Source organism: Mobula birostris, chromosome 18 (genome assembly GCF_030028105.1).
Source record: "Mobula birostris isolate sMobBir1 chromosome 18, sMobBir1.hap1, whole genome shotgun sequence".
Lineage (NCBI taxonomy): Eukaryota > Metazoa > Chordata > Chondrichthyes > Myliobatiformes > Myliobatidae > Mobula > Mobula birostris.
Window position 1 is genome coordinate 15,162,361 of NC_092387.1, and position 144,179 is coordinate 15,306,539.

Below are 144,179 nucleotides of genomic sequence, written 5' to 3' on the forward strand. Positions count from 1 at the left end.
TTTATTCCTGACACCATGACTGCCTGGTCAGCCTCTCAGAAGCATTCCACCCTCCTCAGTAAATTCAATTCCTCTTCACATAGTCTTATGTCCCATCATGGCGTACAGCTCTCTTGGGCTCCTGTTGACCTACATTCCGCCTCGCTTGTTTTCGTCGGCCATGACGCTCACCAATGTCCCCTTAGGCCCCTTTACAAAGGGCTGTTCTGTGTTTTGGAATGGAGTGAAAAGACTTTTGTCATAGCTAAGAGGGGTAAACCTGAACGCATTTTGGTAATCTGACCCAAGTGCTATACTCCAGGTGCAACCTGACTACTGTCGTGAGCAGTTTCATGCTGACCTCACTACTCTATGCTTTATTGATCTATCTTGCCAACTTTAAAGATCTGCACTGCGGGCAGCCAGCGGCAAAGCTAATAGTGCCTCTGCCCTCGTGCTCCAGAGACCAGGACTGATCCCCACCTCCAGTGATACCAGGGTGGAATTTGCACCCTCACCCAGTGATTGTGTGGGTTTCCCTGGACACCATAGTAAAATCTCACATCCCTGAAGTGTGCTGGTCAGTAGGTGTATTGGGCACTGTAAATTGCCTCTAGTGTGTGGTGGTAGTGCAATCTAATGGGTGTCTCAATGCAGTGGGATTGTCTGAATGGTGATCGGCACAGGCTCATTGGGCTCTGGGGTCTACCTCCACACTGCATGACTCTGATCTCCTCGTTCCTCCACCTCGTCCATACACTTCAGTCTCTCACATCTAGCTAACACTCGCACACCTTATTCCACCTCCCCAAATACATCATCGGACAATTGATTGGATTACGTTTCACTTGTTTGTTTTCTACTCAAGTATAAAATCGACCCCGCCTTCCTGTAACCGGGAATATTCTTGTGCCAGCTATGTAGACAATGGCTCTCAGGGTCTGCAGCGTTAAACCCCTGTGCGTTCTGTTTAATCGTATCAACTTAATTCTGACTGGCACCTATTTCCCTCACTCTTTCATCATTTAATTCGGAATTTCAATTAGCGCGGGTCGCGGAGTCATTATGTGTTTAGAATGATTCGTCTCGCAGCGTCACTTGGTTGTGCCAGAGATGCTCTGTTGGAATTCCTGTTGTAGAACCTCCCGTTTCCGTCTCTCTCTGGGAGTCTGCTGGGTGCCAGTGCTCACCGCGACGGAGTCTGCCGTCCCTCCACACCTGGGTTCAGTCGTTGCCAGCGTCCACCGTGACAGTCTGCTGTTCCCCCGCAACAGATGGTTAAATAAAATCAGTTGGAGTGTAGAATTCTTGTGACTTCATTTTGGATTGAAGCCAAATAAGCAAATTCCCGGAACTCCTCCAGTTTGTAGAAAATACTCCGGTGTAAAACAGCAAATGGGAGTTGCGACTACAAAGTAACGTCTATCTTTGTGACTTTAATCTCGTTTTGATCAGCAGGGCGACAACAAAATGACTTTTCTACATAAATATGATGATTCTGTGTTCACAACAAATTTGAGTTTTTATCGATCGCTCTGACATTGTTCTTTACAGCTCAGCTTGCGAAAAAGGAAAGGGTTTATTCCAAGATCTAGTTAGAGGGAAATGGTCATACCAGAAAGTGACTGCGTGACCAGTGGTCAGAACTGTAAATCGAGCGTTATTTAAACTAGAGGAACTTCATTTCGGAATTGTTTGGAAGATGTTCAGTTGTGACCCGGATGTTCTCGAACGTCAGTACTGTAATTATTCAGATTGATTAAGGAGGGAGTTTGAAGCATATTCTGGATCAGTGTTCATGCCAGCTAAAAGGTGTGATGTCGACCTGGTGCCAGAGACAATAGGCAAAGGATAGGTTCTGTTGTTGCAAACAAGAGGATTGCAGTGGATAAAGAAATTGGTCCCACTGAGAGAAATGGTAAATTGAACAGACTGCTGAATGTTTAATGAATAAACTCTTCTCAGGCCTCCAGCCGGGTACAGGTGTAGAATCGGAGTATAATCGACGTTTCAATGACAAACCTTGCCATCGTCATCAGGTATCAGAAATGAAGATGGCAAAGTTTGTCTTCGAAACGGCGGTTATAATCGATACCTGTACCTAGGCGGAAGCCCAACTACAGTTAATTCGTCATGTACGCCAGGAAAACACTAGGTCCTTTTTTCAGCTGAAGGTTTTATTTGTAAAGGAGGAATTCAGTTGGCTGTGTGACGAGAATACACATAGATTAAGATGTTAGCATTCCTGTGCTGGCACCAGTGGGCGCAGCAGTTGGACTGCCACCTGATTCAGGAGAAAGAGAGATAAGGAAAACAATGGAGCAGCATTTGGAGATGTTAATGAAGGGACGGGAGAGTTTAACGGAAGGAGAGCTGTCAAGATCGGCTCCCTCTTTGAACCCTGAACTGTTTGAAGTGATGGACAGGCGATACCCCAGCAGGGGGATAAAAAGGGACAGGTTCGCTAAGGCAGGACACACACGACACCCCGAGGTAACGAGACCCTGGAAGCGGTGCGTCTCCCACAAGTCGGTGGGAAGTTTTGGACGGCTGGTCGCGGGATCAAGCCATAGACGCACAGGGTGGAAAGGCACGATCGGCGGGAACCTGGTGTGTGTCCACCCTTGCCTGGGTGCCAGGTTCACCGCAGAGAAACGATCGTATCTGGAAACGGAGGGGTCACGGTCGGTGACCTCAGATGACATCACAAAGGGCTCGCCCGAAAGCTGACTGCGAAGAATATCGAAGGTCTGTGTGGAAGCCGTTTGAATATTCATTCGTTTTGCTCTCTCTCTCCTTGCCCCCACTGTCCATCTCCCACGGCAGCGATTACTGCGAACTGAACTGAACTAAATTGAACTGAACTTTGCGTCACTTTGAAACTGCTCATTTACCCCCTAGACAAAGATAGAGCTTGATTGATCCTGTTATCTTAATTCTGTGTACATGTGTGTTTATCATTGCTGAACTGTTGCATTTATTATCCTTTTGATTAGAGTACTGTGTTGCTTGTTTCTTTAATAAAACTTTCTCAGTTCTAGTAATCCAGACTCCAACCGAGTGATCCATTTCTGCTGGTTTGGCAACCCAGTTACGGGGTACGTAACAGCTGCAATAGGAATGAAGTGCTGAGCCTGTCTTTTCTCGATCTGGACATGCTCGAGGATTATTTAAAAGTACATAAACGGGGCTGCAGTAAGACTCCAACACAGGAGAGGAAACTCGGACAGATACACGGATATCTAAACGTTAAAGGCAGCCAAAATCAAACTGGTAACAGTGTTAACTTACCCAGAAAACAAAATAAGATTATAACTCATCAAAATATGACAGGATTGATTACATGAAAGGCAGCGATGTTTGCAAAGATAAATCTTAGCATTTCATTATTTAAAGGTTCTCTATGCTGTGGTAAGCGAGAGCAGGACGGGACGCACTCTGAGTAATAGCAAAGGAGAAAGGAAGCACAGTTTGGCAGTTGAAGGTCGTCTTGGCATCTTGATAAAGTTGGGAAGATTTACAAAAACAGATTAGAGAGTGTTATCGGAAATTCATTGCGTAAGTAAATTGGGAGGATTGAAAAAGCGGTGATCAGACAATGTGGGAATGAACTGTGAGTAACTATAGAGACCTTGAACCAATTTGCCAAATCGTAATCAATACATTTAGCAACATTATGATCGCTTTAAATTAAAATTAACTTATTTGTGTTCTAATTGCGTTCGTTCTTGTTATTCTGACCTTGCTCAGAGCTTCCCCCCCCCCCCCCATTTTCTCAAACTGCCGGCGTGTCTGGCCGAAACCCTTCGGCAGCTTTTAGTGTTATGTCTTGCCTGATCTGGATTGTTATTTTATTTCTCGCAGCTCTTGTTGATGGTCATTATCCCGTTAGCTTTCGAAATCAAGTCGGCTATTTTATAACTTTGTACATTTCATTTAGCAGTTAGAAGCCGAAGGAATTTCAATGAATATTTGAATCTGCCTTTCGGAAGAACGCCAAGAAGTGCTGTTTTTTTTTTACAGCGGCTCTTTGCGTCCTGTAACACGTTGGTGAATAATAAAACCGCCTTCAACGACAACAACGCCAAATCTCCTCAAACTCCTAATGAAATATAACCGCTGTCTTGCCTTCTTTATAGCTGCATCGATATGTTGGGACTAGATTAAAGCCTCAGTAATACTAAAATCCATGCACATGAAACTACTCACTCTTTCCACTTCTGATCCCTCTATGAGGGTTGGTGTGTGTTCCCTTGTCTTACCCTTTCTGAAGTTGACATTCAGCTCTTTGGTCTTACTGATGTTGAGCGCAAGGTCCGCATCGTTCCACATTAACTGGTTCACGTCTGTTCAGTATGACCTAGTCAGGCGGTGTAGGGAGACCAGCAGGAAAGTGAAAATGAAGAAGTGCCCACACTCAGATATTGTCAGCTGCCCATATCTAAGCGGCACAATGTACGAGAATTGGGGGAACTATTATCTCTCTGAAATTACAAAGGTAAAACAGAAGGATTTCACTTCAAACGCAAGGTCCTCAAGACCGAGGCTTGGTTCCTGAGGAAGGTTCGAATGGTTGAACAAGAGGTGAAGCAACTTGTGATGAGGGAGACAGACTGGAAACAGGAGGCCAGGTGAAAAAGCCTTAGAACATTGGTCAAACTACAGGGAAAAGTTTGACTAATTTCACAGAGCTGTGAAAGGATGCCACTGATTGTATTTGGCTTATACAAGGAATGTGATAAGATACTGAAAAAAATACACTCTTAAATATTAACAGCTGACCTTGTTATCAGAGACAAACAGTCAGTGTGGACACAGAGGCCACTTTACTTAACCTTCCTCAGTAAAACAGAGAATTAAACCCTTTGGACGTCAGCCTCACTGAAGAGAGGACATGCAATCTCCTCATCTCTTTTTTGCCCATGAAATGAAATCTATAGAAATTAAATTTAATTTCAACAACAGCCAAGAAATCATGTCGTGGTCTTTCTTTGTTTACCAGTGCAATCAGACATTTCTCATCTTGTGTAAGGATTTTAGAATGTAATTTTCAACATAATTTAATGATAGTAGAATCGTCTGACAGCTTCTTTCCTTTCAGTTCACTCTTTTCCTGATTAGTATTATATCGTGTAGACATCAGTCATTTGACCCCCAAATAGTGTACATACTGTGACGACAAACCAAGTCATCAGAAGATTGTTGCTAATGAGAGAGAGATAAGGGAGACAATGGAGAAATGTTCAAAATGTTAATGAGAGAGGAGAGAGATTAACGAAAAGAGACACAATTCAGAATATTGACAGACTGGTTGCTTTGAACCGGAACTGTTTGAAGTTTGATGGACAGGCGATACGCCAGCAGGGGGATAAAAAGAACAGGTTCGCTAAGGCACGACACACCACGAGATAATAAGACCCTGGAAGAGCGGTGTGTCCCCACAAGTTGGTGGGTGTTTGGAGGACCGGTTCGCGAGAATTGACCATAGACTCACAGGGTGAAAAGGTACGATCGGCGGGAACCTGGTGTGTGTGTCCGCCCTTGCCTGGGTGCCGGGTTCACCGCGGAAGAACAGTCGTATCTGGAATGGAGGGGTCACAGTCGGTGACCACAGCGGGATAGAGGACATAAAAGGGTCCGCCCGAAAGCCAACTGCGAAGAACATCAAAGGTCTGCTTGAATCAAATTTGTATCTGTCTCTCTCCCCAACGGCACAACAGCGATTACTGCAAACTGCACTAAGCTGAACTGAACTCTGCGTCACTTAAGACTAATCATTTTACCCCTAGACTGGGATAGAGCTTGGTTGATTCCTATTACCCTAGTTCTGTGTACATGTGTGTTTTATCATTGCTAACCTGTTGCATTTATATCCTTACAATTAGAGTACTGTGTTACTTATTTCTTTAATAAAACTTTATTAGTTTCTAGTAAACCAGACTCTAACTAGTGGTCCATTTCTGCTGGTTTAGCAACCCAGTTACGGGGTACGTAACAATACGAACATCAAATACCCATTAATACTAATTCAATTTCTCTTCCTCCATCAACTCCAGCCCCACAACTCACTCATTCCCACTGCCACCCACTATCAAAGGCAACTTTCATCAACTTTTGGACTTGCACATATTTGGGATGTGGGTGGAAACCAGAGCACCTGGGGAAACCCTTGCAGTCACGCTGACAGCACCTGTGGTCAGTACCAAACCTGAGTCTCTGAGGCAGTGAGGTGGTACCTCTACTAGTTGCCCAACTGTGCTGCCCTCTGGGTGAGTTTATGCTCTTGCAACCATCACCTGGACCTTGGACAATTTGCACCATCTCTTCCTTATTTCTCACTTCAATCTGTTAATCTCACCTAGTTCAGCCTTGTCCTCTAGGCTTCTCTTTTTCCTTTTCTGTTTTCCTCATCATGAAGTATAGAATTGTACCACACAGAAACAGGCACAGGCCCACAGTATCTGTGCAAACCATCAAGCATCCCTTTTCACTAGTCCCTCAGTAACCCTACTGTATTCTGCCCACCTTCCCACCAGCTCCCCTCACCCCCGGATTCTACCACTCACACACTATTTACAGCAGCCAATTACTCTCCCAATCTGTGAGAGGAAACTGGAGCCCCCAGGTGAATCCCACATGGTCACAGGGAACACATGCAAATTCCACACAGACAGCATTGGAAAGAACGCTTTTATTAAGGAACGGCTCTTTTCTGGAAAGCACTATTGGTCTATGAAAACAAAATCTTCACAACATTTTAAAAGTTTCTCCTCACCCCCCAGGCAGTTCATCTGATCAAACACTGTCATTATTCCCTCCCCATCCCCAGTCACTGCACTGTGCAGTAAACCCATTGAATCACTCTTTTGTAATGCTGTTGCATTGTAAATATATGCTGGTATTTATGTATATTTTACTCCATTTCTATACTTTTAAGCTTATTTTCACATAATTCTTTTTTTCTGTATAGTTGTTGAATGTTGTTTTTTGTTGCCTGTAGTGCCAACACAGCACAGAGTTTTCGTAAGACACGTAAATGAGCAGGGTGAATAACACTGATCCATGTTCCTTCATCAGAGGCTGGGATTGAAGCCAGTTGGCTGGCGCAGGGAGACAGCTACATCACTCTGCAACCCAATCACACTGTCCACCAGCTCATTTTCCTTTCCCTGGATGCCTCCTAGTATAGACCCTGTGAATCGGTGACTTTAAATTCACGATCTATGAAATCTCAAAAAAGGTCCCAGTTTTGCTCCTAACATCAGAGTACGTCCCATGCAATTGACAGTCAAATTTTGTGTTAAAACTTTAATTTAACTTTGAGGAAATTGATCAGTCAGTGAACACTGAAGCTGTTTTCCAGTAACTGGGACTGTTTGCCATTTGACAGAAGTATTGAGAAAGAGTGAGAAGGCACAGGATGGTTCTGTCCAGTCCTTTGAGTTTCAGCACCATTCAACCATTCAACATGGCTGATCATCCACTCGGCACCCTGTTCCATCTTCCCCTCGCCATCCCTTGCTCACCTTTGTCATTGTGAAATATATCCATCATATCCTTGAGCATATTTATTGCTGCCACTGCCTCTTATGTTAGAGAATTCAAGAGGTTCACCACCTTTGTGAAGAAACTTCTTGAGAACTAGCTCTAAGTGTTATACCTCACGTCTTGAGGCTGTGACCGGTGGTTACAGATCTCCAGCCATTGGGAGCACTTTCTCATTATCCTCTCTATCTGGTCCTGCTACAATTTGATGAGTCTCACTGAGATCCTCTCATTCCCCCTAATGGATCTACTGTCAGCTCTGCTATTCCAGGAAGCAGTCCGGTGAAACATGGTTGCACTCTGTCCATGACAAGAACATTTCTACTCGGGTAAGGAGAGTAAATCTTCACACAAAGCTCCAGAGGGGCCTTCACTAAACTCTGTATGCCTGCACTAAACGTGCTTGCCCCTGTACTCCAATCCTGTGGCAATGAAGGACAACACGCCATTTGCCTCTGTAAATGCTTGCTGGACATGAACCTAGTTTTCAGCAACAGGTGTACAAGAAAATCCAGATTTTGCTATGCTTGCTATTTTCTTTTCTACTGTCTTTCTGTTTTCAGAACCAATGTAGGTAACATTCCATGAACTGACATTAAACTGCATTGGCACACATTTGACCAGTCACCCAATTTATTTAAATCATATAGGAGCCTCTTTGCTGAATTTCAGTCCACTACCCCCACATTGCAGTGCTCTAACTTAAGTATTTGCATCAAAAAGTTTTGTAAGGATAAAGGCTTTGGTGCATTGTTTTACCTGTTTCAATGTTTTCTTGTCTCGCAGATGTCCAACTCGGAGAAAGCCGTTCTAATCAAACCTTCACTGACTGAGGCCCAGGTGGTGGAGATCATCGGTAGATTGTACTGTCTGAAGGTCTCAGAAGTCCAACCATTGCCCAGCTACGTTGACCAGAACTTTCACATCCTGGTATCTGAGACCCAGGCAAGCGAGCATCCGAGGAGGAGCTACGTTTTCAAAGCGATGAACACGGCCACTAGCCGAAACGTAGATTTAGTGGAAGCACAAACACGCGCAATGATGCTTTTGAACCAGAAAGGATTTCCCTCCCCAACACCCATCTCAACCACAGATGGCAGGATTATGTCACTGGAGACGATTAGTAAGTTTCCTTTGTTGGTCTCTTGTGCTGCCTTCTTGCCAAAGTTAAATTGAAGCATTGACATACATTGAGCTGACTCATAGGAGATCGCGGTTCATCCCATCATGCCTTGCCTGGCCTGCAGAGTTTGCTGTGCCTTCCTCAGTGAGCAGTGACCCTCCCCTCTCATGACTCTCTTTCCTGAACTTATCCAGGAGACATTCCTGAAGCCATCTGTAGACTGGAGTGGCTCTGCACAGCACAGGAAGGAATTTCACCTTAAAACACCGGTCCTTCTCTAGTTACCAACCTGGTAGGCCATGCTCCAAGCTCTACCAGCTCGCTGACATTTCCTCTATTTATGTAAATTGATGAAAACTATTAAAATATTAACATGCATTTCATCTTCATGGTATCAGAGAATTATTAAGGCATAGGAGGAGATGATTCAGCCCATCTGGTCCATGCTAGTCCAGTCATTTCAATCCCCTTTTACTGCTCTATTTCCAGTACTCTAAAATATATTCTCCCTGAATGACGTCTCTGTTTCCATCTTGAAGACGCTGATTAATTCCATGTCTACCACCAACAATAGAAGCACGATTAAAAATGCCTGAATGGTTTATTAGTCCAGGGTCTGTAAACTGAATGAAGCACTCATAGAACAATACAGCATAGATACAGGCTGACCACAGCATCCTCCCTGCTAGCCCCAGTTACCTGCGTTTGGCCCATAACCCTCCAGCCCACTCCCCTCCATGTACCTATCCATATTCTACTTAGGTGTTGCAATTGTATCCACCTCGACCATTCCAGGCACTCACTGCCCTCTGTTACCTCTTGGGTCTCTTTTAAATCTCTCCCCTCTTATCTTGTATCTGTCCCGTCTAGCTTTGGACTTCCCAGCCCTGCGGAAAATACTATGTTCCTCAACATTATCAGTGCCCCGATGATGCTGTGAAATTCTGTGAGGAGACTCCTCATTCTCGTTTGCTCTAAGGAATAACATCCAGCATGGCTAACCTCTCCCTATAAATCAGTCCCTCTAGTACAGGCAGCATCCTCATAAATCTCTGCTGCACCCTCTCCAAACTGACAATATCTTTCCCGTAACAGGGTGGCCAAAACTGTGCACAATACTCCAAGTGCAGCCTCACCTAAGACTTACACAACTGCTACATAATGTTCCTACTGCTGAACTCAATGCTAGTATGCAAAATATCTTCTTCACCACCCTGTGTACCTGTGCAACTGGTTTCAGTCAGCTGTGCACTTGTACTTCCAGGTCTCTCTGTTCCACAACACCTGTCAGTGCCTTGTCATTCACTGTACAAGTCCTACCTTGGTTGGATTGTCCACCTAACAGCATCACCTAATTTGAAATCCATTTTCCAATCTACAGCCAATCTCCCTAACTGATCAAGATCTCTTTTCAATTCATTATAACCTACTTTATTATCAACAAGAGCCCCTGATTTACAGCAAACTTGCTAATCGTGCCAAGTTTCAAAGTGAGTAATTGTTAACAAACATCCCTACATTTGACCTTACAACAGAAGGGAAGACATTGATGAAACAGCAGAAGATGGTGAATCCGAGCACAGAGTCTCACGGAAGTTGTAAGACCATTAGGCCCATTGAGTCTGTGCCACCATTTCATCATGGCTAATCCATTATTCCTCTCAGCCCCAGTCTCCTGCCTTCTCCCTGTGTCCTTTAATGCCTTGACCAATCAAGAATCTAACAACCTCTGCCTTAAATATTTGTAAAACTAGTCCTCCACAGCTGCCTGGGGCAATGAATTCCACAGTTTCACCACACTCTGGCTAAAGAAATTCTTCCTCATCTCCCTTCTAAAAAGACACCCCTCTATTCTGAGGCTGTGTCCTCAGGTCTTAGACTCTCCCATCATAGGGAATATCCTCTCTACATCCACTCTATCAAGAGCTTTCACCACTTGATAGGCTTCATTTGGGCTAGTCCTCAGTCTTCTGAATTCTAGTGAATACAGGCCATCAAACACTCTTCATATGACAAGTTGTTCTATTCAGAAATCATTTTTGCGAACCTTCTCTGATCTCTCTTCTGCTTCAGCACATCCTTTCTAACATAAGGGGCACAAAACTGCTCACAATACTCCAAGTGAAGCCTCACCAATACTTAATAAAGCATCAACATTACATCCTTGCTTTTATATTCTAATCGTCATGAAATGAATGCTAACATCGCATTTGCCTTCCACACATCAGACTCCACCTACAAATTTACCTTTGGGGAATACTGCACAAGGTCTCTCAAGACCCTATGCGCCTCAACTTTTTTGTATTTCCTCTCCATTTAGAAAATAGTCAACCCTTCAATTTCTTCTACCAAAGTGCATGACCATACACTTCCTGACATTGTATTCCACTTGCCATTTCTTTGCCCATTCTCCTAATCTGGCTAAGTCCTTCTTAAGCCTCTCTATTTCTTTAAAACTAAATGCCCCTTCAGCTGTCTTCATGTTGTTTGCAAACTTTGCAACAAAGCCATTAATTCAACCATCCAAATCATTAACGTATAATGTAAAATGAGACCCCTGTGGAACACCATTAGTCACCAGCAACCAACCAGAAAAGGCTCCCTTTATTCCCACTCTTCACCTCCTATCAATCGGCCACTGCTCTATGCATCCTGGTATCTTTCCTCTGATACCATGGGCTCTTAACTTGTTAAGCAGCCTCATGTGTGTCGCCTTGATAAAAGCCTTCTGAAAATCCAATACACAACTTCAACTGATTCTCCTTCACTTATCCTGCCTGTTATTTCTTCAAATAATTCCAACAAGTTTGTCAGGCAAGCTTTTTCCTTGAGCCAACCATATTTTATCAGGTGTCTCCAAGTACCCCAAAACCACATGCTTAACAATGGATTCCAACATTTTCCCAACCACTGAGGTCAGACTAATTGGTGAATAATTTCCTTTCTTCTGCCTCTCTCCTTTCTTGAAGAGTAGGGTAACATTTACCATTTTCACAGTCTTCCAGAATATAGTGATTCTTGAAAGATCATTACTAATGCTTCCACAATCTCCTCAGCCACTTCTTTCAGAACCCTGGGGTGTACACCATCTGGTCCTGGTAATTTAATTTCCTAAGAACTTTCTCTCTACTAACAACACCTTCACACTCTTCTGAACGCTGACCCTGCTAGTGACCTCTACAGTGAAGACTGATGCAAAATACTTATTCAGTTCCACTGCCATTTCCTTGTCCCCCATTACTACCTCTCCAGCAACATTTTCCAGTGGTCTGATGTCCACTCTTGCCTCTCTTTTACACTTTATTTACTTGAAGAAACTTTTGGTATCCTCTTTAATTTTATTGGCTAGCTTACTTTCATATTCCATCTTTCCCTTAGTGATTTTTTTAGTTGCCTCCTGCTGCCAAAAATGTGAGGCATTGTTGTTCTGCTGTCATCCCTGCCAGTGTTCTTTTCCCAATCAATCTTGGCCAACTTGTCTCTCATACCTCTAATTCCCTTTATTCCACTGTAAAACAGATACATTTGACTTTAGCTTCTCCTCAGATTTTGGGGTGAATTCAATCATATGCTGATCACATGCCCCAAGGGTACTTTTACCTTAAGCTCTCTAATCAATTCTAGTTCATTGCATAATACCTAATCCAGAATAGTTGATCCCTTAGTGTGTTGAACCATGAGCTCTTCTAAAAGACTATTTCATAGACATTCTAGAAATTCCCCTCTTGGGATCCAGCACCAATCTCAATTTTTCCAAATCTACCCGCATATTGAAATCCCCCATGACTACTGTAACATTGCTCTTTTGCCATGCATTTTCTATCTCCTGTTGTAATTTGTAGACCACACCCTTACTACTGTTTGGGGGTCTGTATATAACTCTCATCAGGGTTAAATTCTGAGACAATGTCCTGGGATGGGGATGATTGGCCTCCAAGAACCATAGCAACTTTCCCCATCACAAAGTATGACTGCATCCCAATGGAGTGTGCGTGATGCCCGTTTACTTCAGCTTGGCCGAGGCTCCTTGGTGCCATGTCAGCCAAGGGCAGATACTCTTTCTTCACCTCTGGTACTTAGATCTTTGGTCTAAAACTTGAACCAAAGCTGTGACAAAGTCTAGAGTCAAGTGGATTTGGTAAAACCACAAATGTGAAATCAGTGAGCGGAGGTCACTTAATATTACCCCCACTGAAGTGTTGTCAAATAAACTTTGAGCCAATCAATATAAGATTTTAACATATGTTCCCAAATCACTGGTGAAGCAATGAGTTATTAGGAATTTGTTAAATAAGAAGAGAGAGTTGGGGAGAGGGGGAGTACAGAAGCCAAGAAGTTTACTCGGGAAGGAGGTTTAGAGCTTTGCACTCTGGTGTTCAACTTAAAGAGGTAGCTGTTAAACATTGACATATGATTTGTTGTCTGTCACAACCTGAAGCAAGGGCTTGTGTAAGAGGTTAGGAGTGAATGTGTGCAGACTAATAGGGCTGGTGGAGTTCACAGGGATAGGGAGAAGTTTGAATGTAAGAACTGAAACCTTAACTCACTGTAACTGAACGGGACTTGGCACCATTGAGGACTCGGGAAAGTGACTTTTGGATGATACCTCAATGGAGCAATGCAGATGATTGGGGTAAAATGCCTACTGATCACAAATAAATGCCTGAGATTTTAACCAACAGGATGAGCCAAAACAAGACTAGATTGCCAAAGTTACAGAGATGTGGGGGGGTGGGTGGTGTGGAGTTGAGTATATTTGTACTGGAACCTCATTGAACAGGGAAGTAGTTCACTCAGGCATCTGGAGATGATAGCTGTTGTTTTCAGTCACTGCCAGAAACCTTAGTCTCTCCAGTAGAAACACAGAGAAATTCCATGTGCCTTCTACAGTGAAAAAACACATGAAAAGACAAATATAAAACATCAAACCAGAGTCCCTGAAACAGTCTAGGAACGTTCAGTTCATCTTAAGTGATTCTAAATGACCTGCAGTATATTACCAAAAAAATCAGAGCTATTAAAAATCAATTACAAAATTACAGGCTGTCCGCTGGTTATAAACACACAACTTTCAGGTATACCAACCTACAAATGAGCTCTCATAATATTATTAAATTCAGAAGTTCAACATACACATTTTCTCTCCGTATCTACTTTTAGCAGTCATTCTTTCTGATTTGTTTTGTGTGTTTCTGATACCATTCATCATAACACTGTTGAAATGTTGAATGTTTTTAGTGTACTTTCTGACGTAGACAAAATCAACTTAGAGACTTTTGTTAAAATGGAAGCCATTCATTACCCAGGGATAGACTATAGATTCTAACATGATCACCTCTTTATTAAAAAACACCAAATAATATTTATTTCAGGATGATGTATAATACCGTCAGGACGCTGAAGCAGGGACCCAATCGCAGACCAAGTACTGTACACACTGTGATATTTACTGAGTAGCAAATCCAGAGGGGCAACAAAGTCGGCGTCAAAGTTCAGGCAGAGATCAAAAATACCAGAGAAATCCAAAAACTAGAATCGGGAAACAGGCAGAGTCAATATTCAAATGGACAGAGTTCAGATACGATTGTTGGAAAGGCTCAGGAAAATTCACTGGCGCAATCTAGCAACAAACAGTTGAAAACAGGACTAAAATACACAGCAATAAACAGAGAGGCAGATGATAGGTGGAGCACAATGAGACAGGTGGCAGCAAAACAGGTAATATAATGAAGAACAGCTGAGAGGTGGAGTACTCACTAATGCAGGGGCCGGAGTAGAGCAGGAGTGGGGACAGGAGAACAGGGGCATGAAAACAACAAGAGCACATGGCAATACAAAATCACAGAATGACGGCTAGGGGGAAACACACAAAAAGACAGAGTTCAACTGGAGGAACTGACAAATACCTAATCATGGTGACCCTCCACCATTCCAATGACTTTATGCTGCCTCTAATCTGGTGCAGGTTTAGCAGGCACATTTATGCATGGCAGGTAAGGATGATTTTTGATCAAACATTTATAATTTGTAGTCAGCTTGCCATTTTTGATAATAGAGTTCATTTAGAAACATTCAAAGTCCTTAACAACTGTGACAGCTAGAAAAGCGTTGATTTGGTTTTGATGGTTGATGAAGTTTCTTCAGCTCTTCTGTGAGTGAGGTTTGTTCACTGTGATAGATGTTGTCTCACTGCCATGCTGAGCCTTGCCATTCTGAGTTAGGGTAATAGTGGCACCTAGTGGCAAGACTTTGAGGGTTCTTTATAATGTGTCAATGGTCTGATATCAATGTGATCTTTCACTACCATTGCAGCATTAATGTCACTCTGGTTGTATTGGAAACACCAGTTTCTGGGTAGAGTTTATACTTTCTTCATTTACCCATGCACACAAAGTGCTGGAAGAACTCAACATCTATGGAGGGAAATAAACAGATGAAGTTTCGGACCTAGATGTGGTCCTTGGCACTAAATGTCAACTGTTCATTTCCCTGCATAGATGCTGACTGATCTGCTGAGCTCCTCCAACATTTTGTGTGTGTTGCTCAAGATTTCCAGCATCTACAGAATCTATTATGTCTTCATTTCCCCACGTGACTCTATTACTGATGATGCCCTTACCTAATAGATTGATTGATCATTACCCTGGGGACTCTCACAAAGCACAGGGTCTCCACACCCCTCCCCTCACCCACTCCTGAGTGGCAGTTTAAACAATATTCTCTCTCAGATCACACAACTACTATCAAATCAGTTCCTCTGACTTTCTAAAACTGTGGAATATAAGCCAACCTTGTGCACCCAAAGCATAAAATTTACCAATTAAACTGCTAATGTCATGCTTGTGCCTACCTTCTATGTGGTCATGACATTCTGCATGAGCTGGACTGTCCTAAACCAAAGGCACGTTCAGTACAGGTTTGACTCAACTCCCTTTCAGCATCCAGTCTGCACAATAAAGATACTGAAGCTACTGATGTTATAACCTGTGATGTTATTTAGAAAGAGGAGGATTAACAGGATTTGTAAAAGCAAAATCTATTGCAGTGCAGGGGAATGTCTGCAAGCAACATGTGGTCAGGCTGCTCAATTACCTGCCTGGAATCCCACTTGCCAAGTTCTCCTTGGATCATCAGATGTACTACAAACTTGGCAGGTTTGTTGCTCAAATGGACAAGGTGCTTCATGAGGTACCTTAATATTTTTCTCTTTTGAATGATTGAATGTGCTCAGGTCTGCAATGGTGTTTGAGCTGCCTTAATTCTTGCAACAATGCCACATTCTCTTATGACAGCTGCATAACTCAATATCATTGTTCCTTCTCCAGGAAAGAGACAGGAGAAGGTTAAGTGCTGTTGTGCTGATGGACATCACCACCCCCATCTATTTTTTTTTGCTTTTCTCCCATTCTGGTGGCCCTCTCACTCCTTTTCCTCCCCTCCCTTATCTTGATGATCTGTCCATCACCACTTTTGGTACATTGACCTCTTTCAGTTTATTCCACTGTCCTCTCCTATCAGATTCCTTCTTCTTCAACCCTTTTCCTCTTCCACCTATCGCCTCCCGACTTCTCAAATCATCACCCATTCCCCCCCCAACTCAACCACTTACCTCCTCACCTGGTCTCACCTATCACTTGCCAGCTTTACTCCTCCTACACCTTCTTATTCTGGCTTCTATCCCCTTCCTTTTCAGCCCTGCTGAAGGGTTTTGACCTGAAACATTGACTGTTTATTCTTTTCCATACGTGCTGCCTGACCTGCTGAGTGTCTCCAACAATTTGTGCGCAGTGGGCTAAGCATGCATCCTTGAGGTACACCAGTGTTGATTGTCAGTGAGGAGGAGATGCTATTTCCGATCTGTAGTGACTGTCATTTCCTGGTGAGGAACCAAGGATCTAGCTGCAGAGTGAGGAAGAGTGGCCCAGAATTTGGAGCTTGTTGATTAGAATTGATGGTGTGATTGTGTTGAATATTGAGCTGTTATCAAGAAATAGCAGCCTGACATGGGTTTTGCTATTGTCCAGATGATCCAAGCAAGACTGAGTGGAGGACCAGAGAGATTGCATCTGCTGTGGCGATAGGCAAATTGCAATGGGTCCAGGTCCTTGCTTAGGGAGGAACTGATTCTGGCCGTGACCAACTTCTCAAAATACTTCGTCACCGTAGATGTGAGTTTTTTTTCTTTGCGTGTCGCAACAGACAGTCAGCCATTCTTGTCTGGCGCGTGGTGTCAGGATTGGTCTCCTTTCGAATTAACCGGGTCACGATACGAAGATTCCTGACTCGACCCTTTTTTTTTAATGAGGCCGAGTGGCTAGCTCGATGCTCAACCCAGCACAGATGGAAAGCATGCTCGGGGGTTGGCCTGACTTGGATTCCAACTCGGGAGACTTCACTCCGGAGTCCGGCACTGATGCCATTGCACCACCAGGTGAGTGCCACTGGGTGATTGTCATTGAGGCAGCTCACCCTGCTTTTGGGCACTGGTATGATTGTCGCCTTTTTGAATCGGATAGAAACCTCTGACTGCAGCAGTGATTGAGTGAAGCTGTCGTTGAACACTCCTGCCAGTTGGTTGACACAGGTTTGCAGAGCCCTAACAGGTACACCATTAGTGCCTGACGCCTTTGCAGGGGTTCACCCTCTTGAACCTGTTCTGACGTTGTCCTCTGAGACAGATCACAGGGTCACCAGATGCTGCAAGCATTTGCGAAGTTATAGTTTTATTTTCCCTTTCAATGCATGCATAAAAGGCATTGAGCTCAAATGGGAGCGAAGCATCATTGCTATTCATGATGTTAAGTTTTGCCTTGTAAGAAGCAGTGGCCTGCAAACCCGGTCAGAGCTGATGTGCATTTCTAACTTTAATCAGAATTGTTTTTTCACCCTTAAATTGGCCTTCTGTAGCTTGTACCTGGATTTTTGTGTAACTCTGGATCACTGGTCTTGAATGCCACAGATCTAGCCCTCAGTAAACTACAAGTCTCTTGATTCATCCACGACTTCTGATTTAGGAATGTCCGATATGTTCTTAAAGGCACACACTCATCCACACTGGTCTTGATGAAACCCATGACAACTGTGGCATATTCCTTCAGTTTTAAGATGAGTCTCTAAATATTGTTCAGTCCATTGACTCAAAGCAGTCCTGTAAATGCTCTTCTACCTCCATCAACCATAACTTCTTGGTCCTCTCCACTGGTGTTGCGTTGTTAGGAATGACGTCCAAGCATCCTGTCTTTGAAGAGAATGGTGAGGCCAGCGGCTGCAGCAATGCATCCAAGATGGCGGGTGCGAGCCATGTTCCTGTAAAGCAAAGTATAGAGCAGTCCCTGATATCCTTCTGGTACTGCAATCTTGTTCTGTGGTCTTCAGTTTTATTTTCCAGAAGCTGTACATTCGCCAGCTGGATCGTTGAGAGTGAGGGTCAAAGATCTCTGTGTTTCAATTGTACTGCAGTCCAGTTTGACTTCTGCACTTCCATTTTTTAAAGGACAACTGCACTTGTAAACTAATCTGTAATCTGAGATTCATTGATATCACTAGATTAGAGTATTGATAGATTTTAAAAAAATCTCTTCAACTGATGTTGTTTACTGAAGTACTCATGATTGTGACTGTGGACTGTACAACCTTGGCTATCGTTCTTGCATGATCACCTTGTGAGGACTCTTGAGTTTTGCTGGGCATGTTGATAAACCAGATAGTGGATGGGTGTTGCTCTGACTGAAGGTCTGTAACAGGTGGTGTACAGCACGAATCAGTCCTGTGATCTCTGTAGCTTGCCATATGCGGTACCTGACTCATCGAAGGAGGTCTGATCAATAATGGCAGTGCCAATTGGAGTCATAAGTAGTGAAGAAGATTGTCTAAGGATACAGATAATCTGGTTGGTTGGGCAGAGTGGTGGCAAATGGAATTTAACAAGTGTGCATTCAGGGAAGTCAAATTCTTGTTGGGCACAGACAGTAAATGGCAGGAACCACTGGAGCGTTAATGTACAGAGCAAACTAAGGAGATGTGTGTGCATAGCTCACTGATAGTGGTGATACAGGTGGACAGGAGAGAGAAGAAGTCATTTGGTATGCTTGCCTTCATTAAGTTAGGATGTTGCATCTGTACAAAATTTTGGTTGGACTGCATGTGGAATATTGGGATGTTTCTGTGCTGTTCAATTTTATGAAATTATAATGGTCCTAAATCTTGGTTCATTAATCTGACTGAGCCACAGAGTTCTACTATCCAGCTCAACAATGTTATAGGAGGTCCTGTTCCCTGCTTATTCCATGAGGCCCGGCAATCATTGCCTTTTCAAATACACTTCTCTATTGAAAGCTACGATTAAAATCTCCTTCCACACCGACTCAAGCAATGATCCCAGATCTAAAAAAATTGCCCTGTCTTAGTCCATTCTGTGTGAACAAACTGAAACTGAATGGTTTGTCTCCACATCCTCCCAATGTCTATTAATACTAGTACTTACTGTATTTCAGGATGCCATTTATTGACAACAGCTCAGCATTTAACAGTTCCTACAGTTCTGATCAAAAAGCTCTGAAACCTGGACCTCCGTACATCCCTCTGCAACTGGATCCTTGACTTCCTAACCAGAAGACCACAATCTGTTCAATTGGAGGTAACATCTCCACCTTGCTGACAATCAACACTGGTGCACCTCAGGGATGTGTGCTTTGACCACTGCTCTACTCTCTCTCTACACCCATGACTGAGTGGCTAGGCGCAACTCAAATGCCATCCATAAATATGTGATGACACAACTATTGTTGGCAGAATTGCGGATGGTGACAATAGTGCATTCAGGAGCAAGATATATCAACTGGTTGAGTGGTGTCTCAGCAACAGACTTGCACTCAATGTCTGTAGACCAAAGAGCTGATTGTAGACTTCAGAAAGGTTAAGAGAAGGGAACACACACTAGTCCTCACAGGGGGTTCAGAAGTGGAAAGAGTGAGCAATTTCAAGTTCATGGCTGTTAATATCTCTGAAGACCCATTTTGGGCCCAACATATTGATGCAGCTACAAAGAAGGCATGACAACAGCTATATTCATTAGGAATTTGACGAGATTTGGTATATTGCAAATTTCTACAGATGTACAATGGAGAGCATTCTAACCGGCTGCATCACAGTCAGGTATGGATGGGGTGGGCTACTGCACAGGATCAAAATAAGCTGCAGAGACTGGTAAATTTAGACAGCTCCTTCGTGGGCACCAGCCTCCATAGTATCCAGGACATTTTCAAAGAGCGATGCCTCAAAAAGACAATGTCCATCATGAAGGACCCCCATCACCCAGGACATGTCCCCTTCTCATTGCTACCATCAGGAAGGAGGTACAGGAGTCTGAAGGGATACATCAATGATCCATGAACAGCTTTTCCCCCTCTGACATCCAATTTCTGAATGGACATTTTACCCATGAACACTAGCTCACTACCTTTCTGCTCACTGTAATTCACGGTTTTTGGTATTATGTCTTTCATTGCACTGCTGGCGCAAAGACAGAAAATTTCAAGATAGCCATCGGTGATATTAAACCTGATTCTGATTCTGCTTTAATTTGTACTAAAGATCCACTATTGCAAAGTTTCCAGAGTAACACAAACTAAGTGCTGGAGGAACTAGGCAGGTCATGCAGCATCCATGGAAACTGTCAACATCTTGAGCTGAGACCCTTCATCAAGACTGGAAAGAAACGGGAAAGAAGCTAAAATAAAAAGTTGAGGCGAGCGGAAGGAGTACAAGCTAGAAAGTGATCGGTGAAGCCAGATGGGTGGGGGAAATGGGATGAAGTAACAAGCTGGGAGGTGATAGGTGGTTTGGTAAATTTCTGGGGAAGAAGGAATCTGAAAGGAGAAGAGAGTGGACCATGGGAGAAAGGGAAAGAGGACAGTGAGAGGTAATAGGCAGACAAGCAGAAGAAAAGAGATAAGAGGAGGGCCAGAATGGGGAATTGTAGAGAAGAGGGGAGGTGGATTGGGAAAAATTACCAGAAGCTGTTAAAAAAAAATTGATGTCCTGCCATCAGGTTGGACACTTACTAAATGGAATAATGAGGTGTTTCTCCTCCAACCTGAGAGTGGCCTCATCGTGTCAGTAGAGGAGGCTATAGACTGACATGTTGGAATGGGAAAAGGGATTGGAACTAAGACGTTGGCCATCAGGAAATTCTACTTTTTGTGGATAGAGTGAAGGTGCTTGACAAAGCAGTTCGCCAATCCATGGCAGGTTACAACAATAGTGGAGGCCACATCAGCAGCAGCAGATACAGTAGACATCCTCAACAGATTCACAGGTAAAGTGTTGCTTCACCTGAAATGACTGTTTGGTCCCCTGAATGAAGGTGAGGGAGGTGGTGAATGGGTAGGGGTAGCACATCCTCCGCTTGCAGGGATAAGTGCCAGGAGGTAGGTTAGTAGGCAGAGACCAATAAACAAGGAAATCATGGAGGGCATGATCCCTGTGGAAATGGAAAGTCAGGGGGTGGTAAAGATGTGTTTGGTGGTAGGGTCTCGTTGAAGATGATGAAAGTTGCAGAGAATGATATGATGGATGTGAAGACTTGTACATGAAGACACGAGGGACTCTATCCCTGTTATGGCAAGATAGAAACATAGAAAACCTACAGCACAATACAGGCCCTTTGGCCCACAAAGTTGTGCCGAACATGTCCCTAGCTTAGAAATTAATAAGATTACCCATAGCCCTCTATCTTCCTAACCTCCATGTACCTATCCAAAAGTCTCTTAAAAGACCCTATCGTATTCGGCTCCACCACCAGTGCCGGCAGCCCATTCCACACACTTACCACTCTCTGCATAAAAAAACTTACCCCTGTCATCTCCTCTGTACCTAATCCCTGGCACCTTAAACCTGTGCCCTCTTGTGGCAGCCATTTCAGCCCTGACTATCCACACGATCAATGCCTTTCATCATCTTGTACACATCTATCAGGTCATCTCTCATCCTCCGTTGCTCCAAGGAGAAAAGGCCGAGTTCACTCAACCTATTCTCATAAGGCATGCTCCCCAATCCAGGCAACATCCTTGTAAATCTCCTCTGCACCCTTTCTATGGTTTCCACATCCTTCCTGTAGTAAGGCAACCAGAACTGAGCACAGTACTCCAAGTGGGGTCTGACCAGGGTCCTATATAGCTGCAACATTACCTCTCAGTTCCTAAATTCAATTCCATGATTGATGAAGGCCAATACACCGTATACTTTCTTAACCACAGAGTCAACCTGCACAGCTGCTTTGAGTGTCCTATGGACTCGAACCCCAAGATTCCTCTGATCTTCCACACTGCCAAGAGTCTTACCATTAATACTATATTCTGCCATCATATTTGACCTACCTAAATGAACCACTTCACACTTATCTGGGTTGGACTCCATCTGCCACTGCTCAGCCCAGTTTAACATCCTATCAATGTCCTGTTGTAACCTCTGACAGCCCTCCACACTATCCACAACATCCCCAACCTTTGTGTCATCAGCAAACTTACTAACCCATCCCTCCACTTCCTCATTCAGGTCATTTATAAAAATCACGAAGGGTGGGGGCCCCAGAACAGATCCCTGAGGCACACCACTGGTCACTGACCTCCATGCAGAATATGACCTGTCTACAACCACTCTTTGCCTTCTGTGGGCAAGCCAGTTCTGGATCCACAAAGCAATGTCCCCTTGGATCCCATGCCTCCTTACTTTCTCAGTAAGCCTTGCATGGGGTACCTTAACAAATGCCTTGCTGAAATCCATATACACTACATCTACTGCTCTACCTTCAGCAATGTGTTTAGTCACATCCTCAAAAACTCCAATCAGGCTCATAAGATACGACCTTCCCTTGTAAAGGAGATAAAATTATGATCACTATCTCCAAAATGCTCTCCCAGTGAGAGATCTGACACCTGACCAGGTTCATTTCCCAATACCAGATCAAGTACAGCCTCTCCTCGTGTAGGCTTATCTACATATTGTGTCAAGAAACCTTCTTAAACACACCTAACAAACTCCACCCCATCTAAACCCCTTGCTCTAGGGAGATGCCAATTGATATTTGGGAAATTAAAATCTCCCATCATGACAACTATTATTACTACATATTTCCAGGATCTGTTTCCCTATCTGCTCCTCGATATCCCTGTTACTATTGGGTGGTCTATAAAAAAAAATCACCCAGTAGAGTTACTGACCCCTTCCTTTTCCGAACCTCCACCCACAGAGATTCCGTAGACAATCCCTGCATGACATCCACCTTTTGGGCAGCCGTGACACAATCTCTGATCAACAGTGCCACACCCCCACCTCTTTTGCCTCCCTCCCTGTCCTTTCTGAAACATCTAAAACCAGGCACTTGAGGTAACCATTCCTGTCCCTGAGCCATCCAACTCTCTGCAATGGCCACCACATCATAGCTCCAAGTACTGATCTACGCTCTGAGCTCATCTGCTTTGTTTACAACACTCCTTGCATTAAAATAGACACATCTCAAACCATCGGTCTGAGCGCGTCCCTTCTCCATCACCTGCCTATCCTCCCTCACACACTGTCTCCAAGCTTTCTCTATTTGTGAGCCAATCGCCTCTTCCCTAGTCACTTTAGCTCAGTTCCCACCCTCCAACAATTCTAGTTTAAACTCTCCCCAATAGCCTTAGCAAACCTCCCCACCAGGATATTGGTCCCCCTTGGATTCAAGTGCAACCCATCCTTTTTGTACAGGTCACACCTGCCCCAAAAGAGGTCCCAATGATCCAGAAATCTGAACCCCTGCCCCCTGCTCCAATCCCTCAGCCACGCATTTATCCTCCAACTCATTCTATTCCTAATCTCACTGTCACGTGGCACAGGCAGTAATCCCGAGATTACTACCTTTGTGGTCCTGCTTCTCAGCTTCCTTCCTAACTCCCTGTAGTCTGTTTTCAGGACCTCCTCCCTTTTCCTGCCTATGTCATTGGTATCAATATGTACCACGACCTCTGGCTGTTCTCCCTCCCACTGCAGGATATCTTGGACATGATCTGAAACATCCCGGACCCTGGCACCTGGGAGGCAAACTACCATCTGAGTTTTTTTCCTGCATCCACAGAATCGCCGGTCTGACCCCCTAACTACAGAGTCCCCTATCACTACTGCCTTTCTCTTCCTTTCCCTACCCTTCTGAGCCACAGGGCCAAACCCTGTGCCAGAAGCACGGCCACTGTCGCTTCCCCCAGGTAGGCTGTCCCCCCCGCCACCCCAGCAGTACTCAAGCAAGAGTACTTATTGTCAAGGGGTACAGCCACAGGGGTGCTCTCTAGTACCTGACTCTTTTCCTTTGCTCTCATGACTGTTACCTACTTGTCTGTCTCCCGTGGCCTCGGTGTGACCACCTGCCTATAACTCCTCTCTATCACCTCCTCGCTCTCCCTGACCAGATGAAGGTCATCGAGCTGCAACTCAAGTTCCGTGACGCAGTCCCTTGGGAGCTGCAGCTCGACACACCGGGTGCAGATATGGCCGTCCGGGAGGCTGGGAGACTCCAAGACCTCCCACATCTGACACCGAGCACAGAACACCGGCCTCACAAACATACTTCCTTTCCATAATTAACACAGGTAAGCCTACCTCGCCTCTTCCCGTTACCGCCAAAGCCCTATCACTCTGCTACCCTCTCACTCCGCTGCCCGCTGGATACTTTTCCCGCTCTACTGGCTGGCGTCACGGTCTTGCCTCTCTTTACCCCGAGTAGTAAATTGCCTTCTCTCCAAAAAATCCTTAGCCATTCCACTCGCAGCCTTCTTGCTTCGAGATGATGGGATGAAGGCAGACGTTTGGTAAATGGAAGCGATATGTGTGAAGGCAGCATTACATGTGGAGGAAGGGATATCCTGATGTCTTGGAAAGGAAAGCCTCATCCTGATAACAGATACAGCAGAGACAGAGGGACTGAGAAAAGCGAATAGCATTATGAGTGGAGACAGGATGGGAGCACTCTTGGATTGCTTTAACCGTCTAGGTTAATTGGTCACAGGGGATAATTGGGCAGAAGGTCCTGTAACAGTGATGTATCACGAAATAAATAAAAATAAACAATTAAATACCCACGTGCTTTGTTAAGGTAGTAGTGACCGATTCCTCCCCCACCTTAAACTAAAACCGATACTTCAATTGAATATTGAACTAGCCATCACCGTTCATTTTCTGATTGCAAGTCGGGGGATTTTAGTTCTCCTTTGTGAATCAGTTTTCGTTGTGTCAACAGTCTTGTCACACTTGCTCAAGCCCTGATCCAACCCAAGAAGCATCAGAACACATCTCGGATTCTCGGGGAGGTTGTCGTCCAGGGGTAGGTAAGAGTAGGCATCCAAGAGGAGCCATCTGGTGTCTGCAAGGTAGAGATCGGTCTGCCAGACCGTAAAGACACCGACTTTGTGTGCAGGTTTCATGGTGAGCTTGGGACTCGTCCGGAGAGAGTTGACACTACTACGTTCAGAGATGGTGAGGGGAGTGGATAATTTCAGGTGGTTAATGTCACATTGGCCAGTCCAGATGTAGGGTCTCAATATGTAACATTGACTCTCGATTTTGCACCATAGATGCTGCCTTTCTTGCTGAGTTCCTCCAGTATCTTGTGTGTTGCTCCAGAATCCATCATCTGCATCCTCCAGTATCCTGGACACTTGCTCCTCTCTTAGTCCAGAATTCAAGATGCTCCAAGACAGCCCAGGCTCCAGGGATTCCCTCCCCGTGCATAGGCCTTGGACATACAAAGCAGCCTGCATATTTCAGACCAATAGAGACTGATTGACTGAGTTGTTGAGTGTTTCCCAGTTTTTCTCTGTTTACTCAAAGTGGGGAATGTTGGCAGAAACTGAATTAAGAGTTGTAAGGTCCAAAAAGGAATTAAATATGAGATCAAATTGAGAGGTGACTTGATATACTGTAGGTGTATGAGATAATAAGCAGCATATACCGTGGCATGCAAAATTTTGGGCACCCCTGGTCAAAATTTCTGTTACTGTGAATAGTTAAGTGAGTAGAAGATAAACTGATCTCCAAAAGTCATAAAGATAAAGATGAAATGTTCTTTTTAACATCTTAAGCAAGATTAGTGTATTATTTTTGTTTTGTACAATTTTAGAGTGAGAAAAAGGAGTGTCATGCAAAAGTTTGAGCACCCCAAGAGATTTGAGCTCTCAGATAACTTTTACCAAGGTCTAAGAACTTAATTAGCTTGTTAGGGCTATGGCTTGTTCACAGTCATCGTTAGGAGAGGCCAGGTGATGCAAATTTCAAAGCTTTATAAATACCCTGACTCCTCAAACCTTGTCCCAACAATCAGCAGCCATAGGCTCCTCTAAGCAGCTGCCTAGCACTCTGAAAATTAAAATAAATGATGCCCACAAAGCAGGAGAAGGCTATAAGAAAATAGCAAAGCATTTTCGGGTAGCCGTTTCCTCAGTTCATAATGTAATGAAGAAATGACAGTTAACAGGAACGGTGGAGGTCAAGTTGAGGTCTGGAAGATCAAGAAAACTTTCCAAGAGAACTGCTCGTAGGATTGCTAGAAAGGCAAATCAAAACACCCATTTGACTGCAAAAGACCTTCAGGAAGATTTAGCAGACTCTGGAGTGGTGGTGCACTGTTCTACTGTACAGCGACACCTGCACAAATATGACCTTTTATAGATTTTCTTAGGATATGAGGACATGCAGTCCTCTTTTATTGTCATTTAGTATTGCATGCATTAAGAAATGATACAATATTCCTCCGGTGTGATATCACAAAAACACAGGACAGACCAAGACTGAAAAACTAACAAAACCACATAATTATAACATATAGTTACAACAGTGCAACAATACCATAACTTGATGAAGAACAGTCCATGGCACAGTAAAAAAGTTCAAAGTGTCTTGAATGTCCCACATCTCACGCAGACGGGAGAAGGAAGAAAACTCTCCCTGCCATGCCCGACCACAGTCCGACTCTGAGTCATCCGAAAACTTCGAGCTCTGATCAGCCCTCCGACACCGGGTGCTGAGCACCATCTCTATCCGAACGATTCGACCTCAGCCTCGGTCGCCAGCAGCAGGCAAAGCCGGGGATTTTGGGGCTTTCCCTCCGGAAGATTCTCGATTGCTCAGTAACAGCGGCAGCGAACTGGCATTTCAGAAATTTCTCCAGATGTTCCCCTGTGCTTTCATGTTTGTCTCCATGTCTTCATGGAAGAGTCATCAGAAGAAAACCCTTCCTGCGTCATCACCACAAAATTCAGCATCAGAAGTTTGCAAAGGAACATCTAAACAAGTCTGATGCATTTTGGAAACAAGTCCTGTGGACTGATGAAGTTAAAATAGAAATTTTTGGCTGCAATGAGCAAAGATATGTTTGGAGAAAAAAGGGTGCAGAATTTCATGAGAAGAACACCTCTCCAACTGTTAAGCACGGGGGTGGATCGATCATGCTTTGGGCTTGTGTTGCAGCCAGTGGCACGGGGAACATTTCACTGGTAGAATGAATTCAATTAAATACCAGCAAATTCTGGAAGCAAATATCACACCGTCTATAAAAAAGCTGAAGGTGGAAAGCGGATGGCTTCTACAACAGGATAATGATCCTAAACACACCTCAAAATTCACAATGGACTACCTTAAGAGGCGAAAGCTGAAGGTTTTGCCATGGCCCTCACAGTCCCCCGACCTAAACATCATCGAGAATCTGTGGATAGAACTCAAAAGAGCAGTGCATGCAAGATGGCCCAAGTATCTCACGGAACTAGAAGCAAGGAAGAATGGGTGAAAATCCACCAATCAAAAATTGAAAGACTCTTAGCTGGCTGCAGAAAGCATTTACAAGCTGTGATACTTGCCAAAGGGGGTGTTACTAAGTACTGACGGTGCAGGGTGCCCAAACTTTTGCTTCAGGCCCTTTTCCTTTTTTGTAATTTTGAAACTGTAAAAGATGGAAATAAAAAAGTAATTTTGCTTAAAATATTAAAGAAATGTGTCACCTTTAACTTCTTGCCTTTTGGAAATCAGATCATCTTTTACTCACTTAGGTATTGACAGTAACAGAAATTTTGACCAGGGGTGCCCAAACTTTTGCATATCATTGTATAGATTTGGAGGCCTGTGCCTTTTCCCCAGGGCACCAGTGGCTAATAGGAGAGGACATACGATTAGAGGATAGTATAGAGGGGATATCAGAGTTAGCTTATTTATGCAGAGAATTGTAAGTGCATGGAACACAATGGCAGGCATGATGGTAGAGGCAGATACACCAGAGAGATTTAAGAGACTCTTAGACAGACACATGGCTAAAAGAAAAATGGAGGGCTATGAGGGAGGGAAGCTTTAAATTGATATTGGAGTAGGATAAAAGGTTGGCACAATATTGTGATCAAAGGGCCTATACTGTGCAGTTCTGTTCTTTGTTCAGTGTAATGAACAGTATTAACCATCATTTCCTCAATCCCACCTATGAACACTCATTGAGACAATAACATATTTACCAACCATTAGGATTTCAGTCATCCAACCATGAAGAGTCTACATCAAGACCAATTTATATGGAGCCTTTCAAATACTCATCTCCTGGAAAGGTACCTGCATGAAATGGAGGAGGGTGAAACACAACAGATTATACAGCAGGTTATTCAACAGTTCAAGGAAAAGATCCGTCCCAACCTGGACGAGTTTCAGAAAGGTAAGTTAAACTTTGTTGGAAAGCAGGACAAGTTCCTGATGAGTCAGTGTGCTGGCCTGTCCTATGGTTTATTCCTGTGCAAGCTGCCTTGTCCGATCCCACAGTTCTGTTCACTTCTCATATGAACAGCCTGTTAGGTATTTCTGGTGGATTCAGCTTGCAGCCTGTGCAAGCGTAGATCCCACAGCCCAGGAGAAAGTGGGGTCTTGCTAAATTAACATTGCTGGTAGAATAGAATTGCACCGTATCTCTCGTTGACAAGTGACAGCTGCTTGATGACAGGGCTGATTTGAGGGAATCCAGGAATGGCATTTAATTATCTACTTGCTGGAATACTTTCTCAGTGAAGTTGAACATATAATTTTGTGCCCGTGGTTTCAGAAGCATTACTTTTTATGTGCAATGCATCTGCCAGAACTAGAATCAGAATCAGGTTTATTATTTCTGATTTAGATGACATGAAATTTGTTGTTTTGTGGCAGAAGTACACTGCAAAGATAGAAAATGATCTTTAAGTACAAGGCAAATAATGCAATAAAAGGAACAATGAGGTAGTGTTGTGATTTCATGGACTGCACACCACTGCTGTAAACACGTGGTTACCTGAGTTACTGTCGCCTTCCTGTCAGCTTGAACCAGTCTGGCTATTCTCCTCTGACCTCTCTCATTAACGAGGCATTTTTTTGCACACAGAACTGCCACTCACTAATTTCTTTTTTGTTGTAGTTGTTTTCTGCACCATTCTCTGTAAACTTTAGAGACTGTTGTGCATGAAAATCCCAGGAGACCAGCAGTTTCTGAGGTCCTCAAACTGTTCTGTCTGGTACCAGCAATCGTTCCACAGTCAAAATCACATTTCTTCCCTATTCTAATGTTTGGTTTGAACAACAACTGAACCTCTTGACCATGTGTATATGCTTTTATGCATTGAATTGCTGCCACATGATTGGCTGCTTTAGATATTTGCATTAATAAATTGGCATACAGGTGTACCTAATAAAGTAGCCACTCAGCATATAAGCCCATGCCTGAATTGAAGGTCAAAGTCCCTGGATTGGCATGTCTGGGGTTTGGAGGTCTGCGAGTCTGAGTCCAGCCAGGGATTGGAGCCTTGAGGCCTGATGTATGTAAGTCTGGGCCAGGACCCCTGTCCGTGTGTGTGAGTGGGAAAGGCTGTTATTTTGTTTTGTTGTTGTTTGTATTGTTCTGCTGAAAATCGTGGGAATGCATTTTTGGCAAAGGAATATGTGGTGACACTTGTGGGTTGCCGTCCATCAGATCCTCAGGTTGTGTTGGTTGTTAATGCAATTGATACATTTCCTTGTATGTTTTGTTGTACCTGTGATGAATGAATCTGTATCAGAAAATGCTGCATGCAGGCATGGCTGCTTCATCTGATGAGCAGTCAGAAACTTAGTGCAATCATCAGCGTACAATGACCTTTCGTTGGAAGGGTCATTGATGTTGCAGTTGAAGATAATTGAAGATGCTCTGAGTCTCTCCTTCAGTGACACCTTGGTGCTTGGATGACTGACCTCCAACAACCACAGCCATCCTCCTCTGTGCAAAGTTTGATTCCATCTCTGGAACTTTAACATCTTTAAGCCCACTGACCAGCTCTACCAGGGCTTCTTGAGGAAACAGTTGGTCATACTGCCTGGAAGTCAAGGGCAGCCACTCCCACCTCGCCACAAGAATTCAGCTCATTTGTGCACGTGTGGGAGCTGGCTGAAATCTGCTCCTGGCAAAGCCTAAACTATTCATGAGTAGTTTATTGGTGGAGAGTAGAGCACTTTGGTCAGAAAGAAACTGTTGAATGAGGGTCTTCTCATTCTAAAGTATTATTCAATTTTGATATAAAAATTTCTCATTTTCAAGCTTACTTTACAGTTTTATTTGCAGGCATAACCTGTGGTGGACTTCAGACTTCTAAACCTCCTGCCTGATGGTACCTTTGAGAAGATGCCATGGCTCAGATGGCAGGGGAGTTTTGGTTGTAGATGTTGCCTTGTTGAGGCAATGTCTCATGTAGATACTAACAATGGTGGGTATAGATGTGCCTGTGATGTATTAGGTTGTGTGTGATGTTGTGCCGTCCTTTTAACCTACCCTAAGATCAATCTAACCCTTTCCTCTACATTGATCTCCAGCGTTTCTACAATCTAACAGTCTCCAAAATGTCCCTAAGGTATCTGCTTGTACCATTATGCCTGGCAGGGTATTCAAATCACCAACAACTCTTTGTGCAAGATCCTTACCTCTGACGTTCCCCCTATACTTGGTTCAATCACCTTAAAATGATGCCCCTTCATAGTAGCCATTTCCACCCTGGGAAAATATCTCTGGCTGTCCACTCGACCTCAGCCGCTTAGCATCTTGTACACCTCTATCAAGTTGCCTCTCATCCTCCTTCGCTCCAAAGAGCCCAAACTCACTCAAACTATCTTCATAAGTCATCTCTCTAATGCAGACAGCATCCTGGTAAATCTCCTCTGCACAGTCTATAAAGTCTCCACCTCCTTCCTGGAATGAAGTGATCATAACTGGGCACAACATTCCAAGTGTGGTTTAATCAGGGTTTTATAGAGCTGCAATATTACCTCAGGGCTCTTGAATGCAATTCTGTGACTAACAAAAGCCAACCAACCAACAGACACCTTCTTAACAACCCTATCAACTTGTGCAGCAACTTTGTGGTATCTATGGATGTGGATCCCAAAATCCCTCTGTTCCTCCACACTGCTAAAATCCTCCCATTAACCCTGTATTCTGCCTTTCAATTCGGCCTTCCAAAGTGAATCACTTCACAAATTTCCAGAATGAATTCTATCTGCCAGTTCTCAGCCCACTCTGAACCCTGTCAATTCCAAGTCGTAACCTACAAAAACCTTCTACTCTATCCACAATACCATCAACCTCTATGTCATCTGCTAATTTACTAACCACCCTTCCACTTCCTCAACCAAGTCATTTATACGATCACAAACAGCAGGAAATCTGAGAACAGATACCTGTGGGACAGCATTGTTCACTGACAACACAGAACATTACAGAACAGGGTCAGGCCCTCCAGACCACAATGTTGTGATGAACTAGCTAAAGAGTATTTAAAAAAAAAAGCCAAAAACTAATCCCGCCTACCAACACAATATCCATAACCCTCCATCTTCCTCATATTTGTGTGTCCAACTAAATGCCTCTTAAAAGCCTCTAACGTATTTGCCTTTACCACCATACAAGGCAGCGCATTCCAGGCATGCACAATTTTCTGAGTAAAAACATTGCTCCTCACATCCCCCGTTAAGAGCAAAGCATTGCAGAGGGTGTGGGGTCTGTAGGTTGGGTTGAGGCAGAATCCGGCAGTGGTTAGGGAGGGAGGGATCTGATGCAACCATTTGGGAGGGCAAATGAAACCAGAGATTTTGGAATTGGAGGTAGGGAGGTGGCTTGTACCTGAGCTCCTGTACATCCTTGGAACATCACAGGAACCAGTTTCCCCACTGTGGGAATTGGTAAATTCATCTACCCAAGCCGAGTTCATCAATGTCATCAACTTTGCTTCCAAATTCCACCCTGCCATTATATTTATGTGGTCCATTTGTGACATCTCTCTCCCATTTCTACATCTCTGGAGGGAAAACTGTTGTCCAACATCTTTTATAAACTTACCAACTCTTGTGGCAGTCTTGACTATATGTCTTCCCACCCTGTCTCCTGTAAAAATGCTTTTCCTTTTCCTCAGTTCTGTCGTCTCCACAGCATCTGTTCCCAGTATGAGGCTTTCCTTTCTAGGACATCAGAGATGACCACCTTCTTCAAAGAACAGTGTTTCCCTTCCGCTATCTTTGATGCTGCCATCACCTGCATCTCCTTCATTTCCCACACATCCGTGCTTACCCCATCTCCCTGCCGCTTAACAGTTCCGCTTGTCCTTACCTACCACCACATGAGCCTTCGATTCCAACACATCATTCGCTGCAACTTCGCCCACCTCCAAAGGGATCCTACCACCAAAAACATCTTTTCCTTCATCTCCAGTTCTTTAACTTTCCTGCCCACCTGGCTTCATCTATCACCTTCTAGCTATCTTCCTTTCCCTCCCCCCACCTTTTTATTTTGGCATCTGCCTCCTTCCTTTGAAGAAGGTTCTTAGCCCAAAATGTTGAGGGTTTGTTCATTTCCATGGATGCTGCCTGATCTATAGAGTTACACCAGCATAATATGTATGTTGCTGCAGAGGCACTGAATATATGTACTGGATGAATACTGTGTTTCTGTCATCACAAGCAGAAGGATGTGATAGGTATTGGCATTAAAGAGAAAGGAAATAAATTATTGAAATGATAATTGTAGAGTGAGAGAGGTCATTTTAAAGGGTGTGGTATCTTTCATGTGAATAATCGATTAATTTCAGATAAAATGTATTCTCAGACTCCCAAAGAAAATAGGAATGGAATTGTGGTGACTATGTATCTATAATGATATTGGTTTATTGTTGTCACATGTATCAAAATACAGTGAAAAACTTGTCTTGCACAACGATGATATGGATCAGATCATAAGTACCCTGAGGTAGAACAAGGTACTGTAAAACATAACAATGCAGAATAAAGTGCCACAGCTACAGAGAAAGTGCAGTGCAGGTAAACAATAAAGTGCAAATTCAATAGAAGTAGATTATGAGGTGAAGAATCCATTTTATCACACAAGCGTTATGTTCTAGAGTCTGATAACAGCGGTGTAGGAGCTGTCCTTGCACCTGGTGAAATGTGGTTCAGGTTTTTGTATTCTCTGTTCATTGTGATAGGGGGAAGAGGGACTGGCCAGGGTGGGTGAAGTGTTTGATTGTGCTGGCTGCTTTACAGATCCAATGAGAAGTGCAGACAGAATAGATGGAGGGGAGGCTGGTTTCCGTAATGCCCTGAGCTGTGTCCACAACTCTCTGTAGTTTTTTGCAGTCACATGCAGAACAATTGCCATACCAAGCTGTTATGCATCCATGTAGGATGGTTTCTATGGTGCATCAATAAAAATTGGTATGGGTCAGCAGGGACATGCCAAATTTGTTTTAGCTTCTTGAGGGATTAGAGCACTGGTGAGCTTTTTTAGCTGTGGTTTCTACGTAGTTGGACCGTTTAATGCTGATGTTGGGAAAAATTACTGGCCATCCTTTTCTTGTGCTCTGTAAAATGATTCTGTTGTTCAGGAGGAGGAAAGGAATGGACCAAGAAAATTAAGGGGTGGTCAACCTCCACACTTTATAAGAATGGACAAGCCTCCTGCAGACTGTCATTACACTTATCTAATTGTGTTACATGGATGTCTTTAGCCAAGTCTGACATGGATTTCATTCCTATCCCAGCTGCTGCAGTCTTGCTGAAGTGAGGAGGTTAGGGAAGTTGAACTATCACTGGGTGATGGTTCTGCAAGACTTTGGCACAGGTCCATACAAAAACACTGGCTACACGACTGTGTGGAATCCCTGTAGTTACTAGTTAATTGAGCTGGTGAAGAGCACTTGTAGTTGGTGAGCTGTGGCAAGATATGGTACTTAGTGCCTACATTTCCTACCTGGCATCTGTTGAAGACAACACAAATGAAAGCCCAAGATCTGCCAGTGACTTGCCTCATTCATTTAGACACAAAATCACTGTTGGGGTTCGGAATCTGCTACTGGCCAGGAGTGAGAGGCAGAAAGCCAGTGGTCACTCTTGCAGCCCTGATGGTGTGTGGTCACCAGCACACTTCCAGAATGCTGTAGACCTCTGTTGCCACCTTGTGATCCAGAAGGATGACCTTTTGCTGTATAATGTCTCCTGACCTGTTCTCTTCCTGCTTCATTCACAAGGTGAGAGCATTGGTTACAATGTCCCAGATTTATCGCCACAGCTAGCTGTGAGATGGTGGTGTCAGCTGGTGTTTTGAACCATGCGTGGAGTGGGGAGATGCAGAACTGAAGTCCAGCAGCACTGAAGAAACAAACAGTTATTTCCAAGCCAGGGTGGTGGGTGAATTGGTGGAGGAAACCTTATGCACTGTTACATACCTCATGGATATCTTGTAACTGTCTTATAACCATGATGTAATTGAGTATCTGATGAGCATAAGGTAATGGTCTTGTGGAGGTCACATGATGTAATATTCCTGCCGATGTGAGGTCACATGATGACATGTTCACCACAGGTATAAAAGGAGACCCCTGGGGTGACACAGTTAGTTTCAGTTTAGATTGTCAGTCAGTTACTCTGCTATGCTGCATATTTGTCCCATGATGCAGTTTAGTTTAAAACGGAGTTTTACTTTCTATTGTAAGGTACAGAAGTATTGGGCTGGCAGTTTTACTAATAGCTGCCAGCACTGTTGATGCACCTTTTCAGTAGTATTGGAGAGTGAAACCTTACTAAAGTACGGGAACCTGAAGGATCGGAATAAAGTTGGAGTCGTTCGGTGGTTTAATAAGGATCGACCTTATTGAGGATTCGCTCAGAATATGGTGACCTGCATCTGAGATAACCCTGCAAGAAGCAGGGAAGTGAGGGCAGTTTTGATTCTCCAGAGGAAAAGGTCAGTTCCTTTAAACTGTTTTATTTCCGTCGTCGTGAATCCTGTGGACAAGGCAGGTTCTGGCTGGGATCAGCTGTAATGTCACGTCTTCGAGGAATTCTTCACTTCAGGAAAGTCTCTCCTAAATGACTGTATAAATCTCTTGGACTTTCTAATTTACCACTTTAAGAACTGTTTTCGCATTTACCCTTTTAAGAATTATTCCAGAGTTGCCATATAGCAGTTAACGTCCGGTTAAGTTAGTCGTTTGAATATTTTTCACTATTGTTGATCAGAGTTTAATAAATGGTTGTTTGTTTTTATAAAACCTGACTCAATTGATAGATTCATTGTTGCCGGTCATGTAACAGCACCTGACGACTTGTCCTTGTTGGTGCCAAAAACTGATGTTGCAGTGGCCTTATGAGTAACTTCTGTGTCTGTGCTGTGGGACTGAACACAAGGATTGGTGGAAGAAGTGCCAATTAAGCAGGCTGCTTTGTCTTGAACAGTATCAAAAATCTTGGGAGTTATTGGATTTTACTCATGGAGACATGTGAAGAGCATTACTAATATCTATGGTAAAGGCATTGGGGAATCAGATCACTCGCTGCAAGGTACCCAGTCTGTGAGCTACTTTTGCAGACACTGCAGTGCTGCCTTGTTAAGCTTGTGTCAATAATGACTCTCAGGATGTTTATAGTGAGGGAATTGGAGACAGAGATGCCATTGAATAACAAGTGATACGTGTAGACCTTCTTTAAATGGAAGTAGCTATTGTCTGGTTTTGTGTGGCAAGAACATTGTTTGCCACTATCATGCCCAACTTGACTGCTGACTCGATCTTGGTCCACAGGCTACTTCATTTGTCAAAGAGTTGCAAAAAGAACAGAACATTGTGCAAATAGTCAGTGAACATCCCTAATTCCAACCTTTTTTTCTGTTGTTTCTTCCCCCCCTCACCAACTCCCTCTCTGATCACCACCTTTAGCTCCCTCCACAGCTGGCTAAAGTTTCCAGTGAAGGTCAATTTGCTCAGAGTCCAAGTGGCAAAACACATCCATCCTGATCTGCCCCATAACCTAGGCTATCCCACCACAAATGCTCTCTGTAAACCCTTAGGCAGTGGAGGTATGAATGATTCTGTAAGCAGTGAGTGTGTTGATGGTGGAGAGCAAGGAGACTGAAGGTCTCTGCATTTCCTAATGACCATCCCTTATCCCTATGGCTGAGTCTCAAAGAGCACATGGAATGTGGGTTAAATATTGTTGGATCCTGGGCAGGGCAGCAGGAAACCATTCAGCCCACTGTGTCACCGATAGCTCCCTGCATGCTGGGTAATGTGTGCTGTAAACATGAACATAAAAGATCAGAGTGAAGGTCAATCCCCAACTATAATGTCCTGTTCCTAGTCCACATCCTCCACAAATCACTACCAATCATCATTTCAATTCCCAATCTACATCAGCATTTAGAGCAGTATAGGTTAATGAAGGAGAGATGGTATGGATTTGTTAGAGGAAGGTTAATGTCTGACCAACAATTGAATTTTCTGAGTAGGACAAATGTTGGTGGAATATTTCTGGAGGTAATGGGTAAATCTTAAATTACAGATTGATCAAGAAAGTTCAAGCCCTTGGAATTCAGAAGAAAGTGGCAAATTGAATTAATGATTTGGCCTGTTACAGAAGGGAAATTTCAATGGTTAAAGGGAATTTTCATGAGTGGACTGCTGTATGCAGCAGGTTCAAGAGGCCTTGCTTCTTGTGGAATGTATAAATGACCTGGAGTTAAATGTAGAGGCCACAGTTCAGAACTTTGTCAATCATACCAACACTGGCAGTGTGACTGAGGGTGAAGAGGACAGTTCTGAACTATTAGGAAATATCATTGGTTAGGTTGGGTGGCACAGATGAAAAATTATGAAAAAATCTGTTGAAGGCAAGTGAGTCAAGAACATGTATGATGAAAGGAAAGATGTAAGAAATGTAGAGGGACAGGGGGATGTTGGAGTGCAGGGACATAAATACCATAGACATCAGATAGGTGGATAAGGTGTTTAAGATGGAACATGGGATCCTGGCCTTTATAAGAGAGGTTATGCTGAAACTGCACAAAACATTAATTTGGCCACAAGTTGAGCATTATACACTACTCTTGTCACCACATTACAGAACATTTGGAGAGTGCCTTTCCTGGTCTATTTTGGGAACAATTGTGACTGAATATATACTCTTGGGTCCCCTTCAATATATCCTGTTGTTTCTCAGTAATCTCCACAACTCGTTTTGAAGTGTTGTCCATATGCTTCCCCGCTGTTGTTTCTGACTCAAATTGTATTTTAAGATCCAAGAATACGTCATCCATCATTCTCATGGATCAAGGACAATGTGCTTATGGCTTTTTACAGCAGCCAGCCTGGTCCAGATGCTGGTGATGTCAACGGTGCTGGAGAGCTTTAGGAATCACATACAATGTCCTGGTTAAGATTTTCACTGCTATGCTATAGGCATTTCATTTTAGCAGTTCTGTAAGATCTGTCTGCTCTGCCTTCAGCCAGTTTGGGTTTGAGCTAGATGAGGGGCTTTATCGTTCAACTTGGGAATTAACTGCCAGCCAATCAGGATGGTAGAATTGGGAGAAGGTTCTACAGAGCTCTGGGCGGAGAGGTTTTGTGAGGGACACTGGTGTAGGTTGAGGTCTTTTGTTGGCGGGAGCTGGGAGAAGACAGGAGGGAAGATAGCTGAGGATGCCGTCCCTGATGCATAAGGTACTTTGTGCAGATGAATGGCTTCAAGGAGGAAGGACCAGTGGGAGATGCCGTGTGTTCGAGATGGATTTTGAGCAATATTCGGAAGGTGGCATGTGCTTTCACGCAGACCAAGGGTTCAGCGTATGAGTTACAGACCACTTCAAGATGAGCTCCAAATTGTGTGCACATTTGATTGCTTAATTATAATGGCCCCTTGCTTTCTTTTTTTAAAATAACTCTTTGGTTAACGTTCTTTATAATGATATGCAGCGTATGATCTGTTATTTCTTGCCAATGAGCGATCGCAGAGGGGCGGTAAATCACACAGCATTCACACAAACCAGGGTTTGGGTGGGCAAGAGATCCCAACCTCACGGGTTTGGTGGGATCAAAGTCATATACACCTTAAACATACAAGAGCCTAAGAAAGGTGGGTTTCTCACTACGCAGTGCAGTGGCTGTTAGCAAGGGGCTAACAAGCCACATTTCCAGAGATGCCCAGTAAAAAGGGGTTTCACACAAGTAGCACATTCTTCCCAATCTGCTCACACTCACCTCATCTCACTGTAAGAGGTTCCTCTCCCCAACCTCCACAGTCTGTCACACGTACCATGCACTGTATCTCTGTAAGTTATTTCTGAAATAAATATGTCCAGAAATGCATCTTGAATAAATTAGATCTTTCTATTTCTTTCATTTTCCCTCATAGTTGTATAACAGAATGTTTCTACCTTTTTCAAGGCTTTATTCATGGTGACTGCAATGACTACAACATTCTGCTGGAGCCTGTGAATCAGCTGGCTGATCAGATGGTGGAGAAAATGGAAAAGATTTCCCCAGAGCCAGAGTTACAGATTTCAGGAATCCTGGATTTTGGTGACATGAACTATGGTTGTTTTGTATATGAGTTGGTGATAACCATCACCTATCTCATGATTGAGAGAGAAAGCCCTCTTGCTATTGGTGGTCATGTCATTGCTGGCTTTGAGAGTGTAATCCCGCTGATGGAGGAGGAGAAAGGAGCACTGTTTCTGTTGGTGCTCTGTCGGCTTTCTCAGATGCTGGTGATGGCCAGGCACAGTGTGCTCCTGCATCCAGAGGATGAGGATTACCTCACTATCCATTCCAAGAATGGCTGGAAATGCCTGCACTTATTATGGAGAGCAGGTAAAGAGGCAGTGGAGAAGATCTGGTTTGATATAGCCAAATCCTATCAGCAATAACCCAAGTGCAGTTTGCACACACATACTCACACTCATGGACACACTCACACTCATGGACGCGCATGCACGCACATATACACACATACATACACACACACACACACACACACACACACACACACACACACACATACAGAACAAAACAAATACAAGGAATTCAATGGGTCAGCAGCATCTGTGGGAGTGGCCGGGATCTATGGAAAAATATAATTTCAGAATTAAACTTTATTCAATATCGTCGAAAGAAGAACAAAATGCAAAACTCTTTATGTTCTTATTGGTGCTCGGTCTACATATTCAGTGTTTCTGGTTCTATACCTAGTAGTGTCGACACATCTTCATTTTGTACTGAGCACTATTGCCAGTCAGGCTGCACCCTTCCATTGTTTGAGGGACTTCCTCACCAAACTCAGTGCCTTAGTGATCAGTAGTGGAAGGAGCCCAGACTGTGGTCCTTCCCCAAAGAGCCTTTGCATTTTCTGTATGAAACTTCAGGGCATCCCTCAGTACGTACTCCTGCAGCCTGGAATGTGCCAGTCAGCATCATTTCTTTACGGACATCTCACTGTGCTGGGAGACCAACAACTGTTGGGCAGAGCACAAGGTGACATTCGCCAAGTTAATGATCCTCTAGCAGCACTAGATGTCTGCCTCTATGTGTGCCCTTAGGAATCGTCCTAGATCAGAGAGTCCTCTGTAGCATAGCTGCTGTGGGTGAACTGATACAAGGAGACTTATACCCTTCCCTACAACTCTTTACCTGCAAAGAGGTGGACAACCATCTCCTCCCCATTGCAATATGTGTTGGGAGTGATTTTCTGACTGTACTGGAAAGCTCTGATGAGGAGAGCCCCTATCGCTACCAGCCAAGCAAGGGTTCGGTGCTTGGTGAGTTCTGCTGATGAGTCATTTTGCCAGATGATTTGCACAGTTCACTCGGGGGAGCACCCCACATGGAGTCATGAGGGGGATGAAAGGTGGAAATAGTAACAGAGTCTGGGAGGTGATTATTTGAGACAAGAAAGAGCTGCAGCTGATGGAATCTGATTAAGAAAAGAAAGTGAGCTGCTAACATTAAAAAAAACCTTAAAGGTCCAGAAGTTTATTGCACCTTCTCCGTCATTCGAAACTTCTTTAAGGAGTTTTATTAAAGTTACATTTTCTTCCAACATTTCTCGTCTTAGTTCCATTTAACATTTAGCAAAAGAAACCTAGGACAGGAGAAGGCCATTAGACTACAGCTATCTATTCCACAAGCCCTAATCCATCGTAAACACTCCTGAGACCTTTTAATAACGGCTAAATCAGTAAGCAGTTTCCTCCATTGACACCTTAGACATGCTGAGCAGATTGAGCTGACTTTTAATCACATCAGGATGTCAGGATGTGCAATCATCTCATGTAAATGTTCCATGCCTGCGTTTCTATCTCTGGACATTCCTATTAAGATTATTGTGTTGTATGGGATAATGTTCCATGTATGCACACATCACAATGTACCGTGCACTGTATGTACATGTCACAATGTACCATGACAAAACTTTCATTGATTTTGTGCTGTAATTCAACAATCTGTATCAAAATATTTTGTGACCGAACCTCCTGAGTTTATCTGTTGTATCTGAATGTCCTGTAATTAAATACTTTGTAACTGGATGTCGTGTTTCAGTGTGCCATATCTGTGACAGTCTTTTATGAGTATAGAGGCACCAATTCTGGTGGGGAATACAGACACTAAAATGCATCTTAGGACTATGAGATCTTTTGCCTGAGAGATTTGAATCTAATCCTTCTCATCCGAACAGTTGAATGTAATCTCATCAGGATGCCTGGTAATACATAAACCCATGTATTTCCCATCTCAGTTAATGCACCCTTGATTGTTCAGTTCATCCTTTCTACCATTCCTGAGCTCTGAGGGTGGGAGAGTAGGTGGAACCGTAATCAAGTCTGTAACAACTGGCATATTGCCTTCATCACTTTCCCTGTGAAACGTTCTCATGGATCCAAGTCCACCTGGGCTGGGGTACTTCACCTTGGGAGGATTTCCTGTACTAGAATCTGTGCAGCTGTGCTGGTGATGCAGTCCCTTGTTGGGAAAGCGATTACCCACTGGGCGAATTGGTCGATAATTACTAGACAGTAGCTTCCGCACTGCTTTTTCGCAGGGGCCCCATGATGTCCATCTGAATGGTCTCCCAGGGTCCCCTCAGCTGTGGCTGGTTTTCCAACTGTAGCCCATTTCTGACACCAAATCTTGTTGCTTGAACGAAGTCACTGAAGAGAAGTACTGGGAGATATGAAGCACCCTCTTTATTTGGCAAAATGAGATACAGCAGGCATCAAATTTAGACCCCTTTAGGAGGAAAAAAAGCTTGCTTGACCCAACACTACATGACATGTTAGAGATCAAAGAAAAATGCAGGGCAATTTCATATTTACAATCAACACACATAAAAGTTGCTGGTGAACGCAGCAGGCCAGGCAGCATCCCTAGGAAGAGGTACAGTCAACGTTTTGGGCCGAGACCCTTCGTCAGGACTAACTGAAAGAAGAAGTAGTGAGAGATTTGAAAGTGGGAGGGGAGGGGGAGATCCGAAATGATAGGAGAAGACAGGAGGGGGAGGGATGGAGCCAAGAGCTGGACAGTTGATTGGCAAAAGAGATATGAGAGGATCATGGGAGAGGAGGTCTAGCGAGAAAGAGAAGGGGGGGGGGAAAGAAACCAGAGGATGGGCAAGGGGGACAGCGGGAGAAAAAGGAGAGAGAGAAAAAGAATGTGTGTATATAAATAAATAATGGATGGGGAATGAGGGGGAGGTGGGGCATTAGTGGAAGTTTGAGAAGTCAATGTTCATGCCATCAGGTTGGAGGCTACTCAGACAGAATATAAGGTGTTGTTCCTCCAACCTGAGTGTGGCTTCATCTTTACAGTAGAGGAGGCCGTGGATAGACATATCAGAATGGGAATGGGACGTAGAATTAAAATGTGTGGCCACTGGGAGATCCTACTTTCCCTGGGTAGGTGTTCAGCGAAACGATCTCCCAGTCTGCGTCGGGTCTCGCCAATATATAGAAGGCCACATCAGGAGCACTGGACACAGTATATCACCCCAGCTGACTCACAGGTGAAGATTTACAATGCTTCCTTTGAACTACACACCCCCTTCACACCTCCCTCTTCGCACCCATACTACAGACACACAGATACAAACAAATTCAAATCAGCATTGCCTGGACTTCCAATTAACTGTGGTGACTTCCAATTAACTTGGTTCACAGTTCTTCGGAACCCATTGTTCAGAGCTGCATTTTAGATTTAATCCACAGTTCAAGTTCGTGTCTGAAGACTAGTGGCTGAAGTCAGTTGCTGATGTTATTTGCTATATGTGCTAACCCGAAAAGCGCACTAACACTATCTTTTTTGGAAGTCCATTCCTATCACAAATTGCATACCCTCAGTACCGGGTTTGGGGTGGGGCCGGGTGAGTCAGTGTTCAAGGCTCTGGGGAGGACTTTATCATGATGTGCTGTCAAGTACTGCTGCCTGATTTCTAGCTGCTACCAATGGGGCAGTTCCCTTTTTGGTTTAATTGGAGTAGAGGTGGGGGAGTGGTGGTGAAAGCAGGTGACACTCAGTTACCACAAGTCAAGAATCTATTCCGTTCTAAGAAAAATAAGGAGACACAGAAAACATTAAGCAAACAGTGTTAACTCAAAACAGCCAAGAGACCTCTTCAGGAGAGATGGTCAGAGCTACAGTACTTAAAGGTTAATAGAAGTTTAGGACTCTTCCAGAGATGAAAACCACATGACCCTTAAAGTCTCAGCTCTCAGAACCGCCCCAACAATCTATTTCTCCACTTGTTTCCCTGTAACCTTCTCTCTCACATTGCTGATTTTCAAACTGCTGATATGCTCAGCAACCACCTACATGGAGGAAATTTGCAAAAACAACTAATCTAGGAATTAGCACAGCTTTGGGATGTAGGAAGACACCAAGTCACCCAGAGGAAATCCACAGACAGGACAGGAGCACTGGAAGTCACGACTGAACCCAGGTTGTTAAGAGATGTGAGGCGGAATTGCAAACACAGCACCTTAGCAGAGTCTGGTCACTGAATGGCCATTGAATGGACAGACTCAAGAGAATGGATGCTTCTTATGTCCATTATTCTGCACAGCAGTGGCTGAGGTCCAGGATGTAATCAAAGCTGACAAGTTTCAATTGAGATACTAGATCAAAATCCACACATGTACTGGATAACATGGATCGCAATCAAGCTCTGCCCAATTTCCTGATTGGTATGATTTCAATTGAAAGTCATTGAGATATCTGATTCACACTTAATTAAATCAATAATGGATCCTCAGTTGATCTAGATTATTGATTTTGTAACTTCAGGCAACCTTCACTGCCACTACATCACTTATTTTGGCGTCAACTGAAAATTTACTAATGGTGTCACCTACATTCACCAAATCCAGATGACAAACAACAGAGGGTTCAGTATTGATCCCTTTGGCACACTACTGGTTAGTCTCCCAACCTGAAACACAACCCTCCAGTACCTACAAGCCAATTTTGTACTCTATTTGCTAACTCACCTTGGATCCCATCCATTCTAATATTCCAGACCAGCAAAGTAAAACCAAGAGGAATACATGACAAGGTTTCATTCACAGATCAGCTCAATGCCTGTCATGCTCGCTTTGGCTGACAAAACATGGAAGTACCTTCACAAACTCCCATAGCTCCTGAAGACCCTGTGATTTCATCTCCACGTGAGGCCAACATGACAGCATCTTCACAAAAAGCATCAAGCCCACTGAAAACCTGCGCTGATCAACTGGCTGGAAAGTTCAATGTTATCTTTATGCTCTTGCTTCAGCAGTGTGAGGTACCTACCTGCTTCAAGCAGGCTTCAATTCTACTAGGGCCCAAGAAGAACATGATAACCTGCCTTAATGACTATCGTCCAGCAGCACTTAGATTGACTGTGACGAAGTACATTGAGAGGTTGGTGATGAAATATAAGAACTCCTGCCTGAGAAACAATTTGCATCCACTCCAATTTGCCTAATGTTACAACAGGTCATCAGCAGATGCCTTTTCATTGGATCTTCACTCAACTCTGGAATACCAAGACCACGGGTTTCCAACCTGGGATCCATGGATCCCTTGGTTAATGGTATGGGTGCACAGCATAAAAAAGATTGGGAACACCTGATCTACACTGTGAAGGTGCATACATCAGGATGTTCTTCACTGACCACAGCTCGCTATTCAATAGTATTAACCCCCCAAATCTAATCAATAAGCTTCAAGACCTTGGCCTCAATACCCCTTTGTGCAACTGGATCCTCGATTTCCTCACTTGCAGACCCTAGTCAGTTCAGATTGGCAACATCTCTTCCACAATCATCATCAGCACAGGTGCACCACAAGGCTGTGTGCTTAGCCCCCTTCTCTACTTGCTTTATATTTATGACTCTGAAGCTAAGCACAGCTCCAATGCCATATTTAAGTTTGCTGACAACACCACTGTCATTGGCCAAATCAAAGGTAATGATGAATCAGCATTTAGGAGGGAATGACTGAGTGGTGACATAACAACAACCTCTCACTCAATATGAGCAAGTCCAAGTAGCTGATTATTGACTTCAGGAGGAGGAAACGTAAGTCCAGGAACCAATCGTAATTGGGGGAATCAGAGGTGGAGAGGGTCAGCAACTTTAAATTCCTTTGTGTCATCATTTCAGAAGATCGATCCTGGGTCCAGCACGCAAGTGCCATTATGAAGAAAGCATGGCAGTGTCACTTTCTTAGAAGTTTGTGAAGATTCTGCAAGTCATCTAAAATTTTGACAAACTTCTATAGATGTGCAGTGGAGAATATACTGACTGGTTGCATCACAGCCTGGTTTTGAAACACCAATGACTTGGAATGGAAAAGCCTACAAAAAAGTAGAGGATACAGGCCAATGCTTCACAGGTAAATCCCTCCCCACCTTTGAGTACATCTACTAGAAGTGCTGTCACAGAAAAGCAACATCCATTATCAAGGACTCCCATCATCCAGGTCATGCTCTCTTCTTGCAGCTGTCATCAGGAAGATGATACAGGAGTCTCAGGACTCACGCCATTGGGTTCAGGAACAGTTATTACCTCTCAACCATCAGGTTCTTGAATCAGAGGGGATACAGTTTCTATAAAAAGTATTCACCCCGCCCCCCCCCGCCCCAGAAGTTTTCATATTCCATTGTTTTACCACATTGAATCATAGTGGATTTAATCTGGTTTTGGCACTGATCAACAGAAAATGACTCTCTTTCATGTCAAAGTGATACAGATCTTTACAAAGTAATCTAAATTAATTACAAATATAAAACACAAAATAATTGATTGCATAAGTATTTACCCCGCCCCCTTTAATATGACACAGTAAATCATCACGGATGCAGCCAATTGGTTTTAGAAGTCACATAATTAGTTAAATAGAGATCTGTTTTTGGAGACCTGTGTGCAGTCAAGGTGCTTCAATCGATTAAAGTAAAAATACACCTATATCTGGAAGATCCTACTGCTGGTGAGTCAGTATCCTGGCAAAAACAACACCATGAAGACGAAAGAACACTCCAAGCAACTCTGCAAAAAGGTTATTGAAAAGCACAAGTCAGAAGATGAATACAAGAGAATTTAAGTCACTGAATATCCCTTGGGGTTCAGTTAAGTCAATCATCAGGAAATGGAACGAATATGGCACAGCTGTAAATCTGCCTACAGCAGACCATCCTCAAAAACTGACTGACCGTGCAAGATGGGGACAAGTGAGGGGACAAGTGAGGGAGGCGGTTCTGAGAGCTGAGACCTATGACAGTTCTTAAGGAGTTACAAGCTTCAGTGACTGAGATGGGAGAGACTGCACATACAACAGCTGTTGTCCGGGTGCTTCACCAGTTACAGCTTTATGGGAGAATGCAAAGAGAAAGCCACTGATGAAAAATCTCACATGATATCTCGGCTAGAGTTTGCCAAAAGGCATGTGGGAGACTCTGAGTCAGCTGGCAGGAGGTTCCATGGTTTAATGAAACTAACATTGAGCTAACCACTATACTGCACATCATCAAAAACACATCATCCCTACCATGAAGCATGGTGGTGGCTTCAGCAGGCTCTGAAAGGCTTGTGAAGGTAAAGGATAAAATGAATGCCCCAAAATACAGGGAAATCCTGCAGGAAAACCTGAAGTAGTCTGCAAGAGAACTGCGACTTGGGAGAAGATTTGCTTTCTAGCAGGACAATGAACCCAAGCATAAAGCTAAAGCACATAGGAATGGCTTATAAACAGCCAATTTAATCTTCTGGAGTGGCCAAGTCAGAATCTAGACCTCAATCCAATTGAGAATTTGCGGCTGGACTTGAAAAGGGCTATTCACTGATGATGCCCATGCAATCTGACAGAGATTGAGCGATTTTGTACAGAAGAATGGGAGAAAACTGCAGTATTCAGATGTGCAAAGCTGACAGAGACCTATCCATACAGACTCAAGGCTGTAATTGCTGCCAAAGGTGCATCTACTAAATACTGACTTGAAGGGGGTGAATACTTACGCAATCAAGCATTTTGTGTTTTATACTTGTAATTAATATAGATCATTTTATAGAGATCCGTTTTCGCTTGACATGAAAGAGTCTTTTTCTGTTGATCAGTGTCAAAAAAGCCAAATTAAATCCACTCTGATTCAATGCTGTAAAACAATAAAACATGGAAACTTCCGAGGCGGGGGGTGAATACTTTTTATAGGGACTGCAACTTCTCTCAACTTTACTTGCCCTTTGCTAAACTATTCTCACAACCTGTGGACTTACTTTCAGGGACTCTTTATCTCATGTTCTTGATATTTATTGCTTAATTATTTACAGTTTATGCAGGATGATAATTGATTACAGGGAACTAAACAACACCACTCTGATTACAGCAGCTACAGTTTCAACAAGCCCTGAACTATGATGACCAGGTCCAACAGGTAAGGTGTTTAACCAGCTGGAAATCAGCAGCAGATTTTGGTCAACTCCTTTGAGTTAGTAGTGTCAATATAAAACTACACAGGTTCCTACTTACCAAATGTTTTCCACATGGCGAAGTACTCCACATAGCTGAGGGGCACAGGCTTTGAGCACACTGGTACTGACACCATCCGGTCCTGCAGCCTTGCTTGGGTTGAGACGTTTCAGCTGTCTTCTCACCTGTAGAGCTGTGAAGTCCACTGTGGTGGTTTCGTGTGGGGAAGGGGTATAGTCATGAGAGCAGGGTGGGGGACTGTGAGGAAGGGAGAGTGGAATACGTGTTGGTTGGGGGTCGACAATTGATGGCTCATGTGGATGTAAAGGTATCCATCTGGGTAGAACTCATCAAAAGCATGACTATATTTGCACAACTCATTTTAAGGATTGCTTGGCTAGAATGCCTGGCACTTTGTTTCCTTCAACACCAACAAGGGCAGGGACCCATAAAGACTGGATTCACAAACATGGACCCTGCAGTCTCAGCAGATGTTGTCCAATCTCCAGAAGAATGTCTGTCCTACAATTTGAAGTACCTGTTTTAATAAATGTCAAAACCGAGAACGAATCAGAGCACAGAAGTCCATAATCAGTGTTTACTTCTTTGACCCGTTCCAAGGCTAAAGTGATAGCAACCATCTCAGAGGTTGCTTTGTCTGATAATCTTTTCTTAAGTCATCTGAAACTTTGGAACATAAACAGAAACACCTGAATGAAATGTCACTGGATCTTTTGAGCCATCTGTATAGTTATGAAAGAAGCTATAATTTCTGCCTTTCATGTATTACTGAACTACCTCTGCCACTAATATACAATCAATCCTCATCTTGACCTTTTCTTGAAGGCTTAAATGAACCATAGGCAAAAGGAAAAGCAATGGCAGAGCGACAGAAAGGGGTACACTGGGACCATATTCCACATTAAACAATCCAGGGTTTTGTGCCCACTTATTTCCCATCCACCCAAAACTGAAAACCTTACAAATGCAGAGCTCCTAACACTCTACCAGTGTTACCAGTATTGGGTAACGAACTTATATCCTCTTATGTTAACCCAATAAACCATTGCTAACTGTAATCTCCACAAATGTAAAGGTTTGTCATCCGTTTCTACCAGTAATGCTGAAATATGGATGATTGAATAGCACCACAACATAATCTCAATGCTTCAGTGTGAACTTCATCTAGGGGCTTTAAGACTGCTGGTGGGATTGACACACAAGCAACACATCTGTAATCAAAGACCATCTGATTAAGTGACCTCCTGCTCACACCCCCAATCACAGCTAACTAAGCACCTGAACACACCAAGGGCTTTTTTCACACTTCTCCAGAATTGTATTCACGCTGTTTCCATCCTCATACCCAGAAACTTTACCACTGACTCTTATTTTAAAGATTTACCATATAACTTGAAATCAGTTGTGGGTGTAATGTTCCTTTTACAAAAACAACTAATTTGAGTCTTCACAGCAGAAAACATATCCTTATATAAACAAACTTGTATCCTCTTATGTTAACCCAATAAACCATTGCTAACTGCTACCTGCGTAGATGTAAAGGTATCCATTTGGGTAGAACTCAACAAAAGGAAGGGTGCAATTACACCAACACTGCCCCCCCCCCACCGATCCCACCCACCAGGACACTGAGGAACAGATATGCAAACAGATAAAGGAAATGTGTGAAAATAATAGGGTTGTTATCATGGGGGATTTCAATTTCTCTCATATAAACTGGGACCTTCTTAGTGAAAGGGGGTTAGATGGGACAGAATGTGTTAAGTGCATCCAGGAGGGTTTATCAGACATCCCACCCTGCAAAAACTCATTTCAGGGAGATAGCACCATCAATTTGCAGGAGACTTTCGGGAGAGGTGGGATGTCTGCAATAGAGTAGCTCCTGAGGAGCCGGACAGATAGTTTAAATAACGTTAGCTATGCTAATGAACGAATGACACCTGTTAAACTCACCTCAACATGTCTTTTACATTTAACCCACCATGGGCAATAGAAAAGTCACTATTGCAAACAGTGCAGTGAGCAACACTGCCATTATTTTGACCCCTATTAGGCAGGGGTACACTTTAGTGTAGTCTGGGGTGACGTACGTTTTATATTTTCTTTTGGAACCCTCTCGCTCTTGCTCTCGCGCGTGCTCGTGCTCACTCGCGCTTGCTTTCTCGCTCACTCTTGCTCTCGCGCTCTTTCGCTCGTCGTCGCTCTCACGCGCGCTCGCTTTCTCTCTCGCGCGCTTGCTTTCTCGCTCACTCTCTCGCGCTCTTTCGCTCGTCGTCGCTCTCACGCGCGCTCGCTTTCTCTCTCGCGCGCTTGCTTTCTCGCTCTCGCGCGCTCTTTCGCTCGTCGTCGCTCTCGCGCGCTCGCTTTCTCTCTCGCGCGCTTGCTTTCTCGCTCTCGCGCGCTCTCTCTCTCTGGCTCTTGCGCTCTCTCGTGGTCGCTCTCAAAAAAAAATCAATTTCCCGGACATTGTATATAATTTGCATCAGGGAGCCACTATTAATTTATTTTTTACCAGGAAAAGGGTTGAGGTAGGGAAGAAGTTAAGGATGTATGGGATTGAATTAGAAAGGGTTGCATCATTTAAATTTCTGGGATTTATATTTGATTCACGATTAACATGGGGAGACCATATCAGGAAAGTTGAGGAGAAATGTAAAAAAGTAATAAATGTGATGAGATGTTTGACTGCTAGGGAATGGGGAGCAAGTTGTTCAGCGTTGAAGAGAATGTATGTGGCTTTAGTGAGATCTGTATTGGATTATGGAAATATAGTATATGGATCAGCAGCTAGGTCTCTTATAGGGAAACTGGATGTGATTCAGGCTCAGGCTTTGAGAGTGTGCAGTGGGGCTTTTAAAACGTCACCAGTGTCAGCACTACAGGTAGAAATGGGAATAATGCCTTTGGAACTAAGAAGGATGCAACTGATGGCAAACTACTGGGCTAACTTGCAGGGGCACAATGATTCTCACCCTACTAAAGGAGTGTTGCAGGAGTACTGGGAAAATGGGAGGTTTCAGAGGGATACCTTTAGTCGGGTAGGGAATGATATCGCGAAAGAATGTGGAGTATTTGATCTGAGGATAAGTCCTTCAGTAGTTTATCCGGTTGTAGCTCCATGGAAGCTTGTATGGCCTGACATAGACTGGCATTTGTTAGAGGTAAAAAGGAAAGAAAGATATAAAACAGATTTGGTAAATGCATTTAACTGTCATGTGATGGAAAAGTATAGTGATTTATACTCACATTTTTACAGATGGTGCGAAGGAACCTGAAACAGGAGTGACAGGGTTTGGGGTGGTAATACCAGCAAAAGAAATTGGAATCAGCAGAAGAACATCTAATAAGTTAGGAGTGTTTACAGTGGAGATGCTGGCAATGTTGGTTGCGTTGCAATGGGTGCAGAAAGCCAGACAAGCCAAAGCATTGATATGTTCAGATTCATCCTCAGTTCTAGCAAGTTTAAGGTCTTTTCACACAAACAGTCGGCAAGATGTACTTTATGAAGTCCTTCAGTTAGTTACAAGAATTGCAAATCAGGGAAGTCAGGTAAAATTTCTGTGGGTTCCAGCACATGTAGGGGTGAAGGGGAATGAGAGGGTGGATGAGTTGGCAAAGAGGGCGTTAAAGAAAGAAAATGTGGAAATGCACATTAGTATCAGTAAAGCAGAGGTTAAGTGTGTAATCTGGGAAAAAGTCAACCGAATGTGGCAAGAAAGATGGGACAGGGAGGGGAAAGGGAGGCATTTATATCAAATACAAAAGAGTGTTGCAGTTACTAGGCTAGGTAATGGAAACAGAAGAGAGGAAATTGTGTGGACTAGGTTAAGGCTGGGGCATTGTGCATTAAACAAAACATTGAAAGTGATAGGGAAACACCAGACAGGATTGTGTGAGGAATGTCAGGAAGAGGAGTCAGTAGAACATGTAGTTCTGAGTTGCAGGAAGTATGGGATACAGAGAGAGATGATGAGAATTAATCTAAGGGAGTTGGGGATACAGGAATTCACATTAAAAGGGTTGCTGGGCATGGGTGGGAGAGCACAGGTCCGGGTATTTTTAGCGTTTTTAAGGTGTACAGGGGTTTTTTTATAGAATATGATGAATAAACAGGAATAGGATACTAGGATGGTCAAAGATGGGAGGGTGAAGTGTAGGTTTGTGTATATATATATATATATGTGTGTGTGTTTGTGTGTGTGTGTGTGTGTGAGAGAGAGATTGAATGAAGGGATTTAGAATGTATGTCTAGTGCACATTCTGGAGCAGAGGGTGGCGGTAATGCACCATTAAGCTGGATGCCAACCGCCGTAAAACAAGATACAGACAGACAGCCACTATTAATTTGCAGGAGACTCCCGGACCTTCTGGGAGTGGTGAGATGTCTGGTTTATTAAATAAAGATGTGGACACTCCAACGAGAGGAGGGGCTGTACTGGACCTGGTGTTGGGTACTGAACCTGGCCAGGAGACTGACCGTTCAATGGGTGAGCACAACTCCATAACTTTCAGGATAGTTATAGATAAGGATAGGTACTGTCCTTGCAGGAGAGTTTTAAATTGGAGTAGGGCAAATTACAAGGGCATTAGGCAGGAACAAAAAAAAAGTTAATTGGGAACACCTATTTTCTGCAAGTCCACATCAGACATGTGGAGGGTGTTTAAATATCAATTGCACAGAGTACAGGAAAGGTGTGTTCCTGTTAGAAGGAAGAACACGGATTGTAAAATAAGAGAACCCTGGATGACCAGAGAAGTGATGAAATTAGTCAAAAAGAAAAAGAAGTCTGTAAAGCTTTGAAAGTTATGATCAAATAGGGCACATGAGGATTATAAAGAAGCCAAAAAAAAAGAGTAAAAGAAGGGAATTGAGAAAGCCAGGAGGGGCCATGAAAAGTCCTTGGCAAGTAGGATTAAGGTGAATCCCAAGGCATTTTGTACATGCATCAAGAGCAAGAGGATAACTAAGGAGAGGGTGGGACCACTCAAGCATAAAGAGGGGAACATTTGCTTGGATGCAGAGAATGTGAGTGAGAACTTAATTAACACTTTGCTTCAGTATTTACCAAGGAAAAGGATACGGAAGACCAGGAGATCACTGCTGAGTGTATACATATGTTAGCGTGTTTAGAGATCAAAGAGGAGGAAGAGTTGGGCCTACTAATGAGTATTAAGGTGGGTAAGTCCCAAAGGCCTGATGAGATTTACTCCAGGTAATAAAAGGAGGCAAGAGACAAGATCAATGGGTCCCTTGACCAATACTTTCATGTCCTCTCTAGGCACAGGTGAGGTCCAGGAGGACTGGCGAGTGGCTAATGTTGTACCTCTATTTAAGAGGGGAACAAGAGAAAATCCGGGGAACTATAGACCAGTGAATCTCACTTCAGTTGCAGGGAAATTGCTGGACCAGAACAGTTAACCAGGATGCTGCCTGGTTTAGAGGGCATACGCTACCGTAAGCGTCTGGATAAACTTGGGTACGGTAGTTTTCTCTGGAGTGCCCAAGGCTGAGGGGAGATCTGATAGGGGTTTATAAGGTTATGAGAGGCATAAATAGAGTAGACAGGGAGTATCTTTCTGCCAGGGTAGAAAGGTCTTATACCAGAGGTCATGCATTGTAGATGAGAGGGTAGGTTCAAAGGGGACGTGAGGGGAAATTTTTTACTCAGAGTGTAGTGAATGTCTGGAATGCGCTGCTTGGTATGGTGGTAGAGGCAAACACACTAGAGGCTTTAAAGAGACGTTAAAATAGGCACATTAATGTGAGGAAAATGGAGGAATTAGTCTTTGGCGGGTTTTGATATACAGTAGCTTTCCGCACAACATTGTAAGCCAAAGGGCTTACAAATCCTGGGCAAACTTCACCCATTTCTACCAGTAAGGCCAAAATCGCTGATACAATCTGAATACTTAAATACATTTCTAATCAAGGTCCTGCAACTACTCACAGGTGAGGGGAAAAGCAGCTTCCACCCTAAGGAGGGTAGTCAGTCCTCCCGGGCGCCAGGTGGCGCTGTGGCGGAGGCCGGGGGGGGGGGTAGCGCCGCTCTTGACGCACCGCAACGTCTCGTCGATCGCGCGCCGTAGAGGAGGTCGGGACGGCAGTGGGGTGCAGGTGAGGGAACGGCTGCTGTGTCCGAGGGTCCTCGGGGACCGGGACCGGGACCGGGGTTTGGGACTTGGGTCGGGGACTTTCCGCGTCCAGCCTCGCGATGTTCGAAACTGGCCGGAGACTCACCGCCGGCCCGGAGTTGGAGTCGCGCGGCCCAGTCCTCGGGGCGTCCTGAAAGTTGCTGCTTCATCCCCGGGAGAGAGGAGGATCGGGGGGGTGGAGGTGGGGAGGACATCCAGTTCCAGGCCTGAGGGAGCCGCCAACCCGGGTAACCAGAGCCGGTAGCCGCTACCGGAAAATCCTCCAGTCATCCCGGGTCGGTTTCAGTTTCGGTTTCGGCTGTGGAGCCGGTGGCCGGTCCCGCCAGGGGAGGGAGCGGGTCGGGGTTGTACCAAACAGTGTCCTCCCCTCCCCTTCCCTCCCTCCCTCTATTTCTTCTCACCCCTTCTGCTTAAAGTACAATCGCCACTGTGATCCAGGAAAAGTTCCCACTATTGTGCACAGCAAGATCCCACCTGGCAAATGGGCTGAGGGTCTTTTTGAAATGATCTTTTTAGCGATACCAAGGTAACACAACCTTTCTGTGATGGGGTTGTGGGACCCCAGCATGCCAGTACTACAGGTGGTGGAGATATGCCACCCTTCTGAATAAACAGAACACTACAGCGCAGTACAGGCCTTCAAGTCCACAATGTTGTGGTGATCTTTTAACCACTCTTAAGATCAATCTAATTCTTCTCTCCTACATATCCCTCCATTTTTCTATCATCACCTTTCTTAGCCAAGAGTTTCTTAAATGCCCTTAATATATCTGCATTTACCAGCGCCCTGGCAAGGCGTTCCACACATTCACCACTCTCTGTAGAAAAAGTTACCTCTGACATATCCCCCTTTACTTTCCTGTAATCACCTTAAAATTATGTCCCCTTGTATTAGCCATTTCAGCTCTGGGAAAAAGTTTTTGACTATCCATTTGATCTTTACTTATATCATCTTGACACATTTATCATCCTTCTCTCCTAACAGAAAACCCTAGCTCACTCAACCTTTCCTCATAAGACATGTTCTCTAATCCCGGTAGCATCCTGGTAAATCTCCTTTGCGCTCTCTCCACATCCTTCCTACAATTTGGTGGCCAGAACTGAATGCAATATTCCAAGGGTGGTCTAACCAGAGCTTTATAGAACTCTAAATTTACCTCATAGTTCTTGAGCTCAATCCTCCAACTAATGAAGTCCAACACAACATGCATCTTGTAACAACCTTATCAAATTGCTGGACTTTACCTCTTCCCACCCTATTAATGTTGCCCTCACCCTCATCTCTTACATTTCACATACATCTGCTCTTACCCCATCCTCCTGCCACCCTACCAGGGATAGGGTTCCTCTTGTCCTCACTTACCACCCCACCTGCCCCTGTGTCCGTATGTAATTCTCTGTAACTTCCACCATCTCCGAAAGGATCCAGCCACCAGGCACATCTTTTCCTTCCCACCCTCCCCCATCCATCCACTTTCTGTAGGGATCGCTCCCTACACAACTCCCTTGTCCATTCAGCTCTCCCCACTGATCTTCCTCCTGGCACTTATCCTTGCAGGTAGAATAAGTGCTACATCTACCCTCTCACTACTAATCAGGGCCCCAAACAGTCCTTGCAGGTGTGGAGACACTTCGTCTGTGAGTCTGTTGGCGTCATACGTATACTGTGTTTGGTGCTCCCAGTGTGTCTTCCTGTATATTGGAAACAGCCAATGTAAATTGGGAAACCACTTTGCCGAGCACCTACGCTCTGTCTGCCAGAAAAAGCAGGATCTCCCAGTGGTCACCCATTTTAATTCCACTTCCCATTCTATATGTCAGTTCATGGCCTCTACTGACGCAGTGAGGTCACACTCAAGCTGGAGGAGCAACACCTTATGTTCCATCTGGGTAGCCTCCATCCTGATGGCATGAACATAGATTTCTTGAACTTCTAGTAATGCCCCCCACCAGCATTCCTAATTCCCACTTCCTCTCTCACCATGTCTCCTTACCTGCTCATCAGCTCCCTTTGGTGCTTCTCCCCCTTCCCTTTCTCCCTGGTCTTCTGTCAGATTCCCCTTTCTCCTGCCCTTTATCTTTCACCAATTTATTTCCAAGCTCTTTACTTCACCCCTCCCCCTCTTCTGGTTTCACCTATCAGGTACTACCTTGTATTTCTTCCTCTCCTCCCCCGCCTTACTCTGACTTCTCATCTTTTTTCTCCAGTCCTGATGAAAGGTCTCAGCCCGAAACAATGACTATTTGCTCTTCCATAGATGCTGCCAGTCCTGCTGAGCTCCTCCAGCATTTTGTGTGTGTTGCTTGGATTTCCAGCATCTACAAATTTTCTCTTGTTTGCTATCAAATTGCACGGTGACTTTGAGGGATCAACGGAAATGGCTGCAGTATTCCTGGCCCGAGTGCTGACTGGATTTTGCATATTCTCCCTGTGACCATCTTGGTGTCTTCTCAGTACTCCTGTTTCCTCCCACATCCTAAAGATGTAGATTGGCAGGTTAATTGGCCGCTGTAAGCAGCCCCTGAGTGTAAGTAAATGGCAGGAGCTTCTGGGAGGTCTTGATGGGCACATGATCGGAAAATAGTGGAGGATGTAGATTGCTCTGAGTCGGCAAAAGGTTATAGGGTCATATTGCCTTGTCTGTGATAACGAATTGCCTCAGCTTAAATGGTGTTTAAATTCTGAAATGAGACTAAACTACCCAACTTGAATTGACTATGCCTGACATGTTCCGATTTCCTCTTCCATTCGAGTTTAAGTATCTCTGTAGCCCATTCATATCTCTAATAATAATGTTTTTATGAGGACTTTTCTTGTAATTGCATTTTAGAAAATTTCAACATTTCCTCGTTTCATTGGAACCTTTGTCATAATAAGTCTTGGTTTGCGACTGGAGGAGCTATTTCTGTTACCAACTTGTACTTAGATATGGGTATCAGTGAGCTGGTTAAAAATAGTGTGAACGTCAGGACTAAGTCATTAATTGTCTGTGGAGGATATGCAGGTGATAAGTATTGAAAGAGGTGCTCAAGCTTTATCTTTACTATCCATTGTGTTAGGTTCTGGCAATGTAACACCTGTACTTTTAGAGTTTTTAGATGGTTTGGTGGCACATGTTGCTAGTGAGTATTACAGTGATCATCTCAAGGTGCTGTACAAAGAACGGTAGACTCACGCAGTTTGAAATAAAAACAAAAGTGCTGGAAATATTCAGCATGGCCGGCAGCCTCTCAGGAAAGAGAATTGACGTTCAAGGCTCCATGAATCAGATTGGGGGATGAGGGGGTGGCATTCATCCATAGGTCTCTCAGTTCAATGACCATGAGTCATTTTTGCATTGGAGATTTTTATGGACAAAGTGAATTTTGTCCTCTGTTCATAGGAAGACGACATAAAACCATATCGCATTAAACGTTGGAGCAGAATTAGGCCTTTTGGTCCATCGAGTGCTCCGCCATTCAGTCATGGCTGATCCTTTTTTTTACCCTCCTCAGCCCCAATTAGATTATCAATTCACTTCCCCTTGGGAGGATGATACATACTGCCATGATACTCATTTAAATGAGATACGTTGTAGCAAAACAAGTTCAAGAAATCCATTTGCACTTGAAGCCAGGGTGAATTCACCTGCAATATAAATGTGATGCTGAATATAGACAGAAGCCAGGCACAGATTTCTTCTACATTTTCATGTAATATTTATCAGTGAGGCAGGTCACTCTTTACCACCTCCTGAAGGTTTGTATCGAAAGCTGAACTTTGCATTGATCAGAGGAGGTCCAAAGTGTAAAACAGCTCCATTGCACATGGGAGCGATTGGTAAGCCTCCCAGGCAAGCACATCGCAGAAAATCCACCCCCGCACCTTCACAATTGAAACATAACGCACAACAAGATCTGTTCCCATAGTTTTTAAGAAGATATTTGTACAGATTGTCATGTATTGGTTACTGGAGGTTCTTGCATATATTAACTGATTTCCCTTTTTTTAAATCCTAGGTTTTTGACCATTTAAAGACACAATGGTGAGTGACTGAAGTTTAACCACAGAAAATATTTAGCATTTGCAAGATAAACTAAAACTTGGGAAAAATTGCTAGTGCAATGTAGCAGGTGGATGTAATGGCAATTTGTGCTGGTAGGATTTGCAGTTACCGTGTCCGCACAATGAGCCCACGAGCACTCTGCCATTTTGAACATCTCCATCAGACTGATAACGTTGGAAATGTCCATTGATGTGGGACAATATGGGAAGGGTTGTTGTAATCTCCACTGAATGTTACCTGAGGGGAGGTAAGCACCCAAAACACTGGTGCTAACGAAACCTCAGTGGGGAGAAAATGATTGGAGGGGAGAGGAAGTCTTAATGCCATGATAAAAAGATTCAAAAGCAGAATATATAATGGTAGTTATTTTGTTTGCCTCTGCAGTCTCGACGATATGATTCACGAACAACCATATTTTCACCTGAAGGTGAGTTATCTGAGTGAATTCTTGTACACAATGAAGGGTCTGACTGATTAATATATTGTGCTGTAACTCGTTCACATGTAAACTTTTCCTTTAATTAAACAATAGGACGGCTCTACCAGGTGGAATATGCAATGGAAGCCATTGGTCACGCTGGAACATGCTTGGGGATTTTGGCAAATGACGGTGTTCTCTTAGCTGCAGAGAGGCGCAACATCCACAAGCTACTAGATGAAGTCTTCTTCTCCGAGAAGATATACAAACTGAATGAGTACGTGTAAACTCAGGTGTCTTAACAAAGGTGCTTGTCCTTAGATGAGCTGTGTTATCCTAATTTCCACTAGCTCAGTCTGTATTCTTCTGGTATTGCCCACATATACTGAGATACAGGCAAAAAAAGCTTAGTTTTGCAAACTAACCATACAAATAATTTCAAAGCACAGAAGTTTTTGAGAGAAAAGCAAAAACAGAACATATTGTTATGGTTACAGAGAAAGTGCAGTGCAGGTAGACAATAATGTGCAAGGTAATTTGTTAGGTTAAGGGTTCATTTTTTTTTTGGTGTGTACCTGCGTGCGTGCAAGCCTGCGTGTGCGTGCGTCCATGATGTCTTTTTCATGTCTTTTACAAGGCGCAAAGCGAGAGAGAGACTGTGGCACGCCACTCCTCACACAAACATTTTTGCACTATTTTTCCCTTTATTTTACGAGGTCGAGTTGCGATCTCAACACTCAACCTGGCACGGATGGAAAGCGTCCTCGGGGGCAGACTGGTTTTGAACCCGGGAACGGAGGTTCCCGGGTCTGGCTCTGATATCATTGCACCACCAGCCGGCCTTCAAGGGTTCATCTTTAATGTGTGAGAAGTCCAGTTAAGAGTTTTTATAACAGTGGGATAGAAGCTGTTGAGTGTGGTGTGTGTGTCTTCTGCCTGCCAGAATGGGGGAGAAGAAAGAATGTCTGAGGTGGGAGGAGTCTTTGGTTATGCTGGCTGCTTTACCAAGGCATTGAGAAGTGTAAAGATGGTGGAGGTGCTTGACATGACTGGGTTGAGTGGGATGGTTGGTAACACAGAAAAGAGGGATGTGAAATTAGAGCTCACAATCCATTTAAGTAAGCGGTGATGAGCGAGCTGGTAGTTTATACAATACTGCAAATATACAGAAAATCTTCTTGTCTGGTTATCCAGATAGAGCTTGTTTTAACTTGGGTCAACTGAGAGCAAATCTATCACTTTTATCAATTTTCGTTCCTGATTGCTGTAAAGTTAATACTAAGCTTCACATAAAATCTGCTTTGCAGTGACATGGCCTGTAGCGTTGCAGGAATAACATCTGATGCCAATGTTCTTACAAATGAGCTGCGACTGATTGCCCAGAGGTAAGGTGATTTGTTAAGTCTCAAATGAATTGTGCAATCTACCCTCTAATAGACTTACTGCCATATTCCAATTTCATCTACAGCGATTATATAACTCTTCGTAACAGGCTGTAGCATCTGTGGTGCCTGGCTGCCCATTAGCACTACCCTACGCATATCATGTCAAGAGGACTCACTCCAGTTAATCTGGAATTTCTTGTTTTCTGTTAGATATTTATATTTTTCTGTGCAAGGATTGTTGGTCCTGGGGATTTTGTTGCACCAAGTTTTGACAAGTAGTATAAGATGACGACACTTAAAGAGGAGTTGCTATTGAATCGTGCAATATCAGAAGGAATGTTGACAGCCCTCTTGTGGACTCTAGTCTGCCAGAGTAGTGAATTAAACCAGAATCATGGGGGTGGGTTAGGGCAAATTACTGTGGTTGCTCGTTATACTAATGACAACATTCTCAACATCCTCTGTAAATCTCACAGAGGAGGTTTACAAGGATGTTGCCTGGATTGGAGAGCATGCCTTATGAGAATAGGTTGAGTGAACTTGGCCGTTTCTCCTTGGAGTGACAGAGGATAAGAGGTGACCTGATAGAGGTGTACAAGATGATGAGAGGCATTGATCGTGTAGATAGTCAGAGGCTTTTTCCCAGGGCTGAAATGGCTAGCAGGAGAGGGCATAGTTTTAAGGTGCTGGGGAGTAGGTACAGAGGAGATGTCAGGGGTAAGGTTTTTTTTTACACAGAGAGTGGTGAGTGCGTGGAATGGGCTGCTGGTGACAGTGGTGGAGGTGGATACGATAGGGTCTTTTAAGAGATTCCTGGATAGGTACATGGAGCTTAGAATAGTAGAGGGCTATGGGTAACCCTAGATAATTTCTAAAGTAAGTGCATGTTTGGCACAGCGTTGTGGGCTGAAGGGCCTGTATTGTGCTGTAAGTTTTCCATGTTTCTATACACATCTTTAAACATGCAAGATAATAGCAACAGGTGGAAAATCCCCTCCATTATTGATCTAGACATGTCACGTCAAAGCTTCATTGTTACTGTAGCGAATAACCCTCAATCTCCCCTTCCATTTGTGTATGAATGCCTTCAGCGCATTGATTGCAGTGGTTCAAGGCATTTCCCTGCCTCCTTCCTGAGCGTTAATGGTGGTGGGCAATAGATGCGTGGGGAGTCGGTTAGGGCTTAGGGAAGGAAGTGAGAAAGCATTAGAGGTCAGTAAATGAAAAGTTGGGGCAGGAGCCAGTGTTCAGGTCAGGTTGGCACTGAGCTCAAACTTACTGATTTTTTTAAGGTTCATAGGTGTGGTTTTGAGGTCAGTTTCAGGAGTTAGAGATCAGGTTAGGGTTTAGGAACAGGGATGAGTGAGAATAAAGAGTCAAGGGTAGCAGCCTTTGTTGGAACTCTCCAAGGTCAAAGGTAAGCGAATCAAAGATCAGGTTGATGGACGCCAAGGAGACCAGCAATCCCGAGTCAGAGGTCTGTACAGGCGTGAGTCATGAGGGATATTGATTCCTCCTTCCCCAGCCACCAGGATTGGAGGTCTTTTGAGTCTGAAAGTTGAGGTCCTTCATGATTGAATGTCAACAATCCCAATGATTGGGTCGTATGAGACCTGGTGGTGAAACCCGAGATTGGCTGATCTTTAAGTTGAAGTCTGGAGGGCAAAGCCGAAGGCGAGCCTTGAGGTAGAAAACTCCAAAGGTTTAAGAGCAAAGTAGACAAGTTGAGGTATAGGGTGAGTCCAGGCCAGAGACTGGAGATTGGAGACTCAATATCTTCCAAGTTTGAGAGTCCAAGGCCAAAGACTGGAGATTGGAGACCCATTGTCTGTGAGTTTAAGAGTCCAGGGCCAAAGACTGGCGGTCTGAAGGTGATGACCTGGGGGTTGGAGGCCTGTGTATGTGTGTATGTTTTGCTGTTGTCTTGATTTGTTGTGTTGTTGCTGCTGCTGCTTTGTTCTGTGTTGTGTTGAACATGTGGTAATGCTCTGTTGATGCTGGAAATATGTGCCAGTACTTAGAAACAGAGAAAACCTACAGCACAATACAGGCCCTTTGGCCCACCATGCTGTGCCGAACATGTACGTACTTGAGAAGTATCCTAGGGTTACCCATAGCCCTTTATTATTCTAATCTATCTATCTAGGAGTTTCTTAAAAGATCCTGTCCTGTCTGCAACCTCACCGTCACCGGCAGCCCATTCCACGCACTCACCACACACTGCGTAAAAAAAAACTTAACCTTGACATCTCCTCTGCACCTACTTCGAAGCTCTCCAATCCAGGCAACATCCTTGTAAATCTCCTCTGCACCCTTACTATAATTTCCACATCCTTCCCGTAGTGAGGTGACCAGAACTGAGCACAGTACTCCAACTGGGCTCTGACAAGGGTGCTGTGTAGCTGTAATATTATCTCTCGGCTCTTAAACTCAATCCCACGGTTGATGAAGGCCAATGCACCATATGCCCCCTTAACCACGGAGTCAACCTATGCAGCAGCTTTGAGTGTCCTATGGACTCAGACCCCAAGATCCCTCCAATCCTCCACACTGCCAAGAGTCATACCATTAATACTATATTCTTCTATCTTATTTGACCTATCAAAATGAACCACCTCACACTTATCTGTGTTGAACTCCATCTGCTACTTCTCAGCCCAGTTTTGCATCCTATCACTGTCCCACTGTAACCTCTGACAGCCTTCCACACTATCCACAACACCCCCAACCTTTGTGTCATCAACAAATTTACTAACCCATCCCTCCACTTCCTCATCCAGGTCACTTATAAAAATCACGAAGAGAAGGGGTCCCAGGACAGATCCCTGAGGCACACCACTGTTCACTGACCTCCATGCAGATTATGACCCGTCTACAACCACTCTTTGCCTTCTGTGGGCAAGCCAATTATGGATCCACAAAACTAGGTCTCCTTGGATTCCATGCCTCCTTACTTTCTCAATAAGCCTTGCATGGGGTACCTTATCAAATGCCTTGCTGAAATTCATATACACTACATCTACTGTTCTACCTTCATCAACGTGCTTAGTCACATCCTCAAAAAATTCAGTCAGGCTCGTAAGGCATGACCTGCCTTTGACAAAGCCATGCTGACTATTTCTAATCATATTGTGCCTCTCCAAATGTTCATGTATCCTGCTTCTCAGGATCTTTTCCATCAACTTGCCAACCACTGAAGTAAGACTCACTGCTCTATAATTTACTGGGCTATCTCTACTCCCTTTCTTGATTAAGGGAACAATATCTGCAACCCTCCAATCCTCCGGAACCTCCTCCATCCCCATTAATGATGCAAAGATCATTACCAGAGGCTCAGCAATCTCCTCCCTCGCCTCCCACAGTAGCCTGGGGTACATCTCATCTGGTTCCAGAGACTTATCCAACTTGATGCTTTCCAAAAGCTCCAGCACATCTTCTTTCTTAATGTCTATATGCTTAAGCTTTCTAAATAGCTGTAAGTCATCCCTACGATCGCCAAGATCCTTTTCCGTAGTGAATACTGAAGCAAAGTATTCATTAAGTACCTCAGTATCTCTTCCGATTCCATACACATTTTTCCACTGTCACACCTAATTCTCACATCTTATCCTCTTGCTCTTCACATACTTGTAGAATGCCTTGGGGTTTTCTTTAATCCTGTTCGCCAAGGCCTTCTCATGGCCCCTTCTGGCTCACCTAATTTCATTCTTAAGCTCCTTCCTGTTAGCCTTATAATCTTCTAGATCTCTATCATTACCTAATTTTTTGAACCTTTGGCAAGGTTTTCTTCTTGACTAGTTTTTCAACGGCCTTTGTACCCTACGGTTCCTGTACCCTACCATCCTTTTCCTGTCTCATTGGAAAGTACCTATGCAGAATGCCACGCAAATATCCTCTGAACATTTGCCACATTTCTGCCGTACATTTCCTTGAGAACATCTGTTCCCAATTTATGCTTCGATGTTCCTGCCTGATAGCTTCATATTTCTGCTTACTCCAATTAAACACTTTCCTAACTTGTCTGTTCCTGTCCCTCTCCAATGCTATGGTAAAGGAGATAGAATTGTGATTACTATCTCCAAAGTGCTCTCCCACTGAGAGACCTGACACCCGACCAGGTTCATTTTCCCAATATCAGATGAAGTACAGCCTCTCCTCTTGTAGGCTTATCTACATATTGTGTCAGGAAACCTTCCTGAACACACCTAACAAATTCCACCTCTAAACCCCTTACTCTAGGGAGATGCCAATCAATATTTGGGAAATTTAAATCTCCCACCACTGCAACCCTTTTGTTATTACACCTTTCCAGAATCTGTCTCCCTGTCTTTTCCTCGATGTCCCTGTTACTATTGGGTGGTCGATTTAAAAAAAACACCCAGAAGAGTTGACTCCTTCCTGTTCCTCACTTCCATCCACTGAGACTCGGTAGACAATCCCTCCATGACTGCCTCCTTTTCTGCAGCTGTAACACTATCTTTGATCTGCAGTGGCACGTCCCACTCCTTTTGCTTCCCTCCCTGTCCTTTCTGAAACACCTAAAGCCTGGCACTCTTAAGTAACCATTCCTGCCCCTGAGCCATCCAAGTCTCTGTAATGGCCACAACATCATAGCTCCAAGTACTGATCCACACTCTAAGCTCATCTGCTTCGTTCATGAGGCTTGTTGCATTAAAATAGACACATCTCAAACCACTGTTCTGAGCGCATCCCTTCTCTATCACCTGCCTATCCTCCCTCTCGCACTGTCTCCTAGCTTTCTCTATCTGCGAGCCAACCGACCTTCCTCCGTCTCTTCAGTTCGGTTCCCACCCCCCCAGCAGTAGCCTTAGCAAACCTCCCTACCAGGATATTGGTCCCCCTCCGATACAAGTGAAACCCGTCCTTTTTGTACAGGTCACTTGTGGGCTAACCCCCAGCAAATCCTTGAAATAACATTTCACCCTGTGTTTCAATGTGCATGTGATCAATAAATCTGAAAATGCCAGTTTTGCCCACAACTACAACATCCTAATTCCAGCAAGAAAGACATAAATAGCACAGCTCCAACTCAACACCCCATGTACCACCTGGAGGAACCAGGCTGTCGAATTGACTTCCATTGCTTTTCAGGTCTCAGGAATGTACAACAGCTCATGTGGTTTCATTGTGTCACCTCAGTGCAATTATCTTCCTCTTTATATCCCAAAAATTGTACAGAACATTTAATGGTTCTTGGAAACATAACAGCTGCTTGGCATTTTTCTTTTGGAATGTGAGGACATGGGTAGATATCTCCACCAGGGTACAATAATGTTGCCTTATTTTCTCAGATATCTCCTTCAGTATCAAGAGCCCATCCCATGTGAGCAGTTGGTCACAACGCTCTGCGATATCAAGCAGGCCTACACACAGTTTGGAGGCAAGTCCGAGAGAAGTGTATTTAAGACTAATGGTCAAGTGGTAATGCTATTATCTGTATCACTAAATCACAAATGAAGCTCAGTTTCAAAAATATTTGCCTTAACTTGGTTCTTTAACATTTTATAACCTTAGTGGAAAGCATTGTTTGATTTCAAATGAACAGTTATTAATTGTACTGTTTTGTTTATCAGTGATAAACAAAATGCCTTAACATCCTTTCAGGATGCCTTAACATAGAGTGCATCTGTCAAACATCAGAAGTACCCAAGAGCTTGCTTTACCAGACCAGTTTGGACTCTATTTCATATTGAGGATTTGGTGTAATTGTATTTGTATGCCTTTTACACAGATGTATCCATAGGATTATTGAATGTCATGCCAGATAAATGGATCATTTGCTTCAATTAGTCTGTGCACCTTCAGTAATCTCAAGCTTCCTCATGTTTATTCACATCTAAATCTAGCCCTCAATTCCCTTCTTGCATGGTGAACAATCTCCTGTTAAGTGGGCCTTTACAATTTGCTTCGACCTGTCTGTGATGGGATGTTCCATGATTTCACCACTCTAGGTAACAGTGCACTTCCTAAACTCCATGTTGGCTTTCTTGCTGAATATTTTTATAACTCCTGATTATGTTCTTTCCACATGGAAATATTCTCTCTGCATCTATTTTATCAAATACCTCCATAATTTTAGACTTTTTAGGTTACTCCTCAACTTTTGTCTCTCAAGGACTAATATGCAAACCATTGATTTTCTGATATCATCCTTAAATCTTTTCTGCTTCCTCTCCAAAGCCCCTTCATAATCAACATTCCATATGTATGATATAACCAAAGTTTTGTACAAACCTACCACAACACAGAATTTAGTCCTCCTTGCCTATACTGGCTCCCTCCCAGAGCAAGTCAATTTTTAAAGAGATTGGCTTTATTTGTCACACGTACATCAAAACATGCAGTGAAATTGGTTGTTTGCGTCAAATCGATTCAACTAGGATTGTAAACCCCAAATAATCTGCAGATGCTGTTGTCAAAGGAACACTCACAATGCGCTGGAGGAACTCAGCAGGTCAGTCAGCATCGGTTGAAAAGATTAGTCTACGTTTTCGGCCGAAACCCTTCGTCAGGACTGAAGGAAGAACTTTAGGGAGGGTTTGAAGAATGCTGGTAGTTGAAAAAAACAGTAATTTTAAAGACAAAGGGGTGGGGGAGGGGAAGCAGGGAGGTGATTGGCAGGAGAGCAATCCGAAGTAGTAGAAGGAGGCGGAACTATGAGGGACGTGATGTGAAATAGGGATAGAGGAAGGGAGGGGGAGGGAATTACCGGAAGTTGGAGAATTCAACAAGGATTGTGCTGGGCAGCCCACAACTCACTAACCCTAACTGTGTACGTTTGAAATGAAATCTTTGAGAACATACAGTACCATCTCCTATAAGTCAGCGGAGGGAATTGAACACAGATCACTGGCATTATAGAGCGTTGTCCATACTGTCAGTGACTCTCTTGTGTATCATGTGTCACTTTATTAACCTCTGTTTTCTAATTCTGGTGTTCAGGAAAAAAAACCCTAGTAGTCTTAATATGCGATGATGATGAACAGTAAGCCAGCCACTAGAGTTTCCTCTATAAATAAATATATGATCACAACTGTTCTAATTCTTATTGTCAGTGATAAGCCTTAGTTATCTTCACTGTGGTGTAACAACACTATTAAAATCAATGGTTATATTTTTGGTTGATCTCTAGTCTGAGAGATTCTTGCTGGTTTGTTACCCTCTGAACAGAGAAATGTTTCTGGACTTCACCCTGCTCATACCTCTTGTTATAGTTTAATAGCTTAACCCACACTACAACAACGGTGAAGGTGTCATCTTCATCGGTAGAATACAGTGATACAGTTCTCCAGCCAATTCTCATAGATGTTTAAGCCATTTACACATTAGTTGAAACTGCACAAAGATTTCCAAAGAACATCCTTCCTTTCTGTAGCTGATAAAAGTGGCTGGAAAGACTGGTGCCCCTTGTCCTTTGTTGTGGTGTGGCCACAGTAAAACTCTTGTGTGCAATTGAAGGGCTGTTTAAGGGGTCACTTCATCAATGATATTATGTCCCAGATTATTTTGTGCAAGGTCTCACTTGAGTTTAAACCAGTTTGGACTCAAAAGGCTCCAGGGTGATCTGTTGGTTGTGTAAAATGAAAGTGTTTGGGGAATCCTGACCTGTGATGTGACCTCCCTAGAGTTTTAAGATGTTAGGTGATGACACCATCTTTCTAATCAGACAGGATTCTTTGGTTTTACCTAAAGCACAGTTGACAGTAATCCTGGACAACATTTCTTCCTCAGCATTGTTGTAAATCATTCAGCAGGTTCCCATCTGTGATATTGCAGAAATCTAGCTCCTCTTAAAGTTGTATGTGCCACCGCAGCTCTGGTGAGCTGGGTTCAGTTCTGACCTCCAGTGTGTCTCCCCGTGCTGCCAGTTCCTAGCGCAATTCCTGGGATTGGTGGTTTAAAAAAGGTCTAGGTAGTGTGAGCCCTGTCTCTCTCCCTGTGCCTGTTGGACACCTACTGATCTGTATCTGTTATTGACAGGGAAGCGACCTTTCGGTGTTTCGCTGCTGTATATGGGATGGGATAAGCACTATGGCTACCAGCTGTATCAGAGTGACCCCAGCGGAAACTACGGAGGATGGAAAGCCACGTGCATTGGAAATAACAGTGCTGTGAGTATCTTAACTAAAGCTGCAGAATCTCTGCAAAGAGATGCACTGACATGTTGGTTTGTATTTTAGTGAGGTTGGTTCCAATGTTTACAATTTTATAATTGTCATCTGTTTCAACCACTGCGGGCACTTATGGAGTTCTGCATCATTCATCTTCTGCAGAGCTCTTGGGAACACTCGGTCCCTCTGTTGTACCCCCCCCCCCCCTTTCCATTCAGGCAGTCATCATTTCCTGTCCCTTAAGGCATCTGGTCTCAGTGTTAAGGGAATCAGTGAATATGTAGGAAAGTAACAGCTGAGCTACAGTGGTGTTTGGTGGAGTAGACATGAGGGGCTGAAGAGTCAGAGTAGGACAGCACAGAAACAGGCCCTTTAGCCTAAGTTGACCATCCTTCCTGCTAGTCCCGGTTACCCACATTCAGCCCAAAAGCCTCCAAGCCCCTCCTCTCTATGTACCTTCCTTAGGCCTTTTAAATATTGCAGTTGTACCTGCCTCAACCACTTTCTCTGGCAACTCACTATCCTGGGTGTAGAGAAGTTACCTCTCAGCTCTGATGAATCTCTTCCCTCTTACCTTGTTGGGATTCCCAACCCTGGGGGAGAATGCTATGACTGTCCACCTTATCCATACCCCTCTTGATTTTTATAAACTTCTGACATCATATCTCATTTTCCTATGCTCCATGGAATAAAGGTGAAACGTGACCAGCCTTTCCCAACAACTGAGGTCCTTTAGTCCAGATAACATCCATAAATCTCCTCTGCATGCTCTCTGGCCTGGCAATGTCTTCTATAACAGGGCAGCCAAAACTGTACACAATACACCTAAGTGCAGACTCACCAACAATTTGTACAACTGCAGCATAATGTCCCTACTCCCCAAGCTCAGTGCCCTGACTGATGAAGGCCAGCGTGCTAAAAGCCTTCTTCACCGTCCTGTCTATTTATGCAGCTGCTTTCAGTGAACTATGTACTTGTGCACCCAGGCGTTTCTGTTCGACAATGCTCAGCAGTGCTCTGCCATTCACTGTATGTGTCTTGCCCAGTTTGAGTCACCTCATTCATAATCAAAGTTGAAATCCATTTGCCATTCCTCAGCCCAGCTCCCTAACTGATCAAGATGTTTTGCAATTCATTGCAAACTGTTCACTATCCACATACTCCCCAATTTTAGTGCCAGCAATCTTGCTAATTACACCATCTACATTCATATTCAAATCATTGACATAAATAATGAATAACAAACGTACCAGTGGTTACCTGCCTCTAGCTGGAGGATCGATCTCCAACCTCTGCTTCCTATTCATTATGCCAATTCTGAATGTACCTCACCAGTCCCCCTGAATCCCGTGCAATGCAATCTTCTAGCTCAGCCTGCCAAAGGCTTTACGAAAGACCATATAGACAATGTCCACTACCCTACCTTCATTCATCCCCTTAGTTACCTCTTTGAAAAAACTCTAAAAGATTTGTCAGACGTGATCTCCCACGCAGAAAACCACGCTGACTATTCCTGATCAGGCCTTGACTATCCAAGAATCCCCTCCAGTAACTTCCCTGTAACTGAAATCAAGCTCACCATCCTCTTCTGCTACCCTTTTTGAATGATGGTAAACATCAATCACCCTCCAGTTTTCTGGAGCTTCACCAGTGGCTAGTAATGAAACAAGTCTCTACAAGGGCTTCTGCAATTACTTCCCTGCCTCCCATGAGGTCTAGGGGTGCATCTGGTCAGGCCTTGGGGATTTTCTCATCTTGTTGTGCTTCAAGACTGCAGATACTTCCTTCCTTGTAATAAACACATTTTCTAAGTCCTCAGTACTTATTACCTTCATTTCTTTGGCATTCTCCTTGGTAAGCACAGAAGAGAAATAGACATTTTAAAAATCTCAGTCACACACAGATGATGATGACTGTCTTTAAGAGAACTTACTCTTTCCCTAGTCACCTTTTGCTGTTATTAACCAGAAAACCTCTTGGGATTACCTTTAACCCTGCCTGCCACATCCATTTCATGCTGCTTTTTTCCCCTCCTGATTTCCCTCTCAAGCCTGCTCTTATTTTTCTTCTATATTCTTCAGGGATTTATTTATACCCAGCTGTCCAAAAGTGCTGTATACTACTTTCTTTTCCTTGATCAGAGCCTCGGTATCTCTCATTAGCCAGGGCTCCCTCACAGGGACACCCTGGACTCCTGACATGACCCTTTTAAGAACACTTGCTGTTCCTTTGTCTTTAAATAGAGTCCTCTATTGACCCCAGGTAGATCTTGCTTAATGCACTCAAGTTCTCCCTGTTGCAGTTCAGGACTTCAGCCTATGGATATGTTTTATCTTTTTGCACAACTATTTAAAAAATAATACAACTGGGAACTCGACTTCCTGCCACTTCAGTTACTTGGCCTGCTTCGTTCTCTAAGGGGAGTGCTACTCCTTCCCAAGTACATTCCTCTATGCACTCAGCAGCCACTTTATTAATGCATGTTATGCAACAGCAACTCAGTGCATAAAAGCATGCAGTCATGGTCAAGAGGTTCTGCTGTTTTCTGACCAAACATCAGAAGGGGAAGAAATGGCTATCCTGATTGCTACACTCTGTGGATGCTGTACTCGCCTGTCTTCTCACTAACTTTGCTGTAATATCCCAGCCTTTTGACAATCTAGTTAAACCTACCCTTGCAGCAAAAGCAAATTTTTCCTCCACTAGGTCATTAGTCACCCTCTGTACCATCTCTTTAACCACACATTCTTCTAGACTCTTTTCCTAGACTCAATAACGCATGAGACCAAGAGTAATCCCGAGATCACTACTTTCGAAGTCCTGCATTTTATTTCTTGCTTAACTTCTGATATTTATTCTGCTGTACCTCATTCTCTGTTTTGCTGTGAAGTTTGTACAACAATGTGTGACTATGAATGTGTATAACCACCTCTGACTGTTTGCTCTCCCCCTTGAGAATTTTCTGCAATCATCCTTTGCCCTGGTACCTGGGAGGCAACATACCATCCTGGCACCTCTTCTGCAGCCAATGAATCTCCTGTCTGTCTCCCTCAGTACTGAGTCTCCTATCACTCTCGCTCTACCTGGCAACGCCTTCCCCGGCTGAGCCTCAATGCTGGTCACAGTACCACTGCTACTACTGTGCCCTGATAGGTCATCCCCTGAAGAATCCATAGGGGTATACTTGTTGCTGAGGCGGGATGGCCACGGGGGAATTCTGCATTGACTGTCTACTTACCTTGCCTCTCCTAATGGTCACCGATCTTATCTGAAGCCTGAAGCTTGAGTGTGAGCATCCTCAGTAAAAGCCTGATCTATGAAGCTCTCAGCTTCCCAGATGATCCTTAGTACATGTAACTGCAACTCCATTTCTTTGACCTGGTCTATCAGGAGCAACACTTCCCACAGATGTAGTTATAAGGGAAAGGATAAAGATCCCTGGCTTTCCATTTCTTGTAGGCAGAGTATTCCACTACCCTAACTACCATCCTGCCTACAATGATTCAGGATTAATGATTAACATTGACTGTATTCTGCCTGGCCTGCTGAATTCCTCCAGCATTTTGTATAATTACTTTATTAACTTGATCCAATTGAAATTGCAGGCTGCTGTCTCTATGCTGAAACAAGACTTCAAAGAAGGAGAAATGACTTTAGAATCAGCCCTTGCTTTGGCAATTAAAGTGTTGAACAAGACAATGGATGTCAGTAAACTTTCGGCTGAAAAGGGTAAGTGGTGTTCACAGTTTACAAACATGATATAGAAGTCTGAGTTGCAAATATAATGAAAAGTTAAGCTGCTTTATGTTGTGCTGATCCCTCCAAAGTTTGGTATAAACTATAACAATAGGAAGTAGCTGGCTGTGTTCCTGGTATGTGCTAAGTCAAAACACCATAGTTTGATGGTCCTCGCCTGTTGTAAAGAACTGTTCTGGGCTCCCAATTCCAAAATTGCAGCCAGTTAACCCCCTGTAGGCTGTCTGAATTTCAACAGAATTCAGGGTCACTTGGGGGCTTGATGTCAACCTGCCCCCCACAGGAAGCCTGAAACCAACCTGTCTATGTTACATAAAGAATAGATAGATGATGACAGAATCTGTCATGTTATAATGAAGACTAATTTCTTTCATTGCATGAATTCCGGTCTAGTTAGACGTACTTATTTTTCAGATTCTGACTACTTTCAATTAGTCAGTTTTATATTGAACTTCTTCAATGCTGGCCCTCTCTGATTTGTACTTATTCATCCCCCCGGTGGAAGTACTCGCATCCAGTTGACTGCTCCTGTAATTTAGAAGGATATATGTAGTTAGTAGTTCCCTCTTAGCTGAAGGCCCATTAAGACTGTGTAATCTTTGGAACTTTTCATCTTCCCCTCTGTGGTACAGTGGAAATTGCAACGCTAAGCAGAGAAAATGGGAAAACACGAATAAAGGTCCTGAAGCAGAAGGAAGTTGAGGTATTGATTAAGCAACACGAGGAAGAAGAGGCAAAGTCAGAACGCGAGAAGAAGGAAAAGGACCAAAAAGAGAAGGAAAAGTAGAACTGCAATTGAATGAAGGCGGATGCCAGCACCGAAAGCAAAGGTTTATTGGAAATCTACTTGTCTTCAGGGTCTTCTTTATGGAACTGGTCATACCAGGTATCACAAGCCACTTGTACACTTTCATAAATCTGTTATATATGGACTTGTAATTGACTGATGGGTTTTTAATAAATAACAAAGGCAACATATTGTTTAGATTGTATTTATTTCAGAACATAGTTTTGTTGCTGAAGATGGTGAATCATCTTGTGTCACAGCATTACACACTTGTAATGAAAGTCAAAGTTTGTCCTGACGACGGTGTGTACGTGGAGGGACTGGGTGCTAATGGGTTGTGTGGCAAGAACTGAGAGCCTTAGTTTGAGAGTGAGTCACTGGCAGGTGTGATGGTGCGATTCATTGGTTCATAGTTAACGTCTCAAGATAAAAGTCCCATGAAAACAATAGAAGGTTTAAATTAAGTTTAAGGACAAAGGCCTTAAATTTAGTTTAAATTAAGTGTAGAAGTATAACCGGGGTGGTAATGGGGACAAGCTCCCACTGCCAAATAAATGGTGTGTGTCTCAAGTAGCCTGAGGCAACCAAATCCACCTCCTGGCCTTTACATGTGGCTTAGCTACTAAGCCTAGAGGAATTGTTTCTACTGACAGGAGAAGGGGCAAAGGCAGGTTACTGGTTCCTTAACACCAGTTGCTTCAAGCAGATAGGGCTCGTCAGCCATGGTTGGTGCCTCATCTAGGAGAAGAAGAATTCTGATCTCAAATGTCTTCGAAAGCCACTCATGGGAAAAGACTTGAGTAAATCCTGAGGGGAAAATCCAGAGCTGGAGTCCCTAAGGCAGTTCAATGTTGAGTTGAAAGCTGACTAACAACTTCAGCAATGCTGCTGGTGCCAAACTATGTCGGTCCTTTGGATTTATCAGGTGAGTGGAAAAGGTGAGCTTGCTAAATGGGCAGCGGTTTGCTATCCATATTGCACTGCCAAGGCTTGCATATCTAAACAGCTTAGACGCAACATCTATGGTTGACCCTGACCAATGGAGGCTTCCAAGAAGTAGAGAAAGGGGATTAAGTGGCAGAAAGGTTTCAAAGTTCAGACTAGGGACAGAAGGAACAAACTATGAAAGATATGAGGAAAGCAAAGGTTTTGGACCCATAGATGTAAACACAAACTAGAAATACAAAATCACCTGGATGGAAATATGATGGTGTCATTCACGGAAAAAATGTATTATTAAGTGCGGAGGACTGCTTACTCAGCCTTAGAAAAGCTCCAGGATAAATAGGAAAAAGGGTGGCAAGAATACGTCGGAAGACATAATTTTGCAAAAAACATTTTCTGCCCGGAGCAAAGACAGGGTGCATTTGGTTTGAGCTGCAGGACGATTACATTGGTCTATTGGCCCTGATGTCACAAGCAGATAAGGAGCCAAATTCAGGGATCCATTCACGAGGAAGGACCAGGAAACTTCCTCTTTTGGCACCTTCCACACGATGCAGGCTGAATACCGCAAGCAAGAACTTTGCCAAATGCAACAGAGAGAGAAGTGAAAGGAAAATTATATTGGTAGAGGAAGAGTATGAGAACAGAATCTCTTACCAACACCTAAATAATAAGTGGACAGTGAGGGGTAGACACAACATGAGACATAGAATCACACAGCACAGAAACAGGCCCTTCAGCCCACTGTGTCCATTCTGACCACCAAATACACGTATCCTGTCAGAGCAAACTCAAAAGCCTCACAGAATTGGTGTCTGAAATAATGGATGGTTTATTAAAAATTGGTGCGCACCAGGAGACCAGTCAAAGCTGATGTACCCGATCATGTATCTGGTACAGCTGTTATATTCTCAGGTGATGAAACTACCAATAAAATTGCATTTTGACAACAGAGTGGTGGTTACAGAAAGAATTAGTTAATAAACTAAATCCTCAGATCTAACAATAAATCCAGTTTTCTATTACAACAGTGGGTGCATGCTATAACATAAGTAATGAAGTTCCTGAAACTTAGGTGTCATCACTGCTGCATTCCATGTTTCTAATTCTAGGCTTTGTCTGTGGTTCCCTGTTATCACATTAGCACAATCCACATCCCCATTTCCTGACTATTCTTTCCCTTACAACAATACTAATCTCTTTTATTTGTATTCCATAAGACCATAAGATATAGGAGCAGAAGTGGGCCATTTGGCCCATAGAGTCTGCTCCGCCATTCAATCATGGGCTGATCCAATTCTGCCAGTCATCCCCACTCCCCTGCCTTCTCCCCATACCCTTTGATGCCCTGGCTAATCAAGAACCTACCTATCTCTGTTGCTCGTAGTGACAAATTCCACAGATTTACCACCCTCTGACTTCAGTAATTTCTCCGCATCTCTGTTCAAAATGGCTGTCCTTCAATTCTGAAGTCATGCCCTCTTGTCCTGGACTCTCCTACCATGGGAAATAACTTTACCATATCTAATCTGTTTAGGCCTTTTAACATTTGGAATGTTTCTATGAGAATCTCCCTTCATTCTCCTGAACTCCAGGGAATACAGCCCAAGAGCTGCCAGGCATTCCTCATATGGTAACCCTTTCATTCCTGGAATCATTCTCGTGAATCTTCTGTGAACCCTCTCCAATGTCAGTATATCCTTTCTAAAATAAGGAGCCCAAAACTGCACACAATAAGTGTGGTCTCACCAGTGCCTTATAGAGCCTCAACACCACATCCCTGCTCTTATATTCTATACTCTAGAAATGAATGCCAACATTGTATTTGCCTTCTTCACCACCAACTCAACCTGGAGGTTAGTCTTTACAGTATCTTGCACAAGGACTCCCAAGTCCCTTTGCTTCTCTGCAATTTGATTTCTCTCCCCATCTAATTAATAGTCTGCCCATTTATTTCTTCCACCAAAGTGCATGACTGTATACTTTCCAACATTGTATTTCAGTTGCCACTTCTTTGCCCATTCCCCTAAACTATCTAAGTCTCTCTGCAGGCTGTCTGTTTCCTCAACACTACCTGCTCCTCCACCTATCTGTCTCATCGGCAAATTTAGCCACAAAACCGTTAATCCCATAGTCCAAATCATTAACATACATCGTAAAAAGCAGCAGTCCCAACACCAACCCCTGTGGAACTCCACTGGTGACTGGCAGCCAGCCAGAATAGGATCCCTTTATTCCCACTCTGTTTTCTGCGAATCAGCCAATACTCCACCCATGTTAGTAACTCCCTTGTAATTCCATGGGATCTTATCTTGCTGAGCAGCCTCATGAGCAGCACCTTGTCAAAGGCCTTCTGAAAATCCAAGTACACCATATCTCCTTTGTCTACCCTGCTTGTAATTTCCTTAAAAAATTGGAGTAGATTAGTCAGGCAGGATTTTCCTTTCTTTCTTTTCAAATCTTTTTATTATTGTTATTATTATTATTATCCAAAATTAACAAGAGTGTCAGGCAGGATTTTCCTTCAGGAAACCATGCTGGCTTTGGCCTATCTTGTCATGTGCCTCTAGGTACTCCATAATCTCATCCCTAACAATGGATTCCAACAACTTCCCAACCAGTGATGTCAAGTTAACAGGTCTATAATTTCCTTTCTGCTGCTTCCCACCCTTCTTAAATAGCGGAGTAACATTTGCAATTTTCCAGTCATCCGGTATAATGCCAGAATCTTTCGATTCTTGAAAGATCATTGTTAATGCCTCCGTAATCTCTCCAGCTACTTAACTTACTATACCTTGGCAATTCAAGCACTCATCCAGCTGCTCTTGTTTAGAGTGACAGAGTAGGGCTACTAGAGTAATGGGTGTTAAGAGGTGGAAGTTTATGGGGTTAATGGGAAGATGCAGGGAAAGTTAATGTGCTTAAAGTGGATAAGTCACCTGCCTTGGGCAACTTGTATCATAGGTTGCCAAGGGAATTCAGAGTGGAGATAGTGGAACGTTCTCCACTATCCTAGGTACAACAGAATGACTTTCCTAGATACAGGGGAAAGTCGGTGTTGGGAAATGGCAAATGTGACACTCCTGTTCCGGACAAGTTGGAAGAACATTATGTGACTGCAGCCTGGTAAGTTAAGATGAGTGTCGAGTAAGGTTGTAGTGACACATCTGGCACTTGGAGAGGTTTGAGTTAATCAAGGACAGCTAGCTCAAATTTGTAAGAAACAAATTACGTTTAACCAACTTAAATGAATTTTTAAGGGGTGACAGTGAGTTAATGAAGACAATGTGGTGGATATTGTACACACAGATTTTAACAAAGTATTTGAAGAGTTGCACATAAATTGTTGGTTAACAAAGCAGGCTGATGGAACATAGAAACATAAAAAATAGATGCAGGAGTAGGCCATTCGGCCCTTTGAGCCTGCACCGCCATTCAGTATGACCATGGCTGATCATCCAACTCAGAACCCTGTCCAGCCTTCCCTCCATACCCCCTGATCTCTTTAGCCACAAGGGCCATATCTAACTCCCTCTTAAATATAGCCAATGAACTGGCCTCAACTGTTTCCTGTGGCAGAGAATTCCACAGATTCACCGCTCTCTGTGTGAAGAAGTTTTTCCTCATCTCGGTCCTAAAAGGCTTCCCCTTTATCCTTAAACTGTGACCCTTCGTTCTGGACTTCCCCAACATCGGGAACAATCTTCCTGCATCTAGCCTGTCCAATCCCTTTAGGATTTTTTACGTTTCAATAAGATCCCCCCTCAATCTTCTAAATTCCAACAAGTATAAGCGTAGTTGATCCAGTCTTTCATCATATGAAAGTCCTGCCATCCCAGGAATCAATTTGGTGAACCTTCTTTGTACTCCCTCTATGACAAGAATGTCTTTCCTCAGATTAGGGGACCAAAACTGCGCACAGTACTCCAGGTGTGGTCTCACCAAGGCCTTGTACAACTGCAGTAGTACCTCCCTGCTCCTGTACTTGAATCCTCTTGCTATGAATGCCAGCATACCATTCACCTTTTTCACCGCCTGCTGTACCTGGATGCCCACTTTCAATGACTGGTGTATAATGACACCCAGGTCTCGTTGCACCTCCCCTTTTCCTAATCGGCCACCATTCAGATAATAAACTGTTTTCCTGTTTTTGCCACCAAAGTGGATAACCTCACATTTATCCACATTAAATTGCATCTGCCATGAATTTGCCCACTCACCTAACCTATCCAAGTCACCCTGCATCCTCCTCACAGCTAACACTGCCGCCCAGCTTCGTCTCATCCACAAACTTGGAGATGCTGCATTTAATTCCCTCATCTAAGTCATTAATATATATTGTAAACAACTTAGGTCCCAGCACTGAGCCTTGCGGTACCCCACTAGTCACTGCCTGCCATTCTGAAAAGGTTCCATTTATTTCCACATTTTGCTTCCCATCTGCCAACCAATTCTCTATCCACAACAATACCTTACCCCCAATACCGTGTGCTTTAAGTTTGCACACTAATCTCCTGTGTGGGACCTTGTCAAAAGCCTTTTGAAAATCCAAATATACCACATCCACTGGTTCTCCCCTATCCACTCTACTAGTTACATCCTCAAAAAATTCTGTGAGATTCGTCAGACATGATTTTCCTTTCACAAATCCATGCTGACTTTGTCCGATGATTTCACCGCTTTCCAAATGTGCTGTTATCACATCTTTGATAACTGACTCTAGCATTTTCCCCACCACCGATATTAGACTAACTGGTCTATAATTCCCCGGTTTCTCTCCCTCCTTTTTTAAAAAGCGAGGTTACATTAGCCACCCTCCAATCCAGGAACTAGTCCAGAATCTAAAGAGTTTTGAAAAATTATCACTAATGCATCCACTATTTCTTGGGCTACTTCCTTAAGCACTCTGGGATGCAGACCATCTGGCCCTGGGGATTTATCTGCCTTTAATCCCTTTAATTTACCTAACACCACTTTCCTACTAACATGTATTTCCCTCAGTTCCTCCATCTCACTAGACCCTCTGTCCCCTACTATTTCCGGAAGATTTTTTATGTCCTCCTTAGTGAAGGTAGAACCAAAGTAGTTATTCAATTGGTCTGCCATGTCCTTGTTCCCCATAATCAATTCACCTGTTTCTGTCTGTAGGGGACCTACATTTGTCTTAACCAATCTTTTTCTTTTCACATATCTATAGAAGCTTTTACAGTCAGTTTTTATGTTCCCTGCCAGTTGTCTCTCATAATCTTTTTTCCCTTCCCTAATTAAGCCCTTTGTCCTCCTCTGCTGGACTCTGAATTTCTCCCACTCCTCAGGCGAGCTGCTTTTTCTGGCTAATTTGTATGTTTCTTCTTTGGAATTGATACTATCCCTAATTTCCCTTGTCAGCCATGGGTGCACTACCTTCCCTGATTTATTCTTTTTGCCAAACTGGGATGAACAATTGTTGTAGTTCATCCATGCGATCTTTAAATGCTTGCCATTGCATATCCACCGTCAACTGTTTAAGTATCATTTGCCAGTCTATCTTAGCTAATTCACATCTCATACCTTCAAAGTTACCCTTCTTTAAGTTCAGAACCTTTGTTTCTGAATTAACTATGTCACTCTCCATCTTAGTGAAGAATTCCACCATATTATGGTCACTCTTACCCAAGGGGCCTCTCACGACAGGATTGCTAATTAACCCTTCCTCATTGCTCAATACCCAGTCTAGAATGGCCTGCTCTCTAGTTGGTTCCTCGACATGTTGGTTCAAAAAACCATCCCGCATACTTTCCAAGAAAGCCTCTTCCTCAGCACCCTTACCAATTTGGTTCACCCAATCTGTATGTAGATTGAAGTCACCCATTATAACTGCTGTTCCTTTATTGCACGCATTTCTAATTTCCTGTTTAATGCCATCCCCAACCTCACTACTACTGTTAGGTGGCCTGTACACAACTCCCACCAGCGTTTTCTGCCCCTTAGTGTTATGCAGCTCTACCCATATCGATTCCACATCCTCCCGGCTAATGTCCTTCCTTTCTATTGCATTAATCTCCTCTCTAACCAGCAATGCTACCCCACCTCCTTTTCATTCATGTCTATCCCTCCTGAATATTGAATATCCCTGAATGTTGAGCTCCCATCCTTGGTCACCCTGGAGCCATGTCTCTGTGATCCCAACTATATCATATTCATTAATAACAATCTGCACTTTTAATTCATCCACCTTGTTACGAATGCTCCTTGCATTGACACACAAATCCTTCAGGCTTGCTTTTACAACACTCTTGGCCCTTTTTGATTTTTGCCCTGGATTTGCCGGCCTGCCACTTTTACTTTTCACCTTACTACTTTTTGCTCCTACCCTCATTTTACACCCCTCTGTCTCTCTGCACTTGTTCCCATCCCCCTGTTGTGAACTAACCTCCTCTCTCCTAGTCTCTTTAATTTGATTCCCACCCCCCAACCATTCTAATTTAAAGTCACCTCAGTAGCCCTCGCAAATCTCCCCGCCAGGATATTGGTCCCCCTAGGATTCAAGGAACAGGAGAGTCGGTGTTAGTTTAAATAAAAAAGAAAACTCGCTGGAAAACCGAAAACTGCCAGTTGCAGTGAATGGAGAAATGTGCTGAATTTCCACAAAGCTCATTGTTAGGACAATTAAATAACTTGGACCTGGAATACACGATAAAACCTCAATATTTGTCAATGATGCCAAACTTGGAGATGCGGCAGTCTTTGAGGATGATGATAGTTGATTGCAATAGGACACAGGTAAGCTGACAGAGTGGCCAACAGTGGCAGATGGAGTTTAATACAGATACTTGTGTGTTAAAATGTGGTAGTGGGGATAGTGACAGACAATGGTGCCGTCCTTATGAGCATGCAGAACAAAGGGACCTAGGGGTTTGCATGCAGAGATGTATCAAGAGCATAGTTAGCAAAGGAATAGGATTGAGCTTACATGACAGAATTATAATACTGAGATATCATACAGCTCTGGTTGGGATGCTCCTAGATTATTCTGACAGATTGATCATAATTCATGGAGAATGCTGCAGCAATATGAACGAGCTGGACCGAAAGGTGTCAGTGTTTGATAGTGCTTGGAGCAGGAGAAGGCAATGTGACTTGTCATAGCTGGTCTATTGTTTGCTCATCTTGAATGTCCACTATCCAGCAGTTTTGGGCACTGATGGAGGTGCTGCTGCCTCCACTCCAAGCATCCACATCTCAGGATGTCCCATCCTGGGACCCTATACCATCACTCTTCCTGGTTGCTCTCTTGGGACTGGATGAGCTGGTGTAAGCCAGATCACACCACTCCCACTGTAACCCCTGGCACAGGCCCACTCTCCAGTGAGGCATGTCGACCTTGGCTGGGCTCTGCCTGTAGAAACCTCCGACAGCTGGCACTGCCCGCTGACCCCGAAGTGCCCACCACATTTCATTTAGGCTGACTTTGCTCCCATCTCAGTAGAAGGCCCACAGGGAGGTTGGAGAGCAGCTCCTCTACTCCCCATCTCAGCTGCCAGGGCAGCATGGCAGACACTTTAATGGTTCCCATTTATTCCTCCATCACAGCCCATTGCAGGGCATGGCCCCCCATTCCCTTTGGCAGTTGTTCCAGCAAGTGAAGAGATCTGGCATGGCTGCAGACTTCTCCTTGTGTTCCGCAGGCTTCAGCTGGCCAACTGGGTTGTGCTCAGCAGTCGACGAGGCTTCAAGTTGTTCCCTTGGATCCATAGGGTCTCTGCCTGGATATTAAGATATAACTTCTAGAGGCTGGAGGAAGTGAAAGAGGCTAACCAATAAATGGGCAGCTCTTGTGTTTTGTTTGCTCCCTAAGTTTACCCTCCTCAGAGGTCACCATTGAGTAATATCAAGGGGATGTAACACTGACCTTACTCACGGGATTTCCCCTCACCACCAGTCAGCTGCTAATGAAGTGGGGCTCGCACCAGCCCTGCTGCCTTTAAGTAAAAGGTACTCTTCCTAAAGTACTCGGTGAGGACAGACATAGGGCTTCTTGCTTCATCAGGGTATTGGCCTGAAATGTTGGGCAAGGATTAGACAGGCTGAGACAGAGCTGAGGAGATGGTCTGTAAAGGGAACTGGGGAACTGGGTGACAAGGAACTTTTATTTATATATTTTCCGAAGGTCAGCACATCCCAACCACCCCCCCCAACTTTTCCACAGTAGTCACTCTCGTGTAAAAACATTTGACAGTGAATTTACACACAGTAAGATCCCATAGGGACCAATGTGACTTCCACAGCAGTGGCAAGCCCCTTACCCAGGAACACTGGCTACAGATGTTACCACCACCACTGGGCCACTGCCAACAGTTCAGTCTCATGAACAAAAACAGTGCAGTGGCTCAGCACAGCTCCAGGATCAAGGGTTCTATCCCAACCTTCGGCACACAGTTTGCACGTTCCTCCAGTGACCACGTCCGTTTCCTCACACATTCCAAAGATGAATGGGTTGGTGGATTAAACTGACGGTGCGTAGATGAGAGGTAGGGTTTGGGCAGAGGTAATTCGGATGAAAATGTACTGGGAGGATTTGCCATCTTCATGAAATTACGTTCATGCCCAGAGTGCTTCCCGAAATGGGTCCTTCGTATTGATCTTGGCTGAACACCTTAAACAGTTGGTGAAAAGGAAGCCCACTGTGAATGGGTAAGTTGCTGCACTGAAACGTTCTTGTGGGAAGTGAGAGTTGGTGCTGTGGGAGGTACCCCTCTGCAACTGGTGAACAGGAGGCATGAATAGGTCCCTGTTTGGTGGGCAAGATGCGGCAGGCGGTGAGCCACAGGGATGGCTGCTGGGTCCTCGATTTATCATTTATTGAAATGACTGGGATGAAGGCACAGACGGTATGGTTCCTAAATATCACGATGACATAGAGGTGTTCAAAGGAACAAGGACTGACTGTGAATGAATGACAATCCAGTCTAAATGTCCAATCATCCACCTTGAGAAGAAAAGCTAAAGAATATCACTGAAATAGTAGGAGATTGCAGAGTTCTGGTATGAAGCACTCTAATGCCTTCAGCTCTTTTCTGTGGGCTTCAATAAGCATGCGGCAAATAAAAAGAAGGGAGTGGCCATTGTTGGAGTGGGCCAGTGTTAGAGTGGTCAGGCTTTGGCTCAACAGCTTGGGCAAGCACAGGCAGAAGTTCTAAGTAAGTAAGTTTCTTGTGAGTTTTTTTTTTCTGTTAATACATAGCTAGTGTGCTGAGAATGGGTTTAGAGATAGTAGTCTGTTCTTTGTGTGGGAACTCTGGGAGACCCCTGATAACTACATCTACATGACGTGCACCAAATGCAGCTCCTTAGAGACTGTGTTAAGGAACTGGAGTTGCAGCTGGATAACTTTGAACAGGAAAATGAGGAGGTGAAAGATAGGAGCTACAGGGACGTAGTTAGCACTAAGTTGCAGGAGGCAATACCTAGGTTACAGTCAGGACAGGGAAAGGGAATAGGCAGCCAGTGCAGAGTACCCCTGCGGCAATTCCCATCAATAATAAGTATACCGCTTTGGGTACTGTTCAGGAGGTGACCTACCGGGGGAAGCCATAGGAAGCAGGTCTCTGGCATTGGGTCTGGATCTGTGGCTCAGAAGGGAAGTGGGGAGAAGAGGAAGGCAGTAGTGTTAGGGAATCCCATAGTTAGATGAGCGGAAAGCAGATTCTGTGGACATGAAAGAGAAACCTAGATGGTATGTTGCCTCCCGGGTGCCAGGGTCAGGAATGTCTTGGATCGGGTCCATGGCATTCTAAAATGGGAGGACGAACAGCTGGAAATATGGTACATATTGGTGCTAATGACATGGGTAGGAGGACCTGAGGAGAGAATATAGGGGAGTTAGGTAGACAGCTGAACAGCAGGACATAACATGTAGTAATCTATGGATTGCTGCCTGTGCCACTTGCCAGTGAAGATAAGAATAGGATAATTTGTCAGATGAATGTGTGGCTGAGGAATTGATACAGGGGACAGAGTTTCGGATTTCTGGATCATTGCGATCTCTTCTGGGGAAGGTATGACCTCTACAAAGAGCATGGGTTACACCTGAACCGGAGGGCCAGTTTGCGGGAGCTGTTGGGGCATTTTAAACTAATTTGCTAGGGGGATGAAGCTGGAATGATAGGGCTGAGAATGGAGCAGTTGATGTATAGGCAGATGCAGTGAGATTGAGAGGAAGGACAGACAGATGATAGGGAAAAATTGCAGTCAATGGGAAGAGTTAAAGTGTAACAGGGAGCCAACATCAAAAAGGGTGATGAATACAGGACTGAAGGTGTTATTCTTTTCAAATCTTTTTATTGTATATATAGGAAAAATAACATGAGTACATCGAAGTAACAACACTTACAATGCCTCAAAAAAAACCCATCATCTTAAAGATTGAAAACAAAATTTTGTGATAACAAGAAAAAACTCACTGAGCAGAAAAGTGAGAAAAAAAAAGAACCCATTAGTTGTACAACCCCGGAGCCATGCGTCATACAAAAAGCTTCTAAAAATAAGCATCAAACCGCCAGCAAGAAAAGAAAATATACTAAAAAAATTTACAATTAGGTCGTGGAAAAATTATATCAATTAACTCAAATGATAATAAAGAGCAAATGAGCCCCATCTTTTCTCAAAATCAAATAAAGGTTCAAAGGTTCGACTTCTAATTTTCTCCAAACTAAGACATAGCATCACTTGAAAGAACCATTGTGACAAAGTGGGAGCTGATGTATCCTTAAACTTCAACAAAATGGCCCTCCTAGCTATCAATGTAACAAATGCAATAACATGTTGGTCAGACACAGAAATACCATGAATATTTTGAGGAACTATTCCAAAAAGCACAGTTAATTTATTAGGTTGTAAATTAATTTTAGATACTATTATGAGTACGAATCCTTTGATTAAGGGTTCTATTGGAAGAATTTATAATTTATTATTACAATGGGATAAGCATCCTTTATTTAAAATTAAACAGGATTGGGAAAAGGAACTTAATTTGACTTTTATGACGGAGGATTGGATGTGGATATTGAAGTTGGTTAACTCTTCTTCAATTTGTGCTAGCCATTCACTGATTCAATTTAAAATTGTACATCGTTATCATTTGACAAAGGAGAGACTTTCTAAAATCTTTCCTAATGTTGATAGTCATTGTGATAGATGTAAAACTGGGATAGCTACACTGACACATATGTTTTGGTCTTGTTCTATATTGGAACAGTTCTGGAAGTGGCTTTTCTCAACAACTTCTAAAGCACTTAAAATTAATTTACAACCTAATCGACTAAAGGTGTTATATTGAATACACACAGTATATGGAATAAGGTAGATGATCTTGTTGTGCAGTCAGAGATTGGCAGGTACGATGTTGTGAGCATCACTGAGTCAGAGCTGAAAGAAGATCATAGTTCGGAGCTTAACATCCAAGGATGCACATTGTATCGAAAGGGCAGACGTGTTGGCAAAGGGGTGGGTTGATTCTGTTGATTAAAAAATTAAATCAAGTCCTTAGAAAGAGGTGACATAGGATTGGAAGCTGTAGAATCCTTGTAGGTGGAGTTAAGAAACTGCAAAGGGTGAAAAGACATTAATGAGAGTTATATCCAGGCTTCCGAACAGTGGTCAGGACGTGGGCTATAAATCACAATGGGAGATAGAAAAGACGTTTAAAAGAGCAACATGACAATAATCATGAGGTATTTCAATATACAGGTAGATTGGGAAAATCCAGTTGGTGCTGGAACCCAAGAGAATGCCTATGAGATGGCTTTTAGAGCAGCTTGGGGTTAAGTCCTCTAACGGAATGGTAATTCTGGATTGGGCATTATGTAATCACCTAGATCTGATTAGGGAGCTCAAGGTAAAGAACCCTCAGGAGACAGTGGACCATCTAGTTCACAACTCTCTGGTTAAAGAAATTCCTCCACATCTCATTTCTAAAAGGATGCCCCTCTATTCTAAGGCTGTGTCCTCTGGTCTTAGATTCTCCCTTGAAGCTTGATTCATTGAAATATTAAGGTGCAAATCTTTAAAAAAATCTGAATTAAAATGATACACCATGTTGAGTGTTAAAAACATAATGTCTCATTGTTTGGAAAATCGGATTTAAAGAAGGGAAGATGGCAGCGCAACGCAGCTCGCAGCAGCCTCTCCGGTGGTGATGTCTGTTATTTGTCAAGTAGGGTGCCATGCACAATCCTGATTTGATGGAGACGGACGTGAGAGCATGGAGGAACATCTGGTGAAACCTCTGAAATTCCTGCTTCGCTGCTGCTGCTACTGTGTGGTCCAGAATCTCCGGAGCAGAAGGCCCCGAGTCCTCGGCTTTGCTTGTTGGTCAACGGCCGGGGCAGGGTCGAAGCTCTCGGCAGAGGATGGTGCTCGGAGAGGCTGTGTCAGAGGGACTGGTCGGAGGCTCGACGTTTTCGGACAGACTCAGAGTCTGCTGCGGTCGGGTGCTTCCAATGGTGCTGCATCGGCGAGTTGGCGGCGCTTGGAGGTTCATGGCAGGGAGAGTTCCTCCCTTCTGCCGCCTGCGTGAGATGATGAGTCTATCGGGACTTTGAGACTTCTTTTTACCATGCCCATGGTCTGCTCTTTATCAAATTACAGTATTGCTTTGCACTGTTGTAACTATATTTATAATTATGTGGTTTTGTCAGTTTTAGTCTTGGTTTGTCCTGTGTTTTCTTGTGATATCATTCTGGAGGAACATTGTATCATTTTTTAATGCATGTGTTTCTAAATGACAATAAACGAGGACTGAGTGTCCTCATAATCTAATCTAATTTAAATTCTATCGGTTCTAGTGATTTGATAAACTACATCCAATGGTTTGAAAGATCTGATTGTGAAGAGAGTAGATTCTCCGATTGTCATCTCCTCTTTGAGTACAGAATCAGAGTGGTTACTGCACGAGAACAGGGCATTCAGACCAGCATGTCTCCACCAGCTCTATGGAACAGCAATTCACCCAACACACACCCTCCATTGTTCCGCATATCCCCACAAATTCTTCCCTTTCTCATTTTGCTGCCCTTCTCATTTTGCCTCCATTATAATCTTTCTCTAGTAATACAATCACTCCATTTTGGTGCCTCTTCTGATAGAACGTGGGCACGTTAGGGCAACTTTGAATAATTAGCATTTTCTTGGAATTCTTCCTTGCAGCAGCTACCATGTAGTAATCTCAAATGAAAGAAAAGATGATGTCGAATAACTGAATATTGTTGATCAAATGTATTAATTGTCATGTGTACAGATATTACAGCATAAAATGTATACACAACTCAGGTTTTAGTAGATTTAAGATTCAGGGTTTTCTGTGATGCCAGCAGGGGTGCCATAGCACTCTCTGTCCATAATCGCACGTGTCCACCCCACTGCCATTCCACCACATCACGAGACAGTAGATATGCTCAATCTGCCCCATCACCATATCCACCAAATCCTCATATTATCTGCCCCAGTGTTATATCTGCACTCTTACCATATCCAGACCAGTGCCACATCCACAATCATCTCATCATTATATTGCTATAATTGAACGCTACAGAAAGAAAAATATTTTTTTTTACAAAGTTGGAGATACCACAGTGGAGATGTAAAACAAGTTAACATTTCACGTTGATTCCGGGAAAAGTTCAGATGAAGTTTGAATTTTCCAAGTGGGCTGGATGGAAGGGGACAGAGGTGACTGAGGAAATGGGGATGGAGCTTAGTGGAAGAGATTGGCAAGGGCTGCTGAGTCACAAGAGGTGCCAGGTGGAGCGGAAGCAGGAGATGAACGAAATCTGAAATTACCTGAAGAAGGAAAAACTGAGGGGAAATAGACTATCAAGGAGCTGATTCTCCCCGACATATGGCACAGATTGAGCACCCTGTGCTGACAGTGAGCATTTCACACCAGATCCTCGGATGACAATTCAGCTACTGACAGAGGATGTAACTCGGCCCTAGACTACAAGAAATTAGTGTGCAGTGTGGAATTTTAACATACGCAAACCCACACCAAAACATCATCTATACCATCATCAGCAATGGCATGTGGCTTGAATATTAACCCATGAGCTTCTCTACACTATCTCCAGGACAACTGGACTGAGGATAGTGAGACTATTAACTGTCTCATGCCTCACTGGGTTGATACACCATTTCATGTCTGGGCAAGGTAGTTACTGCGCTTGGTGACTGTAGTGAGGTTCACATGTGGGCTGTGAGTTTAGGAGCAGTTAGTAAAGCATGAGAGAAGCGAGCATATTGGTTTAATGATGTATTTAAACATTATTAATGGATGATTCAGGTGGTGAATGTGTTTAATGATTGCGATTTAGTGATTTCTCCCTTAAATGCGTGGATATTTTATGAGAAGTTTGTGCCTGGGTCACCTCAGAACCACTGGGGAGGTCATGGACTGAGGTAGGAATCAGCTGTCTCAAACCAAACTTTCTGCACTGCTTCTTCACCCAGTTCCCAGAGTTGATGCAAAAGCATCCAACCAGTTCTTGATGTGGTCAAAATATATTCCTCATTGTCTGGGTAAAACTGGACCATGTATCTCCCTATAACCAGCGACTGAGCAAACCTGCCAAGAACCAGCAAATACAAGGCATCCCTCTCCTGGGGAGATAAAGATATCTCACTTTCAAAGCCCGCGAGAATGTGGCCCCCCACATGCATGGGATCGTTGTTGTCCAGCATCATGTACATTATACATATGGCCAGGTCACACACACAGTAACTACAATTCATGTTACCAAAGTCAAGAATGCCAGAGATGTCCAACTCCTGTTGCAGGTGACCTGGGTTGGAGTGATCAGCTGATGAATGACAAGGCTGCACGAGAACGTTGGTGTGACTGAAGTCTCCATGATTGATGCCTGCTCGAGACACAAAAGTTGTACAATTGTATCATCCGTCACTAAAGGCAACATACACTCCTGAGCGTGAGGGACTTTATGAATGCAGTGCACACATTTGTGAGGCTGCACTTGGAGAATTGTGCACAGTCATAGTCATCGCGCTTATCTTTTAGACTGAGCATGAGGGATTTATCAGGCCATGAGGTTACTGAATCTACTGGTGTACATCTCTGCTCCACAGTGGTTCTGGGATGCTCAGTTCTGAGCTCCAGTTCTGTTCTATATCACTGACATTTGAACAGATACATAGATAGGAACAGTTCAGAGGGATAGGGGCAAAACATGTGCAAATGGTTCCAGGTTAGATGGCATTTTCCTGGCATGGATGAGTTGGGCTGGGGGATTTGCTTCCCTGCTATACAAGACCATAAGATCATAAGACAAAGGATCAGAATTAGAACATTTAGCCCATCGAGTCTACTGTTATTCCATCATGGCTGATTTATTTTCCCTCTCAATCCCATTCTCCTGCCTTCTCCCTGCAATCTTGATGTCCTTAATTAAAGTTATCCAATGAATTGGCTTCCACAGCTGCCTGTGGCAATGAATCACACAGACTCACCACATCAGTCTGTGACTCTGGATGGGTTACATCGGATGGATGTTTAGGCACCTATTTCATTCCATTGTTCACAGTGGTCAGAAGGTGAAGGAGGTGTGCCTGGCACATTGAAACCACTCATTTTCACAACTGCTCAAATTATCTGAAGTCTCACCCTGCAAACCTCATGACCGACAGAGAGGCACTTACTTTCATTAAAGTTCTTGATATTTGGAAGCACCTTCTCTAGAATTTGCTGAATAATTTGCTCCACAACTTTGCGCTCACTGTCCTTCAGTGTGTATAGGTACTTGTTCAGCTGGTGAATGTTTGTAAGTTTCCAGTCGAAGGAATCTCTCTGTAGATTCTTCCGTTTGGGATGCTGGAATTCCTAATAATTAGTTAAGTGCATTACAGTCACCCACCTCCAGCACATTAACTTTGTTTAAAGGTAACTTCAAGATAATTACCACAAAATTCTGCTTTTCTGCACAAATTTAGCACCAACAGCCCAGAGTGGAGAACTGACAGTATTCATTATAGTTGTGGGAGACAGATCACGCACATTAGTCAAAATGAACTATAAATAAACTTGCCCTTCAAGCAACCATAACTGTGAGGTTAACTCATCCTGCACAGCTGGAAGCTCAAAACCACTGTCCCAGCTTCATCTTCTGTTGGCTAGTCCTCTCTCCCAAAGGTAGCTGTGTTCTCTAGAGTCACTCATTTAGGAATTTTATAGTGGACTATAAAATGTATCTGGTGGATTTCAAATGCGGATTGGGATTAATTTGACATTTTCTACCTTTTTTTCAAAGAAAAAGAAAAAGAATTGAAATACCAAAAACACTAAAAGTTCCGATCATTTGACAAAATGGTGATTTGCTCGGAGTCATTGCAGCTCTTATGAAAATATAAAGCAGCTTTCCCCTTTTTTCTCTGGCTACTTTTCCCACTGCCTCGGGAAATAAAACATCCACCACTGCAGGACAGGACAGAAGAGGCGGGAGGAGAAGATGGCAACACAACGCAGCGCGCGCAGCTCTCCGGTGAAATGATATTGTATCTGTTAAGTAGGGGCCGTGGACAATTCTGATTTAATGGAGACAGACGTGAGAAGCACAGAGGAACATCTAGATAAATTCTGAAATGCCTGGTTTTGCTGCCGTTGTTACTGTGCGATAGAGAATCTCCGGAGGGAAGGCCCCAAAATCTCCGGCTTTACCTGCTGCTGGCTACCGAGGCTGGGGTCGAAGCGTTCAGTAGAGATGGTGCTCGGTACTCGGTGTCGGAGGGCTGATCGGAATTCGAAGTTTTCGGACGACTCAGAGTCGGACTGTGGTCGGGCATGGCAGGGAGAGTCTTCTTCCTTCTCCCGTCTGCATGAGATGTGGGACTTTCGAGAGACTTTGAACTTTTTTGCTGCGCCATGGCCCGTTCTTCATCATGTTATGGTATTGTTGCACTGTTGTAACTATATGTTATAATTATGTAGTTTTTGTCAGTTTTTCAGTCTTAGTCTGTCCTGTGTTTTGTGACAGCGCACTGGAGGAATGTTGTATCATTTCTTAATGCATGCATTACTAAATGACAATAAAAGACAACTGCCTAATCTAATCTAATCTAATCCTTCAGTCCATGATGTTGTTCTGACCTTTTAACCTACCAGGATGAATCTAACCCTTCGCTCCTACATATCCCGCTATTTTCATCCATGTGCCTATTAATTTCAGGGTTTCTTAACTGTCCTAATGTGTCTCCCTCAACCATCACCTCCAGTACAGAGTTTGATTCACCTACCACTCTCTGTTAAAAAAATGTACATCTGACATCACCCCCCCACCACGTTTCCCCCCAATTACCTTAAATTGATGCCCCTTCACATTAGCCATTTCCACCCTGCAGAAAGTCTCAGCCTGTCCACTCGATCTATCATCTTGTACACCTCGATCAAGCCACCTCACATCCTCCTTCACTCCAGGGAGAGAAGACTGAGCTTACTCAAACCAAAGAGCAGGGTCTTCCCAGCCCAGACATTCTTTCTTCTCCTCTCTGCTATTGGTCAGAAGATATAAAATCTGGAAAGCACGTCCCACCAGACTCAAGGACAGTTTCTCAGCCACTCTCAGTCTCTTGAACAAACCTTTAACTCAGTAAGGATTGATCTCTCAGTCTACCTTGCTGTGGCCCTAGTACTTTATTTGTCTACCTGTGCTGTACTTCCTGAGACTGAAACGCTATATTTTACATTCTGCTTTCTTTTTATACCTCAGTGTACTGACCTGGCTGGATGACACACCAAACAAAAGCTTTTCACTGTATCTTGATAAATGACAAATATAAACCAATAACTTTGTTTCTCTCTCCGCACATGCTGCCTGACCTGCTGAGTATTTCTACAATTTCATTTTGCTGCTTAATATTTGGCATCATGTCTGTGATGCCCAATAACACAAAATAATATGATTATGATTATGAGGACGCGCAGTCCCCTTTTATTGTCATTTAGTAATGCATGCATTAAGAAATGATAAAATGTTTTTCCAGAATGATATCACAAAAACACATGACAAACTGACTTAAAAACTAACGAAACCCACATAATTATAACATATAATTACAACAGTGCAAATCAATACCGTAATTTGATAAGAACAGACCATGACACAGTAAAAGTCTCAAAGTCTCTCGAAAGTCCCATCATCTCACGCAGACGGTAAACCTCCAGCACCGCCAACTTGCCGATGCAGCATCCGGGAAGCATCCAACCATATTCCGACTCCGAGTCCGTCCAAAAACTCCGAGCCTTTGACCCACCTCTTCGACACCGAGCACTGAGCACCATCTCTGCCGAGCACTTCGACCCCGGCCCCAGCAACAGGCGATAAGCAAAGCCAAGGATTTGGGGCCTTTGTCTCCAGAGATTCTCGATTGCACAGTAGCAGCAGCAGCGAAGCAGTCATTTCAGAAGATACTCCAGATATTCCTCTGCGCTTCTCACGGCTGTCTCCATCAAATCTGGATTGTGCACGGCCCCTAGTTACACATAATCGATATTCATTCGGAACAGCCACGCGCACTGCGTCACACCGCCATCTTCTCCTCCCTCCAGTAATATAGATGACATTTCAACAAATTGCTTTAAAATGTAATTGTTTCAAACTGGAGATTTAAAGTAAATCTGATTTGTTACCACAGGATGGTGCTTTGATTGTACCTGCACTGGTATTAAAGGCAAAACACAGCTTACTTAGATGTCTGGACACAGAATACATGGACTTACTTTGAGAACCTTATTAATCTGAGCGAGAGTTTGCCCAACCTTGTACAAGATCGGTGGGTCTGCAGGGATCTGCTGCAGCGGAATTCCCGGTAAATAGGTCAGCAAGCGGACCATATGGGTCTTATATTCTTGACCAGAATCTGCAAAATGTGGAGCATGGTTTTTGGTTAGATTAGTCTGACAAACCTTTGTTTCCAATGAGTTTCAGTGAATTACGAAAACATGGACAATTAGATAAACAAGGCAAATTTTAATCTTTAAAAAGGGATGAATGATGAATCAACAGACTCAATGTACAAGGATGAATATCTGATACCCACTAATCGTCTCCAGCGACATAATCCTGCCATCAGTGGTTGGGATGGGTGTGGGGGCAGGAAAACCTTTCTGCTTCAAGAACATCATGACTCGTGTTTGTACTTCCACCAAATCTACATCCTGGCTGTCGGTGGCGTTCAGGACTTTGAGGACATAGCTCCTTCTGTGATCCCCGCTTGCTTGGGTCTCAGCTACCTGAATGTGAAAGTTCTGGTCACCGTAGCTGGGCATTGGTTGGACCTCTGAGACTTTCAGACCATACAACTGTCCTACCAGCTCCGCCACCTGGAACTCGCTCAGTGAGGGCTTGACTAGAATGACTTTCTCTGAGTTGGACATCTGAAAGACAGGAAAATAATGAATTCCAACAACTGCAACGTTCTTGATCTTCTATATATTTGTATCATATTTCCTTACAACATAACAGAGACCATTCAGTCCATTGAGTCTATTCTTGCTCACTGAACAAGCCCATCAATCTCATTGTCCTTCTGAGACATTTTCTTTCACACCCATTGACGTGCTCTAGTTCCCAACTTCCCACCTACACTGGATGTAATTTATGGGTACAAGTCAGTATTAATTACAGAGGGAAAGAACAGCAAATGTCAGATCAGTATTAAAAGCAAGCAAACCTGTCTTGAAGTATTATTATTGTTCACGTCCTTATCCCCAAAGCATAATACATACACTAAGAGGCCACTTTATTAGGTACATGTGTACATCCACTTGTTAATTCAAATTAATTCTTGTTAAATCAGCAAACCATATGCCACAACTTAATGCATAAAAGCATGCAGACATAGTTAAGAGCTTTAATCGTTGTTCAGACAAAACATCCCAATTGGGGAAGAAATTTGATTTAAGTGACTTTGACCATGGAATGATTGCTGGTGCCAGACAGGGTGACCTGAGTATCTTAGAAACTGTTAAGCTCCTGGGATTTCTTTCTAGAGTTGACAGAGAATAGTGTAAAACAAACAAACAAACATCCAGCGACTGGCAACTCTGAGAGCGAAAATGTCTTGTTACTGAGAGCAGTCAGTGAATAGACAGACTGGTTTAAGCTGACAGGAAAGCCTCCATCGCTCAGATAACCAGGAATTACAACAGACATGTGCAGAAGAGCGTCAATGAATGCAGAACACATCAAACCTTGAAGTGGAGAGGCTACAGCAGCAGAAGACCACAAACATACACTCAGTGGCCACTTCGTTAGGTACAGGATGTATCCAATAAAGTGGCTACTGAGTCGGTAGCTATTAAAAAAAAGAATCAATAGAAGAGGAATTCTTTTGGATAAAATCCTGGACTTGTGTTTCTGATCATGTTTGAGTTTATGCAGGGAGTATTTAACCAAAGGCTAAATTCTCTCGCAAGATTCTTTCAGCTGCCATCAGGGAGAATGTACCGAAGCCTGAAGTCCCATATCACGAGGATGAAGAAAAGCTGCTTCCCTTCAGCCATTCAGTTCTTGAACACCTTGTACAACAGATTGCTACAGGAAGCAAGGAAAGAAAGAGATGACTGTGCCTTTAGCAATGAACTTTGTGTGCTCACTGGCAATAGGAACAATAGCTGAAGATTGGAGGAGAGAAAATGTTATTCCTTTGTTTAAGAAAGGTAATAGGGATAATTCTTAGTGAGCAAATTATTGGTGAAGATTCTTAGAGGCCAGATTTACAGGTGTCTGGAGAAGCATATTCTGATTAGCAATAGTCAGCATGGCCTTGAGGGGTGTGTTTCCTTGATTTTCCCTTCCTGAAGTTCACAATTAAGTCCTTGGCCTTACTGACATTTTGTGCAAGGCTGTTGCAGGGACACCACTCAACCAACTGATCTATCTCCCTTCTATACAGCTCTTCACCATCTGAAATTCTGCCAACAATAGCGGGGCCATCATCGGGGTCCTATGAGAAACTAACAAACAAATTGATGGAGGTAGAGTGGTAAGTACAGAGTTTAGCAAGTTAGTAGGCTCATTCAGGAAGTCAAGAGGCATGGGACCCAGGGAAACTTGGTTGCATGGATTCACAATTGGCTTGTCCATAGAAGGCAGGGACTGGCAGTAGATGGAGCATATTCTGCCGGGAGGTTGGTGACTAGTGGTGTTCTGCAGGGATAGCTTCTGGGACCCCTGCTCTTCGTGATTTTTATTCATGACTTGGGTGAGGAATTGCAAGGGTGGGTTAGTAAGTTTGCAGATGACACGAAGGTTGGTGTGGTGGATTGTGTAAATGTTCCTGTAGGATAATGACAGGATGCAGAGCTGGGCTGAGAATTGGCAGATGCAGTTCAACCCAGAAGAGTGTGAAGTGATACACTTTGGAAGGTCAAATTTGAAGATAGAATGCAGGCTGAATGTGGGATTCTTAGCAGTGTGGAGGAATACAGTAGAGGGATTTGGGGTTGATGTCCATAGATGCCTCAAAGTTACTGTGCAAAATTAAAGGGAGTTTATGAAGGCATATGATGTGTTGGCCTTCATTACTCTGGGGATTGAGTTCACGAACTGTGAGGTAATGTTGTAGCTTTATAAAACACTGGGCAGACTACACTTGAAGTGTTGTGTTGGGTCTGGTCACCTTATTCTCAGAAGGATGTAGAAGATTTAGAAGGTGCAGAGGAGATTAACCAGGATGTTGCATAGATTGGGGATCTGGGGTGAGCTTGGGCTTTACTCTTTGAAGTGAAACAGGACGAGAGGTAACATGGTAGATTGGACAGCCAGTGCCTCTTTCCAGGGCAACAGTGGCTAATACAGGAGCTCACAAGTTTAAGGCGATCAGGTGAAAGTATGAAGGGGGGATATCAGAGCTGTTTTTTTTAAAACACAGAGAAAGGCTAAGTGTATGAAACACGTTGCTGGGGCGGTGATGGTACAGGCAGATACTTTGGGGACATCTAAGAGACTTGGGCACATGGATGAAAGAAAAATGGATGGCTATGTGGGAGAGAAGGATTACATTGATCTCGAAGTAGATTAAAATCTCAGCACAACATCGTAGGCTGAAGGACTTGCACTATACAGTAATGTTTTATGCTCTAAAAAGGGAGCGCTTAATATTCAGTAGGTGTAACTCATGCATGCACAGGGGAGTTTTATTTTCAATTTCTGTGTATTTGATTGACTGCATTTAAATTCACAGTCACAAATCCGAGTTGGAGTTCTAATCCAACAATTTAACCATTCTCACGCTCTCCCCCCCCTTTGGAAACTTGATTGTAATAATTGAAGTTTAGCCCCTTAATCTTCTCCTTGACAAAAGTAAATGGTACCTTTAGTTCGGTCGATGCTTGTTCTCAGCCGCTTTTCTGCCCGCTCTCTCTCTCCGCTGAACCTGAGCTCGCCAGTCGCCAGTCCCCGATCCCGCCACCCCTTGGCTCTGCTCCCGTTGAACATCCGACCTCGAGGTAGACCTCAGCCCAAAATAGCAAAACTGAAGGCAAGGCTAGTTTAATCATTAAACAGCTATTGTAACTAATTTAAAGTTTTTTTGAACAATGAGTTCACAGTCTTTCCTTCCAATGGATCCCAGAGCAGCCTGGAGCTGTCTAATCCCAAGGAACCCAGTGGTTGCTAAAGCAAACCAAACGTGGTGGAATTGTGGATTTTGTTTTGCTGGAGCTTGCAAACTCAACAGTTACGAACTCTCGGGTTGACAGAGACTGCCATATCCAGTCAGATACCACCAACCAAGTCACCCAAGTTACTCCAGCACCTTCTTTTGCCCCATGAGGTATCGTCTTCTGCAAGTGGGTGGGGAAATAATGCATAGAAATAAGGTGAGCAGAATGGTAAATGATAGTGTCTTTTACAAGTTGTATAACCACACCCCAGGGAGAGATGTCAGTGGTATTTCAGCTTTATTAAGTCAATGCACTTATTTAGTGGGCAACATTCCAAACCCTGATAACTGGTAACCATGGGGAATATCCACTCTGCCTCTAGTGACCTGCGTTTTAATGTCAGCATTGGTTTCAATACCACACACACACACACACACACACACACACACACACACACACACACACAATTTTTTCCCCGTGAATGTGGAGCATGGTCTGTGTTGTTGTCAGAGACCCACATTCGCTGGATGAATTCACTTTCATGTGGCTTGTTGTGAAAGTAGCTTTCCATTAATTCCATGTTGTTCAGTCTCATCAGTTTATGGTTTATTCACGGAGCCACTTTAATATCAGATGGCCCCGGTTCCCTAACATTGTTAATCCGAGCCAGCAGGACTCTTCATGTTACTCTCTGTGGGCAGATGTAGCATTAGCACGAGGGGTCCAACCCAAGACCCCTACGAGGCCACCACCACCGGGACCTGAGCCTTGGACCTCCGCGCCGTGGAGGCCGGACAGTTCCCGGTGTCGGCCTCAGAAATTCCTGGGCATGGTGGCACAGGCTGTGCCCATATACTGCCCAGGGACTGTGTGCGCGAGTATACACACACGTGACTGTTCAAACATTCCTTCCAAGTTAGCTACAAATTCCAACTCATTAGAGAATGCATCTCAACAATATCACAGTATACAGCATTATACACCTACTATATATAGACAACAACAGCATCATAAATTGAAAATTTCCCATTTAGGCCTAAGGATTTAATCACCGTGGAGGATTAAGACAACAAAGAAGTGGTCGCAGGAGGCAGGGGAGCGGCTACGGGATTGATTCCAGAGGTGGCGCCAGAGATTTTTTCTTGCTGGTGCTACAGTGGTGCTATTGTAATTTCTGCTGGGGCTATAGCACCAGCTAGCACCACCTTAGCACCACCCTGATTGCTTCAAATGAGTGGACTGGGCCCTGTTCAAAGATTCATCAAGGATCTGACTGAGTACACGATGGTGGTCTCGGTCTTTATTGAAACAGCTGAAGACAAGTGTGTTCCCACAAAATTATTCGGTGTGTTCCCCAATCAGAAGCCCTGGATGAGCCATGAGATCCGAAATCTGCTGAGAGCCAGATCAGAGACATTCAAGTCTGGTGACCAAGAATGTTACAAAGTGGTCCAAGTGTGATCTCAGAAATCCATCGCACGGGCAAAACTTGAATCAATGAGGGATGCTCGACAATTGTGGTAGGACTCAAATACCATCACCTCTTATCGAGTGACATAGGTGACAACAGGTCTTTGCTTCCAGATTAACTCAATGCCATCTGTACTTGCTTTGACCATCAAAACATGGAGAAACCATCACGAACTCTCACGTCCCCCAGTGATCTGATTATTTCGGTCTCTGTGAGCAGCCTTCAGGAAGGTGAACCTATGGAAAGTATCAGCCCTGATGGGGTACCCAGCCAAGTACTAAAGACACGTGCTGATCAACTGGTTACTATGTTCACTGATATCTTTAAACTCTCACTTTGACAGTGCGGTACCCTGCTTCAGGCCGGCCTCAAATACAAGGTGCCCAAAAGCGTGGTGACCTGTCTCAACAACTATCAGCCAGTAGAACTTACATCCACAGGGATGAAGAGTTTTGAGAAGTTGGTGATGAAATACATTAACTATTGCCTGAGAAGCGACTTAGATCCACTCCAGTTTGACTACTGAATCAACAGGTTCACAGCAGATGCATTCAATACCATCATCCCCTTGAAACTAATCAATAAGTTCCAAGACTTTGGCCTTGAAACTTCCTTGTGCAATTCTATCCTTGACTTCCTTACTTGCAAATCCCGGTCGGTTTGGATAGGCAATAACATTTCCTCCACAATCTCCATCGGCACAGGTGCACCACAAGGCCGTGTGCTTAGGTTCCTGCTCTGCTTGCTTTACACTGTGTGACTAAGAACAGCCCCAATGCCATATGCAAGTTTGCTGATGACACCACTGTTGTGGGCTATATTGAAGGTGGTGATGAAGCAGCACTTTGGAGGGAAATTGAAAATCTAGCTGAGTGGTGTGATAACAACAACCTCTCACTCTATTATTGACCAGCATTGTGGCAATGTGAGTGGCTGAGACAATGTCAACTTGATTAGAAACCTGTCCACCCTTGCCACATCCCTTGCAATGAAGCCAAATCGAAGCAAATTAAGAAATATATTGGATGATGCCAATAAATGTCTCCTTGCCAAACACCATGAGCCATTGCCCAACAGAGGACAAACAGGCAATGGTGCCAATCCCTGTGTTGCTGGAAAGCATATTCGACCAAGGAAGGACCATGCTGCTCAGAAGAAGCATGGAAGTGTCAAATGCAGTGGTCCAACGACAACAGTGTTCATAGGCAACATATCTGTGATGTTACTCAGGCTGTTAGTTGCAAAATGTAGCTTGGTTTTAAACTGGAAAAGAGTTGAAGGAGCTTCAGGAAAGTTGTAAGGATTTGGCTTTTGTGAGTACAAAGAACCAGAATCTACGCTGCATGCATTACATAATTGCATGAACTCGAAGTGGGAGACAAAATGCTATTTGTAAAAGTAGATGCAAAGACCAAAGCCCCGCTGGATGGATGAATGGCCAAAAAGAATGGAGTCAATGGAGATATGAAAACAGAATATATTAGACATTTTGGATGCAGAAACTAAATTGATCTTCCCAATATCAAGATGCACAAAGTAGAAGAAGAAAAAGAAGGTAAGAGGTGAAGAGAGAGAATGTGAATGAGAAAGAGAATAGTGTGAAAGTGTCATGGTCCGGTCCGTGAAGTCCGCATTCTCGTTCACGGTCCGGTCCGTCGACCCTTGCTCCAGGTTTTCCTGTCTACCCTGTTTCTGTTCCTGTTGAGCACTAATTGAGGCAGCTGATTCTATTTGGGGCTGGCTGCATAAATACCTCCAGAGACCAGGGAGTGCCTGCTGGATTGTTCTTGTCCTTATTCCTTGTATCCCTTCCTCTGCCTTCTGTTTCCTCGCCTGAAGCCCTGCCTTGTCTTGCCGGTAACTCTCACCTCTCCTGGAGTTCTTGTCTCGCCTTGCATTGCCTGAAGCCTTGCCTTGTTGTGCTGATAACTCTCACCTCGCCTGAAGTTCTTGTCTTGCCTTGTATTGCCTGAAGCCTTGCCTTGTCTTGCTGGTAACTCTCGCCTCATCTCAGCTGCAGTCTTGTCCTGGAGCCACCCTGTAGCTAGCTTCCTTCCTGTCCCTTGCCTCTACCGGGTAAGTCAGGCCATCTTGCCAATACCTGCAGTTGGTTCAGTCCCTTCCTGTCCCTTGCCTCCATTGGGTAAACCAGGTCATCTTGCCATTACCTATGGTTGGTTCTGTCCCTTGCCTCCGTCGGGTGGAGTACTATGCCCTGCCCAGGAGTACCACGCCCTGCCCAGGAGGAGCTTCAAGACCCCAAGCCTCGAGCCTCAGTTTCAAGCCTTGCCTCGAGTCCCTAGTCTCAAGCCTCGCTGCAAGTCTCTAGTCTCAAGCCTTGCCCGAAGTCTCTGGTCTCCAGCCTCACCTCTTGTCTCTGGTCTTCAGCCTCGCCTCAAGTCTGAAGACTCCAGCCTCGTCCTGCCTGCCAGCCTAGTCACGTCCTTGCCTAGTTCTGGGGTCTGAGCCAGAGGCAAGACCCAGATTCCAGTCCTTGCCCAGTCTCTGGTTCAGAGTTCAAGCCCAGGCTCCTATCTCTCCAGTCCAGTCCTGTTCCGGGCTCCTGGTTTTCATGTCCAGGTCCTAGCCCTCACCCTGTATCCCAGTCCTGTCCTTAGTACTTCAGTGTCTGTGTCTTGCACTTGGGTCCCTTCCCAGCCACCACCTTATGACAGAAAGAGCAGGATTAATAAATAAAAAGAAAGGGATGAAAGGAGATGCATGGCGAAAAAAGAAGACAGATGTGCAGAGCTGTGAGAATCACTCCCTACAGTCCCAGAGTCAACTCCTACAACCACCATGGAGGACGGCCCAGAAGCTGCAATTGTTTCACACCCACAGGTCTCTCCTGCCAGAGCAGAGAGATCCCGCTTGTCAGGAGAGACGTTTTCCAACAAGAGTAAGAAATCAACATTTCAAAGTAAATTTATTATCAAAGTACATGTATGTCCCAAATACAATCCTTGGATTCATTTTCCTGTCGGCATATTCATCAAATCTATAGAATAACATGTGACAGAATCAATAAAAGACTGCCGATGCAGGATATTCATCCAGACTGCAGATGACAACACGCTGTGTAAATACAAAACAAACAACGATAATAAATAGACAATAAGCATGTAATGAGTCCTTGAAAGTGAGTCCATTGATTGTGGGAACCTCTCAAAGATGAGACACGTGAAGCTGAGTGAAGTTATTCCCTTTGGTTCAAGAGCCTGATAGTTGAGGGGTAGTAACTGTTCCTGAACCTGGTGGTGCGAGTCCTAAGGCTCTGGTATCCTCCTGATGGCAGCAGCATGTCCTGGGTGATGGGGGTCCCTGATGACGGATGCTGCTTTCCTGTGACATCGTTTCATGTGAATGTGCTCAATGGTTGGGAGGGTGGTGGACTGGACCGTATCTATATCTTTTCATAGGATTTTCCATTCAAGGGCATTGGTGTTTCCATACCAGGCTGTGACGCAGCCAATCAATATACTCTGCAATATATTTGTCAACATTTTAGATATCATGCCAAATTTCCGCCAACCCTGAAGGAAATAGAGATGTGGCCATGCTTTCTTCATAATTGCACTTATGTGCTGTGCACAGGGCAGGTCCTCGAAGCAATGACACCTAGAAATTTAAAGTTGCTAACCCTCTCCCCGTCTGCTCCTCCGAGAACTGGCTCTGGTTTCCTTCTCCTGAAGTCGATCATCAACGATGTAGAATCTAATGTCTTCCACGCGATCGTCTATCCTCATCTGCCCGGAACCTAGCATGCGGCGATCCAGGACAGTTGTGGGCATGGGCTGGCTCAACTCTCTCAGAGGTATGTCGAGTCGACGGGCGATTCTTAAGTCCAGAAAATTACCCGCTGCTCCAGAGTCCTCAAAAGCCTACACCTGCCTCTGGTTTTTCCTCCAGGTGATCGCTGCCTTCCACACAAAACCACAATCCTTGGGATTGGGAGTAATGGCTGCTACCGTTACGGTTCTCCTGACACTGGACGGTCTTTGCTGTTCTTCCGACGACTACACCCTTGGGCATTTGGCCCACAATGACTTTCTCCCGCAGTGATAGCAAGCTGCCTTGACTCTGAGGCCGGCATCTCTCATTGGCGGACAGTCTAATACAGCCAATCTGCGTGACTGAGTCCTGAACAGGGGTCAGGTGGGTCATGGTCCGAGATCGGCGGGTGGGACTATGAAGCATTGAGGCCGGGCCCGGGATAGACTTCTTTGACCTCTTGATGTAGTTCCTCTTGCATTCTGCCAGATGATTATCGAGACGAGTGGATTGGTCGACCAGGAGTTCCCAACCAGGAGTCCACGGACTCCTCAATAAATGGTAGGGGGTCCATGGCATGAAGAGGGTTGGGAACCCCTGCTCTAAGTCCTTTGGTGGGTCTCTTAAGGCGAAGGCATCCTTCAGTTGGTCTCGGAGTCCGTGGTGGTATAGAGTGCCCAAGCCGTTCCAGCCGCTCTCTCGGGCCAAGGTCCGAAACTTGATAGCGTAGTCAACCGCTGACAGTCCGCCCTGTCGGATCTCATCAGACGGTCCCAGGATCGGCTGGCTCCGGCAGGCTTATGGAATACCTTCCTCACTGCAGCCATGAATTCCTTTGAATCTGAGCAAACCTCCAAACTTCGTTCCTAACGCGCGGTGGCCCAGGCCGGGGCTCTCCCAGTCAGAAGAGAGATACTGTAATGAAGGCCGCCTTTCCGTGCATCGAAGGGAACCGGGACGACTGGAGTTCAAACACTCATGAGCAATAGATGAAGAAGCCGCAGCAAGAACCCGGGTCACTGTCCAATCTCTCCGGGGTTAGAAATGTCTGGCGCCGCAGAGTGACCGAATGTCTCTCTCGAGTGACTCTGGCCTCCTCCTTGCGAAAGTTGACAAACAGCAACTGTGTATCTCCAGGCGCTGTCTGGAAATCTCGCTGTGGCTTGTCACAGCGGACGAAAGACTCTGATACCCCGCTGGGTCCATGCAGTCCCAATAGTACTGTGACGAGAATTGTTGACGAGAATAGTTTGGACCCAAATGCTGATGTATCCGAGACAAGGATCGAGACACGGGGTAAAACTGGATCGAGAACTGAGCACAGAACAAAACGCTAGACGATATCTCCGACTGGGCTTACGACTGAGTACTGAGGCTCCGCTCAGGTGCTCTCTAAATAATTCTTGATGCCCAAAATATGAATTTCAGGATGTATATTGTACACATTTCTCTGACATTAAATGCACCCACTGAAACCCATTGAATTGATTGCCAATTAGCAAGATGGCTCTGAACTGTCAAAGGCGCCAGGTCAGCTATCCTTCGGAGAGTTAGAGCGTCTAAACCTCGGAAGCTGGCGCGGTTGGCTGCATCTTGGAACACCGTTGCTTTGCGTTGGCACCCCTCGCTCCTCACTCAAGTCTTCAAACTGAATGGTGTATCGCACTGTTTATTATCTTAACAAACAATTAACACTTTCCCTTCTCTCAAAGTAGGAGTACAATCTATATCCTCTATAGCAGATTTCAGCTCTAGTTAATCAGATTGATGGAAGAGGGTTGTACCGGGTCAAATTTAAACAATACCTTAAATTCTTGCTTCCCTTTTTATTCAAAAAAAAATCCTGCCATCCTCTCCATTGCCACAAAACACTCCAATATTATGATTCTTTTTCTGTTTTCTAGGTCTAGATCCAACTTTATTCCAACCTCCTCCCACCAACCCGCAGTTTCCCCCAATCTCCATTTCCAGATCCTCCTCACCAGCTGATCCTAGACGACTTCTCAACATCCCCACACCTGTCTCAGTCCACAGCCCGATCTTCATATTGGCAGGAATCCACCCCTTTTGACAGGAAGAGAGAAAATGCTGAAAACCACCTATCACCACAACAACCCTGGTCTCTCAACCACAAAATATCCTCTTCCTCTGCTTCATCCCTTCCCCACCCACTTTGTAACTAAAAACTTGTTTTCTCACTTTTTCAATTCTGCCAAAGGGTTTTTGAACTGACACATTTTGGCTGTTTTCAGTGAAATGACTTACAGGTCTTCTTGGGATTCTTGACTGTTCAAAGGCCATTCACTGACCACACAGTACTAGAGAAAGTGAGGGTGATAAGTGCTTCAGTTAGGGGGAGATGTTTTTAATACAAAACAGAGCTTTGATAAGTTTAAGTCTGTTCTGTTCCTCAAGCATTAGGTGAGCCTGTGGAATCCATAGGTCTAGAAGAAGCATCCAAACCCCTGTGTTTGATTACTTTCTGGCACCAACCCACTAGATCTCAACAAGGCAAGTAATTGACCACTAGGAATACTTTCAACATGCCTAGGCAAGGGTCTGAAGTATTATGTGTATCTCTTTCCAAGGATGCTGCCTGACCTGCTGAGTTTTTTGAGCATTTTCTGTTTTTTATTGGTTATTGGTTTTGTTAGGGGGAACTGCCGGTTACATGCATGCAACACCAAAAGCATCAACAGCAATAGAAAACAACTGGAGTCTGGTTTTGCCATTAACAAACACTATTTTATTAGTAACTACTAATTATAGTAAACTTAAACCAGGTAATCCAAGAGTTAGATGTTAGCCGTATATAGGTGTATAGTTAAAGTTCCCAAACTTAACAAGCTCTGGTGGTAAAATGATGGTGTGGTAAGAAATTTCAATTCAGTTCATGGGACTGAAGTGAGAGAGAGGTATTTGTAATCCAAATAAACAAATGTTGTTGATCTTCTCGTTGTCTTCCGAATCCCTCAGGTTAGCCAAACTTGACTACAGAAAAGGGGGTCCCTTCTTGTAGTGGTGAACCACCAACCCAGGCGAGGGTTAAACACACCGGTGGCTCCCACAGGGTCACCCTTACACGCATGGCGATGACCACTGATCGACCTCTTCTGACTGATCCACAACCCACCTTCGTGGGCACTCAAAGAGTTCAGTGACTCTTTCGTCACCACCCTTTATGTATCCCCTCTGTGTGTCTGGAGGAAAGACAATTGACCTTGCTTAAATGCACACACACAGAACACCAGCTGTCCATCATGTAACTCCTCCTCTCTCACCGTAGCTGCACAAAGAGACAGACTTTCGGAGCAGCTCGCTGCTCCCTCTGTCTCTCTCTCTCAAACGCATGGTTCTTAAAGGCATAGTCCATAATTAATAAAACTCAAGAGTCTGTCACACCTTTTCCCTTTTGGGAAAAATTTTGATCACAAAGCAAAACTTTTTCAACTATAAAGTATAAAACGTGAAGCAATACATATACCATAATTACCAGGTAACACAACAGAAGCGTATACAATCTTTGACTTAACATCTGGACAAACAATCTGCTATAATGTTGTCAGTACCTTTTACATATTTTATTTCCATGTCATATTCTTGCAAGATCATACTCTAGTTTAATAACCTCCTATTCTTATCTTTCATCTTTCTCAGAAACACTAATGGATTATGAGCAGCGTAAACCACAAGTGGTTTCTGTGCAGGACAAACATAGACATCAGAAAGTTGCAAAGCTAAAATGAGTAATAGCAACTCCTTTTCAACAATGGAATAATTCTTCTGATGCTCATTAAATTTCTTTGAAACGTAAGATAGAGGATGTTCAATATCATCATCACTGTCATGGTCCGGTCCGTGGGATCTGTGTTCCGGTTCATGGTCTGGCCCGTGGTTCCTTGTTACGGGGTTTCTGGTTGTCCCCAGTTTCTGTTGGAGGCATATGAATCTCGTTTTGGGGCCGAGACATAAATACCTCTGTGAACCAGGGATTCCCTGCTGGACTGCCCTGTTCCCCTCCCTGACTTTTCCCCCCTCGCCTGACTCTCTGCCTGGATACCCAGTCTGGATACCCTACCTGCATCGCTGAAGTTTTACCGCCAGAGCAAGACTAGAGCTTTGTTAGGTCAAGATAAGGAACTATCTTTCGTTGTGTGGAATTGCCTCTCTGTGTCCACACCTTCGCTAGGTGGGTCTGCCTGTTTGCCACCACCTTGTGTTGGGATCCGTCTCTTCATGTTCAGCGTTCTGTGTATGAGTCCTGGCCCTACATCCTGTTCCCAAGGAGGGGTCCTGGCACTGTGTTATGGGTATGAGTCCTGACCCCTACATCCTGTTCCCAAAGAGGGGTCCCGGCTCTGTGTTATGCTTTTGAGTCCTGGCCCTACGTCCTGTTCCCAAGGAGGAGTCCTGGCTCTGTGTTCCATGCTCCTATCTCTTCTAGTCCAAGGCTCCATGTTCCTGAAGGCCTTCGTCCAGTCCGTGCCTAGTCCAGTCCTATCCAAGTCCTGTCCATTTGCCTTTACCTATCCTTGTGTCTCGCCCTACCCAGGAGTTCCTCACCCAAGCCATGTCCAGTCCTGTAGCCTCATTTTGTCCTTGCCTAGTTCTGGAGTCTGAGCTCGAGTCAAGTCCCAGGTTCTGGGTCCTTTCCCAGTCTCTGGCTCGGAGTCCATACCCCAGCCTCAAAGTACCCTAGACCCAAGACCCAAGACCCCAAGCCTGTCTCCAAGCCTCCAGCCTCAAGACCCCAAGCCTGTCTCCAAGCCTTAAGCCTCAAGACCCCAGTCTCCAATCCTGCAGTCATGTCATGTGAATGCCTGGTTTTGGGGCCTGAGCCTGAGGCAAGACCCAGGTTCTGGGTCCTTGTCCAGTCTCTGGCTCAGGGTCCAAGCCCAAGTCTGCGTTCTTGTCCCTGCTCCTTGTCTGTATACTGTCACGTCCCTACTCTAGTCAAGTCCTGTTCCTTGTACTTCAGTATCTGTGTTTTGCATTTGGGTCCTCTATCCTCTATCATTTCTTTGTAACAATACTGCCCCAGCAGCTTTGTCACTGACATCTACAGCTATAGAAAATGGCTTTGTAAAATCAGATGCTTTGAGCACAGGTTGATAACATAGAATCATTTTCAGTCGTTCAAACGTGTCCTGAGAATGTGCATTCCAAACAAACTTTCCACCCTTCCTTAGTAGTTTTGTTAGGGGAAGAGAGATATCCGTGAAGTTTTTACAAAACTTATGGTAGTACCAACCATTCCCAAAAACATTCTTAGAGCTTTCTTGCACGTCAGAACGGGAACCTCAGCAATGGCCTGTACTTGGCCTGAACAGGAGTCAATTGGCCCTGACCTACTACATAGCCAAGGTAAGTGACCGTGGCATGGCCATATTCACTTTTGGTGAGGTTGACAGTAAGATTGGCCTTGGGAAGCCTGTCAAACAGCTTTTCTATTGCTGAAATATGTTCTTCCCACGTCTCACTCCTTACAACCACATCATCAATGTAAGCCTCTGTATTTTCTAATCCTCAAATCACAGAATTAAATATCCTTTGGAATGTCCCTGGAGCATTTTTCAATCCAAAGGGTAAAACATTATACTCATACAGTACAAAAGGTGTTACAAATGCAGAGATTTCTCTGGCCCTCTCAGTCAAGGGAACACACCAGCATCGATTTAACAGGTCAATCTCTAAGGAATTTAGTCTTTCCAACCTTATCAATACAACCATCCGCCCTAGGAATAGGTAAGCATCTGTCTTTGTCACTGCATTTTGTTTTCTGTAATCAGTACAGGATCTCATGCTTCTATCAGATTTGGGCAGGATAACACAGGGCAAAGCCCAATCAGATGTAGGTGGCCTAATGATACCATTTTTCAACATGTATTCAATCACTTGTTCAGCCATTTTATTCTTTCCCAAATTCATCCTGTAGGGGTGCTGCTTAAACGGGTCAGCTTGACCGACATTTACGTCATGCACAGCAGCTGTGCATTGTTTGGGTACATCTAGGAACAAATTCTCATACTTGAAATTTAATTCCTTCAATTGTTTTTGCTGCTCGGGCTCCAAATGGCTTACTTTGTAATTGAAGTTTTCAAAACAACGGAATTCATGAGCCTGGTGGGGACCATGCTTGGCTTGTTAAAATTCTCTGCCACCCCTTTCTCAGACTTCTTGGCCTCATGTGTTTTCATATCAATACTCACAGGTGTTGTCTCTGAGTTATAATAAGGCTTTATCATATTGACGTGTACCATTTGAGTGGCCTTCCTGTGGTCGGATGTTCCAATAACATAATTCAGCACACTGACGCATACTCTCTGATCAGACCACTATTCTCTGAGCATGCTTAAAGGTCCTCCGGCCTGTGACTGAAAACAAGTTCAAACGGGATAAACCCTAAAGATTCCTGGATTGTGTCTCTGGCGGCAAACAAAAACAAATGCACCCCCTCATCCCAGTCTCTTTTATTCTCAACACAGTATTTTCTAATCATTATCTTAAGAGTGGAATGGAATCTTGAGTCCATCACAGTTTATTGTTGTCACATGTATTGCCGTATAATGAAAAGCTTTTGTCTGTATGATATCCAGGAAGATTACTCCCTACATAATCCCTACATCTGTATTATGAACAAAGTGGATGAGTTTAGAGCATGGATCAGTACTTGGAGCTATGATGTTGTGGCCACTACCAAGACTTGAATGGCTCAGGGGCAGGAATGGTTACTTTGAGTGCCGGGCTTTAGATGTTTCAGAAAGGACAGGAAGAGAGGCGAAAAAGGTGAGAGCATGGCACTGTTGAACAGAGATAGTGTCATGGCTGCAGAAAAGGAAGACTTCAAGGAGGGATTGTCCACGGAGTCTCTGTGGGTGGAGGTTAGGAAGAGAAAGGGGTCAGTAACCCTACTGGGTGTTTTTTATAGACCACCCAATAGTAACAGGGACATCGAGGAGCAGATAGGGAGACAGATTCTGGAAAAGTGTAGAAATAACAGGGTTGTCGTGGTGGGAGATTTTAATTTCTCAAATATCGTTTGGCATATCCCTAGACTGAGGGGTTTAGATGGGGTGGAGTTTGTCAGGTGTCTTCAGGAAGGTTTCTTGACACAATATGTAGATAAGCCTACAAGAATAGAGGCTGTCCTTGATCTGTTGTTGGAAAATGAACCTGGTCAGGTGTCAGACCTCTCAGCGGGAGAGCATTTTAAAGATAGTGATGACAATTCTATTTCCTCTACCATAGCATTTGAGAGAAATAGGAACAGACAAGTTAGGAAAGTGTTTAATTGGAGTAAGGGGAAATATAAGACTATCAGGCAGGAACTTGGAAGCATAAATTGGGAATAGATGTTCTCGCGGAAATGTACGGAAGAAATGTGGCAAATGTACAGGGGATATTTGTGTGGAGTTCTGCATAGGTACATTGCAATGAGACAGGGAAAGGACGGTAGGGTACAGGAACCATGGTGTACAAAGGCTGTTGAAAATCTAGTCAAGAAGAAAAGAAGAGCTTGCAAAAGGTTCAAAAAAACTAGGTAATGATAGAGATCTAGAAGATTTTAAGGCTAGCAGGAAAGAAGCAGGAAGAAAACCCCAAGGAATTTTACAAGTATGTGAAGAGCAAGAGGATAAGATGCGAGGAATTAGAACCAATCAAGTGTGACAGTGGAAAAGTGTGCGTGGAACCAGAGGTACTTAATGAATATTTTGCTTCAGTATTCACTATGGAAAAGGATCTTGGCAATTGTAGGGATGACCTACAGTGGACTGAAAAGCTTGAGCATGTAGATATTAAGGAAGAGGATGTGCTGGAGCTTTTGGAAAGCGTCAAGTTGGATAAGTCACCGGGACTGGACGAGATGTATCCCAGACTACTGTAGGAGGCAATGGAAGAGATTGCTGAGCCTCTGGTGATGATCTTTGTATCATCAATGGGGACAGGAGAGGTTCCTGAGGATTGAGGGGTGCGGATGTTGTTCTCTTATTCAAGAAAGGGAGTAGAGATAGCCCAGGAAATTATAGACCAGTGAGTCTTACTTCAGTGGTTGGTAAGCTGATGGAGAAGATTCTGAGAAGCAGGACTTATGATCATTTGGAGAGGCATAACTTGATTAGGAAGAGTCAGCATGGCTTTGTCAAAGGCAGGTCATGCCTTACGAGTCTGATTGAATTTTTTGAGGATGTGACTAAACACATTGATGAAGGTTGAGCAGTAAGTGCAGTGCACATGGATTTCAACAAGGCATTTGATAAGGTACCTCATGCAAGGTTTATTGAGAAAGTAAGGATGCATGGGATCCAAAGGGACATTGCTCGGTGGATCCAGAACTGGCTTGCCCACAGAAGGCAAAGCTTGGTTGCAGATGGGTCATATCCTGCATGCAGGTTGGTGACCAGTGGTGTGCCTCAGGGATCTGTTCTGGGACCCCTTCTCTTCGTGATTTTTATAAATGACCTGGATGAGGAAGTGGGGAATGGGTTAGTAAATTTGCTGATGACACAAATGTTGAGGGTGTTGTGGACAGTGTGGAGGGCTGCCAAAGGTTACAGTGGGACATTGATTGTCACAGTGAGGCGCTGGGAACGGGCCCAAATGCAAGACACAGACATTGAAGTATAAGGAACAGGACTTGACTAGAGTAAAGACGTGAAAGGATTCAGACCAGGAGCAGGGACAAGAACGCAGACCTGGGCTAGGGAAAGCGGGACCAGGACTAGAAACCATGGTCTAGGAGCTTGGCAGCGGGATCTTCGTCTTGAAATGCGGAGGCTGATAACTCAGAGGCTGGAACTGAGAGACTGACTGGGAACTGAACATCAACATAGAGCTGGGACTTGTCCTTCGAAAAGCCGGGACTCATCGTTAACATGACACCAACATGAGACAGGACAGTACATAGACATAGAGCCGGGACTTATACTTAGACAAGCCAGGATTCAACCTCTCCACACCAAGGTGGGACAAGGCCACCTGTTGGGTAATGGCAGAACGGCCAGACTTACCCAACAGAGGCAAAGACAAGACAAGACATGTCCCCCACAGGGCAACGGCAAAACGGCCTGACTTACGCCACGGAGGCAAGCACAAGGCAAGACAAGACGTGTCCCCCGCAGGGCAACGGCAAAACGGCCTGACTTACTCCACTGATGCAAGCACAAGACAAGACAAGACAAGACAAGACAAGACATGACCCCCCGCAGGGCAACGGCAGGATGGCCTGACTTACCCCATGGAGACGAGGACAAGACAAGACAGATCCCCCCGCAGTAGAATGCAGAGTATTACCTGCAGCTTATTTTCAAGTAGACAATAGGGTACAAGGACCATGACAAGGTAGATTAAGAGATCAAAATTTATCTTTATCATAGAAGAGGCCTGTTCAAAACAATGGATAGAAGCTGTCCTTGAGCCTGGTGGTATCTGTTTTCAAGCTTGTGTTTCTTCTGCAAAGGGTAGCATTGGAAGAAAAGAGAATGGGTTTGCGGGGTCTTTGATTATGTTCTCTGCTTTGCCAAGACGATGTAATGAGGACAGAGTCAATGGAGGCGAGGCTGGCTCCTGTGATGTGCTGAGTTGTGTCCTAAGCTGCATTATGGACACATAGGTACAGGCAGTACACAGGAGAAAGCGGAATCATAGGTTATGGGGATAAGGCAGGAACTGGATACTGATTGTGGATGATCAGCCATGATCACAGTGAATGGCGGTGCTGGCTCGAAGGGCCGAATGGCCTACTGCACCTATTGTATATTGTCTATTGTCATATATTGTACAGGAATTTACGCAGGTAGGGAAGGGGGACGGGTGGAGTTGGAAGGCAGAGATGGGCAGGCAATAGGTGGAGTCTGACAAGAAAAAGAGAAGAACCAGGTGTTTAAAGACAAAAGGGTCAAATGAGAATGTGATGGAGAATTAATCGAAACTCAGGTCAACATTGTTACCAAATGTCTCCAAAACCCTTTTCCAATCTACGTTTTCTTTCCCTGCTGTCGAAGAGACTGAATTGTGAGCATTGAAGGTGACTCATGGATGGAAATGCAGGTGAATTATGTTTGACTTTTGTGTTTCCATAGGAGAGCAGAAGTTCAGGGTATTGAAGAGCTGGAGTTGAGAGGCTGGTAAACTATAGTGGAGACAACGTCTGGACCAAGAAGAAAAGAAGATGCCTCAGAAATATCCTGTATAAAAATACTTGTAACAGAGACAGGGAGGCTCAGGGAATGGGGTATAATCTTTGCGGGAAGACCGATGGGAAGGGTATGGTTAGGACAGCTATGGGTGCCTGATAGGAAAACATAGAAAACATAGAAAATAGGTGCAGGAGTAGGCCATTCGGCCCTTCGAGCCTGCACCACCATTTATTATGATCATGGCTGATCGTCCAACTCAGAACCCTGCACCAGCCTTCCCTCCATACCCCCCGATCCCCGTAGCCACAAGGGCCATATCTAACTCCCTCTTAAATATAGCCAATGAACTGGCTTCACTGTTTCCTGTGACAGAGAATTCCACAGATTCACCACTCTCTGTGTGAAGAAGTTTTTCCTAATCTCAGTCCTAAAAGGCTTCGCTTTTATCCTCAAACTGTGACCCCTCGTTCTGGACTTCCCCAACATCGGGAACAATCTTCCTGCATCTAGCCTGTCCAATCCCTTTAGGATTTTATACATTTCAATCAGATCCCCCCTCAATCTTCTAAATTCCAACAAGTACAAGCCTAGTTCATCCAGTCTTTCATCATATGAAAGTCCTACCATCCCAGGAATCAATCTGGTGAACCTTCTTTGTACTCCCTCTATGGCAAGGCTGTCTTTCCTCAGATTAGGGAACCAAAACTGCACACAATACTCCAGGTGTGGTTTCACCAAGGCCTAGTACAACTGCAGTAGTACCTCCCTGCTCCTGTACTCGAATCCTCTTGCTATAAATGCCAGCATACCATTCGCCATTTTCACCGCCTGCTGTACCTGCATGCCCACTTTCAATGACTGGTGTATAATGACACCCAGGTCTCGTTGCACCTCCCCTTTTCCTAATCGGCCACCATTCAGATAATAATCTGTTTTCCTATTTTTGCCACCAAAGTGGATAACTTCACATTTATCCACATTAAATTGCATCTGCCATGAATTTGCCCACTCACCCAACCTATCCAAGTCACCCTGCATCCTCTTAGCATCCTCCTTACAGCTAACACTGCCACCCAGCTTCGTGTCATCCACAAACTTGGAGATACTGCATTTAATTCCCTCATCCAAGTCATTAATATATATTGTAAACAACTGGGGTCCCAGCACTGAGCCTTGCAGTACCCCACTAGTCACTGCCTGCCATTCTGAAAAGGTCCCGTTTATTCCCACTCTTTGCTTCCTGTTTGCTAACCAATTCTCTATCCACATCAATACCTTACCCCCAATACCGTGTGCTTTAAGTTTGCACACTAATCTCCTGTGTGGGACCTTGTCAAAAGTCTTTTGAAAATCCAAATATACTGACAAGGACTTCCGGGTCATCAAGGGAATGGCAGCGTAAGGAAAAGGTCTCTCGACAAAAAAGAAGGTAAACTGCCCCATAATCGAATTTAGACAAATACTTAATATTGCATAACTATATTAATAAAAGGGGCAAGGATGATGCCTAAGAACAAGATTAAAAAGTCCGCTCCGAAGGCTGATAAACATAAAGAGACGCAGCAAGGTGACGGGCCTAGCTCCCCCACGGCAAGCCAGGACGGAGATAATGAGGGGGAATCGGTGACTCTGTCCTTGATTCTGGGAGAGATTCGCGAGTTCCGACAAGATAACAGCAAACAGCTGGAAGGTATTAAAGGAGAGATAGTAAAAACTAACTCGCGGATAGATGAAGCCGAAGCGAGGATTGTTGGAATTGAAGAGAAGCTACAAAACACAGAGGAGGTGATAGCAGAAATGTTGAAGCTGCAAGACCAGCTCCAGTGGAAACTAATAGATCAAGAAGGCCACTCGAGAAGGGAAAATGTGAGGATTTACGGAGTTCCCGAAGGAACTGAAGGTAAACCCGGATTGATGATTCCCTTCGTGGAGAAGCTACTTAGAGAGAACCTTGATATACCGGCCGCAAAAGACCTACAGATAGAAAGAGCTCACCGCGCATTGGCACCACAGCCTCCAGCAGGCGCCCAGCCCAGATCGATTCTGGTCAGATTTCTCAGTTACAGAACGAAGGAAGAGGTGCTTAAAAGGGCATGACAAAAGAAAGGTTTCATGTGGAACAACTGTAAAATCAGTTTAGACCACGACTATGCACCAGGGATTCTTGCCAGACGGAAGGAATATACGGAAACACGGAGAGTCCTGAAGGAAAACAACATCAAATTCCAGATCCTGTATCCAGCTCGGCTGAGAGTCTTTTACGATGAAGGGACAAAAACTTACGCTACGGTGGAGGAGGCAACGTTGGACCTGGCGGACCAGGGACTACCTATTAAATTTATCACCCAACCGGAGTCGCTACTGGAGAGGATTCGGCAGAAGTCGTGGCAGTTAGTGGGGCGAGGACGCTCCACACGAACCAGAGTGTCAAACTACAAGGAAAAGCTGCAAATATTCAGACGCGAATGTACAGAGAACACAGATTAATTAAGAGAAATGACTGAAAAGAGTAAATCGGACTTAAAGGTAAAATGAAAACTGGTAACCGAAAATAAACTAGATGGAATAACTTGAATGATAGCAATATGGTCGAGACATAAATAGAAGAAAATTCTCTATGATTATTCAAACTGCTGAGGGCCCTCTAACACAGGCTGAAGATAAAGGTTATCCCTCTGAACTGAGGTGGGTCGGTGCTCAGGCCTCACTGTGGGAAGTTGGGAAAAATTTTCAAATGTTGCACGTTCAAAAATGTCTAGGGTGTGGTTATATGTCTTGGTTTACTGTTGAGAAGGGATTGCTTACTGTTTGGTTAGAAAAGGAGAGTGTTTTTTTCTCTACTAGAGAAAAATGCAAACTGAATTGGTAAAAATAATTTCCTATAATGTTAGTGGGGTTTTGAATCCAATTAAAAGAAATAAGATTATGTCTAAATTGAAAAAAGAGAGGGCACAAATAGCTTTCCTCCAGGAAACACATATGAGCCAATCTGAACATGGAAAATTAAAAAGAATGGGCTTTAAGCATGTATTTTATTCATCATATAAATTGAGTCACAAAAGAGGGGTAGCTACTTTAATATCAAGTACTCTTAATTACGAACATATTTCAGAGACTAGAGACAAAGAAGGACGGTTCGTAAAAATCACAGGAAGAATAGAAGGTACAGAAATAACATTGCTGAATGTTTATGCTCCTCCAGGTTGTGAATGGTCATTTTATAGACACATTTTTGACCTAATGATCAGTTCTCAAGGAGTAGTAATTTGTGGAGGGGATTTTAATATTAGATTAAATCCTATATTAGATTCTTCAAGAATAGTTACTCAGAATAAACCTCTGACTCGGAAAGTGAATTCATTGATGGAGGAGTTGGGAATTATAGATGTCTGGAGGGAATTACACCCTACTACTAAAGATTATACATATTACTCTTTCCCTCATTCAGCCTATTCAAGGATAGACTATTTCTTTATCTTTAATACAGATAGACTCAGGATAAAAAACTGTAATATTGCAACAATTGATCTGTCGGATCATAGCCCAGTCTCTATGTCTCTAATCCTGGAAAGGAAAATGAGGAAAACACTATGGAGGCTAAACTCACATATACTCAATAACCCGAAAGTAATGGAGAGATTAAGGGGAGAAATCAAAGAATATCTAGATCTTAATGACACGGGAGAAACATCACCGGTGATCTTATGAGATACATTGAAAGCTGTACTGAGAGGGAAAATTATTTCCATTACCACTCACATGAAAAAAATCAATGTACAAAAATCTTCAAGTTGTAGATAGCAACAAAAGTAATTCAAATCGAAAACAGGAAATTAGGAAATTGCAAAGTGAAATTGACGATATTTATACGTTGGAAACTCAAAGAAATTTTCTTTACCTGAGACAAAAGAATTATGAAGTAGGAGGTAAATCAGCTAGATTATTAGCATATAAATTACGAAAACAACAAGCAGACAATACAATTCATAAAATAAAGAATCCAAAGACAAATCTTGTGGAGAGTACAAAAGGGAAAATTCAAGAGAGTTTTGAAACATATTATCGAGAGCTGTACTCCCAACCCTGGGCCCCCAATGAGCCCTATATAGACAGTGTATTGAATTTTTTAGATCTACCTAAACTTACAGATTTACAAAATGAAAGTTTATTAGAACCAGTAACTGTCAAAGAACTGAAAGTGGCCATCTCTAGGTTAAAGGCTGGAAAGTCCCCGGGTTCTGATGGGTTTACCTCAGAGTGGTACAAGTCCCTGAAGACACAGTTAGCCCTATTACTACTTAACACCTTTAATTGGATCTTGCAGAGAGGAGAAACTCCACCTTCCTGGAGAGAAGCGATTATTTCAGTTATTCCTAAAGAGGATAAAGATAAACTAGAATGTGGCAATTATCGGCCAATTAGTGTTCTTAATTTAGATTACAAACTATTTACATCTCTATTAGCGCGCAGATTGGAAAAGCTTTTACCTGGCCTAATCCATTTAGACCAGATTGGATTTATTCAACAAAGACAAACACAGGACAACATAAGGAGAACTCTGCACATATTAGAACAGGTTAATAAGAACGAGACAGAGACAATGGTAGTAGGATTGGACGCTGAGAAAGCTTTTGATTCGGTTAGTTGGGCATTCCTATACAGAGTGTTAGGAAGATTCGGCTTTCAAGAAAAGTTTATTAAAGTAATTCAGACTCTATATGACAGCCCTACAGCCTGAATTAAGATAAATGGGGACCTCGCTGACTCCTTCATCTTAGAGAGAGGCACTAGACAGGGATGCCCAATTTCTCCTCTCCTTTTTGCGCTATATATTGAACCGCTTGCCCAACTAATAAGACAGAGCGAAATCGTAAAAGGTATCAAGGTGGAGGGATTGAACAGAAAGTAGCGTTATTCGCAGATGATGTTTTGGTCTATCTGAGTGAACCAGAAAAATCATTTATAGGATCGTTTACACTGTTGGATGACTTTGGGAAAATATCAGGTTATAAAATAAATGTAAAGAAAACGCAGGTTATGTCCCTAAATTATACACCATCCAAAAAGTTGCAGGATACATATGATCTTAAGTGGGAAGCTAAATCATTAAAATATTTAGGAATAACCCTGCCGAAGGATCTTTCAACACTGTCACAGGTAAATTATGGGCCATTAATCTCAGAGATAAAAGCAGATATGCATAGATGGAATCTTATCCCCTTTTTAAGTTTAAATTCAAGGATAAATACTATAAAAATAAATATTCTTCCTCGGTTATTGTATCTTTTCCGTAGTTTACTGGTGGAGGTGGATGATAATCAATTCAGGGAATGGGACAAATGGATTTCCCGCTTCATTCGGCAAGGAAAGAAACCTAGAATTCGATATAACACCTTACAGTTAGGGAAGGAAGGAGGAGGTATGGTTCTTCCTTGCCTGAGAAATTATTTTTATGCCTCACAGATAACCCCTCTGTTATATTGGTGTAATAGGGAATATAAGGCTAGATGGAAGGAAATAGAATTTGGATTAGTTGACAGTTTTCCTCTTCAGGCCTCAATAGCTGACAAAGGATTGATGGCCCAGTTGGAAAAATTTAAAAACGCTTGGATAAATCTTACATTAAAAGTATGGCAGAAGGTGGTTAATTCATGTGGAATTAATAACATGTTAAAGCTCTTTAGATGGTGTGCATATGATACCGAATTCCTTCCCAACAGAGGAGATAAAAGATTTGAGCTGTGGATAAAGAAAGGTCTTACAACCTACCTCTCATTTATAGATAAAAGAGTATTACAAAGTTTCCAAATCCTGCAGGACAAACATGGCCTAGAACATAATGACTTTTTTAGGTACCTTCAAGTACGAAACTATGTTAACCAGAGTTGTAGATATACAGACCTATCAACAGTAGAATTAGAATTTTTCAAGATTCTGAATTCGGCTTGCAGTTCAATACTTAGTAAATCAGTTTCTCGATTATATAATGCACTCTCCCATGCTAAAAATGTAAATACACTGTATATTAAAGAGAAGTGGGAGAAAGAAGCGGGGTTGGTACTTTCAGAGGAGGCTTGGGGGAAAATCTGCAGCTTTCAATGGTCCTTGACTAATTCTTTGACTTGGAGAGAACATTGTTGGAAAAACATTATACTTCAAGACCCCATATCAGGAAAAATATAAAGATACAAATGTGATGTGTTGGAGAAGGTGCGGCTCCAAGGAGGCAAATCATTTTCATATTTTTTGGGATTGCCCTAAATTAAGTCTATTTTGGGAAGGTATTCATAGAACATTAGTTAAGGTACTTAGGTCCCAGATACCTCTGAACTTTGAGACGCTCTATTTGGGGCATGTATTGTTTCTTGAACAGAAGGAAGATATAAAGTTGCTGCAGGCCCTCTTAGCGGCAAGTAAGAAATCAATCACTAGAAAATGGCTAAATCCAGTACCACCTACATTAGAAGATTGGTACGAAATTATCTTGGAAATATTTAAAATGGAAAAGTTGACTTACTCCCTGAGAACTCAAAAAGAAAAATTTTATGAAATCTGGAATAAATGGATTGAATATATAACCCCAATGCGAGCAGACTTTAGATGACTCTCCTAATGATTTATACTGCTCTTCTCATCAACACAGTAATATTGCTAACGTAAGCACCCCTAGTCTAAATGTTTGTTTTTTTTGTTTTCTTTTGGAAAATAGAGAATTAACACAAGTAAAGGGAAAGATTTGGGAAAGGGATAAAAAAATGAAAAAATTAAGTAAATAAATACATAGGGATTGGATAATTATGTCTGCGGGCAGGAGCAAGCATGAACAAATTAGGATATAAACACCTACAATGATTGATACATAGGCTTATATACAACATTTTGGACCAGTGGAAATGGTCCAGAAGGGTTATATGGAAACTATTATTACCATTTTTCTTAACAACTAATTCCATTACTTAGCCTAATAGGTTAGATTTACCACAGTACATAATTATCTATTTAAATGTTTATTTTCCTTTTATATCATCTCAATGTGTACTTAAGAATGTATAAATAATTGTAGTTTTATACATATAAAAAAATGAAAAAGGTTATATGTGTGAAAAAGGTACATGATATTTGTGAATTCCTTATCCAAATAAAAATAAAATTAAAAAAAAGAATCCAAATACAAGAAAATGACTGTAATTGTAGTGAACAAGCTTTTGCCTTTTGAAATTGTGTTAGATAATTATGTTGTATTCATCTTAACTTTTGAAAAGACGGTCTCTTTCACATAAGTGGTCTTGCACAAAATATAAAATAAAGTAAAATAGACCCCCCAAAAAAAATCCAAATATACCACATCCACTGGTTCTCCCCTATCCACTCTACTAGTTACATCCTCAAAAAATTCTATGAGATTCGTCAGACATGATTTTCCTTTCACAAATCCATGCTGACTTTGTCCGATAATTTCACTGCTTTCCAAATGTGCTGTTATCACATCTTTGATAACTGACTCCAGCAGTTTCCCCACCACCGACGTTAGGCTAACCAGTCTATAATTCCCCGGTTTCTCTCTCCCTCCTTTTTTAAAAAGTGGGGTTACATTAGCCACCCTCCAATCCTCAGGAACTAGTCCAGAATCTAAAGAGTTTTGAAAAATTATCACTAATGCATCCACTATTTCTTGGGCTACTTCCTTAAGCACTCTGGAATGCAGACCATCTGGCCCTGGGGATTTATCTGCCTTTAATCCCTTTAATTTACCTAACACCACTTCCCGACTAACGTGTATTTCGCTCAGTTCCTCCATCTCACTGGACCCTCTGTCCCCTACTATTTCTGGAAGATTATTTATGTCCTCCTTAGTGAAGACAGAACCAAAGTAATTATTCAATTGCTCTGCCATGTCCTTGCTCCCCATAATCAATTCACCTGTTTCTGTCTGTAGGGGACCTACATTTGCCTTTACCAGTCTTTTCCTTTTTACATATCTATAAAAGCTTTTACAGTCAGTCTTTATGTTCCCTGCCAGTTTTCTCTCATAATCTTTTTTCCCCTTCCTAATTAAGCCCTTTGTCCTCCTCTGCTGAACTCTGAATTTCTCCCAGTCCTCAGGTGAGCCACTTTTTCTGGCTAATTTGTATTCTTCTTCTTTGGAATTGATACTATCCCTAATTTCTCTTGTCAGCCACGGGTGCACTACCTTCCTTGATTTATTCTTTTGCCAAACTGGGATGAACAATTGTTGTAGTTCATCCATGCAATCTTTAAATGCTTGCCATTGCATATCCACCGTCAATCCTTTAAGTGTCATTTGCCAGTCTATCTTAGCTAATTCACATCTCATACCTTCAAAGTTACCCCTCTTTAAGTTCAGAACCTTTGTTTCTGAATTAACTATGTCACTCTCCATCTTAATGAAGAATTCCACCATAATGAAGCAGTAAAAAAGTGAGAGAAGGGTGGAATCTGTCAGCTACGAAAATGGAACATGAGTTTTGTAGGAGAGATAGGGTTAGCCTGGTCCTCTACGAGTTCTCATTGCTATGCCTTTGATCGGAAGAATGTGGAATTAAGAGCTAAGTAACTGAATGGAAGAATGGGTTTAGTCAGCTGAAGGAGAGTGGTGGTAGGTGCGTGGTGCTGTGGGCCTCTGTACAAGGACCTCCTGTTGAGGGATGGAGGTGCAGACAGGATGGATGTTCATGATGAGCATGAGCCAGTTTGGACCAGGAAACTGAAAGCACGCACTCAATGATTCAGGAATAGCTTCTTCCCCTCTGCCATCAGGTTTCTGAATGGATATTGAACCTATGAACAGTACCTTACTACTTTTTTTGCACTACTTATTTAATTTAACATGATATAATTTCTTACTGTAATTCACAGTTTTTATTATTATGTATTGCACACTATATGCTGATAATAAACCTGAGCGTGATTCTGATTGTGGAAAGTTGTGGAAAGTTTCAGAGGAGTTGAGATGATTGTGGGGTGGGTGCGAACAAGAGAATCGAGTCAAAGTTAAAAGAAATAAGTTCTATGGCAAGATCAGTCTGAGACCATGTGTCTCCCAGAGCAGTCCTGCTTGTGGATCCTGGTGTGGGGTAAACTGAGCTGTGCCCATCACAGCTGGGAGACCATAAGGCCGCGACTGTCCAAAGGAAATAAGGGCAGTGGATTTCTGTGAGTCAAGCACTGATCTCAGGGCCGCGTGTTTTTTGGGGAAAGGGTGGGAGTGAGAGCATCCTGGCTGAACATTTCACTGTAATTTTAGCATCAATTAAGAATTAGGTGCACGCAGAGAATGAGATGCGATCAGGATGCCAGCCTTTACTGCAAGAGGACTGGATGAGGAGAGTCGGGATTTGCAGCAATGTAGCAGGATGTTGCTGAGATCAGACCTGGAGGACCACGTGCAGCCTCAATCTCCTCACCCACAGAAGGACAGCCCAGCTTAGTCATTGGCCATGGACATTATAACGGGCTAGATAGAAAGGGCAGTGAAACATCAATAACCTGCTGTCTGACTAATTGGAAATCCTGAAGATCTGACGTTTCATGTTTGCAGCCCTCCCTTCCCACTCACCCAGAGTATATAAAATAGAGAGGAGACCAGTTAGGTAGATTGTCAGGGTCTGTTTCTCAGGGTGAAAATGTCAAATACGAGAGGATATATGGTGTAAAGTGAGGGAGGCGAGTTCAAAGTAAAGTTATTATTGGTACTGATATTGGTTTATTATTGTCACACATAGAAAGATACAGAGAAAAGCTTGTCCTACATACTGTCCATTACACAGTGCATTGGGCTAGAGTAAGGCAAAACAATAAATAATGCAGAATAAAGTATAAAAGCATCCAAAAGAGTGCAGTGCAGGTAAACAATAAAGTGCAAGATTATAACAAGGTAGATATACTACACTGCGATTCAAGCAACTACAGGAAAAAAGATGAGATTATCTTTTTTTGTCACATGTACAATGAAACAAGCGCTGAAGTGCGTCATTTGCACCAACAGCCAACACAGTCCGAGGATGTGCTGGGGGCAGCCCGTAAACGTTGCCGTGCTTCTGGTACCAGCATAGCGAGCACACAACTTACTGACCCCAACCGAATGCCTTTGGAATGTGGAAGGAAGTCGGAGCACCCAGAGGCAACTCACATATTGTATACATTTCTCTGGCATTAAATGTACCCATTGAAACCTATAGAAACGTGGTCATGGGAGAGCATGCGAACCCCTCACAGACAGCGGTGGGACTTGAACCCCAATGGCTTGTGCTGTAATAGCTTTACACCAACTGTTACTCAACCAGAAAACTATTCAGAAACAGACAAAGACTGAATAACTACCTATGTGCAAAAGGAGACAAACTGCAAGTAAAAATAATGCTGATTACGAGTTCTCAATATTAAAGTGGATTTATTTATTTATTGAATAGCCCCTTCCCAGAGAGAATGGGCTGCACTGCCCAGCAAGCCCTAATTTACCCCTAGCCTGATCATGGGACAACTTACAATGTTGAATTAATCTACCAACTGGTATGTCTTTGGAGGAAACTCACACTATCATGGGGAGAACGTACAGACTCCTTACAGTCAGCGGTGGGACTTGAACCCGTGTCATTGGTGCTGTAAAGCATTGTGCTAACCACTACACTACTGTGCTGCCCTGAGGCAGTTGTTTTATAATGTGCCTGGAACATGCTGACTTGGAAGCAGATAGAGTAACAGTGTTTAACTTTGGCAGACAGATGAACAGGTAGGGATTAGAAAGATTTGGATTGTGTGCAGTTGAGGCTGGCATAATAGTCAGTACAGGCACAGTTAGCTGCTCTGTGCTGCTCTGTCTTCACCGGGGACCCAGTTCCTACATTCCATTCCCCCTCATATGGGTCCCAGTTCACATGCTCCCCTTAAATTTATCCGGTTCACGAGAACATTGAAAGAACATATAAGTGTAGTGACATAATAATAGAAATAAAATCCAATCTACCAGCAAATCTAAACCCTGAGAGAGAGGGGGAAAGGAAGAAGGGGAGAGAGAGATGGGGGAAGAGGGGGAGAGGGGGAGGGGGTGGGGGAGAGGGGGAGGGGGAGGGAGAGAAAACAGAAGAAGACCCTTCTGGCCTGATGAGCCATTCCATTCAGCAATCCACATACCTAACCTTCGCCTCACCACAGGATATTTTACAATGGCAATTAACCTCCTAACTGGCACATCTCTAAACTGTGTGAGGAAAGCAGAGCATCTGGAGGAAACACATGCCCATCGGGGAACGTGCAGATGGACAGCGGTGGGAATTGAACCCAGTTCACTAGTGCCGTAAGGTGTTACAGTAACTAAGTGTACTGCCCACTGGCCAACTCTTTCTCCCCTCTTCCTCTTACTGCTTTATACTGGCTATCTCCCCTCTGTCATCCAGCCCTGGATCTTGATGTAAAATGGTGACTGTCCATTTCCCTCCATAGATGCAGCCTGACTCACTAAGTTCCTTCACAATCTTCTTTATATCTCAAAGCACTTTGCAGCCAATAATGTACCCATTAGGTGTAGTTATGTATGTAGTATTGAGAAATATCTGTTGGGGAGGATGCACTACATTACGATCGTAAAGTTATAAGCTATACTGAAGGACAAAGACATTACAGATGTTGTGCATTTAATATTTCAGTAACATTTGAGTAATATTCTAAATACATTGTTGATTAATCATTCTTTGTTGTTTAAATAATTCATTATGGGCTATATGTAAAAGTAAGTGAATGGCATACGTCATCACACCACCATATCATGTGCGCACCTCATGAAAAGTAAATGCAATGGCCTGGATAAGATTTCTACTGCTATGCTGCAGGTATTTCATTTTATCAGTTTTCTGCAAAAGCAGTGTGTCCTGCTGGCGGAATGTTTTGGTTTGGGCTGAAGTTAAGAAGCCCAGCTGTTCAACTTAGGAATGTGGTGTCAGCCAGTCAGGATGGTGGGATCTGGAGAAAGTTCTAGAGAGAGCAGGGGAATGGAGAGCTTGGTGACGGACTGTAGTCCTGTTTGGGGTCTTATGGCGGGTCCTATGGAACGGCACAAAAGGGAAGATGCTGCTGAATCCCATGGGAAGGAGAGTCTCAGTTGCACAAAGTGTTTTGTGCAGATGAATTGATCCAAGAAGGAAGGACAATATTCCAGAGAGAGAGAGAGAGAGAGAGAGCCAGTTTGCTCGAGGAGCTCTTCGAGGGGAGTTTGAAAATGTGACGGGTGTTTTCACACGCATGAGTAAGTGATACACTCCCGGATACTCCAGTATGAACTCATTGTGCGCTTGGTCTGGTTTAACTGTAATGGGCCCTTTTCTTTTCTCAGACTGTTGTTTGATCCCAATGTCTGACATCAGACACCCTCGCGGAGCACGACGGCAACAGCCAGGGTTTGTTCTCACTATCTGGAGTGTGGCCTGAGCTCTCGAGCCTCTGACCTAGAGGTGAGAATTCTGAGCTGCAGCCCGGAGATTCATCAGCACATCAGGCACAGCCGTCTGCAGCGATCAGACACCACACTGCCTCAGGGCTTTGGAACTAACAAGTAGCCCTCTCAGTTGGACAACATCTTGCTGCATTTGTTCAATGTATTCCTACAAGTGTTTTGAACCGTGATGGTCTGCCAGCAATGAATTCTCAGAACGGGAACTCAAACTGTTAAGCGTACAGCTTTATGAAATCATTCATTGTGGTTTATGAGCAACGGTGAGTTTGTAATATATAACAGCGATGGATTTTCAGGTATTCTTTGAGAATTAACAGCATTGTTGGATGTATTCCTTAATGTATTAGGCTGAAGAAACTTCAGATTTCAGCTTCCAACTAGAAGAACCCTTTCTAAAGATCTTCTATCCCAATGTGCAAAGGACAGGAGATTGAAGCCGTTCTCTCTTCTTTTGTCCACACAAGTACTCTGTATACTGTACTGTCCATATTTTTCACAAAACTGAAACTGTTTATTCCCTCCTGACCTGTTGAGCTTCTCCAGCATTTTGAGTGTGTTGCATCTGTGGAACTGCTTGTGTCCCTGTACTCGCGTGGTTGGTTCAACAGCATACCAGGAGTTTGGAACCAACCATCTCAGACTTCCCAGCAACACCCACATCCCGTGAATAAAAACAAAAAAAGTTGCCCTTTGAATCTCAATGAATAGATATCAAAGTCCGTAAGAAGAAGTAGACTGGGTTGGCACACATTTGATATGCACTGGATTTTCATTAATCCCAACCATAATCAGCAAGTAAAAGATGTGAAAAGTTTAAAGGTAATTTTAAACTAACCCACTCATCAGGAAAGGAATTGGAGCAAAGCACAAACTGCTGAAGGAACTCAGTGGTTGGGCTGCACCTATGGAGGGAAACAGCCAGTCACCATTTTGGAAGTGGACTGGAAGCTTGAGGGGAGATAGGCTGGAAGGAGGTAAGGGAAGGAGTGGGACAGGAACTAGTGGGTGAGAGGTGGATCCAGGTGAGGGGAGAAAGGCTGGAAAAAGGGAAGGGAAGAGGTGGCACAAGAGCTAGTGGGTATTCAGTGGATCCAGGTGAATGGCGATAGCCTAGAGAAAGGGACAAGAAGAGGCGGGGCAGGAGCAAGTGGCTGGTAGGTGGACCCAGGTGAGGGGTAGGACCTGTGCAGATACAACAGGAGCGTTCCCGCACAGGTCCGCAGAGGTTGAAAAAGCAGCAATTTTGTTGACGGGAGCAATTGATTGGAATACTGTGGAAGCGCAAATGGGGTCCGACTAAGAGCTTGAAAAAGCAGCAAGCTTGTTGATGGGAGTCATTAATTGGAGTACTGTGCAAATGCAACAGGAGCATTCCCATGCAAGTCTGACAAAGATTTTCCATAGGAAACCCAGTCTCTATAAAAAAGATGTACTGTCTGGCCATCGTCGGAGCAGTCAGAGTCAGAATAGGAAGGCTTTGGCTCATCAAGGCTTTGGCAAGAACAGGTGGAGGTTCGGTAAGTTCATTTCTTATTTCTAATACAACTCTAGACAGAACAGGGAGTATGTCTACAGAACCAGAGTACTGTTCTGGGTGTCACATGTGGGATTTCGAGGAGACTCCCAGCCTCCCCGATGGCCACATCTGCACCAGGTGCATCGAGATGCAGCTCCTTAGAGACCGTGTTAGGGAACTGGAGTGGCAGTTTGATGTCCTTCGGCTTGTTAGGGGAAGTGAGGCAGTGACAGACAGGAGCTACAGGGAGGTGGTCACCCCAAGGCTCCAGGAGACGAATAAATGGGTGACTGTCAGGAGAGGGAAGGGGGAACATCAGATAGTGGAGAGCACCCTCATGGCCATCCCCCTCAACAATGAGTACTCCATTTTGAGTACTGTTGGGGGGAATGACCTAGTTTGGGAAGGAACAGCAGCCATGCCTCTGGCACTGAGTCTGGCCCTGTGGCTCAGAAGGGTAGGGAATGGAAGAGGTTGGCAGCAGTGATACGGAACTCTATAGTCAGGGGGACAGAATGGCGATTCTGTGGACGCAAAAAGGAAACACGGATGGTAGCTTGACAGGGTCCAAAATGTTTCTGGATGTGTCCATAATACCCTGAAAAGGGAGGGTGAGCAGCCATTAGTTGACATAGGAGCAGAAAGGGAGAAGGTCCTGATAAAAGAATATAGGAAGGAAGCTGAGAAGCAGGACCTCAAGGGTAGTAATCTCGGGATTGCTGTCTGTGCCATGAGACAATGAGGATAAGAATAGAATGAGGTAGCAGATAAATGAGTGGCTGAAGAATTGGAGGAGTGGGCAGGGATTCACATTTCTGGATAATTGAGACCTCTTCTGGGACAGGTGAGACCTGTACAAAAGGGACAGGTTGCACTTGAATCTGAGGGGGATCAATATTCTTGTGGGCAGATTTACTAGAGCTGTTGGGAGTTGTTTAAACTCATACAGCAGGGGGATGGGAACCTGAATGATAGAGCTAAGGATGAGTCAGCATGTTTACAAGTAGATGATGAATGTAAGGAAGGACCAGTAAATGATTGGATACAAATGCAGACAGAGCAGGGAGTTAAATTGTTAAATTCAAAAGAATGAAGAACGCAGGACTGAAGGTGTTCTGTTTAAATGCGTGTAGCATTCGGAATAAAGTGAATGAACTTGTGGCCCAATTAGAGATTGGTCGGTATGACATTGTGAGCATCACTGAGTTGTGGCTGAAAGAAGATCATAGTTGGGAGCTAAACATCAAAGGATAAACTTTGCATCATAAAGACAAGCAGGAAGGCATAGGCGGTGATGTGGCTCTGTTGGTAAAAATTAGAATTACATCTTGAGAAAGATGTGACATAGGGTCAAATAATGTTAATATCTGTGGGAGGAGTTAAGAATTTTCAAGGGTTAAAAAAAAACATTACGGGAATCATAAGTAAGTCTCCAAATAGTAGCCAAGATGTGGTGTTGACATGGCAAAGAGAGCTGGAAAAGGCATGTAATAAAGGCAATGGCACAATTGTAATGGGGGACTTCAATATGCAAGGGGATTGGGAAATTCAGGTTGGGGTTAGATTGCAAGAGAGAGAATTAGTTGCATGCCTACGAGTTGGCTTTTTAGAGCAGCTTGTGCTTGAGTCTACTTGGGGAAAGGCTATCTTAGATTGGGTGTTACGTAATAACCCAGATCTTATTAGGGAGCTTAACATAAAGGAACACTTAGGAGGCAGTGATCATAATATGACTGCATTTGTACTGCAGTTTGAGAGGGAGAAGCACAAGTCACATGTATCAGTATTGCAACAGAATAAAGGGAATTACAGAGGCATGAGAGAGGAGCTTTCCCAGGTGGATTGGAGGAAGATACTGGTGGGGATGATGGCAGGTCAAAGATGGCTGAAGTTTCTGGGAATAGTTCACAAGGCACAGGATAGATATGTCCCACAGAGGAAGAAGTTCTCAAATAGCAGGTGGTGGCAACTGTGCGGATGAAATAAGTTAAGGACTAAGTAAGAATCAAGGAAAGGGCATATAAGGTAGCAAAAGTGAGTGGGAAGTTGAATGGTTGGGAAGCTTTTAAAATGCAACAAAAGGAAACTGAGAAAGCTATAAAAGGGGAAAAGATGAAAAATTAGGGCAAACTAGCCAATAATGTAAGGTGGATACTAAAAGATTTTTCAGTTATTTAAAGAGTAAGAGTGAGGTGAGACTTGATATTGGGCCACTGGAAAATGACACTGGTGAGGTAGTAATGAGAGACAAAAAAAAAAACAGCAGATGAACTTAATGGGTATTTTGCATCTGTCTTCACTGTGGAAGACACTAACAGTGTGCCAGAGGTCTGTGAGTGTCAGTGCCATAACTATTAGAAAGGAAAAAGTGCAAGGCAAACTCAAAGGTCGTCAGGTGGATTAGTCACCTGGACCAGAAATATGTGAATCAACACCAGAAAACTGGACTTGCTCAGTTAGGCAACTTGGTGGGCATGGACAAGTTGGACAGAAGGACCTGTTTTCTGTGCTCTATAACTCTGTGACCTTATCAAACATGGAATAAGAACCATTACAGACATTTACTGTACTGTTCTCTCACTGACTCAGCAGTAACTTTCCAAATGAACTGATGCAGACTTTACAAAGAAAGAATCACAGTAGAGAAAACAAACGGGAACAGAATGAATTAGATCATTCTGTCCAAAAGCTGGTGTGGACATTCAGATTAAATAGCTTTGCAAAGGGTTCTATGCACCAACATTTAAACCAACCAACACAGATTGAAGCAACTTAAACAAAATCTTTTTATAATGAAAGAATTATTTTGCATTTATTTAGATCCTTGTATGTCGTATGGTGCCTTAGCAACTGCAAGGCCCTGAGAAACCTCTGAAGGGTGGTCATTGTTATAACAGTGGAAATCTAGTAGACAGAAAAGTTGCACAAACAGAAATGAGATAGAAGACTCGACTGAAGGTAATGTTAGTAACTTTCAGGTAATGTACTTTATCAGTGCACCTTCCCTGAAGTACGACATCAGAATGTTTGAGTGCCATCACGTCAGGACAATAGATGAGTTGGAGGGAAGAAAGATTCAGTCAGTTAATTCACACTCTGGCAACGTTCTCCCACCTTAGACTGATAAAGTATACATGGAAATGTGTGAGGTGTCCGGCCGATCTGAGGGCCTGAGACTGTGGGAACACAATCCCTTGAGGTTGGTGTTGTCCCAATCTTTGTTGCGCTTTAGCCTGAGTTAACACCCTGGGATAGGGTTCACTGCTAATGTAATGGTCTTTCTGTAGAAGCAGTGTTTGGGTTGTACTTAGAGATGACAGATGCTTTGGAATATGAGCCGCCCAATGAAGGGAGTGTGCTTTTGTGTTGTGTGCCTGACACCGAGGTGATCTGAGTCTTTTGTTCAGCAGGAGATGGAAAGAGAAGATGAAGGAGAGGAGAGATCATAGGAGTGGACTTGGAGTGGGGCCGGGAGTCAATGAAGTCCACGGAATTTGATGGAGGATCAGCAAAAGGAAAACCGTGAGCTCAAACTTGTGCCCATTAGACTGTTTCATTAAAAGGTGTGCTTTTCATTTTGCTTTTTCTTTATTAACCATTTAGTCAAATTCAGAATTATAAAGCTAAATCATTTAATTGTATATGGTATTATTTCGTGGTACTGATTTGTAACAGGGCAACAAATCACGCAGCATCCACCCAAACAGTGGGTCTCGTGTGAGCTTATACCTCAATCTCGCACATTTGGCAGGGAAAGAGATTGTCTTCCCTAGTCGTACGCAGCCGACAGAACCGGAGGGTTACAGTTGTGGGGGCTCATCTGGGATTGATTTTGTTTGATGCTGTGTGATTGTCCTGAGCATTAAACCAATGGGTTTTGTGCTAAACTATCGTCAGGTAAAGTGATTTTGGTACATGGTTATGGATGCTGCCAAGGTTGAGCAGTGGTGTGAATCCACGGGGTTACTAGTAGCAAATGTGTGCATATTGAATGGTGTAGATATTCGAACTCCTGATGAATCGTTAATTCAATTTTTAAGTACTGTTGAAGCTGTAGGGAAAGTTATGATTGTGGGGTGGAGGTTTGATAAAATGGCAGGCACAGACTTTGCTTTCATTCAGACTAGTGCTGATGTAACATCAGTGGAACTGCCTGGTACTACTGGAGCCCCAAAAGAGGGGGAGCTGTGGACTGTCCCTACTTTCCAGGAAAGGGAGTGTAGGAGAACGGGCCGAATTGCAGGTCGAGTCTCAAGTAGCTGGGCTGGAGACTTCAAGGACAGGGTTCTTTTTTTTCTGCGGAGTGAGAGGAAGGAGTGGTCTGATTTGGAGTGTCTCATGAGTCCCCATCCCCCAGTGAAGAATGAGACTTCTGAGCTAGTATCAGCCCTTACCTCTCCAGTGAATAAATAGCCCAGTGCCCGGGCAGAGGGTCCTAGCTATCGGAAGCTGAGAATGTTCTCTGGATTGAAGCCCACCCCCGCGGGGGACGAGGAGTATGAGACTTGGGCGGAGCAGACCTCTCAGTTGTTAGATGAGTGGCAGTGCTCTGATAACGTGAAGAGACAGCGAGTGGTTGAGAGCTTGGGGGGGCGGGCTGCTGACGTTGTGAGAGCCATAAGGTCCCAGTACCCTCTTGCTGCTGCTGCGGTTTCCATGTGAGCATTGGAAAGTGCGTTTGGCGTGACAGAAAGCCCAATGGAGCTTATGACAGGGTTTCACATCATGTGCCAGGAGAAGGTAAAGAAGCTTTTTGCCCACATCTTTAGGCTAGAGAGGCAGCTAAATTGCTGGTGGTGCAGAAGGGCCATTCAGGCAGCTGAGCTGGATCAGTTAAGAGTGCACCAAATAGCGAAGAACACCCAGTCCCAGGACTTGTGGTCTCCGACTGTCTCATAAGACGTGCCCCCACCCCTCGTTTGTTGAGCTGATCAGAGAAGTACAGGAGGTGGAGAAAGCATTGGAGGCGCGGCAGGGCTCCGTCAGCAGGGTACAGTCCTCGGTAGTAGCCCCTTCTGTTGAAGTGATCACGGATAGCCCCACCTGGGGAGTGGTAAAGGAGATTGTGGCAGAGTTGAGAACTGAGATGTCCTGGTTGTTATCAGCGGGTGTGACCCCTCCATATGATGGAGCTGATAGGGAGGCAGATCCTCTAAAGGGACGGACTATGCAGAGGGCTGCTAGCAGCCGGTGTCATGCGAGAAGGGAAGTGGCCGGTATTGTGTGTTATAACTAGGGTAAAGAGGGACACTTCAGGCGAGAGTGTGAACGACGGGAAGCCACTCGGAGAGTGAGCCGCCGGGTACCTAAGCAGAGATGTCGGGAAACTTGGGGGAAAATTGGTGATAAAACGGCCTAGCGTCTCAGGGAGAATACGTTCCCAGCAACATCCCAAGGAACACTCGAAAGCAAAAAACCCTATTCCCAAAGGCTTATTGGGGCCAAGCTCCACAGATCTCTATGGATAGAGGGTATTTATGCTAGAGCCATACTCAACATGGTGTCGCAGGTCACTTTGCCACACCATTTGTTTCACAATCGGTATCTGACGTATTTACCATTGGCGCCACAATGCACAAGAGATCTGTGGTCTTAGTGCGGGTGACTATCCATGCGATGGTTATTTGTCACAGAAGCTGGAGTTTTCGTAGGCAGACGTGGGAGTGGCTGAGGTCCTTGATACTTGAGCTCTGGTCTGTCCGGACCCTGGTGAGAAGGGCGGCGTTTCAATTCTTGTGGGGACCAGCACTCCTATTGTGAGGAGGCTCCTGGGGGCCTGCAAGGAGAAGGCTGGAGAGAGCTTCCTGAGAACATTGTCCCTTCACCCGGTGTTTCGAGCTGGTTTTGAGGAAGTGCGTGGCTGCTTTAGGCTGGTTAACGAGTTTAGACAATAGACAATAGGCAATAGGTGCAGGAGTAGGCCATTCGGCCCTTCGAGCCAGCACCGCCATTCACTGTGATCATGGCTGATCATCCACAATCAGTATCCAGTTCCTGCCTTATCCCCATAACCTTTGATTCTGCTGTCTTTAAGAGCTCTATCCATCTCTTTCTTGAAATCATTCAGAGTCTTGGCCGCTACGACCTTCTGGGACAGAGCATTCCATATATCCACCACTCTCTGGGTGAAAAAGTTTTTCCTCATCTCTGTTCTAAACGGCCTATCCCTTATTCTTAAACTGTGGCCTCTGGTTCTGGACTCACCCATCAGCGGGAACATGCTTCCTGCCTCTAGCATGTCCAATCCCTTAATAATCTTATATGTTTCAATAAGATCAGCTCTCAGCCTTCTAAATTCCAGAGTATACAAGTCCAGTCGCTCCAATCTTTCGACATATGACAGTCTCGCCATCCTGGGAGTTAACCTTGTGAACCTATGCTGCACTCCCTCAATAGCAAGAATGTACTTCTTCAAATTTGGAGACCAAAACTGCACACAGTACTCCAGGTGTGGTCTCTCCAGGGCCCTGTACAGCTGCAGAAGGACCTCTTTGCTCTTATACTCAATTCCCCTTGTTATGAAAGCCAGCATGCCATTAGCTTTCTTCACAGCATGCTGAACTTGCATGCTTGCTTTCAGTGACTGATGTACAAGAACACTTAGATCTCGTTGTACATCCCCTTTTCCTAACTTGACTCCATTTAGATAATAATCTGCCTTCCTGTTCTTGCCACCAAAGTGGATAACCTCACATTTATCCACATTAAACTGCATCTGCCATGCATCAGCCCACTCCCCCAGCTTGTCCAAGTCACCCTGCATTCTCATAACATCCTCCTCACATTTCACACTGCCACCCAGCTTTGTGTCATCGGCAAATTTGCTAATGTTACTTTTAATTCCCTCATCAAAATCATAAATATATATTGTAAACAGCTGCGGTCCCAGCACTGAACCCTGCGGTACCCCACTGGTCACCGCCTGCCATTCCGAAAGGGACCCATTAATCGCTACTCTTTGTTTCCTGTCAGCCAGCCAATTTTCAATCCATGTCAGTACTCTGCTCCCAATACCATGTGCCCTAATTTTGCCCACTAATCTCCTATGTGGGATTTTATTAAAGGCTTCTGAAAGTCCAGGTACACTACATCCACTGGCTCTCCCTTGTCCATTTTCATAATTACATCCTCAAAAAATTCCAGAAGATTAGTCAAGCACAATTTCCCCTTCGTAAACCCATGTTGACTCGGACCGATCCTGTTACTGCTATCCAGATGTGTCGTAATTTCATCTTTTATAATTGACTCCAGCATCTTTCCCACCACCAAGTCAGGCTAACCGGTCTATAATTCCCTGTTTTCTCTCCTCCTCCCTTCTTGAGGAGAGGGACAACATTAGCCACTCTCCAATCCACAGGAACTGATCCTGAATCTATAGAACATCGGAAAATGATTACCAATGCGTCCACGATTTCTAAAGCCACCTCCTTAAGTACCCTGGGATACAGACCATCAGGTCCCGGGGACTTATCAGCCTTCAGACCCAACAGTCTATCCAATACCATTTCCTGCCTAATATAAATTTCCTTCAGTTCATCCATTACCCTAGGTCCTTCGGCCACTATTATATCTGGGAGATTGTTTGTGTCTTCCCTAGTGAAGACAGATCCAAAGTACCAGTTCAACTCATCTGCCATTTCCTTGTTCCCCATAATAAATTCACCCGTTTCTGTCTTCAAGGGCCCAATTTTGGTCTTAACTATTTTTTTCCCTTTTCACATACCTAATGAAGCTTTTACTATCCTCCTTTATATTCTTGGCTAGACTACCTTCATACCTCATTTTTCCTCCGTGTATTGCCTTTTTAGTTACCTTCTGTTGCTCTTTAAAAGTTTCCCAATCCTCTGGCTTCCCACTCGTCTTTGCTATGTTATACCACTTCTCTTTTACTTTTATACTGTCCATTACTTCCCTTGTCAGCCACGGCCTCCCCTTACTCCCCTTAGGATCTTTCTTCCTCTTTGGAACAAACTGATCCTGCACCTTCCACATTATTCCCAGAAACACTTGCCATTGCTGTTCCACTGTCATCCCTGCTAGGGTATTGTTCCATTGAACTTTGGCCAGCTCCTCCCTTATAGCACCATAGTTCCCTTTGTTCAACTGTAATACTGACACTTCCGAGTTTCCCTTCTCCCTCTCAAATTGTAGATTAAAACTTACCATATTATGGCCACTACCTCCTAATAGCTCCTTTATCTCGAGGTCCCTGATCAAATCTGGTTCATTGCACAACACTAAATCTAGAATTGTGTTCTCTCTGGTAGGCTCCAGTACAAGCTGTCCTAAGAATCCATCTCGGAGGGACTCCACAAACTCCCTTTCTTGGGGTCCAGTACCAACCTGATTCCTCCAGTCTACCTGCGTGTTGAAATCCCCCATAACAACTGTAGCGTTACCTTTGTGACATGCCAATTTTAACTCTTGATTCAGCTTACACCCTACATCCAGACTACTGTTTGGTGTCTGTAGATTACTCCCATTAGGGTCTTTCTACCCTTAGAATTTCTCAGTTCTATCCATACTGACTCCGTGTCTCCTGATTCTATGTCCCCCCCTTGCAAGGGACTGAATATCATTCCTCATCAACAGAGCCACCCCACCCCCTCTGCCCATCAGTCTGTCCTTTCGATAGGACGTATACCCTTGAATATTCATTTCCCAGGCCCTGTCTACTTGAAGCCATGTCTCTGTTATTCCCACATCATACTTACCAATTTCCAACTGTGCCTCAAGCTCATCCACTTTATTTCTTATACTCCGTGCATTCATATACAATACTTTTAATTCATTACTCCCCTCACCTCCCATATCAATTCCTATTTCACGTGGCCATACTGTACGATCCCTTCTTGAGCTTTCTGCTCTGTTGATTCTGCTGCCTTTCTTAACTTTTCTTATTCTCACTTTCCCTCTATCTCCATCCTTATGTTTCCAGTTCGTCCCCTCAGCCTCACAACTTAGTTTAAACACACCCGTGTTGCAGAGGCAAACCTGCCTGCCAGAATGATGGTGCCCCGCTTATTAAGGTGCAACTCGTCCCTTTTGTACAATTCGTCCTTACCCCGAAACATACCCCAGTGGTCCAAGAACGTCAAGGCCATTCTTTACATTTAAAGACCTCGTTTAGACGAGGGACTGTGTGGTTCACCCAGTCTAAGCCAATTATGCTATGGCCCAGGGAAGTGGCGAGAGTAATGGGAAACCCCAAATTTCCCAGAATGTCAGAGGGCGAGGCCCTCTTAGTGGATGCTCTGGAAGCCCATGAAGAGGAGTCTGGCTTACCTTACTGCGGTACTGGTGAGGCCCGAACTGCAGAAGTCCTCAGTTGTACAGGCGAACAGAATGGCAGTGATTATCAGGAACACTACGAAGAGGGAGGTCACCTTTAAGTGCATCTCTTCCAGATTATGGTAACATCCAGCGTCCCTGTGAGACAAGCCAGGGAAAAACTATCTGCAAAGGGGAAAAGTTGACCTGGGGGTCATTCAGCTTCGGGGACTTCCCAGTACCTGCGGGTTGGAAGAGGAAGTTGATAAAGATGCTTGAACTGGAAAGCGTCTTTTCCACTGACTAGTTTGATGTGGGTTGCTCCAAGAGGGTTATCACACCATCCGGGTGACCGAAGTCACCCCGTTCAGAGAAAGGTCGCGGCGACTGGCCCCTGCAGAGTGCAGAGTTTGGTTGCTTCTCCTATTTCATTGTTTTGGTTTATTATTGTCACATGGGCTGTGAGAAACTTTGTTTGGCCTGCCATTCCGACAGTACAAGGTAAAGCAATACCGTAATGTAGAATAAAGGGTAACATTTACTGAGGACCATAACGAGGTAGACCGTGTGGTCAAGAGTCCATCTTGTCGCACCAGGGGGCCACTCAGTCGTTTCATTTCTAGTTTCTAGACAATGAGCTGAGCTGGAAGGACACTCACCGGGTGGACCCAGCTCCTGTCCTGTGTCCGGGTTCGATAGCATGTACAAATGAAACTGGGTAACTTGATAAAGTAAAAGCATGCAGTTTCCGTAGTAACTCATTTCATCCTCAACTACTTTGTGATTAGAGCGAACAGTTTTTAAATAGTGTCAGTTGGTGTGTGTTTCTGCTCAAAAAGCAGTGATTTTGTCACTGATAGTTGGTGAGAAATAAGCAGTAGGACAATTCAGAAACATTTGCCCACCGCAGTTTCAAGTATTCAGGCTTGGAGATGCGACTCGGAGCGAAAATTAAACGATTTCACTTCTTCAACAAGTGAGGACCTGCGAAGAATTTGAAGATATTGTCAATCACCCTGAATGTTACGGTGAAATTTAAAATTTGGAGGATACAATCATCTGAAGGCAGTCCATTATCTGCAGTGGGTGGCTGCATGGATTCTGTTCACTTACAGTCAATCAAAAGAACACAGCAGCATACACTGGATGAATTCTTCCATCGATGACCATGAGGAACTAATACACAAGTTTATAGTACTGTCACAGCTTTGGTAGTGTTCTAATTTATTCTGTATTTCGTTTAAATACATAATGAGTTACTCAGTTAAGATTAGTTTGTCTTTTTTTGTATCTTTATCTACTTCTATGAAACTTCTGCTTTGAGACAGTTGCTTAATGTGGACAAATGTACAAGTCCTGATGTGTTGCAATTAACCAGAATCCACTGTACTTCATTTAAAAACATAATCCCAATGAAGGAAGGCCAACTCTAACAAGAAACAGCCTGTGCCTGATTTGAAATTTATTATTCACCCGTGTTCTGTGTCTGTGTCTGAGCGAATATTCACCAGACCGTATATGAGACAGTTCACATCATCTGGATTCTAACTGCACAGTAATGAGCCTGTCACATTTTACAAAGTTTTCTGTCTATATACACTTTGGGTTTTAGTCAAGATACTGGGCCAGGGCTGATTGATATTCCATGATTCTGGCTCTAAGTCTGATGGAAATAGTTCTATCCCTGCTCTATGAAGATGAATTACTGGATTGGTCTGATTCATGTTTAAAATACAAAACTGGTTTCACTGGGCAATTTCAGAAAATTGCCCCAGGAAAGTTGTAATTAAGAACAACAAGCTGTAATCTTATGTACAGCAAGATGGGGAGGCATATTTTTACGTCATTGGCAGAAAGAACGTGAAAATTTACTTATGGGAGGGTGGGACTACATTTTATGATCAGTGGCTTCTGAGAATCAAAACTGCAGAAGTTGGAAATCTGAATACAAGGGAACATTCTGGAAAGACTCAGCAGGTGAGGCAGCATCTGAAGGGAGAGAAGCGGAGTTAATGTTGCAGGCTACAGACTCTGAATCAGAATCAGGTTTATTGCCTCTGACATCAGTTGAGAAATTTGTTGTTTTGTGGCAGCAGTACAGTGCAGGGCATAACACATTTTTATAAGATACAATAAATAATAGTGCAAAAGATAAATAGTGAGGTGGTGTTCATGGGATCATGGACCAATCAGAAATCTGATAGCGGGGAAGACACACTGCCTATTGAAGATGTCCTCAATGGCGGGGAGGCTTGTATCGGTGACAGACTCTTCATCATTAGCATTGAATCTTCGCTGAGAAGGAATTCAAGGGATATGAGGAAAGGCAAATACAGGCCAGCTATATTTAATGGCAGCCTCCTCCTCTCATCCATATTTCACCGATTGTTCAGCTGAATCCCAAATCCATTAGTTGGTAGGGTAATGTATTACAGTAAAATTTGGATAATCTGCTGTCTGACCATTTGGGAATCCTAGTGGTTGGGTATCTAGCTCTCCTGATGATGTGTGCAATTCCACTCAATGGCCTGGTGCTCCCACCATTTACCAGGACCTCAGGTCCTGTACCTTCTTTAATCTCATCAATGCCTGCTACTGCAGTCCCTTGAAACTTGCTGGGTTTACTGAAACGTAGATGTGCAACATCTTTAAAATGAAAAAATAAATCTGAATTAAAATGATGCACAGTAAGCGTGTTAAAAACATAATGTCTCATTGTTTGGAAAACCAGATTTTAAAATTCTATCAGCTCTAGTGATTTGATAACCTGCATCCAATGGTTTGAAAGATCTGATTGTGAAGAGAGAAGGTTTTCTCTGGTTGTCATTTCCCTTTGAGTACAGAATCAGAGTGGTTACTGCACGAGAACAGGGCATTCAGACCAGCATGTCTCCACCAGATCTATGGAACAGCAATTCACCCAACACACACCCTCCATTGTTCCGCATATCCCCACAAATTCTTCCCTTTCTCATTTTGCCTCCATTACAATCTTTCCCTAGTAATACAATCACTCCATTTTGGTGCTTCTTCTGATAGTAACTTGGGCACATTAGGGCAACTTTGAATAATCAGCACTTTCTTGGGAAACTTCCTTGCAGCAGCCATCATGTAGTAGTCTCAAATGAAAAAGACGATGTCGAGTAACTGAATATTGTTGATCAAATGTATTAATAGGCATGGGTACAGATATTACAGCATAAAATGTATACACAGTTGATGTTTTAGTAGATTTAAAATTCCAAATCTTTCAGGGTTTTGTGTACTAACAGCAGAGATGCCATCGCATTCTCTATCCATATCACCCTATCTGCCACATCGCTAGACAGTAGATATGCTAAATCTGCCCCATCACTATATACAACCCTTCATCATATTATCTGCCCCATCACATCTGCCCTCTTACCCTATCCACACCAGTGCCACATCCACAACCACCCCATCACCATATTGCCATAATTGAATGCTACAGAAAGAAATAGAAATTTTTAAAAAATCTGTAGATATCATAGTGGAAAGGGAAAGCAAGTTAATGTTTCGTGTTGATAATCTTTCGCTGGAACAGGGAAAAGTTCAGATGAAGTTTGAATTTTCCAAGTGGGCTGGATGGAAGGGGGCAGAGGTGACTGAGGAAATGGGGATGGAGCTTGGTGGAAGAGATTGGCAAGGGCTGCTGAGTCACAAGAGGTGCCAGGTGGAGCCGAAGCAGGAGATGAATGAAATCTGAAATTACCCGAGGAAGGAAAAGTTGAGGGGAATGGACTATCAAGGAGCTGATTCTCCCCAGCCTACGGCACAGATTGAGCACCCTGTGCTGACAGTAAGCATTTCGCACCAGATCCTCAGGTGACAATTCAGCTACTGACAGAGGATGTAACTCGGCCCAAGATCACGAGAAACTAGTGTGCAGAGGAGTGTTGGTGGAATTTTAACAAATGCAAACCCACACCAAAACATCACCTATACTGTCATTAGCAATGATATGTGGCTTGAAGATAACCCATGAGCTTCTCTACACTAGCTCCAGGACAACTGGACTCAGGATAGTGAGACTATTAACCCAGTCTCACGCCTCAGTGGGTTGATACACCATTTCATGTCTGGGCAAGCATGATGGTTTAAAGATCTTTTAAAATATTATTAATGGAGCGTTCAGTTGGTGGACTTGTTTTATGATTCCAGTTTAGTGATTTCTCCCTTAAATGCGTGGATATTTTATGAGAAGTTTGTGCCTGGGTCACCTCGAAACACTGGGGAGGTCATGGACTGAGGTAGGAGTCAGCCGTCTCAAACCAAACTTTCTGCACTGCTTCTTCACTCAATTCCCAGAGTTGATGCAAAAGCATCCAACCAGTTTTTGATGTGGTCATAAGGTATTCCTCATTGTCTGGGTAAAACTGGACCACGTATCTCCCTATAACCAGCGACTGAGCAAACCTGCCAAGAACCAGCAAATACAAGGCATCCCTCTCCTGGGGAGATAAAGTTATCTCACTTTCAAAGCCCGCGAGAATATGGCCCCCCACATGCATGGGATCGTTGTTGTCCAGCATCATGTACATTATGCATATGGCCAGGTCACACACACAGTAACCACAGTTCATGTCACTGAAGTCAAGAATGCCAGAGATGTCCAACTCCTGTTGCAGGTGACCTGGGTTGGAGCGATCGGCTGATGAATGACGAGGCTGCACGAGAACGTTGGTGTGACTGAAGTCTCCATGATTGATGCCTGTTCGAGACACAAAGGTTGTACAATTGTATCATCCGTCACTAAAGGCAACGTACACTCCTGAGCGTGAGGGACGTTATGTTGCAGTACACACATTTGTGAGGCTGCACTTGGAGAATTGTGCACAATCACAGTCACCCTGTTATCGAAAGGTGGAAGAAATGCAAAGGTGATTTATGAGAATGTTGCCAGGATTCAAGGGCCTGAGTTGTAGGGAGAAGCTGGGCAGACTGGGGCTTTATTCCTTGGTGGCTGAGAGGGACCAACAGAGACAGATATAATCTTGAGAGGCATTGACAAGTTGAATGTACAGTATTCTGAGAGGGGAAATATTTCAAAAGGACAATTTCTTCACACAAAGGGAGGTGTGATTATGGAACGAGTGACCAGTGGAAGGGGTAAAGGTTAATAAAACTGATGGACATTTGGACAGATACATAGATAGGAACAGTTCAGAGGGATAGGGGCAAAATATGTGCAAATGGTTCCGGGTTAGATGGCATTTTCCTGGCATGGATGAGTTGGACTGGAGGATTTGCTTCCCTGCTGTACAAGACCATAAGATCATAAGACAAAGGATCAGAATTGGAACATTTAGCCCATCGAATCTGCTCCATTATTCCATCATAGGTGATTTATTTTCCCTCTCAAACCCATTCTCCTGCCTTTTCCCCGTAACCTTGATGTCCTTAATTAAAGTTACCCAATGAATTGGCTTCCACAGCTGCCTGTGGCAATGAATCGCACAGACTCACCACATCAGTCTGTGACTCTGGATGGGTTACATCGGATGGGTGTTTAGGCACCTATTTCATTCCATTGTTCACAGTGGTCAGAAGGTGAAGCAGGTGTGCCTGGCACATTGAAACCACTCATTTTCACAACTGCTCAAATTATCAGAAGTCCCACCCTGCAAACCTCATGACCGCCAGACAGGCACTTACTTTCATGAAAGTTCTTGATATTTGGAAGCACCTTCTCTAGAATTTGCTGAATAATTTGCTCCACAATTTTGCGCTCACTGTCCTTCAGTGTGTATAGGTACTTGTTCAGCTGGTGAATGTTTGTAAGTTTCCAGTCGAAGGAATCTCTCTGTAGACTCTTCAGTTTGGGATGCTGGAATTCCTAATAATTAGACAAGTCCATTACAGTCACCCACCTCCAGCACATTAACTTTGTTTAAAGGTAACTTCAAGATAATTGCCACAAAATTCTGCTTTTCTGCACAAATTTAGCTCCAACAGCCCAGAGTGGAATACTGACATCATTCATTATAGTTGTGGGAGACAGATCACTCACATTAGTCAATATGAACAGATCATTTCCACTTCAAGCAACTGTAACCGTGAGGCTAACTCATCCTGCACAGCTGGAAGCTCAAAACAACTGTCCCAGCTTCATCTTCTGTTGGCTAGTCCTCTCTCCCAAAGGTAGCTGTGTTCTCTAGAGTCACTCATTTAGGAAGTTTATAGTGGACTATAAAGGTTGACTGGCTGATTTCAAATGCGGCTTGATATTTTCTATCTTTCTTTCAAAGAAAAAGAACTTTAATGTCAAAACACTAGAAATTTAAATTGTTTGACAAAATGATAATTTGCTGAGAGTCATTGCAGCTCTTACGAACATATAAAGCAGCTTTACCCTCTTTGCTCTGGTTAATTTTGCCACTGCCTCAGGAAATAGAACATCCAACGTTGCAGGACAGGACAGATCCTTCCGTCCATGATGTTGTTCTGACCTTTTAACCTACCAAGATGAATCTAATCCTTTGCACCTATATATCCCACTATTTTCATCCACATGTCTATTAATTTCAGAGTTTCTTAACTGTCCTAATGTGTCTCCCTCTACCATCACCTCCAGCACTTCCTCTTCCTTATCCAAATCATTTATGTATTTTTAAAAAATTACGAAGAGTGGGGCCCTCCCAGCCCAGACATTCTTTCTTCTCCTCTCTAGTATTGGTCAGAAGATAAAAAATCTGGAAAGCACGTCCCACCAGACTCAAGGACCGATTCTCAGCCACTCTCAGTCTCTTGAACGAACCTTTAACTCGGTAAGGATTGATCTCTCAGTCTACCTTGCTGTGCCCCTAGTACTTTATTTGTCTACCTGTGCCGTACTTCCTGAGACTGGAATGTTATATTTTACATTTTGCTTTCTTTTTATACCTCAGTGTACTGGCCTGGCTGGATGACACACCAAACAAAAGCTTTTCACTGTATCTTGATAGATGACAAATATAAAGCAATAACTTTGTTTCCCTCTCCACACATGCTGCCTGACCTGCTGAGTGTTTCTACAATTACATTATGCTGCTTAATATTTGGCATCATGTCTGTGATGCCCAATAACCCAAAATAATATAGAAGACATTTCAACAAATTGCTTTAAAATGTAATTGTTTCAAACTGGAGATTTGAAGTAAATCTGATTTGTTACCACAGGATGGCGCTTTGATTGTACCTGCACTGGTATTAAAGGCAAAACACAGCTTACTTAGATGTCTGGACACAGAATACATGGACTTACTTTGAGAACCTTATTAATCTGAGCGAGAGCTTGCCCAACCTTGTACAAGATCGGTGGGTCTGCAGGGATCTGCTGCAGCGGAATTCCCGGTAAATAGGTCAGCAAGCGGACCATATGGGTCTTACATTCTTGACCAGAATCTGCAAAATATGGAGCATGGTTTTTGGTTAGATTAGTCTGACAAACCTTTGTTTCCAATGAGTTTCAGTGAATTACAAAAACATGGACAATTAGATAAACAAGGCAAATTTTAATCTTTAAAAAGGGATGAATGATGAATCAACAGACTCAATGTACAAGGATGAATATCTGATACCCACTAATCGTCTCCAGCGACATAATCCTGCCATCAGTGGTTGGGATGGGTGTGGGGGCAGGAAAACCTTTCTGCTTCAAGAACATCATGACTCGTGTTTGTACTTCCACCAAATCTACATCCTGGCTGTCGGTGGCGTTCAGGACTTTGAGGACATAGCTCCTTCTGTGATCCCCGCTTGCTTGGGTCTCAGCTACCTGAATGTGAAAGTTCTGGTCATCGTAGCTGGGCATTGGTTGGACCTCTGAGACTTTCAGACCATACAACTGTCCTACCAGCTCCACCACCTGGGTCTCATTTAGTGAGGGCTTGACTAGAATGGCTTTCTCTGAGTTGGACATCTGAAAGACAGGAAAATAATGAATTTCAACAACTGCAACGTTCTTGATCTTTTATATATTTGTATCATATTTCCTTACAACATAACAGAGACCATTCAGTCCATTGAGTCTATTCTTGCTCACTGAACAAGCCCATCAATCTCATTGTCCTTCTGAGACATTTTCTTTCACACCCATTGACGTGCTCTAGTTCCCCAACTTCCCACCTACACTGGACGTAATTTATGGGTACAAGTCAGTTTTAGTTACAGAGGGAAAGAACAGCAAATGTCACATCAGTAATACAAGCCAAGTGGTTAACACGTTCGTCTAGTGATTTGAAGGTCACTAGTTCGAGCCTTGGCTGAGGCAGTGTGTGTTTCCTTGAGCAAGGCACTTAACCACACATTGCTCTGCGATGACACCGGTGCTAAACTGTATGGGTCCTAATGCCCTTCCCTTGGACAACATCGGTGGTGTAGAGAGGGGAGACTGCAGGATGGGCAACTGCTGGTCTTCCATACAACCTTGCCCAGGCCTGTGCCCTGGAAACCTTCCAAGGCACAAGTCCATGGTCTCGTGAGACTAACTAACGGATGCCTATAATACTACAAGCAAGCAAACATGTCTTGAAGTATTATTATTGTTCACGTCCTTATCCCCAAAGCATAATACATACACTGAGAGGCCACTTTAATAGGTACACGTGTACACGCACTTGTTAATGCAAATATCTAATCAGCCAATCATATAGCAGCAACTCAATGCATAAAAGTATGCAGACATGGTCAAGACCTTCAGTTGTTGTACCGACAAAAATCTGAATGTGGAAGAAATTTGATTTAATTGACTTTGACAGTGGGATGATTATTGGTGCCAGATTGGGTGGTTTGAGTAGTATCTTAGAAACTTAAGCTCCTGTGATTGTCACACACAACAGTCTCTGGAGTTGACAGAGAATGAGGCAAAAAAATCCACTATGAATTATGAATTATTATGAACACTATGAATTACAACAGTTGTGTGTAGAAGAGCATCTCTGAATTCACAACACACCAAACCTTGAAGTGGATAGGCTACAGCAGCAGAAGACCACAAACCGACACTCAGAGGCCACTTTGTTAGGTACAGGAGCTACCCACTAAAGTGCCTCTGAATGCATCCAGCTGCAGATCCTGGAAGACCCTGTCAGGGATATGGAGCAGCAGCTGGATGACCTGGTATGCGAGAGTGAGGAGATAACTGATCAGAGTTAAGGGAAGTAGTCATCCCAAAGCTGCAGGTGTGCAGCTGGGTGACTGTCAGGAGAAATGGAAATGTGAATATGCAGCTAGCGTGGTGCACCCCTGTGGCCATTCCCCTCAATAATAAGAATACCATTTTGGATACTGTTGCGGGGGATGTCATCCCAGAGGAATGCCACGGAGACCGGATTACTGGCACTGAGCATAGGTACGTGGTGCAGAAGGGGAAGAGGGAGAAGACAGAAGCCGTAGTGATAAGGGACTCAATAGTCAGGGGAACAGACAGGAGATTCTGGGGACTCGAACGGGACACCTGGATGGTATGTTGCTTCCCAGGTGCCAGGGTCAGGGACAACTCGGATTGTGTCCACAGCATATTGGAGGGGGAGGGAGAGCACTCAGATGTCCTGGTACGTATCGATACCAAGGACAAAGGAAGGTAAAGCAAAGAGTTCCTGAAAAGAGAATTTAGAGAGCTAGGTAGAAAGCTGAGAAGCAGGACCTCCGGGTAGTAATTTCTGGATTGCTGCCATGCCACACACCAGAGAGAGTAGAAACAGGATGATCTGGCAGATTAATGAGCGTCTGAGAAGCTGGTGCAGGGGGAGGGCTTCAAGTTCTCGGATCATTGGGGAAGTATGACCTCTTCTAGGGGAGGTATGACCTTTTCAAAAATGATGGGTTGCTCTTGAACCCGAGGGGAACCAATATTCCCACGGGCAGGTTAGAGCTGTTGGAGAGGGTTGAAACTAATTTGGCAGGAGGTGAGAACCGGAGTGAAGGGACTCAGGAAAGGATGGATGATAAAAAAGCAAAGATGACATGTAGTCTGACTGTTAGGAAAGACAGACAGATTATAGGACATAATTGCAGCCAGCAGGGTGAGTATCAATGCATTCGGGATGCAGAATCAAAAAGAATAGCAAATACAGTACTCAAAGTGTTACATCTCAATGAGCGGAGTACAAGAAACAAGGTGGATGATCTTGTTACACAATTCCAGATTGTCGGGTATGATGTTTTGGCCATCACTGAGTCGTGGCTGAAGGATGGTTGAGCTGGGAGCTGAAAGTTCAAGGTTACACATTGTATCAGAGGGATAGGAAAGTAGGCAGAGGGAGTGGCGTGGCTCTGCTGGTAAAGGATGGCATCAAACAAGTAGAAAGATGT

General features: G+C 43.8%; 4 protein-coding genes and 1 long non-coding RNA gene across 8 annotated transcripts in view; 3 read left to right on the forward strand and 2 right to left on the reverse strand.

The window, feature by feature from the left end:
* The first annotated feature begins 3,548 nt into the window (after positions 1–3,548).
* Positions 3,549–39,026, forward strand: LOC140211967 (hydroxylysine kinase-like). Of its 2 annotated transcripts, none has more exons than XM_072282256.1 (5): positions 3,549–3,592; positions 8,311–8,647; positions 15,693–15,835; positions 28,178–28,361; positions 38,398–39,026. In XM_072282256.1, the coding sequence occupies exons 2-5, from the start codon at positions 8,311–8,313 to the stop codon at positions 38,877–38,879; spliced, it is 1,146 nt and encodes a 381-aa protein (XP_072138357.1). In that variant the 5' UTR covers positions 3,549–3,592; the 3' UTR covers positions 38,880–39,026. The 2 variants fall into 2 exon arrangements, with proteins under 2 accessions (XP_072138357.1, XP_072138356.1); XM_072282255.1 differs by lacking the exon at positions 3,549–3,592 and adding an exon at positions 5,330–5,649.
* A 13,986-nt stretch (positions 39,027–53,012) lies between these two features.
* Positions 53,013–71,831, forward strand: psma4 (proteasome 20S subunit alpha 4). The gene is made up of 9 exons (XM_072282257.1): positions 53,013–53,080; positions 57,118–57,143; positions 57,549–57,591; positions 57,697–57,859; positions 58,890–58,967; positions 64,280–64,368; positions 66,969–67,099; positions 70,705–70,828; positions 71,488–71,831. Exons 2-9 carry the CDS (start codon positions 57,141–57,143, stop codon positions 71,640–71,642), a joined length of 786 nt encoding a protein of 261 aa, XP_072138358.1. The 5' UTR covers positions 53,013–53,080; positions 57,118–57,140; the 3' UTR covers positions 71,643–71,831.
* A 12,295-nt stretch (positions 71,832–84,126) lies between these two features.
* Positions 84,127–95,065, reverse strand: LOC140211796 (hydroxylysine kinase-like). The gene is made up of 5 exons (XM_072281943.1): positions 94,945–95,065; positions 91,668–92,004; positions 91,348–91,487; positions 88,275–88,455; positions 84,127–87,481 (listed from the first exon to the last, which is right to left on the reverse strand). The coding sequence occupies exons 2-5, from the start codon at positions 92,002–92,004 to the stop codon at positions 87,009–87,011; spliced, it is 1,131 nt and encodes a 376-aa protein (XP_072138044.1). The 5' UTR covers positions 94,945–95,065; the 3' UTR covers positions 84,127–87,008.
* A 28,885-nt stretch (positions 95,066–123,950) lies between these two features.
* On the forward strand, positions 123,951–128,155 carry LOC140211970 (uncharacterized). Of its 2 annotated transcripts, none has more exons than XR_011889613.1 (3): positions 123,951–124,053; positions 124,484–124,596; positions 128,003–128,155. It is a non-coding gene; the product is annotated as an uncharacterized lncRNA (long non-coding RNA). The 2 variants fall into 2 exon arrangements; XR_011889614.1 differs by having other exon boundaries at positions 128,006–128,155.
* Positions 128,156–137,017: 8,862 nt separating this feature from the next.
* Positions 137,018–144,179, reverse strand: part of LOC140211969 (hydroxylysine kinase-like) — a 21,195-nt gene continuing 14,033 nt past the window's right edge. For both annotated transcript variants that reach the window (XM_072282260.1, XM_072282259.1), the window contains exons 2-5: positions 141,450–141,786; positions 141,130–141,269; positions 139,542–139,722; positions 137,018–138,597 (exon numbers count right to left, since the gene is read on the reverse strand). In XM_072282260.1, coding sequence (XP_072138361.1) covers positions 138,125–138,597; positions 139,542–139,722; positions 141,130–141,269; positions 141,450–141,786 — 1,131 coding nt within the window. In that variant the 3' untranslated portion in view covers positions 137,018–138,124. The remainder of the gene's footprint in view (positions 138,598–139,541; positions 139,723–141,129; positions 141,270–141,449; positions 141,787–144,179) is intronic.

What these genes read in the sequence shown, in the direction of transcription:
- LOC140211796 (XM_072281943.1), bottom strand. Translation starts at nt 92,004, where the DNA reads ATGTCCAACTCAGAGAAAGTCATTCTAGTCAAGCCCTCACTGAGCGAG. An exon ending in TATGTCGCTGGAGACGATTA is followed by an intron (nt 91,488 to 91,667) that starts GTGGGTATCAGA and finishes CACATTTTGCAG; the next exon opens with ATTCTGGTCAAGAATATAAG. An exon ending in AGATTAATAAGGTTCTCAAA is followed by an intron (nt 88,456 to 91,347) that starts GTAAGTCCATGT and finishes ACTAATTATTAG; the next exon opens with GAATTCCAGCATCCCAAACG.
- psma4 (XM_072282257.1), top strand. An exon ending in AACCATATTTTCACCTGAAG is followed by an intron (nt 57,592 to 57,696) that starts GTGAGTTATCTG and finishes ATTAAACAATAG; the next exon opens with GACGGCTCTACCAGGTGGAA. An exon ending in TAAACTTTCGGCTGAAAAGG is followed by an intron (nt 70,829 to 71,487) that starts GTAAGTGGTGTT and finishes TCTGTGGTACAG; the next exon opens with TGGAAATTGCAACGCTAAGC.
- LOC140211967 (XM_072282256.1), top strand. Translation starts at nt 8,311, where the DNA reads ATGTCCAACTCGGAGAAAGCCGTTCTAATCAAACCTTCACTGACTGAG. An exon ending in TGGACAAGGTGCTTCATGAG is followed by an intron (nt 15,836 to 28,177) that starts GTACCTTAATAT and finishes ACCAACCATTAG; the next exon opens with GATTTCAGTCATCCAACCAT. An exon ending in CCTGGACGAGTTTCAGAAAG is followed by an intron (nt 28,362 to 38,397) that starts GTAAGTTAAACT and finishes ACCTTTTTCAAG; the next exon opens with GCTTTATTCATGGTGACTGC.